Raw genomic sequence first — 144,179 nt, 5'->3', positions numbered from 1 at the left:
AAAAGATGGAGGATAGTGAACTGTATGAATATCATGGATGATTTCCCTAGAAGTCATAAGAGAGATGATTCGGTCAGCACTACAAAAAGAGATTATTCTCAAGACACTCCAACTGTCTATAAGTACTGATAACTATGGTTTGTATAATTTATACGAGGACATTTTTAAAGATGACCATCCTAAGATGGGACTGTTTGCTGTTATGATTTTTGAAAAATGTTTTAAAAGGGTATACATAAAATGTCCCTGCTGCATTTATGGCTTTGGTTGGACCAGCAGAGAGTCCGTCGTGGCATCGGTGAGGTTTAACGGGACTATGTGATAGTCTCTTCTTCTGCAGTGAGATTAAGGGGAAAAAAGTATTTAAAAGTGAAACACGTTCTTTTTTTGTTTGTTCTTCAAAAGACAACGAGAGCGAGGGGTGCAGTACCCTCAATGCCTAGGAATGAAAAAAATAAAAAATAAAGCACGACTTCCTTAAAGGAAGTACAAGGTGAAGCGATTCACGCGCGTCCATGTCAGTGTTAATGTTAGTCATTTTTATCTGTTTGTTGTTGCTTGATATTTCCTATCATTTGGTCTCCGAGGAGATTCTCGCAGAGCAGTTTTTTGTTGTTTTCATGTGTAAATATTGTACAGTACTTCATTCTCTAGTTTCCAGTTGCTCTTCTGTACATGAAATTCCTGTATTTGACATAATGAAATAAAACTGTTGACAAATGACAAAACGTGATGATGAAGAAAGAGTCTGGCGCTCCAGTCATTTCACTGATGTGTGATCAGCTGCTCATCGAGGATGCACCAGTAGAACTTTAGTAGCACTTAAAATGGCACTTACTGATAGCACTTTGTAGTTTGGCTTTCTTGAAGAAATTGTATTTTCTTGGTTCCTGTTGTTCTGGGTTTTGTACCCTCATGGTTGAAATGCACTTGTTGTAAGTCGCTTTGGATAAAAGCGTCAGCTAAATGAAATGTAATGTAATGTAATGCACCAGGTTTAAAAAGACAATCTCTTATTTTTGCATATATCGGACATCCTAAAGGATCTGACGGGATTTATTTAGTCAGTCTTTTTTGTCTTCCTCTCAATAGTTTTTGTGTCCTGGCAATAATGAAAATCCTCATCGGCATGAAGTCCAAACGTAGTCAGCATCTTTTAAAGTGTTTAGAATTGATCAGATTCTGATATTTGCTGGCTTCTGGGTCTCAAACTTTATTGTAGTTTGTTTTATGTGCAAAACCTGCTGATTCTCTTTCCACCATGGATAAGAGATAAGATGAGACTTTATTCATCCCACAGTCAGGAAATTATTAACACATGACAAATGTGTCACGGTTCAACTAGTTTTGGTCTGATTTGTGTTTTCTTGTCCACTTTACTCTCTTCTCCTGGTTTAATCTTGTCATGTCTTTTCTTCGTCTTCTGTCCCTCTGGTCCTCTGGTCCCCTGTCTCTCTGGTCCTCTGGTCCTCTGTCTCTCTGATCCTCTCATCCTCTGTCCTGAGTTTTTCATGTTAATTTCCTGTTTTATTTTGGTATCTCAACTTGTGTCTTGTTTCTGTTGTCTTAACTTCCTGTCCTCTTGTCTTCCCACCTGTGTCTGATTGTCTGCCGTGATTGTCTCTACCTGTGTCTCATTGTCTCCCTGTCCTCTCGTGTATATAACTGTGTCTTCCTTCTTGCCAGTTTGTTGATTCTCAGCTCTTCGTTCCAGCAGTCCTTTTGTCTGAGTGTTTGACCGTCCCTGTTTATTTCTGGATTTGTTGTCCCGTCTCGTGTCTCTTCCTCTGTTGTCCCACCCCGTGTCTCTACCTCTGTTGTCCCGCCTCGTGTCTCTACCTCAGCTGTCCAGTCCCGTGTCTCTACTTCTGTTGTCCCGCCACGTGTCTCTATCTATGTTGTCCTGCCCCGTTTCTCTACCCGCCCCATGTCTCTACCTCTGTTGTCCCGCCTCGTGGCTCTACCGCTGTTGTCCCTCCCCCGTTGTCTCTACCTGCTCTGTGTCTCTACCTCTTTTATCCCGCCTCGTGTCTCTACCTCAGTTGTCTGGTCCCGTATCTCTACCTCAGCTGTCCGGTCCCGTCCTGTCCCTGTTTATTTCTGGATTTGTTGTCCCGCCTCGTGTCTCTACCTCTGTTGTCCCCCCCCTTGTCTCTACCTGCTCCGTGTCTTTACCTCTGTTGTCCCGCCCCGTGTCTCTACATCTGTTGTCCCGCCCCGTGTCTCTACCTCTTTTCTCCCGCCTCGTGTCTCTACCTCAGTTGTCCGGTCCCGTGTCTCTACCTCTGTTGTCCCGCCACGTGTCTCTACCCGCCCCATGTCTCTACCGCTGTTGTCCCGCCTCGTGTCTCTACTGCTGTTGTCCCGCCTCGTGTCTCTACCTCAGCTGTCCGGTCCCGTGTCTCTACCTCTGTTATCCCGCCACGTGTCTCTACCTATGTTGTCCTGCCCCTTGTCTCTACCCGCCCCATGTCTCTACCTTTGTTGTCCCGCCTCATGTCTCTACCGCTGTTGCCCCCCCCCTGTCTCTACCTGCTCTGTGTCTCTACCTCTTTTATACCGCCTCGTGTCTCTACCTCAGTTGTCCCGCCCCGTGTCTCTATTTCTGTTGTCCCAGACTTTTTGGACTGTACCTGTGACTCTGAGTTGGATCTCCCTTTTGCTTACTCAGTTGTCACTTTCCTGGTTTTCTAAGTGAAGACCATCAAAACTGAACTTCCTGTCTGAGAGACAAAATGTTATTAATAATCAAAAACAGCTTCCCTCATACAATGAACAGGTCAGCAGGTTTTAAAATCAGTTTATTTCTCTGGAGCATCACATGTTGCACCTGCTACTATTACACCATCAGTCAGGAGTTGCTCATTCATGGCGTCACATGTTCCTCAGCATCCCTGGGCCTGGAATCAGATTCAGGAGTGGCCAACATAGTGTCCCATAGTCCAAACCCCAACTACCATGACACTATTATAAATTAAAATGCTGGGTGAATCGTCTAAAACAGCTTCTGAACTTCAGACCCAGAAAATTCCCTTGAGACCAAAATGTTGTTTCTCTACAATCTTTTCCTGCTGATTTATTCAGTTCGCTGTTTAACATTTACTGATGATCAGACATCAGCTGTACACGTAACAACTGATCATCAACTGAATTAGTTCTCTGGAGCCAGACCTTCCACTGTCGGCCCATGCACATGTCACAGGTCACAACCAGAACCGAACAGAGAAAATCAGAATCAATACCAAGCCATCATGTGATCCTGCATAGGGTAGCACCTCTGAGTCTGGTTCTTCTGTTTAAAGGGAGTTTTGCTTCACTCATGTTGAATTGTCGGGTTCCTCCCTATAATGTTGTACCGTTCCTTGAAATAAACTTGTATTGTAATTTGGTGTATATAAAAAAAAAATGAATTGAACTGAATAGGAAATGGATGGATGGACATCCCACATGAATACAGTCATTTAGTTTTGTAGTAAAAACTATCAATGAATAATACAGTCTCTGTTCATTGTAGAGTATGAAAACACAGTCATTCCACATTATTTCTTCAATTCAAACTGATTTCTTATTTAAAATGTATTTAGTAGGCCGAATCAGAAGTGCGTCACAAGAGCCAGGATCATTTTTGATGTTAAACACTTTTGTCTTGGACTGAATTTCAATTTGTTTCGTTGTTTTCTTGAGACAGCTATTTAAAAAAAAAAAAAAAAAGAATATAGGACAAACATAAAAAACATGTTTCCCTACATGTTGTATAAATATATTACATATATTTATATAACGTGTATATGTTATATATAACGGGGACTAATTCCCAGAAATCCACAATCATCTATTGAGCATTGAGAGTCACTCAAAAAAGAAATGGCTCCATCTTATATTCTGGTTATATAAATATTATTCCGAGTACTATGTGATTCGCTGCTTCTGTTGTGTATATACCTCATTTACAAAGATGGTATTTTATCCTGAGGGCAACGTGGCTCTGCTCCCTACATCGATTTTGGAATTTCATGTCTATAAGTGGAGGTTTGAGCCTCGCGACCATGTTTGGGATGTTTCCTCACACTCTCCAAACTCAGCTCATCTGCATCCCTCGCTGCAAGTGGAGAGTGCTGAGTGCAGTGTGGGGAGGCCAGATCCAAATCCAGGGCTTAGAGCTTGAAGGGGGAGGGGAAGGGGGAAGCGGGTAAGATTACACATCCATGGTTTCATCAGAGAAGAAGTTGTCAGAGGCTGTGTGCGTCCACTCTTCTCTGGAACAACAACAGGTGAGTGACAGGCGTCATGCTGCACGGTTCGAACATGGAAATGTTGCAGAACTAAAAGTCTTGAATCTAAAACATTTCATATATTCACTTTATACAGTTTACTGAGATGTGTTTGCATTTATTTTTTATTTTTTTATTGCTGGAAAAAGTACAGTTGCCTTTACTTCTGGTCATAAAACTTTTTCGTTGCTATTGTTTCATCAGATCGTTGTCATGATTAATGCATTATTTTCTTGTTATTACTTGATAGCAGTTATTTCAATGCGGCGAGATCATTTGGAGTGAAACACAATTTATTAAAAAGAAATGACAGTAATAAGTTCGAAAACGGATCTTCTTTACTGAACTTCTGCATGAGCTTCGTTTCATGTTTCATAAATATTGATCCTTCAGACAACCAAAGATGTGGAAGTGTATCTATCTATCTATCTATCTATCTATCTATCTATCTATCTATCTATCTATCTATCTATCTATCTATCTATCTATCTATCTATCTATCTATCTATCTATCTATCTATCTATCTATCTATCTATCTATCTATCTATCTATCTATCTGTCTGTCTATCTATCTATCTATCTATCTATCTATCTATCTATCTATCTATCTATCTATCTATCTATCTATCTATCTATCTATCTATCTATCTATCTATCTTGTCTATCTGTCTGTCTGTCTGTCTGTCTGTCTGTCTGTCTGTCTGTCGGTCGGTCGGTCGGTCGGTCGGTCGGTCGGTCGGTCGGTCGGTCGGTCGGTCTGTCTGTCTGTCTGTCTGTCTGTCTGTCTGTCTGTCTGTCTGTCTGTCTGTCTGTCTGTCTGTCTGTCTGTCTGTCTGTCTGTCTGTCTGTCTGTCTGTCTATCTATCTATCTATCTATCTATCTATCTATCTATCTATCTATCTATCTATCTATCTATCTATCTATCTATCTATCTATCTATCTATCTATCTATCTATCTATCTATCTATCTATCTATCTATCTATCTATCTATCTATCTATCTATCTATCTATCTATCTATCTATCTATCTATCTATCTATCTATCTATCTATCTATCTATCTATATACGTGTGTATATGTATATAGATGTTCTAAGTTTAGTCACAATGAAAAAATACTCCTGGATGATGGTGGTGATGATGATGATGGTGATGTCATGATGACGATGATGATGATGACGATAACAATGATGATGATAATGATGTCGACGATGGTGATGATTATGACGATGATGATAATGATGGCGATGATGATGATAACGATAAAAATAATGATAATGATGGTGATAATGATGATAATGATAACGATGATGATGATAATAATAATAATGACGATGACGATAATGATAATAATGATAATGATGATGATGATGACGACGATGATAATGACGATAATGATGATAATAATGATGACGATGATGATGATGACTGTTCTCTTCATCCCTCCTGCTGGGTTTCAGGCATGGTGCCAGACATGGAGCGGATCATTGAGAGCATCGTCCAGGGAAACCAGGACACCGTCCAGCTTCTACTGAGCAGCTACAATACCCAGGTCCCATACGGTTGCTATGACTACTACATCTGTCTGGCACTGGAAATATTCATTTTCGTAACCAGAGAAACAGTCTGCATGACATTTTCAGTGGCTGAATTAATTGGTTTGAAATGATGCTAAAGCAATGAGCACATCGCTCGTTCATCTGCACTGATGGAGCCTGTTGTCTGCACATTATAACATGTTGTCTGTTGTCATGACTACATCTCCCTCCTTCCTCTGCTCTGTGTTCTGATGTCATGACTACATCTCCCTCCTTCCTCTGCTCTGTGTTCTGATGTCATGACTACGTCTCCCTCCCTCCCATGCTCTGTGTTCTGTTGTCATGACTACATCTCCCTCCTTCCTCTGCTCTGTGTTCTGATGATGTCATGACTACGTCTCCCTCCCTCCCATGCTCTGTGTTCTGATGATGTCATGACTACATCTCCCTCCCTCCCATGCTCTGTGTTCTGTTGTCATGACTACATCTCCCTCCCTCCTCTGCTCTGTGTTCTGATGATGTCATGACTACATCTCCCTCCCTCCCTCTGTGTTCTGATGTCATCTGTCCCTCCCTCCCATGCTCTGTGTTCTGTTGTCATGACTACATCTCCCTCCCTTCCTCTGCTCTGTGTTCTGATGATGTCATCTGTCCCTTCTTCTGCTCTGTGTTCTGATGATGTCATGACTACATCTCCCTCCCTCCCCTGCTCTGTGTTCTGATGATGTCATGACTACATCTCCCTCCCTCCCATGCTCTGTGTTCTGATGATGTCATGACTACGTCTCCCTCCCTCTTCTGCTCTGTGTTCTGATGTCATGACTATGTCTCACTCCGTCCTCTGCGTGAAGGAGGACACTTGGGTTTTCTCTTTGGGTGTATCAGCCAGTGAATGATGTTGCAGCCAGAGGAGCTGTTTAACTGCTTTCTCTCAGGATGTACTGAAGTTAACCCTCGTTTGTGAGGTGGAGGATTTCTGGACAAATGATGGTTGCCCCTCTCTCTCTCTCTCTCTCTCTCTCTCTCTCTCTCTCTCTCTCTCTCTGTGTGTGTGTGTGTGTGTGTGTGTGTGTGTGCTCTTTTCGGTTGATTTTAGTTAACATTGGCAGAATTGTAACAACCCACTGTCACTCCCTCTAGTCACTGAATATGTTCCAGTTCTATATTGAATACTCACTGTAAGCTGGTTTTGTAAATGTCAGTAGGAAATCAAAATTGAATATCGTAATACAATAATATTGTGTTATAAACACACACACAAAAAAAACAGAGGTACGACTTGATTTCCTTCATATATTGTCTTTGTGAAATAGAAGTTGCAGATCGATTGACATGCAGATATTGTATCATAACCTTTTTGGTGCAAGTTGTAAAATATTTGATTTGTTTTCTTCCACTTTACTGAGTCGTGTATCTTCTTGTTTTTCCACAGTATGCAGATTGCTTCTTTTTCAACACTGAGGTGCAGGAGAGAAAAAAGGTCAGCATCTTTAATTATTGTGCTTTTTTTTTCTCACCGCCCCCTTCACCTCAACCTATCGTACACCTTAACACAACGCTTATTCAACATCCGACCTCATCTATTAAAATGTTTGAAAATACCAAACATTTACTGGCAGCATGTACACAGGTCATATTTAAACTATTAAAAAAAAAAAAAAAAAACGCTTATTAAGTTGCGGCAGTAAAAAAAAAGAAACAACAACAAAAAAATTGTCAGTAAAATAAACAAAGACCTAAAGTAGTGTTAACACATTTCAGTGAGATATTTCTGAAGATATTTCTGTGGTCCTTTAAAGGAAAAAAAAAAACTTTTCTGCATGCGCTAAACTTCGCGTGTCCTTTGCAAATGTTTAGTGACTTTATATTTAGGTTGGCCTCTCTGTAACTGTGGTACTGTTGGCAGAGTGATCAACAGGATGTGCTATATACAAGATTAACCCAATCTACAACAACAAAGAAGCAATCAACGTTTTGGAGAACTTTAATGTCGCTCAATGCTTACCAAGTGAAAGTCCTATTTTGAGGCCCAGTAACCATCCAGTGTTTGAGCAGTGCACGTAAAAATACAGACTGGATGTTATTTTGACAGTTCATTTAGAAGGGGTGGCATGTTGAGATTGATACGTTATGATGAGGGAGGACATCAGTGGAAAATTATTCAGACGAGGAAGATGAGCTTCCATGGTTCCACCTCACAGGATGTTTAACAATAGGTTAGGTTAGGTAGTTACTTTATTAATCCATGAGGGGAATTTTTTTTTCGCTACAGCAGCATACAGAAGCAATATTATTATAGACTAATAGAAAAGCAATAAAATAGCAGTAAAAAATATTAAATATAAATATAAAATATAAAATGCACAGTATATACAGTACAGTATATATCTATATATATATTATATACAAACAACCAAGAAACACAGACAACAGTGTTATTGTTGTGTGATGGATTTTGCCAGAGGTGAGTTATTGTAAAGTCTTATTGCGGTCGGCAGGAATGATCTCCTGTATCAGGAATGATCTCCTGTATCTGTCCTTGTGACAGCGGAGCTGGAGGAATCTTTTAGAGAAAGTGCTCCTCTGTCCCTGCAGCAGGTGGTGGAGAGTGTCTCAGTAGTAGCAATAGTGTCTCAGAATAACTTGTCTCTATCTCTGATGCTGTGGTTCTGCTGATGCCCCTCTCCTTCCCCCATCTTAATTGTCATCTTTCTGTAATGCTTTAATCTCAACACTGCTTTTAACGCATGCAATTCTGTCGCTGTTCGTGGACAAACTGGCTGCAGCAACGGCGGCTGGAAGAGGTAAATAAAGAGAGAGAGTGCTGACTGTGAGTTTACTGTGTATTACAGTAATCTGAAAGAGTGCTTAGAATGCTGAGTCACTGTGTGTGTGTGTGTGTGTGTGTGTGTGTGTGTGTGTGTGTGTGTGTGTGTGTGTGTGTGTGTGTGTGTGTGTGTGTGTGTGTGTGTGTGTGTGTGTGTCTACGTGTCTGTGTGTTTCAACACCGACAGTTAATCATGTGTAGATGTTCCAAAGCTGCTTGGAGCGTGTGGACTGCGTTGACCTTCATCCTGCAGACATGCTGAAGCTGCAGGTGCAGGAAGCTTCTGTTCTCTCTGACAATCAATATTATCAAGAACATCAAGAGCATGTGCTCTACTGGGTTAGATTTGACATCCTCAGCCTTATTGGAGATTCTCCAGGAGGAGAATTCTAACCCTTCTTGCCACAGATGATAAAAGTCATTTCCTCCGCGTGGAGTAATCGCAGTGTTTTCTCGATAGTATGAGGGTGAACGGCTTTTACAATATGAGCCAGTGTGAGAAAAGCTTCCCCAGCCTTTGAAATGGGAGATGCACGGTTCTCGATGGTCGTTTTTTTGTTGTTAAAATGAAATTTTCTTTTCAAATGAAATAAAAAATCAGACGGCTTCATGCTGTCAGTGGTCAAAACGTCCGAACCCACACAACTCACGGAGGTCTTCACAACTCCTCTGGTCCCGGGAGGGTAAACTAAACTGAACTGGCTGCCATGGAAACGTCTTTTCACTCTATTGTTAGACTGGCAGCGGCTCAACTCCAAAGTCCGACTCCTTTTCAGCATTTAAAGTTTCGTCGGAACTGTCAGGTTTAACGTCGTCACTTGTAGCTTCATTTCCAAATCTCCTCTCATTCTGCTGCTCAAAGACTTCAAGTTAACGTTAGCATTGTGCTGCGTTGGACGTGATGTAAGATCCCCATACACAGTGTAGGTCTGCCAGGTTCAGACCCAGTCTGGCTTTTGGATTTGGTTTCAGAGGTATTTAAGTGACAAACTAATTCAATTAATGTGGCCAGATTCCAGACAGGTGATGAGAATGAGACAGGCATAGATGATGATGATGATGATGATGATAATGATTATGTGTTGATGATGATGATGATGATGATGATAATGATTATGTGTTGATGATGTTGATGATTGTGTTGATGCTGATGGTGTTGATGATGATGATGATGATTATGTGTTGATGATGATGATGATGATTGTGTGTTGATGCTGATGATTGTGTTGATGCTGCTGCTGCTGCTGATTTTGTGTTGATGATGATGATTGTGTGTTGATGCTGATTGTGTGTTGATGATGATGATGATGATGATGATGATTATGTGTTGATGATGATGATGATGATTGTGTGTTGATGCTGATTTTGTGTTGATGATGATGATTGTGTTGATGCTGATTGTGTGTTGATTATGATGATGATTGTGTTGATGATGATGATGATTGTGTTGATGCTGATTGTGTGTTGATGATAATGATGATTATGTGATGATGATGATGATTGTGTTGATGCTGATTGTGTGTTGATGCTAATGATGATTATGTGTTGATGATGATTGTGTTGATGCTGATTGTGTGTTGATGATGATGATGATTGTGTGTTGATGCTGATTGTGTGTTGATGATGATGATGATTGTGTTGACGCTGATGCTGATTGTGTTGATGCTGATTGTGTGTTGATTATGATGATGATTGTGTTGATGATGATGATGATTGTGTTGATGCTGATTGTGTGTTGATGATGCTGATTGTGTGTTGATGATAATGATGATTATGTGTTGATGATGATGATTGTGTTGATGCTGATTGTGTGTTGATGATGATGATTGTATGTTGATGATAATGATGATTATGTGTTGATGATGATGATTGTGTTGATGCTGATTGTGTGTTGATGATAATGATGATTATGTGTTGATGATGATGATTGTGTTGATGCTGATTGTGTGTTGATGATGATGATGATTGTGTGTTGATGATGATGATGATTATGTGTTGATGATGTTGATGATTGTGTTGATGCTGATGGTGTTGATGATGATGATGATTGTGTGATGATGATGATGATGATTGTGTTGTGTTGATGATGATTGTGTTGATGCTGATTGATGATGATGATTGTGTTGATGATGCTGATTGTGTGTTGATTATGATGATGATGATGATTGTGTTGATGATGATGATGATTGTGATTGTGTTGATGCTGATTGTGTGTTGATGCTGATTGTGTGTTGATGATATGATGATGATGATTGTGTTGATGATGATGATGATGTGTTGATGCTGATTGTGTGTTGATGATAATGATGATTATGTGTTGATGATGATTGATGATGTTGTTGATGTGTGTTGATGATTGTGTGTTGATGATTGTGTGTTGATGATGATGATGATTGTTGTGTGATGATGATGATTGTGTGTTGATGATGATGATGATTGTGTGTTGATGTGTGATGATGATGATTGTGTTGATGCTGATTGTGTGTTGATGATGATTGTGTGTTGATGATTGTTATGTGTTGATGATGATGATTGTGTTGATGCTGATTGTGTGTTGATGCTAATGATGATTGTGTTGATGCTGATTGTGTGTTGATGCTAATGATGATTGTGTTGATGCTGATTGTGTGTTGATGATGATGATGATTGTGTGTTGATGCTGATTGTGTGTTGATGATGATGATGATTGTGTTGACGCTGATGCTGATTGTGTGTTGATTATGATGATGATTGTGTTGATGATGATGATGATTGTGTTGATGATGATGATGATTGTGTTGATGCTGATTGTGTGTTGATGATGATGATTGTGTGTTGATGATAATGATGATTATGTGTTGATGATGATGATTGTGTTGATGCTGATTGTGTGTTGATGATGATGATGATGATTGTGTGTTGATGATGATGATGATTGTGTTGATGCTGATTGTGTATTGATGATGATGCTGATTGTGTTGACGCTGATGCTGATTGTGTGTTGATGACGATGATGATTCTCCATCTTGGTCCAACAGTTCAGGAAGAACAAAGTGAGAGACGTTGCTCCTGATTCTGATTCTGATTCTGACTTTGACCCAGATGATGACAAACCGGATCTTCTTCTCAGAGAGGTAGGCCAGTGATTGAATCGGTCTCTGGGTGTGAGGTTGAGTGTGAGGGTGTGTGTCTGTCTGTATGTGTGCGCGCGTGTGTGTGTGTGTGTGTGTGTGTGTGTGTGTGTGTGTGTGTGTGTGTGTGTGTGTGTGTGTGTGTGTGTGTGTGTGTGTGTGTGCAGAAATGTCAGAAGCACCAGGTTTTTGCAGAAGAAGTTGTCGGTATATCCCACATATCTCATACATCTCGTATAGCTCATATATGTCTTACATCTCATATCTCTTCTATCTCATATATCAAATATTTCTTATATCTCAAATATCTCGTATATCTCATATTTTGTATAGCTCATATATTTTGTATCTCATATAGCTCGTATATCTTGCATCGCATATATCTCATATCTAATACATCTTATATATCTCTTATCTCATACATCTCATATCTTTTGTATCTTATCGCTTATCAGATGTGATAAGTTTGACTTCTCAGCTGTGTCTTGTTGTCGAGTGACTCCTCAGTTAAACGTCTACTGCCTGTATGCTCGTAGTTTCTTTCATTCTTTTCCTCTTCCAATGATGCTTCTCAACCTTCATCGATGTAACTTCTCCGTCTCCACTAAATATTTCTCAGCATCTGGCCGCCGCCCTGCTGTCCTTCATCGGCAGTCAGCTGCAGCCAGCCGTTTTAAGGGTTTGCCTACATACTCTGCGTATCCTGTCCCGTGACCGGAGGGCCCTGGGGCCCTTGGTGAATGACAGCGCCCTTCTCACCTTCGCACACCTGGGAGGCATCACATTACCGCAGGGACGTCCACTGCAAGAAAAGACAACAGACGCAGAAGACGAGTCAGCCCGAACACACGATCAGATCGGCGGAGGAGAGGCGAGCAGCCACGATGAAGCCGCCGTCGCTGACGCTCAACCGGCGTCCGTCAGCTCGGCCATTTCCTTTTCTATATCTGTGGGCGTGGCTGGCGCGGCCGCCACAAACAGCTCACCATATCACAGCTCCAAGCCGAGAGGGGATGGAGGTCAGGTGGTGCTCGCCCGTGGAAAGAAAGACAACCGGGAGGAGAACAGCGAGGAGGAGGAGCAGGAGGAGGACGGGGAGGCGTGTAGGAAGGAGGCCATGAAAGTCTTGTGTAACATCATCTATAACAGCCCTCGGGCCCAGGAGAGGGCCAGTGCACTCAGGTGACACCCTCTTAAAATGCGTCCATTTAGCCAGACAATTCTAACAATGAGGATTAAACTTCAGTCGTTATTAAAATCATTAATACCCCAGACATCGGTGAAGCTACATAACACGAAGACAAGTCATTGGCAAGCACCATCAAAATTGTGTTCCAATAGCTGAATAAAAGTTCGATGCAGTTCCAGTTTGGCAAAATATCTGACGCTCATAAGATTTATAATAATAGTATCTAAAAACTTTAGAATAGAAAACCAAACAAACAAATGGTGTCAGTGAGTTTTACAGGATGTGAAGACTACAACTTTTTTAAAACATCACCAATCAACCAATCAACTTCACAGACTTTTCCTTTTCATGGATGCTGCTTGAGTCTGATTACATGATCTTATCTGCTGTGAACTGAGATGAATTGTTTGAACAATAATTCCACCAAATTGCATGCATTGGAACTATTCCTTTATTCATTCATTATATTAAATATGAGCTGTTTCTATAACACAAAAAAGGTGATTTTTGAATGGTGCTCACCAGCTGCTGATCAACTTCTGCCCCCCCCCCCCCCCCCCCCGCTCCTGTTTCCATGGAAGGCTTCTTCAAGGTTTGTGGGAGAGTCTGAAGCGTGGCATCTGGAGTGAGGAGCCGCCCACTGACCACTTTTACAAGCTGAGACTTCTCTTCCTACTGACAGCCCTGAGGCCTGAGCTCCGGCTGCAGCTGCAACAGGTACACGCTTTCAAATCTGAGAAAGACCGGAGTGGATTCAATTATGTTTTAGAAATGTTTTCTTGAGAAAACAAAATCATAATTTTGTGATCCTGAAAAACCAAACATACACTGTGATCAACATTTCTCAAACTTCCTTCACCGAATGATTTGACGTCTCTTCAGCTTCTCTCTGCAGCTCTTCCAAGAACAGGCTGCTTTGTGTCTATGTCTTTCAGGTGCATTGATATCAATCAATATATTACTTATGTACATACATTCGCACATACATATATAGAGAGTTGTTCTGCTGCTGGTCATAGAATACTAAGACATTATCATTATTACCGCTTTACAATCTCAGTGAAAGTTTACTAATTATTCCTCATTAAAACCTACTAAGCGTACACAATACGCGCACCTAATGTAATTGTAGTCAGACAATAACTTCAATAAATTATATAGTAATAGTTCTATGATCAGGATATGAAATTGGAATAATAACACCACCTGTGCACTCATCATATCACACAAACATGTCAGTTTTCACTCTAATCAGTGTACAGTGCTGCTTTAAAATCAGAAACATTATGAATTTCCCTATCTGTGTCAAAAATCAGCGCTTTACATCGTCTTCAGAGCTCAGCATTGTTTCCCCCCCCATCAGGAGCGAGGCGTGTCGGTGCTGACCAAAGGCCTGGAGCAGAGCCTGGCGGTGAGGTGGGGGGAGGGGCACGAGGTGCTCACCGACAGAACGGCCCCTCCCATCTCAAGGGAGGCGTCGCAGGATGTCATCGAGATCCTCAAGACTCTCTTCAATATCGCTCACAGGTTATACAGGCAGGAGCCGGACGAGGTGAAGATGCACAAATTTAACTTGCTCACAACTCAAGAAGCCACACATTTGATCTAAATGTTGATTAAGCTGCATGTTTGGCCCGTCATCGGGTACTGTTGGATCCAAGAGCTTCAGCCAATCCAAGCAGCTGCTGAAACTCGGTTAACACCTTCACACTGCAGGTTGCTGTGGTCACATATTGTAGTAAAAAGCAGTCAGAGATGTGCAATTTGTGTTATCATGGGGCCCAATGGGAGCATTTGTTGATCCGTTGACAGGCTGCTGATACTCCAGAGCTGGTTGGGGCCAAAGATTCTCACAAACGTCAGTCAGATGAAACATCGATGAGTCAGGCAGATGAGACAAACATAACTCAACTAGAAGCTCCCTCCGGTCTGCACTCTCTCTGCTGTAGTGGACACTTGAAGGAAATTTTGTTTTATAGATTTGACAAACATCAAAGTTCTGTCAACCTGTCGGCTTCAACTGTCGCTCACAGCTTCACTTCTCCGTGAATACAGTCCGGCCCGTATCAGAGTTAGCTCAGCCACTCTGAAGGGAGGACCAATCAGAGACCAGCGTCGGTGGTTAACCATGTTTGTCCCGCCCTTCCTTCGCTGCGATTGGACGGCCTGTGACAGTTGACGAGCGCAACGTTAATATTTTTTAACTCTCGCTGACTGGAATAAAACACTGAACTCTGAGCTCCTCGTTAAGCTGCTGGAGTTCATTTAACAAATATTTTGTACTCAGTAAAAACCCGGTAGGTAGTTGTAGCGGTGGCAGAGTGTTAGCCAGTTTTAGTTCATGCTGATTGGTTAAAATGAACCCGAGGTCTACGCCCAGTAGGATGGAACGACTTTAGATGTTCCTCTATGGAGGGCCAGACCAGATATTCAGAGTTTAAGTCCCATCATGAAAACAAGGTCCAGTTCACACCAGGTTAGGTTCTGTCCGGTGATCGGATTAAAAAAAAGTTAAATATACTTTACAATATTCCAGAGCAGATTAAAACTAATCCAGTCATCCTCACTTATTGTTATTCTTTACTGTACTTTGTCTTCCTGGACATTAATATATCACACAATCAGGACTCATTTGCTTCTTACATAAAAATAAAGAAAGTGGTTCTGCTCACTAAATCCATAATCCGTCCATCTACTCATTCATTCACCACTGTGTGTTTGGGTTCTGGTAACAACATCAGTCGACAAAGAAAGTAGGCGAAACATTCTTCTCCCAATACCACATCCTCCAGCTCTCACTGGGGCATCTGAAGCATCTGAAGGCCAGAGTGGGTATGAAGTCTCTCCAGCATGTTCTGGTTCTGACCCGTGGTCATGAATGGAATATTTCCACTGGAAGGTTGTTTGGAGAGACATTCAAATCAGATATGTTGAACCATCCAACTGACTCCTCCACTCCTCAGTAAGAGCGAGCCGGTCTGATAGATGTGATGTTAGATACGCAGCCACAAGCTTTCTAAAGGAAGGGAGAGCGGTGCGTTCACCATCTGCTCTTTGTTTTTAAAAATGGTAAACCCGCCATCCTGGTTATCAAGTCAGCCCGCATGTTTCCACGTCTGTGTGCATATTCACATAAAAGTGACAAAGTCTTCTGGCAGCAGAAACCTGTGATTTCCCATTTGTGTTTTTTTTTTTTCAGGAGGATGCTGCCCTGTATCGCCACCTAGCGGCGGTGCTCCGCCACTGCCTGCTGTTGCCATGTGATGGGGAAGACACGTTGGATGAACTCCAAGGGTAAGACGTGCTGTTTTAAAATTGAACACATCACTACATTTATTATACAAAATAAATGGAATATTGGACTCGATGTGATTTATAATTTTTTTTCCTATGAAGTGTAACTGTTACTAAACTATCTATCTATAAATAGACAAGGAGATCAATGTTGTCATGTCAGGATGAAGCGGGTTTATGAATGGATGTTATTATGTATAGATAATGTTCTTAATATTAGTGTTAAAAAAAGTTTTGACTTCTTTCCACAGACATACAGTAAACATCCTGTCAGCACTGCCGCTGACATGTCTGGACGTCCTGCTGTCTGTCCATGTGGACAAGGCATCCTATAAGTGCGAGGGAGTCAACATGGACTGTGTCCACACATTGCTGCTGTTTATGGACAGACGCCTGAACAGGGCAAGTTATCTGTCCTCAAAAAATCACAATCTAGCAATCCAAATATTTTTGTAAAATCAATCACTCCCTGCAATACTTGCCGGAGCTTGCGATTCTCTAAAATTCAAGCAATTTCTCCACAACAGTACTTAATAGGAGCTCTGCTGAAGACTTTGCAGCACAAAGAAAGCCTTTACAAACAAAACTTGCTGCATCAGCAAAGGATTCATGGATGACTGAAAAAAGAAGGGGCAAAACTGAAAGTGAAACTGAAATTTGGTTTTATGTGTCACAACCTGGTTCAAGGCCGCAGAAAAGGAGAGACCACATGAGTTGTAACTAAAAAAAAAAATTACAAAAATTAAGTTACTATTTGCAAAACTAAAAGTGAAATAAACTTAAGGGCAAATGAAACAAAGAGAGAGAGAAGAACTGCCACCACCTTATATTGTGGAGACAGAGCAGGTGAGCTTCCATGGTGGCCTGACTCCGCCCACCAGACGCCTCTTTAAATTATGAAAACAAAATAGATGAGAACTATAATATTTTCAGACATTTAAATAATGTGCAGTATGTTTATCACGATCACGTACAGTGGAACTCCGCTTGATAGTTTGGCCAATTCCGCAATTTTATAGTGAAAAAAAAAATCACATAAAAGTATTCAATGAGAGTCAAAGTGTCAGTGTTACCTCACCAAACATGTTCGGCCATTTCTCAAGAATTCATATAATTATGACAAAATTTCACATAAATATATAAAAGGATGCAATAATGAATTGATGACATCAACATCTTCTTTAAAAACATTTTTAATGGCAATTATCTTTGGGACAGAAGGAGATTGTGACCACAGTGATTATATAGATGACTGTTGGGTTGAAGGTGTTTGGCAGGTTTTCATCATTCAGAATGTGCGCCATCCATATTATAAGTATGGTCTAATTTCAAAATCTGATCAAAATCAGCTTTATTGGCCAAGCATCTAAACACATAAAAATTCCTTGTAAATCTTCACTGCATACTTAAATATTATTTTAGTCTGGACATTCAAGGAATTAAACTGCAACCTGACTGGTTGGTGAAGGATTACAGTCACAAGGATTATTAGTATATTAGTAGTATATATTATTAGTATTTCCAGTTTGGTTAATTGTCTGCAGGTCTGTTTTCAGAATAGAATTTCAGCTTTGGACAAAAAGTGATGAAGCCACAGGGAAACATTGTGATATTTATTAGATAACTGCTGTTCATGCAACAACATCTATTGGGAAATCTCTGTTTGCTGCACATTAGACAAATTGAATATGGATCCTGACTTGGTCCTTGATCTCAATGAAAAAGGAGAAACAGGATCTCTGATATAAAGGATGCTTGTCAGTGCTCACCTTATCATACCAGTTTCCCGTGCATACATGTGTTTTGTATTGACAAATAGATTTGGTAATTATTGGCTGGCCATTCAGCACAGACTGAAAGAGACATCAGAGTAGACAGCGATGGTGATGGGTTGGGCCAAAAACCAAATCTTCCTCACAAAAAACACATGTAATGACTTTGAACATTGCCATCCAGATGTGGCATTCTCCCACTGATACATGTGAAACTGCTTTATGTATACAGGGTCAGACGCTGAAGGAGAAACTGACCCCCGTACTAAATCTACTGACGGAGAGCTCTCGGGTACACAGGGAGACGCGTCACTACTTACGGCAAAAGGTAAGGTATTTATGAGATTTTACTTTGGTAAGAGTGCACCGAACATTTTGAGTATAATCACTGATAATCATTGCACAAGGAAATTATTCTCTTCACTCATTAGAAGTGCGCTTCTGTTCACAGGAGTTTAATACTGCTAACCGTCTTGAAATGACCATTCATTGGCTGAAAAATCTTCTCCTGTAAATTTGACCCCTGTTGTTTAGACGCAGCCTACCTGAACATCTACCTCTCTGAGACTCCATTCCTCAGTTTGTTATATCTATTATCTGGATGCTAATTTGCTGGAGAAACTTTTTAAGCCACAACGATTTTCAAGGCCAACCAGATGCCCTTTATTTTCTTTAAATGGAACCCAAACAGTCAAATACTCTGACTTTACACTTTGAGATATAAAGCAGGTTGGAAGATGCAGATTCAGCCAGAATATTAAAATATATAGTGAATAACATATTACCTCTCTGGAACATAATGAATAAACAACTTTGAGTTAGTACCTATAACAGGGGTTAACCTTGGTGCTCTGTACAGTCACCACTTACAGCTTATTTTCTTTATATATCTTTTTCATTAAGTGTTTAGTCTGGTTCATGAAAATAAAACATTTTTGAGGACAGCCAGTTGCCAAGTAAATAGCAGAAGATGGTTTATTTTTATTGACCTCGAGGTTATAGGCCCAGCACGCTTCCACTGCACCACTTTACTGTCACTCCTACCAGAAACAATGGTTGAAGGGTCCAGTGGCTCCTCCTCCAGGACTCATGTGGCTCTTCCTGGAGGAATCATGTAGCTCCTCCTCCAGGATTGACATGGCTCCTCCTCCAGGATTCATGTGGCTCCTCCTCCAGGATTCACACTGGTGTTTGTTAATTAAGGAAACCATCAGATTAGAGTGTTTCTTGTCAGGTGACTTTTGCATTGGAGATGCTATCATTGACCTTATTGACCCCCTTATTTGTTTACCAGATTTTACCTCCACTGAGGGACGTTGCCATCCGACCCGAGCAGGACAACACACTGAGGGGCCAACTCGTCCGCCTGATGACGCACGTTGACACGGACGTGAAAGATTGTGCTGCTGAGCTGCTGTTTGTGCTCTGTAAAGAAAATGGTAATGCCACCAGACGAAGTTACTACCACAGCAAAAACCCTGTGAAGCTACTTTTTTTTTTTTTAATTTAAAACTTGTTTGGATGCTTTTGATAAGTGAAAACTCCCTTTCGAAACATTTACTTTTGAGTCCTACTGAGGAGAGGCTGTCATATTTACGTGCCTTTTCCCGATGAATTCTTAAAGGCCTGACTGTGTTTGAGGTGATTTATTGTAAACATGTCACCAATGAAAAGCACAAAGACTCGCACTAACCATGACTGTTTTCAGGCTTCAGCTCTGATTTTAAAGATTGTTCTGAGAAAACCTGGTAATATCTAATATATAATCTGTGTATATATGATCTATGCTTCTCAGTTTAATGGGATTAGGATGGAGGAAAGTAAAAGTGCAACTCTGTCCAACATTTACAGTCCTCCTTGGCTTTCTTCTCTGATTAGTCACGCTGCAGGTGAATGTGTATTCGGCCTCTCCAAGGGGACTGTGGTGGATGTGACCGAGTCCATAGCAGAATTTTAGAGCTGTGAGATTTCAGATTGAAATCTTTTAAATACAATGGAATCACTATCACACACAAAAACACGAATTAGCTTTCATAAATATGCCTCAAGAGATTAACTGGACACCTCTGAATGACTTCACATGTGAAGAGAGCTTACAGTAAAGTTTGCATCTCATGTCCCTTCACAGTCCGCCGGTTTGTCAAATATACGGGTTACGGCAATGCTGCTGGACTGCTGGCAGCTCGGGGACTACTGAATGGTCGAAGGAACTCCGTTGAAGGCCACTACGCCTCCCAGTACTCCAGTGACTCTGACTCGGACACGGAGGAGTATCGTGAGGCCAAAGCAAGGATTAACCTGGTGACTGGCCGGGTGGAGGCAGAGCAGCCGGATCCAATGGAGGGCATGACAGAGGAAGAGAAGGAGGCAGAAGCCTGTCGCCTCATCGGCATGATCAACAGACTATCGCAGTGAGTGTGGTTATATGATAATGCAGATCAAATACTCTAAACCTGTAACCGTCTTTCAGGCTTTACCTTAAAAATCGGTGTCACTTCTACTTTTCCGACAGATTGTCAGAATCGGAATGCAATTGACGTTAGTTGAATGAAATTGATAAACAATCCAAATAGGTGTAACACAAGGACAATGGAAAAACAAAATAGAAATGGGATGGTAACGTTTGTGGCAGTTGGGATAAAAATGAAAGTAATTGGTAAATACTAAATGAAATATGAATAACTGACAAGTTGAATGTTTTCAAAAGTAAAGCTGATTTGGTTAAAAGGCTTTTTTCACATATTCAAATACCAAAATACCAGTTCAGTTTTGAATAGGCACCTGCCAATTTTGCAGAATTTCTTGCTTAGAGACCTGAACCTTGGACCTACTGCTTCCCAACCAACAGCCTCACTGACTGCACAACAGTGAAACGAGAGCAAAAAAATCTCTTTTAGGGGATAAAGTTTGTGGTAGTTGAGACAGAAATCCAAGAACTTGATGAATACTAAATTAATTTTGAATGACCTACAAGCATAAAAGGTAACAAAAAAGTTGATGTCTTCAAAAGTAAAATAAAAAATAAAGCTGATTTGGTTAAAAGGCTTCTTCACATATTCAAATATCTAAATACCAGTTAATTTTCAATGAATACACTTGACAGAGTTCTGTGGTGTGAAGACTGATGGATATCCTCCTTTTTGTCTCGTACCCAGAGACCAAATCATTCAGCCGATGGGTGTGACTGCTCAGGGCAGACTGGTTCCATTTTGGGGCCAAATGAGGAGCTACACGTTGGATGAAGAGGAAGAGGAAGATGAAGAGGAGGATCTGAATGTGATGCCAGAGGGGAGGAAAGACAACCAGATGAAATAGAATGATGTAAACAGGCAGCAGTACACCGACAGGACGGAGACACAGACAGTGATCTTTTTTTACTTCATTGTTTATAGTGCAGATTTCACTGACTACTATATCCATACCCAGACGCTGTTAGAGCAGATTCTACATCATAACAGCTGCATTTAGAGATCTGTTGTTTTAAATGGCCATCCTACACCAAAAGTTCACATCACTTCAGATTTGAATCCATTTTTGCACTGACATTTGGGACATCAGCTAACTGCTGCACCAACTTTGAAAGACAGTAAAAGAAATGGCTTTGCGTGATATTTAGAAGAATAATGCTCAAAGAATATATAAAAGGAGAATCCAACAAGACACGTGTGTGAAGGTGTTTGAGTGGGAATGTGAGAACGGGGAAAGACAGAAATTTTAACATACTGTACATTTTTTTCAGTGTGCTGCATCTATGTTGTTTATCTTATTTTTGTAGTAAAGGTTTTGAGCACCATTGCAGAAAATACATTAGGAGGAAGCTGTTTATGTATAAATGAATGTGTGCCCACAGTAAACTATGCTGTAAGCTTGTAGATTTTTTTTTCTCATGCTAAGACACAAATTAAATTTTCTCAAATTCAGTATGGCAATTTATCCTATTCTACTTCATATATCAATTGTTTGAGGTGTAAAAAAAGTTCACTTTTCTGTATTTATCAATAATCGTATATTTGGATCTCTTAAAACAATAGGTTGACGAGGTGATTGACAATAATTGGACATGGTTAAAGTTCAAATGAACAGAAAATGGTAGAGAGGAAACATGATTGTCTGTTGGACATGTTGGACCATTAACTTATACCTATGAGTTGGGTTTAAGGATTAAAAAGGACATTTTGACAGACATGCAGGTATAACCTGGCTTATTTCCTAGATATCGCTAAGCGGCAGAAAGACGACTGTTAATAATCAACCATGTCCACGACATAAGTGTGTGTGTGTGTGTGTGTGTGTGTGTGTGTGTGTGTGTGTGTGTGTGTGTGTGTGTGTGTGTGTGTGTGTGTGTGTGTGTGTGTGTGTGTGTGTGAAAACTGTGGAGAGATGCCCACAGAGTAGAGAAGAGGTACAGTCCTTTGCAGCAGCCGACTGCCATCACAACAGACTGACCAACCGAGTCAACCAGCTGGTCCTAAGAACAACCCTAAAAGAAAAGGGGGGCCCACAAGACAGTGGAAGACTGGCTGCTACAATTGTGGGAAAGAAAGTCAGTGGGCATGTGAATGCAGGGCTTGTCTGGGTAGACATTACAACCCGTCCATGACAGTCAACACTACACACAGTATCAGTGCAACCACACACACAGGGCTATGATCAACTTGTCCCCCCCCCAACCACAACAGGCAGCCTGCATTGCAGACTCATCAAGCCCAGGGAGGCCATGGAGAAAAAGGATCAGAACAACCTAAGTTACAAGCAGCAACAATTCGGCTTTCCAAAAGTCCCTTTAGAGGATCCTCTGATACCAGCTGAAGTTAATGGTGCTACAGTTGAAATTTTAGTTGATAGTGGAGCAACTATTTCTGCAGTAAAAGCTAACGAACAGGTGTTCTTCTAACTTTGTCACCACAGTAGAAGTTTCAGGGGTTTCAATGAAAATCCACGGTCCAGAAAATCCAGTGTACATGATGAAAGCTCAGCTGTACAGCATGCATTCCTCATTTCTAACAACAGCCCTATCAATCTCATGGAGAGATTTGCTGTGCAAGTTGCAGGCTACCATTCACTGCACCCCTGATGGTCTATTTTTAACAATCCCCGACCACAGGGCACCCAAATATTGCAATCTGCTGTTGACTGTTGGTATTGTTGGACACTGCCTAATTTCAACATGGAATCTTTCTTTCATGTTTCAAATATTCAGAAAATAGCTAAATTATCACCAGTATGTGCAACATTGATGTCTGCTATGAGACCTGTTTTGCAGTACCATGGCACAGCAGCCCTGAATCCTCCTGCAGAATACACACACTCAGTTAATGTATTTTTTTTTTAACACAAAACAATAAATAACATTTGATCAGGCATTGTTTATGGGTCCACAAGGGTGTGAACGGAAATTGTGTGAAGCTAATTTGTCTTTTCGTTATGTTGCAGTGGCCGTCTCACTCTCACTCATGAGCCACAGCATGTTGGAGAAATGTTGGCAAAATGCCAGTCACTGAGAGATACAAAAATATCTCTCAAGGTCAGACTATCACAAGTCTTGGTAATTATTTGTTTATGTTGCAATTAAATGAACATGTTGCAGCTTCAGCAGATACCTTTAAAAAACAACAGCCACCCCATCCACCCCATTATGGACCCCCATCTGACCTCTCTGAAGTCCCCTCAATCCTCTGGGCGAAACACAAAAGTTATGTGGGTCTGGTGAGTTCTGCTCAGCCTCATGAAGTAACACTCAAAGCTAATGCTAAGCTGCCTGTGATCAAACAGTATCATTTGCCTCAGAAATCAATTGAAGGAATTGAGCCTGTTATTAAATCATTGTTAGATCAAGGTGTTTTGATTCAAACATCCAGGCCGTGCAACACTCCTATTTTGCCAATTCCTAAACCAGGGCGTCCAGACGAGTGCCGATTTGTGCAGGACTCGCAGGCTACTAATAATATTGTCGTACCAACAGCTCCAATTGTCCCAGATACCAACTCAATTCTCATATCATTACCTGCTGATTCCACACACAACAGTCATTGACCTCTGCTCCGCATTCTTTTCCATTCCTTTGCATCCAGACAGTCAGTATCTCTTCGCTTTCACTTACAAAGGAAAACAGCTGGACATGGCTGCCACAGGGCTTCATTGAGAGCCCGGCGGTGTATGCAGCTGCGGTGAGAAGAGACCTTGAAGCGTTGGAATTGCTGGCAGGGAGAAGCCTCATGCAGTATGCTGATGATTTGTTGAGTGCGTCTCCCTCTAAAGAAGCATGCAGAACTGACTCTCTTTTGCTACTTCAGAGATTGGCTGAGTGTGGACACGGAGCATCGCTGGCGAAGCTGCAGTTTTGCCTGCCTGAGGTTATGTATTTGAGTCACGTGCTGAGGAACGGTCAGCGTCTGTTGTCACCAGGCAGAGTGAAAGACGAAAAAAGAAATGCACAGTTTCCTCGGCATGGTTGATTACTGCAGGCATTGGATTTTTAAATATGCCGCTATGGACTCACAGCAACACTTCAACAGTACAGTGGACAGAGCCAATGTGCAAAGCTTTTCAGGATTTGAAAAAAGCACTCACATTTGCAGCTGCTTTGAGCCTGCCAGATTATCATCAGCCTTTCCATCTGCACGTGCACGAGAGGGATGGCTTCACTACAGGTATCCTGCCTCAGCATCATGGGTCTCCTTGCAACCCATAGTTGCTTATTACTCGTCGCGGCTGTCACCTGTAATCCTTGGCATGCCAGGTTGTCTCAGATCAGTGGCCGCTGTGGCCATCATGATTGAAAGTGACTGTGTAGTGCATTTGTCTCATGCAGTCCTGCAAATTTCAAACACCTCCTTCCCTCTGCATATGACAGCGACACGTTGCTCAGGCTACGAGGCTATCATTTTTTCAAGCCCCCACACCACTTTAAAGCATTAACCACCTCTCAATCCAGCTACTCTCCTTCCTTTGATTGACATTGACACTGATCATGATTGCATTTCAGTTATTGATATGACTACATCGCCGATATAACTACATCGCCATGGCCTGATTTAGAGCAGACACCTATTCCTAATTCAGACCTCATTATTTACACTGATGGCTCTGCTTGTAGACTATCGGACAAAAAACAGCTTGCTGGTTAAGCAGTAGTAAATGATTGGGAAGTAATTGAAGCTCGTGCATTAGCTGATAGTACGTCTGCCCAGGCTGCAGAACTCTATGCACTCACAAGAGCAAGTATCTTAGCTAGAGATAAGATTGTGACAATTTACACAGATTCCAGATATGGTTTTGGAGTTTCTCATGATTTTGGGCAAATATGGAAGGTTTATAACATCCTCTGGAAAGCCAATTCAATGTCATGCTATGTTAGCAAATCTGTTAGATGCCATCTTGCTTTGTGCTCAACTGCCAATTGTTAAATGCGCTGCTCACACAAATAATTCTGATCCAGTTTCAAGAGGAAACGCGCGGGTTGATTCTGCAGCCAAACAAGCCACTCTTTCCTCTTTCTCCATGGTACATTAATGTGTCTCCACGCAGCCGTCAAATCCACTTTGTCTTCCTTCTTGTAATGATGTCGTGGCAAGGCAAAACCGCGCTGATGAAAAAGAAAAGAACGTGGGTGCGAAAAGGTTGCACACCGACCCAGGAGTCTGACTTGCAGCTCCACCTCAATGGACATCCTGTTTGTCCATGTTCTCTCCTCCATGTGATAGCACATGTTGCTCATGGGCCCTCACAAAGGGTATAGCTGACATAATACATTCACAATGGTTTGCACCAGGTATCACACTGATTGCACAAACACTAGTGGACATTACATGTCAGTAAATATGCAAATAGACTTTGTACATATGCCAAGCTGTCAAGGTTACAAATGCATGTTGGTGATTGTTGACATGTTTTCCAAATGGATAGAAGCATATCCCACAAGGAGGGAAGATGCAAGAAGCGTGGTGAAATGTTTGTTGAAGGGAGTGATACCGAGGTTTGGAATACCACGGGGAATAAACAGTGACAGCCTTTGTGTCTAAAATAACACAGGGTCTTGCAGTTGTACTGGGGTTCCAGTGGCAATAACATGTCCCATATTACCCACAGAGTTCAGGTCAGGTAGAAAGACTGAATGCTACCGTGAAAGACAAACTGACAAAAACAATGATGACAACCAGGCTAAAATGGCCTAGATAGAATAAAGATCAATGAGAACATTGATCTTTATTCTATCCGAAGTGCACCGAATGCAACCACTGGGCTCAGCCCACATTAAGTTTTGATGGGGAGGCCTATGTCCACAGGGGCAAGTCCACCTTTAACACCCCACAAAGTTACTCTACTTTGGACTGAAGAATTCCTGACTAACTGTGTCAAAACTTTAATTGAAATACTAAGGAGGTTTTACTTTCAGGTTTCCAGGAGACTCCTCAAGCAGTCAGAGGAGCCCATTCACAAATTTCAACAAACCCAGGAAATAACTGTCCATGATAAGTGTTGACTGTGGTCACACTGGACACGTCTGCCTCTCTGTCTGGCAGTATTCAGCCAAGGACACGTTGTTATCCTTACCGGAACAAATGTGTTCCTTATAGTTGAGCCCTTGTGAGAGTACAGACAGAGAGGTTTAGCAACCGGGCATGGCCGCACGTTGTGGCCTCTCTCCTCCATCTAGCTGCTGCCAATAAAAATCTCTGCATTGAAACCCAGAACATTCCCCTCTGCCCCTCTGCCTTCTTCACCTAATCTCCACGATTTCCATCACAACATCTCCACGTTGTAGTAAAAGAGTTTCTGGCTCTATTGAGTATCTGCTGCTCACCATTACATCAGTTATTCAGTCTTCTATTTGTGTTTCTTTATTTTATCATTCATGTCTTAATGTATTTGATAAATAAGAAAATAATAAAAGGGACCCACCCAGAACAAAAGTATTTTTTTCCTTTTGCACCGCTGACGTTGTCCAGACTACGTACTCGCAGCTCATCATCATCAGGTGCAGCCGTTGTCGTCTGTGTGCAGATTTAATTGGGGATTGACTCAGATTGCCAAATCCAGACTGAGCTAATCAGTTTAGACACCAGCAGCCTGATCTGGTGGATTATAGTCTCTGCAGCGTCATTTTCCTCACATTGCAAAGAGACGCATTCAAAACAAATTTAACCTGATTTATTCAGACCACTCGCACCAAAGAAAAAAAGGAATTGGCATGCCAGATGGAGAATCAGGAAAACAGCAGAAGTGAAAATGGAGATGAGGAGTGCCTTTCTGAGAATGGAGAGAGCGGAGGGGAGCAGGAAGAGGGAGGGATGGTGGTAGATGAAGAGATGGTGGTAGAAGGGGGCATGGAGGATTGGAACGGCTTTATTTCAGGGGCAACAACTTCAGGTGAAGCGGAGGAAGGGGAGGTGGTGGCCCACTGGAGACCTGGTGAACCAGTGAGCCCACAGCATGTCTTATGGCTGAACAGTTACACTGATGGTGAGTCTGAGAACAGATCTATCATCATCTGAAACATGTTGATGTTATCATGGAGCTGAGAGGAAGACCCCCCCCCCCCCTCCCCTCCACACACACACACACACACCCCATGTTGTTGTACTAAAATATGCTTTTGTGTATATCCCCACACTTGGGGATTTATTTATGTGAAAAACTGCTTTGAAAAATCTTGCTTTGAAGTATTAGATAGAGATTATATGACGTTTGCTAATGTGAGCTAATATTAGCTGTGAGCCACATAAAGTCGATGGAGGGCTGGAGAAAGGGCCAAAATACTATTGTGTTGCATTGTCATGTGTCATCCTATATTAAAAAAAAATACATATTTAAATATTGTGTATACGTGGCGAAGAATATATAATTAAACAGTTTTTGATTGAGGGTCTGTTCTTTACCATAGTAAATCAGAGTGTTCATATTCATTGAAGTTCTTTACAGCTTTATTTTATGACATACGAAAAGCTTGAAGGTATAAATAAAACAATTGTTTTTTAATGTCAACCCTTTTCCAGAGCGCGCGCGCACGCACGCACACACGCACACGCACGCACACACGCACACACACACACACACACACACAACATTGAACCATTGTGTTTTTCTGTGGCCACCGACGTAAAGGATTTTCAAATTAAAAGTTAACATGGAAGAACACTATTTGTTAGTGTACTGAGGGAAGATTCTCATCTGGAACACAGCAGTCCTCTGATTGGTGCACTCCTCTTTCTAATTGGTGCACTCTCTGATTCGTGCACTTCTCTCTGATTGGTGCACTTCTCTCACTGATTGGTGCACTCCTCTCTCTGATTGGTGCACTCCTCTCTGATTGGTGCACTTTTCTCTCTGATTGGTGCACTCTTCTGTCTGATTGGTGCACTCCTCTCTCTGATTGGTGCACTCCTCTGTCTGATTGGTGCACTCCTCTCGCTGATTGGTGCACTCCTCTGTCTGATTGGTGCACTCCTTTCTCTGATGGGTGTTCTCCTCTTTCTGATTGTTGCACTCCTCTCTGATTGGTGCACTTTTCTCTCTGATTGGTGCACTTCTCTCTCTGATTGGTGCACTCCTCTCTGATTAGTGCACTTCTCTCTCTGATTGGTGCACTCCTCTCTCTGATTGGTGCACTTCTCTCTCTGAATGGTGCACTCCTCTCTGATTGGTGCACTCCTCTGTCTGATTGGTGCACTCCTCTCTCTGATTGGTACACTATGACACATCACGTTAAGGCATCTCTGTGTTAAATCAACTATGTTAAAAGAAAAAGTGCATGTTTACACCTGTAATGGTGTTTCCTTCCTACAGCGGTATGTTCTTTACACCAGACACGCCAATTTTGAAAGGAGATTTTTTGCCATTGTGAATCCATCAGTTTGTTCTGAAGAATGAGGTGATGCAAATCTATTTGAACTTTTTTCAGAAAGACTTGCAAATTCGCATCGCTGCTGGTGCGAACAGTTTTGGGTTATGGCTCGTTTATTCGTCACGTCTCCGGTGTGGAAAGACCTTACGAATGTGAAGAAGTCTGATCACTTCATGTCTACTTAAATCCCACATCTTCACATCCACCAATGTTACACAATACCCAACGTAATGTGTCTCATCTGTTAGTGGACATCATTTTTTAGCTCATTAGTGTGGTGGCGAAAAAGCATATTGAGCTTCTCAAGCCAAATTTACTCTTTCCAGTTTCTCTCTTGAATTCACTGCCATGTAAAGTATAAAACACGGCAGAAGATGTTTATTTTTCTTTTACTGTTGTTGGTTCGATGTGTTGCAGAGTTCCTGTGTTCACCCGAGGACAACATCTACAATGTAAACTTCTCTCGCTTCAAGATCAGGGACCTGAGCAGTGGAACCGTCATCCTTGACATCAAAAAACATTGTTCGACAGGTACTTTTTCCATTTTTGTTCATACATTTGTAGAATTGCAGCAGAGTGTTTTTCAATAGAATTGTAAAAGTCTAAAACCTTACTAGTAAAAGTAAAGGCACTTTCAGACACTTTCAGACACAACGCCTCTGCACTCTGGAAACCTGTTATTTCCACTGGCTTGTGCAATGCGCCAAGCAAACCACATTCAGCACAGCACCAAGCCTTTGAGGAATCCATGCATGGCCAGTAGAAAAACCCCTGTCTGAAATCCTTGAAATTGTTTGTGTTTGCATGTGAGAAAAGTATTTTCTTCAGGTAGCTGGTAGGTCGGTAATATGTGTAGTCTGTAGTACATGAAAAACAAAGCTTCGGTTCATTACGTGGTTTATTGAGTGTTTCTTCCAAGTAGCTCTATAGACCTATTCAAGTTTCATAATAGAGAATTGGATTAGTCAGCCATTCACACAGAATATTTTACTACAGAAAGCTTATCACCTTTTCTCCATTTATTTACAGGATGAGTGTGAAAAACTGGTCAAATGTCAGTGACAGATTTACATATTAAGGAGAGAAAGCCCATGTAAGAGAAGAAGAGTTTTGAAATGTCCTTCCTAACTTCCCCGGGTGCTTGAGAGTAATACCAGCAGTCAAACGGCTGCATTAGTCCTGGCTACCTCCATCCAAAATGTATTGGAAAGTATGAATAACACAAGCCTGCTGAAAATGTTAATACTGGCTTTAATTTGTTTGCTGAAAATACATATAAGCTCTGGCGATAGTGAGTAACTGTAGTGTCCAATCTGATCTCAGCCCAGCTTCTTTTTTTTTATGAACTGATGATTGTTTATGTACGTATGTATGACTGGACTGATCCGAAAGTAGCGGGTCAATTTATTTAGACTTTAGTTTATGTTATAACGTGCTTACTTCTGTTTCTAGCAACAAAAAAAAAGATAGAAAACAGCAACAGCAAAACCTTAAATTCAATTTTCAATTCCAAATTATCTATATAGGGTAAAATCACAACATGCATCATCTAGAAGTACTTAAAACAGAACCATATAATATTTTAGAGTTACCTGACAAAATGAATGGTTCCCACATGACCAACAGGTGAAATGAAAAACTACCTTTTAACAGGAAAAAACCTCAAACAGAACCCAGTTTAGAGGTGGGCTCTCATGCAGCTGTTTGTCTTGTAGTTTATCTCCTGTAATTTCCGACACATCAGACCCACAGCTAAGAGGCCCCGCCCCCTGAGATCCACAGCAGCTGAGACGCACTGGAACAATGAATTAATCTGACCCAAATCATTGGGGTTCTGATGTTCGGGTTGCTGTTCTTGTGGTTGTTTACTTGTATATTTTTTGTGACGTAGCCAACGTGTTCATTTGCATAAACAGTGGGCGGAAATGAGATCATATCTCAAGTGGTCACCCAAGGACACACGTTGATGCACAGTAGAAACACTTGGGCCTAAAGTTGGCCACTTTGTGATCCGCTCACGGCCAGGCCGAGATGTCTGGATTGAAATAGCCAAATGGAAACAGCCTCAATGAGTCTGGAGAAGTGTTTTGACTGACATTCACATTTCCAAGAGCCTTAGCATCTCTGTCTGAGGCCAAAAAGGGCAACTGGGTGTATTTTACCTGACATTTCTTGTGTGCAACTCAGGTGCTGATGTTGATTAAGTGATAAAACTTGGAATATTTACTTACGGTTAGATTTTCCGCCTCTGCTTAGTGCACGTCATGCCACAGGAGCAATCTCTGAACTTCACAGACCATATTGGACCTGATCCAGATCTAAAAATCACTATAAATCTAGTTTGATTGATAAAATCTGTACTAACATATCGTAGAGAGGCTAAGACCTATTTTAAACAGATTAAATCGCCACAGCTTCTTCACCTCTTTGCCACATTCACTTTCTTGGATGGTGACTGTCTGTAGACCTCGACTGTTCTGGATTACTAGAAAACTACATTAAAATACAAAAGCAAAGTGATGTGCTCTTAAAGCAAGTGGTGCTTCATGGGGAATTATGCCTTTATTCGTTTTGCGTCAACATCTTTTCCAGTTTTTTCTTAAAATGTCTCTTTATTTTTCTCCAGAAATCCAAGACATCATTCAACATGATACGAGCAGATCCATCCAGTATCACTTCTCTCCCGCTTTTCTGGCCCTCAAAGAGATAGGAGCTACGTAAGTCTGACGTCTTATTTTTAGACCAACTGCTGTGCATCAAGTACTGGAACATATGACGATGTAAAGTCATGAATGAATGTAAAGTTTATGCTTTTCACAATCCCCTCATTGTTTCATGAGAGTCCTACCTTTTAGGTCTTTACACACCGGAGACAAATATTTTGCATCAAAACTATTCACACTGACAGTGACGTGAATTTGCACCCATTTTGATTTTTTTCAAGCTGAAATAGTTAAAAAGGAAGAAAATAGATTTTTTTTCAGAAAAAGTTTTGGATTAAAAATGGGAAACATATCTTTGTAAAGTTGGCACAGCTGGTATTTATATGTACCGCTGTAGGAAGAAAAATGCCCATGGCAACAACAGAAGTCCAAGGAAAAGGTGGGAACACATTTACTGGACATCCCAGGAAGACACTTTCACTCATGTATCACCCTTAACATGCATTCAAACATTTATTCACACCCCAGCTTACTGAGGCAAATGCACAGAGGATCAATTCAAGTGTCAGTGTGGACATAAATCTGAAATGACTTCTTTGTTGTGGACATGCAGTTGATTAGACTTGATGTCCTCATCATATGTCATGACTGTGTATGAAGTGTTTCTCAAAGGTGTCACTCAGCTGTCTGTCTCTCAGGTTGGAGTTCACGGTGGGCAGCAAGGCACTCAACCGCTTCCGCCTGATTGAGAGACATTTTTTCCGAAACCTCCTGCTAAAAACCTTTGACTTTGAGATTGGCTTCTGCATCCCACACAGCAGAAACACCTGTGAGCACATCTACTGCTTACCTGACCTGGAACCAGACATTGGTAGGTTTATACTGTATACTGCTGCTGATTTACACGCAAGTAATAGCAAAATTGATTGTTTTATTGACGTTCCATTGTTTGTATGATAACATGACATGTTTCAGTATATCTGCTTCAGTATGGAAAAAGGCTTAAATCTTACACCTGAAAATGTCTGAAATCTAACTCTAACTGAACTTAATTCTCTTTGTTCTGCTCAGTCGAGGAAATGATTGCCAGTCCATTTGAGACACGTTCGGACAGTTTTTACTTCGTCAACAACAACCTGATCATGCATCACAAAGCCGAGTACTCCTTCAGCCCACAAAGAGAAGTTGACACACTGAGTGAATGAAGCTGGAGTCAATAATGTGTCTGTTTTTATAACATAAACTGTGTTGAGCAATTCGGTCTTTCAGTAATGTAATTACGTTTTTCATCGATAAGTAGTGTTAGAAATGACAATTTGCAGTTTAATGAGGACATTACTGTTACTAATTCCTCTAACACTGTTATTCTGACAGTTTGTCAGCTTGTTTGCCGTCCAATTGGGAGTTAACGCCGGTTGGCGGTGGCACATTCAGGCTTTAGCTACGGGAGTGTGTACATTCAGGAACTGCCTAGAATTGAATGGTGTGTGAACCTACAGTTCAGTTCAGGGCTTCTGGAGAACTATATGCAGTAAACGAGCCTACACTAACTGCTTACGTCTTCAGTAAATTATTTGTAATTAGTAATGAATTACCATTTTTAAGTTACTCGCCCAACACTGTCCACATATGATGCTAACAGTTTGTACAATTATTACTTTGTATGAAATTTTGTGTGGGGAGAGAAAATCTTGCAGATTGTTCCTACTTTTTTTTTTTTTTTAAATATGGACAAAAAAGACCAAGAACAAGTATTGTTTTATTTAAACATTGAAACTTACATCATATTTACATGTGCATTTTCTCTTCGTGCAGCTGTAAAGTGCTAATTGGAATTGTGTTGTATCTATTACAATAAAAATAATTTTCATCCGGTTTACTTGTTTTTTTAAAAAAGAGTAATTAACACTACATTTTTAAGATTTTAAATGAATCATTTACTTTTCTTTTCTTTAGTCCCAAAGAAATTTCAAAAAATTATTTGCTTTCATCCATGGGCCTTAAATACAAGTCACATGTTCACTTTGCTCTGGGCCAAACCACTTATACCGAAACGTATAAACAGTAAGCACACAGTGGAGACAGACATTGCATGTTGTTTTCTCCATAATTCATAGAACCATAATACGACCATAGAAGTGCTCTTCGGTGTCACATCTCACAAAATCTCTTAAGTTACCTGTATTCACCCCTGGTTTCCTTTTAGTTTCATTTCCTCTTTTATTTTGAAAATACTCACCGTCTCTCTCATTTCAGACACCGTAACTTCCGGTGTCTCGTGTTTTCCGCTGTCGTTCATTGTCATTCAAGGGGCTTTCTTAATTTTTACTATTTTATACATTATAAAGGAATACTGAAGACATCAAATCTATGAAATACAGCATATGGAATTATGTTATAAACAAAAAAATGTTTTGCATTGAACACTTTATTCTCTCAATCAGCTTAATGAGGTCATCACCTGAAATCGTTTTTTTCAAACATCACAGTGTGATGTTGAGCAGATCCATGCAGACATATTAACTTCAGCAATTTCAAAAATAGTCAAAATACTGAGCAGTGGCGAGACAAAGAAACTTGGAGCCTTAGAATTATGTGATCATTTATGAAAACGTTGTCTTTATGGCTGCTGATTAGGATAATTTTTCCCTTGTGTGAGATGCAAAGGCAATGATTACATCAGACTCTGAAGCGCGATCATATAGAATCACTACACATTTAGTCAGGAAGTGTGCATGTTTGTGTGAGCATTAATGTCTCCTGTTTGTAAGAGAAAACAGGAGAGTGATCTGATATTTCTGGAACAAAGAAAAGCAGCAAGATGAGTAAAAGAGGATGAGGTTTGGAGTCTGTGGCCTGGAGGAGGGACAAGTACTGTGAATAAATGGGAAAGGGGAGGGAACTTGGAGAGAAACACGCAAGAACACACATCTGGAAATAATCGAGCAGAGGGAGGGAGGAAGACAAAGACACGGTTGTGCCAGAAAAAAGGGAACAAAACGAAGAGAAAAACCTCCAAGATGGAAATTATATAAAGTCAGTTTAAATTCAGAATTCTGTGAAAAAAAAAGAAGATAAGTTTACTGGGGAACGTGACCAGACACAGTTTGCCAGTGAAGAAGAGGAAGAGAAGAAAGGAAAGCTAACCCAAGCCAAAGAAATCTGAAAGGAAAACTGAGTAAAGGTCCAAACCAGGAGGTAAAAGGAACCCGGATTTACAAGAAGAGTGTTATAAAAGACAAAGATTTAAAACTCATCTTCAGGTAAAGTTAATCTGAACTGCAGTTTTGACTCCACAGATTCATAAACAGAAATGGTCTGGAAATCAGAAACTCAACGCTGTTTCACCAGCATTTTCAACTATGTTTAAATGAATACGTATTTCATCCCAATGATGCGTTGCAATATAGTTTGCATGTGTTGAATAAAATGATAGGCTCTGTATTTACTTCTCCCATGAGACACTGTTCATTAGGCTGTCGAGACTGTAAGGAAGGGGGGTGGAGTGGGGATTGGGGACCAAAACAAGCAAACAAATAAACAAACAGACACCATTTAAAGACATACATCTTCTATCACGATGTAAGGCAGCTGTATATCATACCATTAAATTCAATTATATTTCTATAGCTCCAAATCCTAACATGAGTCCTCTCAGGGGGTCTTTACATATTCAGGTGGAGATGTTCCAATAATATAGAGAGAAACCCAACAGTTCAATCATTCCTACATAGGAAACTATGTGTTTTTGTTCTTTAGTTTGAAGAACTTGTTCCCTCCACCTGCTCTGATGTCACTTTGTAAAAACAAACCCGAGTGGACTCATCAGAAATCGGAAATCGATATTAAGAGAATAAATTCAAGCTCTCTAAAAGACATGAAAAACAGGACAGAGGCCATTTAAAACTGCTCACACTGTAATGTCCTTGGAAAGCAGGTCAGTATGAACAAAGCTGAACAGAAAGTTAATTAAAACTTAGGAGACATTCAACCTGAATGTGCTCTACAACTGCATGAAGTGTATTAAATACAGTAAAAAAGACAGAGGGGCACATTTTAAACAGCATATGTTAGAGGTGACAAATGTATTAACTGAAACACGACTGCCTTTTAATTTTACACACGTGAGAAACACCAATAAAAAGAGGTGTGAGATTTATTACAGCAAATGCACAAAATGGGCAAAAAACAAACATCTCCTTTCTTACTTTTATACAGCTGGTACAATCTAACCCTTACTTTTATACAGTTGGTCCGATCTAACCCTTACTTTTATACAGCTGGTACAATCTAACCTTTACCTTTATACAGTTGGTACAATCTAACCCTTACTTTTATACAGTTGGTACAATCTAACCCTTACTTTTATACAGTTGATACGATCTAACCCTTACTTTTATACAGCTGGTACGATCTAACCTTTACTTTTATACAGTTGATACGATCTAACCCTTACTTTTATACAGTTGCTATGATCTAACCCTTACTTTTATACAGCTGGTACGATCTAACCCTTACTTTAATACAGTATAATACAGCTGGTACGATCTAACCCTTACTTTAATACAGTTGGTAAGATATAACCCTTACTATTATACTGCTGGTCTGATTTAATCCTTACTTTTATACAGTTGGTACAATCTAACCCTTACTTTTATACAGTTGGTACAATTTAACCCTTACTTTTATGCTGCTGGTACGATCTAACCCTACTTTTATACAGCTGGTACGATCTAAGCCAAACCCTTACTTTCATACAGTTGGTACGATCTAACCCTTACTTTTATACAGCTGGTATGATCTAAGCCTAACCCTTACTTTTATACAGCTGGTAAAATCTAACCCTTACTTTTATACAGCTGGTACAATCTAACCCTTACTTTTATACAGTTGGTCCGATCTAACCCTTACTTTTATACAGCTGGTACAATCTAACCCTTACTTTATACAGTTGGTACGATCTAACCCTTACTTTTATACAGTTGATGCGATATAACCCTTACTTTTGTACAGTTGATACGATCTAACGTTTACTATTATACAGCTGGTACAATCTAACCCTTACTTTTATACAGCTGGTACAATCTAACCCTTACCTTTTTGCAGTTGGTACGATCTAACCCTTACTTTTATACAGTTGGTACGATCTAACCCTTACTTTTATACAGCTTGTACAATCTAACCCTTACCTTAATACAGTTGGTATGATATAACCCTTACTATTATTCTGCTGGTCTGATTTAATCCTTACTTTTATACAGTTGGTACAATCTAACCCTTACTTTTATACAGTTGGTACAATTTAACCCTTACTTTTATGCTGCTGGTCCGATCTAACCCTTACTTTTATACAGTTGGTACGATCTAACCCTAACCCTTACTTTTATACAGTTGGTACGATCTAACCCTAACCCTTACTTTTATACAGTTGGTACGAGCTAACCCTTACTTTTATAGTGTCATAGGCAGCTTCTACTGCCTTTATATGAGATGTTTGTGTTTATTATACATAAGCCACATGAATAATGTCTTTGTGGCATGCTGGATGTTTATGTTATGCTAACCATATTTTTTAAGTGGCCTTCCAGCACCAACCTCATGTTTTTCGAAGCATGGTTTCCTCGCAATTTTGCTTTGTTGGTTAAAGATCTGCGCTCTGAGTTCTCCGGCAGGAGTCATGGGAAATGCCTCTGGGCATTAAGGTCTAGTGAGTAGGGGAGGGAGCTTCCTTCCTCTTCCTGTCAGCAGTTTGACTTCCTGTGTGGGGTCAGTGGTCGGTGTGAAGACCACTCAGTCAGGGATAAATCACACTTCCAGTATACGATCATGTTTGCAGACACACAAACACACACCATCCACATTGGCTGTAAAGTGACTTCCTAAGATGATACCAGGGCAGGAAAATGGGCACAAAATGTAAAATTTTCCAATTGTGTGACCAAACACAGCTGGTTAACACACCCATCTACTCTCCAAGAAAACCCAAAACTTCATCATAACCATCATTGAAAGACAAGGTGTTATGTATTTACTCAGTCAGTTAAGTGGCCAGCCATGAGAAAGAAGAAGATATTGAATATTTCACACATTTTAGTTAAAGAGTGAATAAAGTTGCTGCTGATGCGAAGCCTCATTTAAACACAGTTCTGATGCTCCTCTCTTTACCTCTTTCTTCTGCAGGATGTCGGCGTCTTGGAGGTGTTTATGCTGCGTCAAATATTTGATGTTTGTCTTCAATCTCATCTTCTGGGTTAGTATTTGCACAAGTCAGTTCCAAGCTGATGTCATATTTAGTTAGTTCGAATTATCTAAAGATTAAATATATTTTGAGATTTTTTTTCTGCATCCTCTACCAAATTTTGTTTTGCAAATGAAATGAAACGATTCAACACAGTTCCATAGACGTGACAAATCAATCAAACCTTATGCTGCTCTGACAATTTTACACCATTGCTATAGTTTGACACAGCTTTTGACTTTACATTTCAAAGCTTGGAGGATGTGGCTTGTTCGGCGTCGGAGTCTGGCTGTCCTTCACGCAGGCAGAGTTTTCCTCTCTTCCTTTGTCCTTCCCGTCACTCTCAGCTGCCAATCTGCTGCTTGTCGCTGGTGGTATCACCATGGTGACGGGCTTCCTGGGTTGTCTCGGAGCCCTGAAGGAGCAGCGCTGCCTGTTGTTCATGGTAGGACGTCCACCTGACAGAGAACTTGTAAAATATTCTCCTCGAACAAGACGATGGGAAATAAGTATATTTACCAGACTATATTTTAATTTCAGTCTCCAACTGCTCTTCTACTTTCTGCAGTTCTTTGTGATCCTGTTGCTCCTGGTCCTGACGGAGGTGACTCTGGTGTTGGTCATACACATCTTCCATGATAAGGTGAGGTCATCATCTCCGAGGTTCAGTTCAAAGCTTCATGTTTTTATTGTCAAGTGTTTGATAAAATGTAAATAAGAATAAGATTAGAATAAGAATTTAATAAAAAAGAATAGATTAATTCAAAAGTTAAATCTCAGTAACCCACCTACTGTATGATTAATAGTTGAGAAATGTTAATCTTGAAATTAGCAAAAAATTAAAATAATTTTGTTGAAAATGAATAGATTCATTTTTTAATCAACTGACAAAAATATATTTTTTCTATAATTTTGATGATTAATTGAAAATAGTTATTAGGCAAAAATCAAATGTGAGGTTTTTCTTCAAATTTAAAAAATCTTTTATCACTATATTTGACATCACTGGGAATTTGACCACCTCATTTCACTTCAATTCAATGTATTCATATTGCACCAAATCAGATCATAAGTCATCTCAGCGCACCGGGTCCAGACTTGAGTCTTACAGAGGGGGAGACTTATAGAGACAAAACTCAACGGTTCAACAAATATGAACTTGCATTTGGCATCTGTGGGGAGGAAAAAACTCCCTTTAAACAGGACACCCTTCACCAGTGACAGTCTCAGATCTTCGTCAGCTCATTGGGGTTAGGTCGGAGAGGAGAGAGAGAAAAGAACAGCGTAGAGCACCAACAAACAGGAAATGGTGGGCAGGTTGGTGGGCCAGTAATCTCAGATCAGAACCATGCAGGTACAGGGTTTTTGTACAAAACCCGTTCATTATTTGTTGCTCTATGTACACACGACCAATATCAGCAGAGGCTCTAACTTCCTCTCACAATCCAACACGAAATAACTTGCAACTCTAAATTGTGGTAATGTGAGTGTGAGTGGCTGTCTATGAGGTGACCTACCTGGATGTACGCTGCCTCACTGCAGAAACTAAATATGTATAGATAGAATAAATGGAGGGACTGTTTGAAGGAGTAATAGTGTATTTTTTTTCCTTACTCTTTTTGTTAGCTGGATTCCAAAGCACAAGGTGAATTAAAAGAAGGTATGAAGATTTATGAATCAGAACCTGGACTGAAAAAATCATGGGACAACGCCCAGAAAATGGTGAGCACTTCTATCAACGATGCATGGCTTCTTACACTTACTTGCTTCTTCTTACTCTTGCTAAGATGGCGCCGCGCTCATGGCAGCCTGTTGCAGCAGCTCCCCTCCCCGAGTGTGTTGTTATTAGTATTTTTTAAGCCTTTCTCCTCTCTTCGGAGTTTTTTTTTTCTTTCTCTCTTGTGTTAAGTTAACGGTCAGACAATGGACCGTAATTTTTCCACGTTTCTGGATGGGGGCACTGTTATTGTTTACTCGCGTGATCAGCTGATCGCGCTGAGTAGCCCTCTACTGCTGCTGCCCGGAGCGAGGCCTGAGATCCCCGTTGAACTTCGGAGAAGATGCCGGGGTTGCAGAGCTGGAGCTAAGCTAAAGGCGGAAAGGAGGAAATACAAACCATCGGTACCGGTGATCTTAATGGGGAACGTGAGGTCGTTGGCCAACAAGACGGACGAGCTCGGCGCGCTGGTAAAGACCCAGAGAGAGTACCGGGAGTGCAACATCATGTGTTTCACCGAGACATGGCTGCACTCACATTTCCCGGACCACAGCGCGGCCGTACCCGGCTTCAGGACTGTTCGGGCGGACAGAGACGTTGTTCGGAGCGGCAAGAAGAAAGGTGGAGGGATTGCAGTCTATGTGAACGAGAGGTGGTGCAATCCCGACCACGTGTGTGTGAAGGAACGTTTCTGTAGCCCGGACATTGAACTTCTTGCCGTGGGAATGCGCCCTTATCATTTGCCGAGGGAGTTCACGTCCGCCATTGTTATCGCTGTGTACGTTCCTCCATCAGCTGACGCAGAGGCAGCAGTGGACACCATCCACTCCACTGTGGCTAAACTGCAGACTAAGCATCCCGGTGCGTTTTTGGCAGTTACTGGAGACTTTAACCAGTCTGGATACAGTACTGCCAACTTTGCACCAGTATGTGAACTGCCCCACCCGGAACAATAAAACTCTGGACCTACTGTATGCTAATGCCATGGATGCATACAGTACTACTGCCCTCCCCCCCTTGGTAGATCAGACCACAACCTGGTCCTGCTGACACCAAAGTATGTTCCTCTGGTGCAGAGGCAACCTGTGACCACCAGGACTGTGAGGAGGTGGACACAGGAGGCTAAAGACGCCCTGCAGGACTGCTTTGAGTCCACGGACTGGGATGTGCTGTTTGGACCACATGGGGAGGACATCAACAGCATGACGGACTGTATCACAGAATACATTAAATTCTGTGAACACACCACCGTACCATCCAGGACTGTAAAATGTTTCCCAACAACAAGCCGTGGATCACCAGTGACCTGAAAGTTGTTCTTAATAAGAAGAAAGCAGCCTTCAGGTCTGGGGACAGGGAGGAGCTCAGGAGAGTTCAGCGCCAGCTGAGGTCCTACAACACCTCTTCAACCTGAGCCTGAAGCAGGAGGAGGTCCCAGTGCTGTGGAAGACGTCCTGCCTGGTTCCTGTCCCCAAGAAGACGACTCCATCTGGCTTCAACGACTACCGACCGGTTTCCCTCACATCTCATGTGATGAAGGTGCTGGAGAGGCTGGTCTTGGCCCACCTCAGGCCGCTGGTGAAATCTTCACTGGACCCTCTGCAATTTGCGTACCAGCCTCATGTGGGAGTGGACGACGCCATCATCTACCTGCTGCAACGAGCTCAGTCTCACCTGGATGGAACCGGTGAATCTGTGAGAATCACTTTCTTTGATTTCTCCAGTGCATTCAACACCATCCAACCACTGCTACTGAGTGAGAAGCTGCAGGTGGTGGGGGTGGACGCGTCCACCGTCTCCTGGATCACTGACTACCTGACAGACAGACCACAGTTTGTCCGTCTGGGCAGTGTGCTGTCTGATACGGTGGTCAGTGGTATTGGAGCTCCTCAGGGAACTGTTCTGTCTCCCTTCCTGTTCACCTTATACACCACTGACTTCCAGTACAACTCAGAGTCCTGCCATCTGCAGAAGTTCTCTGATGACTCTGCAGTGGTCGGATGTATAAGGGATGGACAGGAGGATGAGTACAGGGCAGTAGTGGAGGGCTTTGTGGAGTGGGCGGGAAGAAATCACCTGCTCCTGAACGTGGCCAAGACCAGAGAGATGGTGGTCGACTTCAGGAGGAAGACGACGACTCCACAACCGCTGAGAGTTCTGGGAGAGGAGGTGGACATGGTTGAGGAGGACAAGTACCTGGGTGTGTCCATCGACAACAGACTGAACTGGAAGACCAACATCAACGCTGTCTACAAGAAGGTGATGAGTCGACTCTTTTTCTTGAGGAAACTTCGATCCTTCAGTGTGTGCAGCAAGATGTTGGAGATGTTCTACCAGTCTGTTGTGGCCAGTGCATTGTACTTCGCTGGGGTCTGCTGGGGGAGCAGCATTAGAGCCGGTGACACCAACAGACTTAACAAACTGGTTAAGAAGGCCGGCTCCATCATTGGCTACAAACTGGACAGCCTGGAAAAGGTGGTGGAGAGGAGGACGCTGAACAAACTATTATCCATATTGGATAATCCTGTCCACCCTCTCCACCACCTGCTGCAGGGACAGTGGAGCACTTTCTCTAAAAGATTCCTCCAGCTCCGCTGTCACAAGGACAGATACAGAAGATCATTCCTGCCCACTGCAATAAGTCTGTACAATAACTTACCTCTGGCAAAATCCATCACAGTACAATAACACTGTTGACTGTGTTTCTTGGTTCGTTTGTATATAATATATATAGATATATAATGTACTGTATATACTGTGCATTTTATATTTTTTACTGCTATTTACTGCTATTTTATTGCTTTTCTATTATTCTATTCTATTATTTTGTTCTATTATTTCTATTATTATCTTATTGCTTCTGTATGCTGCTGTAGCGAAAAAATTTCCCCTCAGGGATTAATAAAGTAAATACCTACCTACCTACCTACCTACCTACCTACCTACCTACACTGTATGAATATAGAATTATACTTGAAGCAGCAGAATAAATGGTATACAAAAGACTGGTATTATCAAAATGTGATGTCAGTTTATTCTCAGTATCCCTGTGAAACATGTTTTCTATACTGACCAGTAAAAAAGCATGTACATGGGTCATGTACTTGACTCACCTCTTTGTATCTTTATGTTCTACGTTCCCAGTTCAAGTGCTGTGGTGTAACCAACAAAACAGACTGGTATGACGTGCTGAATGGAACGCTGCCCTCATCCTGCTGCTCGGTCGGGATTGAACATTGTGTTGACGGATGGAGTGAGGTTGGTTCGCTGCTCAGCTGTAAAGGGGGGTGGGGAATGGGGGTTGGGGGGGGTACCAAGAGCAGAGAGTATTAGCTAAAACATCAGTGACTAAGTTGCTGTTATTTTTTTTAGATTAATTTAGATTTTGTCTAAGTAGACAGAACCTAAATTTGTTGCGGCTCTTATTTCCATGCATCTGAATGTGCACACGTGAGGACACACTTTGTAAAGCATACAGTACACAGAGTGATGAGGACCACAAGTTTGAGAACAGCCACCCACAAAGTGTGTGTTTTGACCAGCACAACGATAACCTGGTGTGTTTCCAGTGAACCACCTCTGTTTAACCCAGTACCATGGCAACGTGTGAAATAGACACACCCATCCCACTATGGCAAAATGTGAAATAGCTACGCTTTGGGCTGTCTAGGCGTGAAATTTAAGCATTTTCCTGTAGTGGATGAAAAATAAACTTGCTGCCTGCTTTGAACCATGTTTCTGGGAAAATTTTACTTTTAGCAAAAACAAATAGTTGGGGTTAGGAAACCAAAAACAACTCGTGAACAATTTTGTCATCTCTTGAATTTGAACCTCATCATTCAACATGTGATGCCACCACTCCACCCCTCCTACCTCCTACCTCCTACCAAAATGTTCTTTTGTACTCAGCCTAAATATCTCTGTTGCAGTCCCTTGGTTACATGATCCTTTGTGACTTGACATTTACGCCCGTGTAAGTTTCTCACTTACAAAACGTGTAACTTTCACCCCAAAGCGTGGCTATCTGAAGCAGACAGGTGTGGCTATTTAATGCTTCGCTGTGATGCTGGGTTGCTCTGTTCCACTGACAAACAGATGTATGATAAGAGTAACAACGCAACATGATATCAAACATCTTTAATACTAAACTGGAATTATCTTTTAAATAGCTGAGATGGTCCGCCTTACTCCCTCACCTCCTCTGTCTCTGTATGTCCTCTGCAGCCGTGCTATCAGAAGGCCAGACAGTGGCTGCTGGATAACATCCCCTCTGTCCTGGTGTTTGGCGTCTGTATTGGAGTTGTGCAGGTAGTTATCTCCAATATTTATTCATCAGTAGTTTTACATATATTCATTCTGTCATGTGAAAAACTTGTATCTTTAACCCTTGTGATTCCCCCCCTCCCCCCCTCCCCCCATCTTTTGGGCCCTTAAAACCTCAAAACCAATTATGACAGAAATACATGTTTTCTAGGCGGTGCACTTCACACTATGCCTGGCAGGAGGGCGTGGGCTCTATTTACAAAAAAAAAAGTTTTTACTGTTAAGAATACTCTCCTGTGCACACTCTTATGTATAGCTTAAGGTGTTTGGACCGTAGACTAGATATAAAAGTGTTTGTCGCTTCCAGGTCTGAAAAATGCAGAAGTACCTTAAGCTGCAATACCACAGAGTGCCACTAGAGGTCAGCTCCAAAAAACCTCTGGCTCCATAGACTCACATTAAACTTCTCTCATCAAATACAAAGTCCATAAAATGTCTCCACCAGTTATCTCGGTGCTGTTAGCTAAAGTCACTCCTTATTAGTTTTCTGGAGGTCCATCTGAAAATAATCCCTCATTAATTATAAAATAATAATAGTCTTCAAAAAGACGCGTTTTTTGGGGGGCGTGTCTGTTTGATTGACATGTCTGTGGTGCAGTCAGGTTACAGCTATCGGTGGGTGAGAAGTAGTATCGTCAGGTCTCCAATCAGATCAGTCAGATCCACTGCTTGCTCCTCCCCTAGCTTGTCCAAATATGGTCACTTCCTGCTCCAAACCGCTCCAAACTAGCAAGATGGTGACGCACTGGAGGCTTCATAATGTTCACAAACCAATGGGTGATGTCACTGCTGGCTGCTGATTGGTTTGGACCATTAAGGCTTTCATGCTAGAAGTTATAGCATCAACATACCCACCTTTTCCCAGTGTAGGTACTGCGTTGGGCTATAGGCATCATATGCTTACATTGTGTTAATATGGGCTCTTGTGAGTGTGTATGTTTGGGGCCTATCACATGTCTTGTATGCAAATTATCATACATTTTAATGTAATTTAAAAAGAGATAATAAAACATCTCAAATATGTCGTAAAATGTAAGTTTTAAAGTGTCTGCAGAAATTTACAGATCTACCCCATTCCATTTTAATCCTGTGTTCAGAGTAAGCGTTTGCTAGAAATTGGTATAACAGAGGCATATTTACATTTGGACATCTACAGGAGCACAATAACATAAAATCCGTTGAACAATTGAAATCATCTTGGCCTCCTTCAGTGCACATCTTTGAAAATTACAAGGTAGCGATTATATCAGAGTATAAACTTACCCGTTCAGAGGATAGCAATAGATATGATCTATCTATAATTAAACATTTAAATGTTTTAATCTAGATATTATTTTATTCTAATTCACCTAAAACTACCTTTTTGCTGCCAGTGAGGAATTTATGCTCGATGGTGTTGTATTGTATTGATAATTATTGTATTGCATTTTTTGTGGGAATTAAATATATGCCTTAAAATAAATTACAAAGGCCACATGTACTATTCCCACTGCATTGAGAAATAGCCGCATTCTCAGCATCGTAAGGTGACAACCTAGTTTGAACAAGGAGTCAAAGGTCAAAAGGAAACATCCATTTTTATTCTTTGGGGGGACCACAGCTTTCACCATTTTGCAGTGCTGTGATTGCAACTCCTACCTAATCCTCTGTGATTAGTATGTGTGGCCATTTTAAATTGTTGGTCACTCTAATTTGCATGAGACCAATGGGTGGTTTCAGTGTCATCCAACTGTTACCTGTATAAAATCAGGGATACCTCCACTCTGACCGTCACTTGAACAGCGAGGAAATGTTTCTCCCTCCAACCTTTGAAAACCAGTTGAACTGATTCAACTCTCTGGGATTTTATACCTGGATTATTGGGCATGCATCAAGATATTCATAAAGTTTTATACTTCTGCTGAAGTAATTGACCTGTACATCTTCTCTTCTCTTGTCAGATCCTGGCACTGGTGTTCTCCATGCTGATGTATTGTCAAATTCTCTGCGCTGAGAAACACGTGCACTGACTGCAGACCAGCTGTTCACTCACCAGTAATGGGAAGTTTATCATAAAGTCCTGATCTGAATTTGAAAAACTCGTTGGATTATAAAGTGCCCTTAAAATTTGCTGAAACCATCAGTGGAAATATCCAACACTGGCACTATACCCAGTAATAACAGAAGAGACAAAGCTAATCCAACATCATTAGCTCTGTTATTTCCCTATATACACTCTAAAAGCCTATAAATCTAGAGGCTTCTACATTTACAGATTTTATTTCATCTATCAAATATGACATTACAATTCAATTCATTTTCATTTTTCCATGATAATGTCAAAAGCTGCATAAAATGCACTGACCCAATAACCTACTCTATTTCATTAGTTCCTGATACATTTTGATAAATATTGTTATCATGTCATGTGACCAGAGAGTATGTGGCTGGTAAATGAAGTGCTAAAGCTAATACCATGAAGCTCCTCATATATTCATGTTGCAGTGTGTTGAATGTGTAAGATTTCATTTTACCACTAAAATCCATTAACTTCCTGATAAAACAACTTCCAGTTTGGTACATTGCTCCTGCAGAGCAACCTGAGGGGAACCGCTGGGTCCAATGTATCTTATAGTTCAGGGGGAAAAGACACACACACACATCTGTCTCCCCTTATTTTTTTTAGAATATTTTCTGATTTTAGAGTGTTTTTCTGAAATTTGTTATAAATGATCTTGAACATATTTCTGTGTAAATAAATAAGAATAAAAGCGCTCTGGGTATCCAGCTGGGATGGCCTACTTGTCAAAAGCCTTTTCCTTATCATAGTGCTCAAGTTCACATACAAACTTAACCAGCAGGTTCTTAAGTTAAGGTTCTTTCATTCTTTTGTCTTCTTAACATCCTGGATAAATAATAAAATCCATCCATTCATTATATTTATCAGCTTTATTCCTGTAAATGGTCATGGAGGGACTGGAGCCTTTCCCAGCTGTCTGTAACAGGAAACCAACACAGAATTAACTTTTGAATCAGCGTGTCTTTGGACTGTGGGAGGAAACACCCGGAGAAAAACAGGCACAAGGAGAACCACTGCACCACCTGGACACTGAAATTATGATCAGTGAGTAAAGTTACATAAAAAAACAAAGAAAACAAGATTTCTATGTCGCACTAAGTTCACTTTCTTCATAACTTCAAGCCTTCAACTTTTTTCCTTTCATATGCATCGTTTGTGATTCTGATTTTACAGCTGTTCAGTACTCCTGCTTTAATCAAGTATTTGATCTAATTACTACTTTAACATTTTAAAATATGCTCATAGTAACTCATGGTATTTCTCAGCCATTCTCCATCCTTATTTGCCTTGGGTTAATCCAACTTCATCTTTTTTTATTGGAGTATATCACGTAGGTCATATGTTCTGTTGTAGCTCAACAGTCAGATATAGTTTCTCATTTTTCATTTGTATATGTTCATAGAGCCTGTTTTAATCATACAGTTTGGTGATGTCAATGATTGCGAGATATTTAATGTAACTGTTTTCAGATTCAAGAGATTCTCCAAATATGGAAGAGTTTTGTTTTCCAAGTCAGAGGTCATGCACTTGTATTATTGATCAACTGAGGTAGGTAGGTAGGTAACTACCTCTTGTGATCTTCCCCACTATATATGCAAATATGCACGTAAAATAAACATCAAGTAAATAAAAAACATGAATATGTAGAGAAACGAGAGGAGTTGAAGCAACAGATTGGAACATCCTGACTCACTCAAACCTCATTTTAATGCTCCACCATATTTCACATCTGTAATTTATTACTGTCAATTATACAATCTGAATTACATTGTCATACAAAATCCGAAGTGATCTTAAAGGAATAAATCATGTCATAGACCAACTGCACTTATTTTCGTTTTCTTAAATTCCACTTTGTTGTGAAGCACAATGGGTTTTACATACTTCATGTCAAGCGACTTGGTAATAAATAACTTGTAAAAACAAGTGACACTAAAGTCATGATCATATTATGTATAGTTTTATATCCATTGGCTTTAAAATATGGCTTTAAAACAACATGAAGGAGTTCACGTGTGGTTTCACCTTTTAAATAGTATAAAGAACACAAAGGTTTCATCCATCCCAGTACCACATAATGTCCTGTTTCTGCTACTGAGGTCTCCTTCTGGGACGCATCCTTTTAGTTCATATTTTTTATTTATGTCTAGTTATGACAAAGGACATCTGTAAACAAATATACATTTAAATAAAAATACTTAAATAGCAAAAAAAAACCTCATACACCTAGTGCAATGCTGCTATATAGAGAGTTTCAGATGCATTCAGCTTGGCTGAGAAACAAAGAAAGTCCAAATGTGGATCAGATTTCGCTCACAGGAGGACAACACGACAACATTTGACTGTTTCTTTGACAGAAAATATAAAACCAGAATCTCAATAGACTGTACGAAATACACATTTCTTCACATTGTGTGACTTCAATTATTTTCAACCATAAATGATGTAAACAATAGAAAGAAGAATTAGAAACAGGAGCACCATGAAATTAGTTTGTGTTCACTGTTAATCTGTGTAAAAAAATCTGTAAAAAGACACCCGTAAACTATTACTGAATCTAAAATCCTAAAACAAGTGAGGATAAAAATCTGTAACTGCTTTGAGATTTTCACTGGGTCACTTTTTTCACACAAGTACGACAACTTTCTTTCTTTTCAAAATACTGACCCTCAGGTTTAGAAGGAAATGAATCACAGCTTCACCTGTAACAAGTGGAAGTATTTCACTGAGCAGAATTACTTACTGACCGTTTAAAAAAAAAAAAAAAAAATAAATAACCAACACTGGTAACAAAAACAAGCTTTCTTCATCTTCTGACCGTATAAAAGATAAACCTCTGATCAAAGTACTGTCTGTTGCTCAGGTGCCAGATCAACAGGAATCAAAGAGCCTTCTGGAATATGTCAACAGTCCTGATGAGCTGCATTTATCTCTGTCTCTTCATGTTAGTGTCATGATCCACAGTTTAAGCTTGTAGTTGGAATAAAGTGACACCTGGAAGTCAGTCGTACTCTGCAGGCTCCTCCAAAACAACCACGTTCTCCTGACGGATGAAACAAAAGAGTTTGGAAAAGTATAAACAGGAAAATTAAGCTCAAAGGGACCACTTATGTGAAGAAATATGCATATTCTCTACGGCATTAAAAAGTGATTTAATGTCATGCAGGCGATGGACACCGCTCACCCATCCTCCTTGGCTCTTGATCCACGGGGCGAAGGTCTCCATGTAGCACTCCGCATAGCCTTGAATTCGCTGCGTTCCTGTGGCCGTCACTATCCGCCGCGACACCTCCATTGTGACAGCCATGCGTCGCAGTGTTGGACTGGCTGTCGGCGGCAGGGCTGCGGCCTCGGACACCTGACTGCTGCTGAACGTGTCCACAAGTTTGGCAAATGATGCGTAAGAAAGACGAGCCAAGCTGGAGCGCAGGAAGGGGTCCGACTGGATCTGTTAAAAACGGGCATTTAGAAATATATGACATCAACACATGAACACAAATACTGTGCATGTAAGGAAATCTCGTACTACCTCTCAAACCATGTTGTTAATCGGCTTCTGCATTTGTTTTTGCTACTGAAAACTCTCCTTCAACAGATATTTTGGGATATGTACAGTAGATTATGTAACTGGTTTTGTCACTCATCAGTTTGGCAGATACATCTAGGAAGCTGGACTCAATAATGTCCCAGCCAATATCTTCTTGTGTCGGGAATCGCAGAGCAGCTCAAGTTTACAGAAGTTTATGGAACTTTCTCGAGTCAAAAATTCTCTAAATTAAAATTGTCCTCTCAAAACAAAGACCGATTAATATTTGACAGATGGATAATGCAGCTTTAGTATGAACCACCGATTAATATTTGACAGATGGATAATACAGCTTTAATATGAACCACTACCTACCTTAGTGTTGATAGAATCTCCCTCCAATGAGAGCACTTGAACAAGCTGCTGCACCACCGCCTCTTTATCACACCCTGCTGAAAAAAGAAACAACAAGTTTACAGTAGATGACAGAATCCTGCAGATATTTAACTCTCATTTACTGTTTGGGCGCCACCATGATTCTATAAACACCACTGCTGTGTTCCAAATCGTGTAATTACACTTTGCACGATTTTGAGAGCATAAATGGGTTAACACTGAACTTTGGAAACATTCAGTGCAATGAAAGTAATCAAATGGTCAACTCCTAATGGTCAAACAAATCTAGTCTACATGTGCACCATTACTGCTGTCGGACCGAAGCCATCAGCATGTTTAATGGGTTCATTAAACTGAGGGAAGGTGTGCGGTTTGAGACGACTGTAATGTACGAACTTGGAAGTGTACTATATGTGAATGCACTAAGATAAGTACTCCATTTGGAACACAACACAGGTGATTAATGTCTCATCCAGTCACATCACTGGTCTCGTTGCTATGAAACCATTGTTGCCAATCACAGTGAAGCATGACGGCAAAAAGCTGAACAAATTTCTGCAGGAAATCCTATTGGATGTATGGATATATAGATGGATGGATGGATGGATGGATAATGGATGGATGATGGATGGATAACGGATGGATGATCGATGGATGAATGGAAGAATGGATGGATGGAAGGATGGATGGATGATGGATGGATGCATGGATGGAAGGATGATGAATGGATGCATGCATGGATGGATGATGAATGAATGGATGGATGGAAGGATGGATGAATGGATGGATGCATGGATGGAAGGATGATGAATGGATGCATGCATGGATGGATGATGAATGAATGGATGGATGGAAGGATGGATGAATGGATGGATGGAAAGATGGATGGAAAGATGGATGGATGGATGGATGGATGGATGGATGGATGGATGGATGGATGGATGGATGCATGATAGAAGGATGGATGATGGCTGGATGGAAGGATGGATGAATGGATGGATGGTGCTGAGCACAATTACCTCAGATCACAGATGGACGGAGCCATTTGCAAAGTAAAATCGAAACTGCCTGACTGACGACAGATCTCATGACTTGTATTAAGTTCTGTAAGTTCTGGTTTGGGTATAAACATCACAAACCTGCTTCTTTAATTGGGTTTCGATCAGCCAAGTCCGTGTGCATGCAGTTACCTGGAGACGGCAGAACTCTGGGACTCAGTCTCTTTATGCTGGTGGAGTTGTGGGCGATCTTCTCCAGCTTCTCTGCGACCTCATTGTAGAACTCCTGCAGGTGATCTGTAGCAACACACACACACACACACACACACACACACACACACACACACACACACACACACACACACACACACACACACACACACACACACACACACACACACACACACACACACACACACACACACCCAAATCTCAGACCAAAAAGGTTTCTGTCCACATTTCCTTTTTTTTTTTTTTTTTTTTGCCACTGAGACACAAATTGTGTTGTAGTGTTCAGAAAGAAATGCTTGCAGCTACAGACAAAGCTGGTTTGTGTAGACTGATAATATAATTGAGGATCTTACTGGGAGACATGATGTCCGGTGTAGGAGGCCCATCTTTGTCCTTCTCTTTCTCTTTCTCTTTCTCTTTCTCAAACTTTGACCGGAAGAACTGGGACAGCCTTTTTCTGATCTTCTTCTTTTGGTTCTGCTTCTTCTGCGGTTTATTCTCACCGTCGTCTTCCTCTGATGTAGAGGAGGGAGATATGACATCGTCCTGTGGAAAACAGGTTGTTTCTTGCTTTTAAAGGTTTGGGTCTGGTGATATAATTTCACCAGTGGACTTCAGCTCCAACTGCTGCATCACCAGCACATTTATCAAACGACAACTGATTCTCATCCAAGACATTTGGACACAGTTCCTTTAATATCATACTGACACTCTATGACATGTATTTATTAGACATATATGACCAGTGATCACACGTTTAGCTGCACAGCAAATTCATTTCTGGAGTGAAATATCTGAGAGTTAAACAAAGAGTTTGACTTTGGGAGTTTATTTTCTAAGTTGGACTCCAGCTTGTGAAGTGATGGGCAGAAATTATATTTAGTTTTGTTAAAACATGCTGTTTATTAATATTTCAATGAAGACGTAATGATAAATAAAATGGGGCTATCATTCAAAATCATAAGTGTACAATTTAGGAACGTAACATATATACCAATCACAGTGGCTCTAATACATTGGTTAGTTTGTACCTTGTTACGCAAAGTTTTCATGCAGTATTAATTGTTGCACACTGTGTTTAATTACACTGCATATAATTGTTAAATGTAAATTTGTGATGAATATGTTGTTATCTTGTTGTCAGTCTTACCTAAAACCTTTATAGTGTGATGAAATTGTAACTCCATGAATGTCAAACAATACACACTTTTAAGTGTTGACTGTTAACACTGAAAGAGTTCACATTCAAACAACTCAAGGTTAAAGTAAAATGTAAAATAGGAGTCGAGTTTTAACTCCCAAGGAGTTCAAGGTTCAACTCCTGAAAAGTGTTAAAAATCAGCTCCAAGAAAAGAGTTCCTTTCACTCTGCTTGAGAGTGAATTCGAAGATCTCACATGTACAAGCAAAAAGAGTTGATTTGAGTTTATTCCAAAGATGTGAATTTGCTGTGTGCATTGTTGTCATTCAACCGCTGGCTGTCCAGAAAACAGTTGGGAATAAAAGAAAATAACTGTGCGGAGAATTATGATTGAGACATCCATCCCACTCTGGATGCCGCAGCTCTCATATCGCCACGTTTTTTATTAGAAAACCTAAAACAGGAGTTAAGACCAGGAGGTAAAGTTGCCGTTCGCATTCTTCTCTGAAGCTTCTTTAAAGCTCCAAAGAATCCAAAAAAACACATGGAGACGGTCTGCTCCACCTACACCTCCATTAAATAAAGCAAAAATCTACACAAGTGAAGTTATCCATAAACCCTCGTAGAAATGAATACTTTAACTGAACAGTAAAACAGGGCAATTAAATGTGGACTATTAACTATTAGATGTCTGCTGTCTAAGACTCTGTAGTGGATTTGATTCCTGATCAACAAATGGCTTCACTTGGTTTTCCTGAAAACCTGGTTGCAGCAGGAACACGTTAGTCTAAATCAATCAAACGTAGATATTGTCACAGTTTTGGTCTGTCTGCTTCATCTATGTTGGGGTTTTAGTGTAACTCCATCCATCTGTATTTCTTTCATCATCCCCATGTGCCTCCCTCAATTCTATTTTATTTATATAGCGCCAAATAACAACACAGGTTATTACATGGTACTTTAACACATTAAAGTCCTTACAGCAAGACTTTACAATATTATAGAAACCTCCGACAGAAGCAGGCTCAGAGGTGGGTGGAGCATCTGCCTCGACCGGTTGGGGTGAGAGGAGAGCAGAGAGAGAAAAGGACAGCATAGAGATCCAAGACATGAACTGTTGGTGGAGACGACAATCAAAAAGCAGCTAAAGAATCAACTATGATTTCATATATATACAGCATCATATATGTAATACATAAAAATATGGTTTACTCATCCATATTTTCTGTATACATATATATGTACTGATTTTATTATTATTATTTATCAATATTATTAACTTTGTAGTTTTCAGTTCATTTTGTTTTTTCAAACTTTGGTGCAACTTCCAGTCTGCACCATTACAGGATTTAAGGATTTGAAAGTATGATGAATGTGAAGTGTACTTACTTTTTCAATGGGACTGATGTATTTCCTGTCATTTATTTTAAATGTAATTAATTACTATAAAATGTCAATTTCATGTCATTTGCTTGAGTACTTCATCTGTAAGTGCTTTTTTTAAACAGGATTGAGTGTAAACGTTTTCTTATTTTTTCCCATGTTAAGTTTCCCCAAAAACAGAAACAACAGCTCTTACTTCTATTTGGTCCCTGAGGTGTGACGGCTTCGCCTTGTTGTCTCTGTCCAGCGAGCCTTTTGGGTCTTTGGCGCGACGGCGCGAGGTGCTGCGACGAGGTAGTTGCTTTATAAAGTCCTTGAATCCCATCTTCTTCTCGTCTGCTGAAGTGACATCTTCAGCCTGAGAATCCCGCTCATCCTTTGGTTTCGGTTGTGGCTTGGCCCTTACATGGAAAAGCATCAAAGTGTGCTGAACAACAGGATTCAACACAATTTTGAATTGGGCGCCACAAAATGACACCTGATGTAAACAAAGTGTGATCAGAAAAGTTCACCGAGGGTTCCTGATGCACACGCAGCAGAAAGAAGCGATAAGTTTAGTGACAAAGTATTCCACGTCACGGCACCTGATCGACATTGGCGCCCAAGTTACTCCACCTGGAACGCGTGCGTTTGGAATTTGATGGTGGGCCTCAAACTGGACCAGATAGCGAAACATCACAATTTTGTGTCAAACCTGACAACAGAAACCCTTGAAAGGCTTCAGAAAGCCGGTGTTTTACGTGGCATTTGTGTTTCGGAGTGAAGAAACTAAGAACTAAGAGCGTGCTGCTGGTTTTCTTTGGCGGGGTTGTGTCACCGAGAATTCTACTCACTAGATTTGGTCCCTGTGATTTTTTTCTGTTCCCCAAAATGAAGTTAAGCTGCTTGTTGTTTGGACTCTGTGGATGAGATCCAGCACGAATCCCAGTGCTCCACGTGAGCTGTGTCGCTTCACAACGGGACTACATTTAAAGATTTAAATAAACTTACTGACAGCTGTAAATGAGCACAGAAATCTATTTCCTAAAGGGATGGATTCAAGTTTTCTCTCCATTCTGAGATTTATATAATCAAAGACTTGATGAGTGACATTACATGTACTGGTTGTGATCTATGTAGGCTCCCCCCACTCTGCCGGGCCTTTCCTTCAGGGGAATGGAAAGAGTTCGATGGAGGAAGGCTTGGAGAACGAGATGAGTCTCCGCCCGGATCTCCACCAGAGAGATGGAGGAGACGGAGGAGACTGAGGAGCAGCGTCCCGCAGACTCTGACATCACTAACAGAAAGGGAGACCAAAAAAAAAATTCATTTTCATAATCTGTGTCAATTAAGGAGAGACCATCGTCCAAAACATAAAATATAACCGGGCTGTTTGTATATCGTTAAGTTTTACAACAATGTATACATGAAGAACAGAACAAGCCACTTCAGGCATGAAAATTATGGTTAAAATAAAATGTAGGTCCTCAAAGAATTTATTCTGACAACTTTAGGTGATTCCCTGATGTTTCCTCGAGCATCACCATCACCATGAGGTTCACATGAGTGGAACAATAATGAAAAGTGTAAACAACTGTTTCAATAAAATGCCAAGAAATGTGTGACTGATGTCCATGTTCCCCTCAAGATAAAATTAAATCTGGTCAATCATCGATTTATTAGGATGAATGTTCTTGACATTGATACAACAACAAGTAACAAGTGTGGAGCTGAGTTTATTTGAGGAAAATATTACATCATAACCAACCAATCAAAAATAAAAATCTAGTGGTTGACCATACAGGTTAAATCTGCGATTGAACTACCGGTAGATATTGATTTTCATACGGTTCTAAAATATTTAGAAATTAGTGATGGCCTGAAGATTAGTGCAAAAAATGGGTTACTGTCCTTTAAATCTGTCATAAACAAAAATAAATGTTGTTTATAAATCAGATTAAGCTTTGTACTCATTTTTTGGGGTTAATTTCTACCTAAAACAAAAATCAGTAACAGTTTTTACCAGTGCAGAATTAACAATCTTGGGTTTGTGGATAAAGGACACCTGGGAGAAGTTAAAAATACAATCACTGTCCCCTCAACTGGCCAGAAGGAGAATCTGAAAATCTTCAGCAAAAACCGAAACTTGTATTGGCACCCTAATCAAAATGTTAATGAGAACAAACAGCCTGATAACGCCATGTCCTCATTAACCTTTTCGAACAATTCTCCAAAATGTTTAAACCTTTTTAAAGTTTGCTGTGTCAGGTTGCATTAAAATGCAGACCAGTGGGTGAAGAGGCGACTTAGAAAAAAAATAAGTTTCCACGATAATCACGTTTCATGAAATACAGTCAGGTGAAAGTGAAACAAACACAAAACAGCTGAGACGATCCAGTCTGTTAACATTCCTTCAACGAACATTCTTTCGTTGTCGACCTTCTGTTTGCGTCAATGGTGCCACACAAATAAAACCACTAACAATACTTTGGTCAACAACTGAGTTATGTAATAAATCCACTAAATTGACCATTGTTTTGAGGAATATTATGGACTGGAATTGTTAAAAAAAAAACCACAAGAAATATTTACTTTCAAAAGATTTAAACACTGGATATCAGCATTCACAAAAGATGTAAAACCCTTTTAGGTTGAAAGAACTATTAATAACTATTAAATCTAACTGCAGCATTTTATATTGGCTTTGAACTTTCTGCAGCTTCAATACTGCTGATGTGGCACAAGGCTGACCACTTAGTTTTAATATTTACAGGTGAATCTCAGAAGAAACACGGAGCAGTACAACTTGTCAGACATCTGAAGGTCAATGTTAATTGTTCCTCTGTGGAACTGGATGAATAAAAAGAACAATAAATTATCGAGCATTGCTGGCATGGACTTTGTTATCAGGTTTTTTTTTAGTTTTTGTTTTATCAAACTGAGCAGCCAAATATAATCCTTATTTAATCACAAATGTGATATTGATAAAGAGAGCAACAAGTAGTTAGGATGATGTTTCTATGAATTATCTGATGTCGTTTTGGATTTAGTGCGTTGTTCGTTTCAGTATTTTGTTTTGGAGTCTCATGCTGTGTATCTGTCAGCTGTTGTTGTTGTAACTATTGTAAATATGTTCTGAGGATTGTTACAGTAGCTGATGGTAATAAACTTGTTGTTGTTGTTGTTAGTATTGTAAACATGTTCTGAGGATTGTTACAGTAGCTGATGGTAATAAACTTGTTGTTGTTGTTGTTGTTGTTGTTAGTATTGTAAATATGTTCTGAGGATTGTTACAGTAGCCGATGGTAATAAACGTGTTTTTGTTGTTGTTAGTATTGTAAATTGTTACAATTGTATTGTAAGTCGCTTTGGATAAAAGCGTCAGCTAAATGAAATGTAATGTAAAAATGAAATGTAATGTAAATATGTTCTGAGGATTGTTCCAGTAAACAAACTGCTCTCATGTTGAGGTCTCTGCTGCTTCCTTGACTTCATCATTCTTTCACTTTAGACAGATTTTCTGAACCCCCCCGCTGCTCTAATTTATTCATCTTTAGTTAGTCGGAGCTGAAATAGAGAAACGTTAGTGGGACCGGTGTTTTTTTAACCGGGACGGATTGTTTCCTTACCGGCCGGCAGCAGGACTCGGTTTTCACACCGAGCACCAGGAAACGAGGTCGCGGTCTTTTCTCCAACCACACCGACCTCTCCGGTTCTAATGACTCCTTAGTGACGACGAAGTAACTACGAGGTTAATACGACTGTTAACTAAGACTGGAAGTAAACCCGGAGGATACAATAAATGTCCGGAGAGACTCGGGACAAAACTTTTTCAAATGTTCACCAAAGTTCACCAAAACTTTGAGGTAACTTTACTGGAATGTAAATAAAGACCTGAACAGAGTTTTACTTCAATGAGACAACTGTTCGTACCTCTGCTGGGAGTGTTTCGGCTCGTCGAACTGAACCCGACCTGAGGTATGTCCTCTTCTCTCTCTTTATGTGCGCAGCTACACTGAACTGCGTGGTAACGCGAGGAGCAGGAGGAGGGGGGGAGGGAACGGACGGGAGGGCAGGGGAGGGAGCAGCTGTGCTGCTATTTTAACCAGAAGTCTGCCATCCATCATATTCATTATATTTGTCTCTTCCCTGCGTTGTATTTCTTCGAAAAGAAAAAGTTATTATTATTATTGTTATTATTATCATCATTATTGTTACGCTATTATTATTATTAGTTCGTAGTAGTAATTCAAGTTAGTCTAGTACTAGTACTTATTAGCTGTGTTGTTACAATTATTAGTAGCCTATAAACTTTCTTTTCTTTTCTTTTTTTTTGATTTTCCGTTCATCAAAACTTTGACACTTCAAATTCTTGTTGTCGCTTATTATTTTATATATAAATATGCTGTTTTTGAGTAAAATAATGAAATCTTACTACCAAATCAGTATCTCGACAAATATTTATCCTTTTGGGAGAATAATCTCCTTAATCACCTTCAATACTTGCTTCATTTAAAATATAGGACTAAATGAAACCACTTCCTGATTGTCACAGACTCTGCCTTAAATGTTTGAATCAGACTCTAATGACATGTTCGTTTGATTGTGCAGCAAAAAAAAACCTTCTCTGAACTCACGTGATCCCTCCCACACAGATCTGACTGAGGATAATGTGTCATTGTGACTTTTTAATATCAGAAAAATACTTTTCAAGATCTGAAGAAGTTCAGTTTTCTGGCATCCAAATAGCTTTTTCTTGCTGTTACTACATTCTGTGTTGTTGTTAGAGAGAATTGTGTTTGGTACACATTTTATATTCTGCCATATTTTATTGCTTACATCAAAAATATTCAGAAGAAAGATAATAAAAGAAAAAGTAGGCATACACTATAAAAGAGGGATGTGGTGACTTAAAATGCACCACCATGCTTGGATTAAACTTTATTATTATATTACATTTAGCTGATGCTTTTATCCAAAGCGACTTACAACACACTGATGGTACACCATTGGGAGCAATTTTAGGGTTCAGTGTCTTGCTCAAGGACACTTAGGCATGTGGACAGGAGGAGCTGAGATCAAACCACAAAACTTCTGATTAGTGTGCAACCCACTCTACCAACTGAGCTACAGCCTCCACTTCACTTGTATGATATGTGAATGTTAACATTTACTAAATGACATGTTTAAATGAAGCTTCCATTCTTTATCACGTCGGTCTTCTCATTTATCTCACAGCAGGTGCCAAGCAACCACACAACGATACAAAAGAGTAAAACACAAAACTGTTCTCATGCAATATTAGTGTTTTATTCACGTCAACACAAGGACATAACAACAAGTTGAATGTGAAAATAGAGTCGACAGGAAATTATGGAGCAAATAACGCCAGCAGTTCTCAGCACGGCCCCCCCCAAACCTGTACAGCGTCACTGCTATCAAAAGACACTGGTACAAGGATTGGGAGTAACCAGACCAAGACTAATTATAAGTAATGACATCAGACTGCAGAAACATCTCAGCGACAAGTCATTCACTCAAAATCCATCAAGACGTGTTCTTCTTAAAAACTACTGAAAAACAATGTTTCAGAATTTGGATCCAAGCAGAAGATCATTACCAGTCAACACAAAGGAAGTTAGAGAAAAGTCTTGCAACAGGTTACTTTCAAGATTTTTTTAGAACTAAATCGCTGACAACATGATCAGTCAAATTAAACTCAAGATAAAAAAAAAAAAAAAACGGGAAAACACGAACACCAAAACACTTGCAGTTCCAAAATGTTGAACTAAAGCCAATCTTTTTCCTGTGTTGTTTGTCACCTTCACCACGAAGCCGTTTCCTCCCTGCAGCACACAGCGTCACGCTCTCATCTGGTCGGTGCTCTCTCTGCCCTCAGCTCGTGTCCCTGTCTCCTGATCCAGGTTCCTGTCCCTCTATCTATCCTCCTGTGCTACCCCCCCCCCCGTTCCCTCCCACCCCGTCACTCTGTCTCTCCCCCGCCCCCCCCCAAAAAAAATCTCTGTTCATAGAGCTGGGGCCAATGGGGAGCCAGGCAGCAGGGTGAGGCACTTCCTCTGTGACAGGAAACTAACAACAAACAGCCAGAGTCGGGGGGAGGGGGTTTAATGAGAGAGGGAGATAAAGAGATGCTGATGTTTGATGGCTCGAAGTAGAGAGGTTACCGAAAGGTCAGAACTAAATACCTTTAGTGTTTCTAAAATAAAACAGACTTTACTTCTCTAACTGTACAATATAATTTACTGACAGATTTCTCTGATCCATCATTTTTGTGCTTCTTCCAAAACTAAAACTTTGGTATTCTGTACTCAGGCGACTGTTTATCTCAGGTTGATATATAGATACGCTCCCTGACTCCTTCTCTATATACAGGACAGGTTCATAGTTTCTAAAAGTCTGTCTTCAAATAATATTAACATGCCCATCTGCATGTTGAAATGTGAAGTTCACAAAGAAACTCGGTATAAAAAAGTAGTATACACCTACTCAGACTGTCGTACTGTACGGGTATATACATAGACAAGACAGGCTTGTGAATCTATTCTTTAAAGTAAGCCTGAAACTAAAACAATCTGCATATAACTTCACAACCTTTTAAACTACAGTACAGACATCCTTTTTCATTGCAAGAAACAGTAACACCTTACATTTGCTCCACCTGCTCTGACGTGTTTACTTTAATGACAATGAAATGGTTTAGAATGACTTTGTATGCAAGTTCAATTCAATTCAATTTTATTTATATAGCACCAAATCACAACACAGGTTATTTCATCACTTAACAGCAGACCTTTACAACATTATACAGAGAACCCCACCTATTCAACAATTCATAGGTAAGCTAGTAGGGGAAAACTCCTCTTTAAGGGAGAAAAACCTGCAACAGAGGGAAGGAAAAACTCTCTTTCAACAAGAAGAAACCTCCAACAGAAGGAAGGAAAAACTCTCTTTTAACAGGTAGAAACCTCCAAAAGAAGGAAGGAAAAACTCTCTTTTAACATAAGAAACCTACAAAAAAGAGGGAAGGAAAAATGCTCTTTTAACAGGAAGAAACCTCCAACAGCAGGAAGGGAAAACTTTCTTTTAACAGGAAGAAACCTCCAACAGATGGAAGGAAAAACTCTTTCAACAATAAGAAACCTCCAACAGAAGGAAGGGAAATCGTTCTTTTAACAGGAAGAAACCTCCAACACAAGGAAGGAAAAACTCTCTTTCAACAAGAAGAACCCTCCAACAGAAGGAAGGAAAAACTCTTTTAACAGGAAAAAAAACCTGCAACAGAAGGAAGGAAAAACTCTTTTAACAGAAAAAAACCTCCAACAGAAGGAAGGAAGAACTCTCTTTCAACAAGAAGAAACCTACAACAGAAGGAAGGAAAAATTATCTTTTAAGAGGTAGAAACCTCCAACAGAAGGAAGGAAAAACAGATACCGGTTACAAGCTTCTGTTCAATACAAACATCAAAATGATCACAAAAAAAATGGCCTCTCAGTAACTTTGAGTGTGAAATGGTGGTTGGTGTCAGGCAGACTTGAGTGTTTCTTAAAACTGCTGATCTCCTTTGGATTTTCAGTCTCTAGAATTTACACAGAACAAAAACATCCACCAAGAAACACTAAATTAATGAGATTAGAGGAGAATGGCCAGACTGGTTGCAGAAGACAGAACATCACAGAATCCAGATCAGCGACGGATTCCCATGAATGTGCAGCTGATGAATCGGCAGTTATGTGACTGAATCACATCAATGTGGACCAGATTCTCAGAGGAGCGTTCACAAACATCCTGTGCAATCTCCGACTCCTGCAGGAACTGAGGCTGTTTTCAAAGCAAAGTCCTTCCCAGTGTTAGTATGGGGTTCCTAATAAAGTGCTTGTTCGGTTAGTGTTTTCACATTGTTCTGCTCATAAAGGAAAGTTGTTCTCTGTTCACTTAACTTAAAAATGTGGACGTACAGCATAATTTTTTGGACATTATAACTAATGTGGATCGTGGATACACGAACTGTGTATGCATCAGGACAGCACAGATACGGTTTAATTCATGGTGGCTCCGTCTCATTATGTGTCTCTGTAATCTATGGTTGGTCTGAAGTGGAATTCAGCCGTCATCATTTCCCTACTGTCATAGATTTATGAGTTATACGGTGAAAAAGGCCTTCATCATCCTCATTACGATATGTTGTCAATGCTATGTTCACCAACACTATCCATTGTTAAACTCTGATTAGTTCTAATAACAATGTCATCGGACTTCCTTCCTTACTGCCAACGTCATCACTGCAGCCACCAGCAAGTGTTGCTTGTCTCTCGACTGTACAGTGCATCCAGAAAGTATTCACAGCGCTTCACTTTTTACACATTTTGTTATGTTACAGCCTTATTCCAAAATGGATTGAATTCATTTTTTTCCTCAAAGTTCTACACACAATATCCCATAATGACAAAGTGAAAATAGTTTGTTTAAAATTTTTGCAAATCTATTAAAAATAAAGAACGAAAATATAACGCATACATAAGTATTCACAGCCTTTGCTCAGTACTTTGTTGAAGCACCTTTGGCAGAAATTACAGCCTCAAGTCTTTTTGAGTATGATGCTATAAGCTTGGCTCCTATTCTTGGGCAGTTTCTCCCATTCTTCTTTGCAGGACCTCTCCAGCTCCATCAGGTTGGATGGGGAGCGTCAGTGCACAGCCATTTTCAGATCTCTCCAGAGATGTTCAATCAGGTTCAAGTCTGGCCTCTGCCTGGGCCTCTCAAAGACATTCACAGAGTTGTCCCGAAGCCATTCCTTTGTTATCTTGGCTGTGTGCTTCGGGTTGTTGTCCTGTTGGAAGATGAACCTTCGCCCCAGTCTGAGGTCCAGAGTGCTCTGGAGAAGGTTTTCATCAAGGATGTCTCTGTACATTGCTGCATTCATCTTTCCCTCCATCCTGACTAGTTTCCCAGTTCCTGCCGCTGAAAAACATCCCCACAGCATGATGCTGCCACCACCATGCTTCACCGTAGAGATGGTATTGGCCAGGTGACGAGCGGTGCCTGGTTTCCTCCAAACATGACGCTTGGCATTCAGGCCAAAGAGTTCAATCTTTGTTTCATCAGACCAGAGAATTTAGTTTCTCATGGTCTGACAGTCCTTCAGGTTCCTTTTGGTAAACTCCAGGTGGGCTGTCATGAGCCTTTTACTGAGGAGTGTCTTCCGTCTGGCCACTCTACCATACAGGCCTGCTTGGTGGAGTGCTGCAGAGATGGTTGTCCTTCTGGAAGGTTCTCCTCTCTTCACAGAGCAACGTTGGAGCTCTGTCAGAGTGACCATCGGGTTCTTGGTCACCTCCCTGACTAAGGCCCTTCTCCCCCGATCGCTCAGTTTGGCTGGGGGGCCGACTCTAGGAAGAGTCCTGGTGGTTCAAACTTCTTCCATTTACAGATGATGGAGGCCACTGTGCTCATTGGGACCTTCAATGCTGCAGAAGTTTTTCTGTACCCTTCCCCAGATCTGTGCCTCGATACAATCCTGTCTCGGAGGTCTACAGACAATTCTTTGGACTTCATGGCTTGGTTTGTGCTCTGACATGCACTGTCAACTGTGGGACCTTATATAGACGGTGTGTGTCTTTCCAAATCATGTCCAATCAACTGAATTTACCAGGTGGACTCCAATCAAGTTGTAGAAACATCTCAAGGATGATCAGTGGAAACAGGATGCACCTGAGCTCAATTTTGAGTGTAATGGCAAAGGCTGTGAATACTTATGTACATGTGATTTTTTTCGTTTTTGATTTTTAATAGATTTGCAAAAATTAAAAAAAAAAAATGTATTTCACATTGTCATTATGGGATATTGCGTGTAGAATTTTGAGGAAAAAAATGAATTTAATCCAGTTTGGAATAAGGCTGTAATATAACAAAATGTGGAAAAAGTGAAGCGCTGTGAATACTTTCCGGATGCACTGTAAGCATGTAAGTCATAATGGGACTTCTAACAACAATATTTTAGATATTATATTATACCATTTGATTGATTGATGAAAGAAAAAAAGAAAGAAAGAAAGAAAGAAAGAAAGAAAGAAAGAAAGAAAGAAAGAAAGAAAGAAAGAAAGAAAGAAAGAAAGAAAGAAAGAAAGAAAAAGAAAGGATCAATCAATCAATCAATAAGGGAAGAAAGAAAAGAAAGTAAAGTTCTACCCTGATATGTTCTTCCGTGATGGATTCTGGTAAATGTGAAGGAATGTGATGGGAGGTGATGGCGAGCCGGACGGCCGGGTGCTGATGGAGCGATAGAGACGGACTCGTGTTCAAAGAGTGCTGATAAAGAGAAGCGGTGCTGGGCGGGGTGTCTACGGGGGATACTTGTTTATGAAGGAGGTCTAATCCCACTTATTATCTTCTTCAGCATCCGTGCACTCTCGCACAATTATCTCCAAACTGCATCACCATAGCAACTAAACAACCTGGCTATATCTGACCTTATATGGTCAGGTCGGGACCCGCTCATACGACCTACGGTGTTGTTGTCTCTTCTTTCATTACGCTCGTCATGATTCCTTCTTCCTGTATTTTTTTTTTTTTGTCCTTTATTCATCTCGTTAACGACACGCACTCTGTCTTGAAAGAATTATTTTCGTTAACTGTTTTTCAGACTCATTTTCATTCGAAAGCGGGAAAACCAAAGTAGTCAAATAGCAAAAGAAACTTTGGCCCTTTCAGGTAGGTGCTCTTGCACAAGTCTTATGTTAAACCTCATTAAAGATCTATAAGGTAAAGAAACCTCAGCTCTTTTCTCTCCTCGGCTGATGATGTCCCACCTCGCCAGTGATTGACAGGCCTCGCAGTCTGCTAGTTGGAGCTTTATACTTGCATTAAACTGTCTGCGAACAGGAAATCCACAGTCACATAGACAGGAAATGCTGCTGTGCAGACAGAATTAAACAAGACATGTCGGGTAAACACATGCAGCCGCTGTAAGCAGCAATGTTGGTTCAAAACAATATTCAGTTTCTCACCAGCAAATGAAAACTCAGGCTTCTCAATATACCAGCAGTATTTATATTTTACTGATGTACAACAGATGGACCCAACGTAACCGATTCATGTTACCATCCGAAGCTAAATTGTATTTTTACAGACTTTGTTTTTAAGCAAAAAAAAAAAAAAAAATTGGTCATGGGTAAGAAAGGATGAATATTGTTATTGGTGTCATAATAAACTTCAAAAACACTCCATCATTTGTGTCATAAATGGGAATATTTTGCTCAGTGTGAGTGTACGACATGGCTTCAGTGGTGTATTGGAAAATTCTTTACTGAACATATATACTGCATGTGAAGAAATCAAAATTTTAGACATTTTAAGAAGAGAATCAAGAGTTTGTGGCTTTAGTTGTATGATAGAAAGTTGTACTTAAAAAGTTTGCACACTTGAACTGAAAAACCAACATGAGCCGTACTCGGTCATGTCACGTTCCTTGTAAATTTGATCATTTACCGATGTGATAATAGTCATGTGCCTCGTGAGGTCATACTCTTTGGAAAACTGTGCTATACTCGTAGTTTTAGTTTTAGTTGACTTTAAACTGTCAGAGAGGATATGAGGAACAGCAATCTTAATAAACTACGGACAAAATGAGACAAACAACAGATGAAGCATGAGGATGAAGTGCAATAATTACATTAATTAAACAGTACTGAAAGAACATGAATAAATTAATATGTATTTGTGGCAAGTGGCACCGAAGGTAAAAAAAAAAAGAAAAAGGGGCGATGCCTTAATTTAGTGAGGTTTAGAGATACGGTTACCTGCGGGGGGAACGCACGTTGCAACTCTTGATTCCTGCCGGTGGAGTTAGGGAGGTGCACACTATATTCAATGCAGGCACACAAGAAGCTTGGTAGGCGTGTTTTTATATGCATACTAATTCCAGTTGGAATATGTGTGTCGTGATTGTTTTGTGTGTTTATATATTCCAGACTTGCATTCCGCTTGGTCTTCAGGCGGCTGGTAGTCGGTGCGACAGAAGTATCATGTGGTTTTAACAAGGAGTTTCTGTGTGAGTTTTGTCTCGTCCGTAACTGCCATAAAACATCTACTGCGGTAATACGACCCGCCGAGTGCGCCACAGTTTGTAAAGCCAGCTTCCGTTGGATTTTTCTGTTGCGCCTGCAGGAATGTAGTTACGGTAAATGAAAGGTCCTGAAAGATGCATAAGCACTCATGGTAGTGCATCCATAAAGACGGCCTCTGATTCAACGTGAGTGAAAAGTGAATATAAACGGAAAATGGTGTAAATATACGGCAATGCCTACCAGCGAGGCGAAGGTCCTGAAATATACATTGTAGTTGTGTAAATATATTTCGGAACAGCAATGCCTTTAAGTGAGGCAAGTGAAGGTCCCGGAAGATAAATAGATAGACATAGAGATAGAGAGCTAGATAGATAGATATTTAGATAGATATTTAGGATATATATTTAGATAGACAGACAGACAGATATATATTTAGATAGACACAATATAGACAGACATATATATCTTGATAGGCTAATATAGACTAATATATAGATAGACTAATATATACTTAGATTTATAGATATTTTGATAGATACACAGACAGATATGTATTTAGATTGATAGACATTTAGATAATTATGACAGACAGACACATAGATAGATATTTAAATTGATAGATATTTAGACAGACATTTAGATCGACAGATATTTAGATAGACACAGACCGATATTTAGATAGACAGACAGATAGATAAATCTGGCTGCACATTGAGATGAGCTGATTATTGCTATATTTACGACTAAATATAATATATAAGCATGTTTTATTTCATAATGCTTGTGTTCTTTTAAGCACCAGTTTTGAAAGATCTCGCACTAATAGCCCCTTTTAGACAAAGAAGTACACAGTTACGGTGCATTTGTCTGACCTTTGACCTTCTACCATACAAATTCCTTATTAGGTTAAGTCACTGTTGTCATGACATATGCTGTTGTTATATTACTGGTTCAACTTTTTACTAACATTTTCCTGGATTACCCTGGAAAAAAAAAAAATCACACTTTGAGATTAATGCAGTCCTTTTCTCTGAACTTTGACCTTTAATAAAGCAAATTCCTCAGGGAAGTTCAACTTTGCCATGTCATCTGCTTACTAATGTGTTTTTCTCTGTCTGTTTTGGTGACATTTTGTTTAAAGGACTTTGAAAAATCACACTTCAAAATTGAAAATCAAAATATAATACATTCCTTTGAACTTTGACCTTTAATCAAAACAATTCTTCAATAGGTTAGTTTTTTTTTTTTTTTTTTAACCACAATGACTCCCCTTGGTGGTCAAAGGTAAATGCACAGGCCGCTGCATGCCAGCCAAGCTCCTAATTTGTGTGTCACCTCTGAGGTGTTAGAATGAAGTCTTCTTGGAGGTGACATGGTCACAAGCAGGTACTTGGTCCAGGGTAGATAGTATAAAGGTCTAATAATGACAGCAGACTCCAGATTATTTTGAAGACATATTGCTTATATTTTGAAAGAGTCAGGTTGCGACTTTAATGCACCTCAAAGAGTTTCTCTGGCGCTACTCATCACTATCACAACAATGGCTGTATGTATTTATTAAATCCCAGTGGGTGGTTTCAGTGTTACAGCACCCATGTCACAAAAACACAAAACTTAAGGACATTCAGAAGACTAAAATAAATCTTCGTACTTCAAAAGGTGCCTTGTAATATTCTGTAATAGTCTATTACATAGTTGTATATTGGTTTGAATGCATGTTAAGGTGTTTCTTTAGAGTGGCTTAAATTCTCATTTAGTGGAAATAATGAACAAGTGGATTTATATAGACATATAAGGTACATTATTGGGGTCAAGTTTTAGTGCTACAAACTTGTGTTTAACCGGCAGCATTATGTCATGACAGTCAACAAACTCCCATCTTCTCTTCAGCATGATGCAGCTCTTAATAAATGGGGGCCTCTGGTGGTGGCAGAGTGTTAGTGCATCAAAACCTTTAAAGATGCTGTGAAGCAAATTGCAAGATTTGCTTCTCAATACATTATATACATGTGAAATGAGTTGCTGAAAGCATGTGCAAAGCTTTTAAACTTTGTCGCACTGAAATGTGGAGTTAGACCGTAGAACAGTTTCTCACCCGTCTTCAGCTCAGGTTTTTTTAGGCGGAGCTAAAACCCAATCTATCTACATCACAATAACCTAACTACGTCAGATCACAGCCGGTTTATATAACCTTCTGCATGGCTCCTCCTCTCACACGGTGAAACGCTATAAAACCCTGGAGCTCATTTGCATAAGAGGTCATCCACCTCAGTTCTACTCCTGCTGTAGTCAGATTGTTATTGTACATCAGCTAGCTGCTACAGGACGTCTCCCTCCACCCGCAAGTGCCTCTTTCCTGGATGCAAGACCCTCCAAAGCAGCGCTGCATCGCTATTTAAATTCCTTACTGATGAAGGAAAAAGAGGTGGATTGATTTCGTGAAGAGTCTGGCTAAAGGAGACCGTAGGATGAACACCAACAGCCGCCTCCGCAGGGACCGGAGACGGACGGAGTTCACAGACGCACCACTTCTCCTGCAGCTCAGAGCCGATCCAAGTTTCACCCTCATGGCCGTTCATTTTCCGCTCGCACCGGCACCGTCCACTGCCACTGGACCGGACCGCGCCGCCGGACCGCCGGCAGTCCAGCAGGCAGTAGGTTCTGTGTGCTTGTTATAATTATACTAGATAACTTTTCCACGGTAACTCTGCTATATTTAGTCTGCGGTGCAAACCGCTAACGTGATTTTACTCTTTGTAGAATAACTTTATTTTGGTGAAATGGGAGCTAATGTGCTAATTAGCTTGTATTGAGCTCGTAGCAGAGTTCAGAGGAAAATGCTGGTTTTGATTGCATCTGTATGTTTCACTCATTGGACAAATAAATTCTAATTCTATTGTGTTTTCCCAAAGCAGGCTGCTCCGTCCACCAGAGACAGAGTGCCCGTGTGACATCATGCATAAAGTCACCGAGAGGTTGGATGTCAGACGGACCACTTAGTTGGGAAAAGAACTGCAGCCACAGGACTGTCCTACTGAACACTGAACACCTTCCAGCGAGGGGGCGGAGCTTCAGCTCTCAGGCGACACGCCCCTCCAGTCTCAGAGCAGAGAAGACTGATGATTTTCTCACCATTTCAAAGCCTAATTTAACCAACTTGTCTGTGTTTTTTTTCATTCAAATTTGGATGGGTAGTTAACAACCCATACTTCTGTGGTGTGATGAACTTAAAACTCATTTTCATTTCTACTTTACAGCATCTCCAGGAGGAGCTTGTGATGGCGAAGGAATCCATCAAATGTAATAAATAACAAATATACTTCAAAAAGAATGTGTTTTTTCTTCCAATTAAAAGAAATATAATTACAAGATTTATAAACATTGTCAATATATCCTGTTTTTTTTCCTTTACTTAAAAATAGGGAATTAATTCGGTAACTAAAGCTGCTTTAGTGTAGCACAATTCAAAAGAGAAATATTGCACCGACAGCTGTAGTTATTATTAATCTAAAGATGTACTGTAAAATAAACTTTTAATGTAACATGCATACTTTGAAGATTAAACATATAGTTCCCCATTTAAGGCCTGTGAGCCTTTACAAAAAAGCAGTGTCATAGGACTCTGTCAAATTTCAGATACCTATTGTCCTCTGATTGTCTCAAATGGTTTTATTTGATTACATATTTGGGGCCAAGTGAGGGACTTTGATCTACTATTCTTTAAAAAAGTAAAGGTTACTAAAAAAAATCCACAAAGATGAGTACAAATTTGTGAAACAGATTGATTTCTTTTTTTAAATTTGTATTTCTACCAATTTAATCATCTGAAAACCCTTCAAGATTATGTTGTGAAAACTAACTCCGCCTCACCCAGCTACAGCACATGGATGTATCAGAATTTTAAAACCAATAGTGTGATATTTTCAGCATATAGTGTGTACTTTTACTTTAAATACTTGAAGTTCATTTAGCTGACAATGCTGCTGGTCTTTTATCTTTAGAAGGAGGTGTTTTTACATATTTACATTGAAAGCTTTACTTAAATTAAGTATTTGCAAACTTCTACCTTTGTATTGTTTGTTAATATTACTAATAGTTTTGTATTTTGAAGGCAAAAAAAAAAGGTATCTTCTTTCCGTCGGGAAATAACCAACACACACACATACACACACACGTCACATCAGATTTCCTGCACCAACACGACTCGTCCAAAATGTTCACAAATGCAGGTAATGTAGTATTACTAGGTTTTAGAGTACTACTTGTACTCTGTTTTTTTTTAATTAAAAATATCAGGAAACAGCCAGTCTGAAAATAGAAACATTTAGAAGACTCCGTTAGGTAACTGACATGTGAAGACAATAGAAAACAAAAGTATAACGATTAAAAATCTTTTAAAGAAATATTCACTTTTCTAGCTGGTAGGAAACACTTTTAATTTGGAATACTAGAATCCCTTTGTGAATCCTTTAGTTTGGTCTCAGGTTCCAGATGGACATGTGTTCCGACTGCAGTTGAACATTGATGGATTACCACTGTTCAAAAGTTCTAATATCCAGTTGTGGCCTGTTTTGGGTTTACTTCAGGGTCGTACAAAAGAACCAGTTACTCTTACCCTCTTTTGTGGGACCTCAAAGCCATCCACACTGAATACTTCAGAGATCTGGTTAATGAAATTCAAATACTTGGCAAGGGGCTTTATCAAAAAGTGGTAAGCATTTTTTTCCTCAGGGTGAGTTCTGTTATTTGTGATGCTCTGGCTTGAGCTTTAATTAAGGGGATTAAGTCACACACTGGATATCTAGAATGCGACAAAATGCTTTCAGACGGGTTTGGATCAATCAGAGGATACACTTTGCAGAGGTTAATATTCCTTGTAGAATGGATACATCCTTTATCAGTATGTCTGACGAGGGACACCACACTTGACAGGTTTAAATATTGGGATGAAAACATGCTTTCCCACATGATTATATGGATCTAGTTTGACTTAGCGTCATGAGAAAATTTTAGATGTGTGGCACACGTCAGGACCTGTTCGTTGTCTAATCTCTGCTCGTCAGAGTGAACTGATTTCAAACGCACTAATGTGCTTGAAAGATTCAATTCAAGTTGACTTTGCTCAAAATCCTCAAAATTGATCACAGAGAAAAGCAACAGAGCTGAGGCATTATTTTTTTTTACTGTACATGGTCCTGTCATTCCTCCTTGATGTGCTTGCAATAACATTATATCTCAATTTTATGCTGCTATCTGTGTACATTTTTATCTCATCAAGTTCAACATTGTGTCTGACCTTAAATGATTTTGCCGATGGTCTTCTTGTGCCATTTGTGCAAACATTTTAGTCAGTTGTATGGTCCAGAGCATTGTTGTCCATAATATTCATGGACTAACGCATCTTTGTGAGGATGTAAAGGTTACATGGAAACCTGAAACTTTAATATCTGGTTTTCCATTTGAGAACTACTTACGGCAGAGGAAGAAAATGATTAGAATTCCACACCGTCTGTTTGTCTCAGGTCATTCAAAGACTCAGAAATGAACAGTTCTGTCAGAAATGACAAAATGTAGAGAAAAGGGGGACTTCGTGTAGAGAGCACAAAGATGGCTCTGTACCAGCTGGTTTAAAAAAATGTGTCCCAATTTCAAGAGGTAGTCATAAGGGCTTCAACAATCAACATCTGCTGTGAGCCAGAAAACTGTGTTAACATAGGCAAACAGCATTGCTTTAGTGATGAATATGGTTTTGTCTGATGACAGCACCTATGTAGTTTACAGAGAATATGAGCAACAGGAACCTTTTTTTTTTATTATCCCATAATCTCTACTGATCTTGGGGGCTTCCTCCCATCACCCAAAAACATGCACCTCAGGTTGGTTGGTTGGCGCCGCGGTCGTGGCAGCCTGTTGCAGCAGCTCCCCCTCGGGATGATGCTGTAGCGAAAGAATTTCCCCTCGGGGATTATTAGAGTACAATAAAATAAAAAAATAAAAATCTTTGTTGAAGATGTTAAAACTAAAAAAACGTGATGACAAAATAGTAAAGTACGAATTTTACAAAATATGTGGTAAGAAAAAAAGGGGGGGTGGTCAAGGAGTCAGTGGAGGAAGAGCCCTTTGAGGTTGAGGACTCTGTGTCCATTCAGCTCAACAGGGGGGCCTAAGAGGGCGGGGGGAAGGCAGCAGAGGTGTTTGGGAGGTGTGGTGTGTGGAGGAGACCGTTAAGGGCTGTGAACTAAATCTGTTGAAGAAACAGTTTAGCTCATTGTTCCTCTCCAGGGAGCCCCCTGGTTGTCTCTCTCTCCCCTTGAACCCAGTAATCTCCTTCATACCGGTCCACACCTCCCTCACGTTGTTCTGCTGGAGTTTTGCCTCCAGCTTCCTCCTGTAGGAGTCCTTGCACTCCCTGAGCTTCTCCTTCAGGTGGCGCTGCACTCTCCTGAGCTCCTCCCTGTCCCCAGACCTGAAGGCTGCTTTCTTCTTATTAAGAAGAACTTTCAGGTGATCCATGGCTTGTTGTTGGGGAAGCAGTGTACAGTCTGGGATGTTCACAGAATTTGATGTACAGTATTCTGTGATACAGTCCGTCATGCTGTTGATGTCCTCCCCATGTGGTCCAAACAGCACATCCCAGTCCGTGGACTTAAAGCAGTCCTGCAGGGCTTCATTTGCCTCATGTGTCCACCTCCTCACAGTCCTGGTGGTTACAGGCTGCCTCTGCACCAGAGGAACATACTTTGGTGTCAGCAGGACCAGGTTGTGATCAGACCTACCAAGGGGGGAAGGGTGCAGTAGCAATGTATGCATCAATGGCATTAGCATACAGAAGATGCAGGGTTTTATTGTTCCGTGTGGGGCAGTTAACATACTGGTGAAATGTTGGCAATGCATGAGTGGTTGAAGAGTGGTTAAAGTCTCCAGTAACTGCCAAAAATGAACTGGGATGCTGAGTCTGCAGTTTAGACACAGTGGAGTGGATGGTGTCCACTGCTGCCTCTGCATTAGCTGATGGAGGAACGTAAACAGCGACAACAATTGCGGATGAGAACTCCCTCGGCAAATAATATGGACGCATCCTCACAGATAGAAGTTCAATGTCCGGGCTACAGAAACTTTCTTTCACACAAACATGGTCTGGATTGCACCACCTTCACATACATTGCAATCCCTCCACCTTTCGTCTTACCGCTCTCTACAACGTCTCTGTCCACCCGAACAGTCCTGAAGCCGGGTACGGCCGCATTGTGGTCCGGGAAATGTGAGTGCTGCACTCCGGGTACTCCCTGTGGGTCTTTACCAGCGCGTCGAGCTCATTCATATTATTGCCCAAGGACCTCACATTCCCCATTAAAATCGCCAGTACCGATGGTTTGTATTTCCTCTTCTTCGCCTTCAATTTGGTGCCAGCTCTGCAACCCCGATGTCTTCTCCGAAGTTCCTCTAGGATTTCAGGCATTGCTCCAGGCAGCAGCAGCGGTTTACTCAGTGCAATCAGCTGATCGCGAGAGTAAACGATGCCCTCAGTCCTCTGTGCGTGGCTCTCCCTTACAAAGAGAGAAAACAATAACAGGAAAGCCACAAGAAAATTTAAAAAAAAAAGTTACGGTCCATTGCCTGACCGTCACTTAAACAAAATGTGAAAGAAATACAACTTGAGAGAAAAAAAAAGTGAAAAAAGTATTGAAACTAAAACATACACCTGAACAGGCTGCCACTAGCACAGCGCCATCTTCTTCTTAATTCTTAATTTCTTCAGATGAGGGTCTCCTGCCAGCAAAGGACCAACAAGGCCTCCAAAATCTTGAAATCCAACTTCAGGAATCTGACTTTCGATCACAACGGGTGAGTAGTGAGTGGTGTGTGTGTGTGTGTGTGTGTGTGTGTGTGTGTGTGTGTGTGTGTGTGTGTGTGTGTGTGTGTGTGTGTGTGTGTGTGTGTATTCTTTCTTACAAAAGGGGCACACATATATGTTATTTTTTCATACTTTAAATAAACCACCTGAGCCTGATTGGTGGAAGTGATGTCAAGGATACAGTTTGCTGTTTAATGAAGCACATTATCTCAAACTCCCTTGCAAAGGAAACCAATTGGAGAGGAGTGAATGGGAAAAAGTCTGTGGCTTCCCTACAACCAGACAGTCGTAATCGGTAAACGCTCCTCATAGTTCAGGTAGAATTTCACCTCATTTTATTTGTCTGTACCAACTGAAATTTGAATGTCTTTGGAAACTTTTCTTCCACATCAGCTGTCGTAAGGAAGAAACCACTGACATCGAAGGCTTCTGAACGTGAAGTAGAAATGTTCATGAAGAGGTGGTTGCAGCCTGCAGCGGAGAGAGAAGTGGGCAGAAAACAGTGAGCCAAAATCCTAGAAGCCCAATGAACTTGAATTTAAAAACTCTAAAGCACTGAGCATTGATGTTAATTGATGATTGATGATGGAACTTTTAATGTAGCACAAGAATACATTGTTTTATGACCAAGTACCAGACATTTTTTATTAAAGTTGAGCCGAACATGTTTAATTTGTTTTAGACTTCGAACAGAAATACACGTAAATGTATGTCAACATATTTGTGTACCTATCAGGGGTTATTTGTGTTGCACTATCCTCTGTTCCTCAATGTGTTTTTTCTTTTTCTTTCATCTGCCTTTGTGAAAAGCTGAAAATGATACTAGGGTAGTTTGTTTATGGTTTAAGCAAGATACAGTCTACAATTTATTAGCACTTGCTAATGTGTTTGTGTGTATATATACACTTCATGGCGATATTTTAGCATTTAAGAACTGCAGCTCAGCAAAATTGTATTAATATTATTAATTTACAGAAAACATGAATATCATGTTTCAGCTTGAAGACATATGATGAAAGAAATGCAAAAATACCCTGTGGAACAGTAGTTAGCCCAGAGGTGGGGTGAGATTTTGGATCTCCATGGCAACAAGACAACCCATCATGCAGTACAGAGGCCGGGTCTGGGCCAGCTGCACATTCTTAATCTGATATCAGTATTTGGGCCAGAGCTGGGCCAAAGCTGGGCTTAATTATACAAAATTTGAATGTTGTAGTATGTGGGCCAGAACTGGGCCACAGCATTTTACAATATGGTCAAACGCATTGAGCCAGGTCAGGCCCACTTACGTTTCATCTGACAGTCATGCTGTATATAGGTCAGTATTGGGCCGAGGACCTGGGCGTATACTGGGCCAGAAGAAACGCAATCATGTGGCCCAACAATGGGCCAGATGAATTTTGCAATCAGGGTGAAGATCTGTAAAATCAGCAGTTTGGAGTCGGACAGCTAAGATTAGTGTCACCACTTCAGTATCTGATCACAAGTGAAATATGGTCAGTCTCTCCTTCTGTTCTCTGTTATGATGTTGAATCGGGGACAGAGATGTGTTTTTACCGAACATGGTGTTCACTTGATCTTTCACCTCTTTGATGTAAGATTCTATCAGTGTTTTATCCTGTTCAACATTTGTGTGAAATGTTCTCACAATTAACAAATAAATTCTTGTAGTTATGGCCACAAACATATTTCATGAGGTCAAAGTAACCTTTGACCATCCAATTCTAATCAGTTCATCCTTGTTTCAAAGTGGATGTTTGTGCCAGACGTAATAAATTCCCTCCAGACATTCATGACATGGCTTTCAAAATAATGGAACAGATGTGAGGTCACAGTGACCTTTGACTATCAAAATTAAATAAGTTCATCTTTATTTCCAAGTGCCAGATTTTAAAAAGTTCTCTGAGATATGGCCTTCATGATAATAGAATAGAATAGATGGATGGGACGTAGGTTCAGACAGACAAAACCTTGGGCTTCGGCTGCTGCCATCGCTGAGGCATGAAAAATTGTAAAACCGCTCACTTACTTAAGTTCATAATACAAAACACATTATTAAAATCCAAGCCATGAAGTAATAATGAAAGCCTTAAACAAGTTTGTAAGTTTCAACACATAAGAACACATAAAAAACTACCACCAGTAGGGAAATCTGCACCAACATCAAACAACCCATTAGATCCTTAAAAACAGTTGTCTTATATCACATATAATTGTTCTATAACACTCAAATGAAAAAAGAAATTAGTTTCTGATGTCAAACAGAAAATCGCTACTAATTGAAGTAGTATAATGCAGTAATGAATCAAGTTGTGTATTTGACAATATTAATTGTTGAACCTACAACTACTTGACATTTGTGAGGTTTTTGGAAAGGTGACGCAGAAATAACACTTAACAGTCGGGCAGATTTGTTTTTACTTTGAAGGGTAATTATTTCATGGGTAATACATTTAATATCTGTGATACATCTAGTATCTGTCAGACATGATGGTGCAGGAGTCAGGCCGTTTCTAACCTAGAAAATTCAGATTTACATCATTGCACATCATATCATTCTTTCATCCTGTTCGGACCAGTTTTTCTAAGATGTAATGTTGAAGCCTGGTTTCCATTGTCACACTAACAGGCTTTTTTTTTTTATTTTTTTTTATCTAGATCCAGGTTCCTATTTCTCTTATGTTGGCTACAGTAGCAGATGTTGGAAAGGAAACAAGACTTGTGTTGTTCAGTTTTGGAATTTAGATGGAAGAAGGCTGCTAACAAATGCATCCTCCCAGTTTGGTGGTCCATTTAATCTGTAAAAATTCCCATCTTTACCTCAGCTCTACCAATGCAGCTGCTTTTTACAGCACCAAAGTGTTTATGTCTGCTTGTTTCAACTCCAGGGTACTGCAGTTGTGATGGTGGGGACTAAAGGGAGGATCGATGGTATCTACTGACAATTACTCCCCAATCTTTTTGTAGAAGTGTATTCTGCCAGAAGTGATGAGGTTGAAGCAGAGACACCAAATACCAACAATTGCTGTGTTGTATTTTCATGTGATAAACCTTCCCACGTAAACTGTTGGATTGAAATGTTTAAAGTCAGTTCATTCTGTTGTGGAAAATTAATCAGCTGGGCCAAAATTCTTCAGGTACATTGTTTTCTTAACAATCATTTATTTAATAATCAAGAACTGTCTTCACAAAATAATCGAAGAATGTCAAAAAATAAAACAAACCAAAAAAGGCAGTTTAACTCAATTAGAGATTTGATTTCATTTAAAACTCAACACAGCAAAAACCCAGGTCTGTCCATGGAGAGCGTAACAATGAATGGTCCCAAAAGAGCTTTCTTTGATACCTTACTGAAGAAATTCTCTGAGATATCGCCTTCATAAGACAGATGGATGGGACGTAGGTTCAGACAGACAAAACTTTTGGCTTCGGCATGAAAAATTGTAGGACCACTCACTTACTAAGTTCATAATATCAAACACATTGTTAAAATCCAAGCCATGAAGTAATAGTAAAAGCCTTAAACAACACTTAGTTTAAGCCGTGGCGCTGTGATGCAGTTTTACCTGAGGCTGAGAAAGTGAGACTTGAAATGCAGTTTTCTGTGAAATTGGAGACACAAAGTGACTTGAAGCCACTTTGGCCATGTAGTTCATCCCATTTGCCATAGTACTGATGAAGAAATTTGTTCGTAAACACTTAGTTTAAGCCGTGGCACTGTGATGCAGTTTTATGCTTTATTTGAGCTTCTCTCGCTGAGATAAGGCTGTTTTTGAAACATTGTGTTTCCTGTGAAATTGTCCACACAAAGTGACTTGAAACCACTTTGGCCATGTAGGTCATCCCATTTGCCAAAGTACTGATGAAGAAATTTGTTCGTAAACACTTAGTGTAAGCCGTGGCACTATAATGCAGTTTTACCTGAGGCTGAGAAAGTGAGACTTGAAATGCAGTTTTCTGTGAAATTGGAGACACAAAGTGACTTGAAGCCACTTTGGCCATGTAGTGTTTCCCATTTGCCATAGTTCTGAGTATGAAACTTGTTTGTAAACACTTAGTTTAAGCCGTGGCCCTGTGATGCAGTTTTATGCTGTATTTGAGCTTCTCTCACAGAGATTAGGCTGTTTTTGAAACATTGTGTTTCCTGTTAAATTTTCCAAACAACTTGAAACCACTTTGGCCATGTAGATCATCCCATTTGCCAAAGTACTGATGAAGAAATTTGTTCGTAAACACTTAGTGTAAGCCGTGGCACTGTAATGATGTTTTATGCTGAATTTGAGCTTCTCTCACTGAGATAAGGCTGTTTCTGAAACATTGTGTTTCTTGTTAAATTGTCCACACAAAGTGACTTGAAACCACTTTGGACTACTGTGGGTGTTTAAGTTTAATAACTGTATGCTTGGTTGGTTTAAACTACAGCAACATTCTTGAAAACCATAATATTCCACCACTGTTTTCTTCCAATATAAAGTTATATTTTCAGAGTGAATATCTATTCACTCTGAAAATAACTTACATGTTTAATAACTTACATTGTTTGCGTAAGTTAACATTAAGTTTGGCAAAAAAACATACTGTTGTGAGGTGAAGTTTGACTGGACCCAAACGCAGACACAGACTTGGGTCAAAGTTCAAAAACATTTTTTAGTGTACACAGTGGTGGTCCGGTACCTAATGTCTTTTCCCCCCGGTCTCCCTCTTCCTCCTCGAGTCGGGATGGGAACGCCACCGACTTTTCACCGGAGAGGGTGGAACCAGCTGGTGCGGACACACACAGGTCCGGGCAATGTCTTGGAGCCGTAGACACTGCAGTCAGGCTGGCAGGAAGGTAGGTAAAATTGTTGCGACATACATTTGTATATGCTCGCTGTGGCACCAAGTATAAAACAGAAAACAACTACCTGATGCTGTAAAGCAAGCCTTGACAAGCATCAGTGGAGACATCGTTGTACATTAATTGCTATATTCAATAGATGTCATTACATGCCCCCACAGACATGCACAATGAAAAGCCTCTTGTCATGAAGCTACAGTCCAATCTACAATCTGGTGACTCTTAAAGTGCCATAAATCTGATAGTGAATTTCAAAAGCCGTTCCATAACCACAAGGCCACACCTCCTACCGATCCCTCTGATCTTGTGTTTCTTTAAAAATATGCTGATAGAGAGAATGTTAGTCATTCTGGTGTAGTTTGAGGGAGATCCATTGGAAAGTTGAAATTAGTCCCCATTAACTCTCCAGTGTCCATTCCAGTCTTATGGCAGGATCACTCAGCAATCACTCATTGTATCTTAGTCTAGAATACCCCTCAGATTTATTGCACCTCTTTGTCCTCCTAATCTCTAACCAAATGCTGTGCTCTGTGTTGGAGGGTTCACAGCTGTGATGTGTATGTCTTAAGTGGCTAGATATTTGTATGTGTGAGTTAGTTTTCTACTAAGAGGTCTTCATGCACCTGTCAGTGTTCACATGAACTCAGGCGTCTTAGAGCCAATCCAACAATTCTCTTTCTGTTCACTGTGAACCTCAGTATAATTCCATCCCTAAATCGTGATGACAACTGAGCAAGCTGGTTGAGAGCCCCAGAAAAAGCTTGCGCAGAAGTGGACCTTGATTTACAAATATTTTTTCAAATGCTACAAATTGTTAATAGATGTGTAAGTAATGTGGTTGTTATTTAGTTCACCCTGCACTTGGAAACAATATTTTTGTATTTGCTTGAGAGCCGCACATAAACTAATTATACATAAATTAATGCATAAATCCTTCAAAATAACATTACATGTTGCTACTGAAAATTCACACCAATACTGATCAAAGCTGGCTCTGGTTCTTGTTGTTAACAATCAAAAATGTTTTCAAATGGTTAAGAAGCAGCAGGATATGTATGACGTTCAAAAGCCAGTGGCTATTAGTGCGAAGGTGATCTTCAAGTTAATATAAGGTCATTTCAGGCATCGATGGGATAAACACAATGAAACTGAAAGAGAACAAAATCTGGCAATTTCAACATTATCAGTAAACTGTCAGTATTTATTTTACTGCTTTAAAGTTGTGCGTACAAGGGTTGTAACAAACTGATGACAGATGTAGACCAAAGACTATAGACAGGAATATAAATTATTCATCTTAGAAAATGACCTTAGATGATGTACCCTACAAAGGTCTTTTGTCAGTTGATTGTAGCATTAAAAAAAAGAATGTGAATGTCAGAGTTCATGATATGTCAACTTACATCTAAATCCTTTGGAAGCTCATCAAAAACAAAAATACTGAAAGAGCAAAAAACAAATTTGTATTGATGAGCATTAAAAGGGTTTGAGAATGCAGGAACAAAGCTGCTGGTGCAAAACACTATTTGAAATGTATCTTTTTAGGGCAATACAAACTTTAACATTACTAAAAACTCTGTAATACAGTTAACATAAATTGATATTTAGCAAATGATTTCTTTTGCATCCTAAAGTCACTGTAAACTAAACAGAAGATAAAGTAAACAACTGTCAAATTTGTTAAATGAAAAGTTCATGCAGTTATTAACAACTACATAAAGCTTGGAGTTTTTCCTTTACTACCTTAAGTGGGAATTGTTGAATTGTTGGGTTTCTCTGTATAATGTTCTGTTGTAAAGGACTTTAATGTGTTAAGTGCCATGAAATAACCTGTTTTGTGATTTGGCGCTATATAAATAAGATTGAATTGTATTGAATTGAATAAACTATTGTAATCTTTATTTTTTTTCTCAAATTTTGTTTTTAGTTCTCCCAAACCAAAACTTGAATCATCATGTTATCAGTCACAACCAAGTAATAGTTATTCCACAAGCTTGACATAGCTGGCACTATTGATCTACAAGAAGCTGCAAAGGGCACAGTAGTGAACATCTATACATGTCACTTCTAGGTTTTGCCCTTAATTGATTAGTAATGTGTGCCATAAAAATTAACTTCCACTTGAGTAGATAGTCAATCAGCAGGACCCTTGCTATCCTCATGTTTTCTCGAATGCATCATGCCACCAATGGAAGTGCACAAACAGCTGGTGCTAAGCCAGCTTGCTGAATCATGATCATCTTATTTAGGGTTCAAGCCCCATAGAGACAGAACCCTCTTGTTTTTGCTTTGGAAACTTAACAGAAAAAATAACTAGATGATGTGATTACCTTCTTAACCAAGATGACCCAAATCGGCCATATGTTGGTGCTATAATCAAGGCCCAAAACTTCCATTTTTGAAAGGCCACGCCCCTCACAGCGTAAGTCAGATTGACATGAAACTTGACACACAGGTTCAGCTTAATGTGCTCTACAAAAAAGCCTTGTGGACCACCATGATGGATTTTCTGCCATTTTGAATTTTGTGACACAAACAATTTTGACAACTCCCCCTAAAGCGTAGGTCCCATTGCTATCAAAATTGGAGATCATTGTTGGAGAAAGTTGAATAAAAGTCATAAAGAGCTTGTTGTTATCTTATTTGGCTTTCAATATATTTATAAATAACATTTACAGGTAGAGGAGCTTAGCAGGAAATTGGTCATAACTCCAAAGATTTCCCCAATCATTACAAATCTTGATAGAAATGTTCCGAACATTTTTGGTAAGAGGCATATCAAAATATTTTTTGCTTGACCTTTAGGGGGAGCCACAACTGTAAAAAGTTTACATCTTGTATTTGGCAGCACGGATTCTCGCAAAATTGGGGCTGTTCAATCTAAGGTCAGTAGCTAGTTGATGCATAACATTTGGTAATTATGGATGAAAGTGGGTGTGGCCTATCACAAGAAATTTACATTTCACATTCCAAACTTCAGAAAGTAGAAAGAAATCCCCTGTACATCCTACACAGCTGAAATAATTTCAGCACATCCACTAAATTGTGATAAAACTGTGCCTCACTGCAAATTATGGTCAATTAAGAAGTCGATCACAATATATTTTTTTTAAAATACACAAAATCAAATCACATCTTTATCTCCAGTCTTCATTCAAATGCTACCAAAATCAACACAGGCATTTGGATACTAGATATCACATGTTTTTAATGGGGTTCAGTTAGTCAAACGGTGAATCCGCAGCAATATTCAATATATTGCTGTGATTTCTTCTGTATGCACAAGATTTTTTACTTTGCCAAATGTTTCATCAAATTTCACCAAAATATTGGACGATACACCCGACATCATCAAAACGATGTATGATTTTTTTTTTCTCAGAATTTTATCACCAACATTTTCACTGTTGTAAGCATTTTAAGTTTAAGGAAACAATTGATTGGTGCATGAGGGCGTGGCCTATTCATTGTCATATTCCATTTTATGCCTTTGCTCAATTTTGATGTGCAAGTAATATAATTATAACTGGCTAGATAGTGATGCTACAATTAGCATTTAAAAGTAAAAAAAAAAAAAAACTTGGGTAGATATTTATTGTTCAACCAACTCTTTGCTACATACGGCTTTATTTTTAGCAAAATGAGCTGCTTCCTTCTGTTGAGTGCAAAAGGGTTTGAACCTATAAATTGGCGCTTGTAGCTGTTTTATATTTGTTTAGGTTCAAAAGTTTTGTAAGTAATAAGCTTCAATAGAATCATCAATCCTCAGAAACCACTATTAGACAGTGTAAGCATTGTTTAGCCATGACAGAGCTTGATCTCAGACTTCAGATACTTTTATGTATATCATATTCTGTATTTTTCTGCCACATTCAAAACAATAACAGTAGATATAATGTCACCACTGTTTGTCCCCTCATTATTGCAAAAGGGACCAAACAGCAATACAAAAGTTGATACAGGCTGGCACAGAGGAAAATAGACTTCCATTAATTATGAGGATTTAAAAACTTTAAGTCACTGTTAATGATGTTTATGGTCACTGGCAGTGTATGTTAAGTGTTTACTAACCAGAATATTTTACTCAGGGGCCTGAAATGTCACAACAACAATAACATAATAATAATAATAATAATAATAATAACAATAATAGCAATCAATCAATATGCTTATTTAAGCCCAAGTTTTAAGGAAGGTCTAAAACAAAATTGGTTGAAGAATTTCTCTTCAATAAATAAATTCTGTAAATAAGACATATCAGTTTAAATAAATAAATATATTAATAAATAAATATACTTATGTACACTAAAGAGATGCTGAACAACATCTAAAATGAGTCCTACTGAAACAAAAACACAGACCAACTAAAAACATGCTTAGCCTGCCCTGTCCATACAGTAGCCTATTTAGTCCATTTCATTGCAGTCAGTGAGGCAAACAGCCACATTTTATGTGCTGCTGCAGATGTATTTGGCACCGCCGAACACGTCCCCTCTGTTGGCAGTCAGCACATCTAAGGACACACAAGGCAAAATGCTGGACAGTGGCACACCATTTCGCTCATCCATTTTCTTGTAATGTTACGATAGTGGGAAAAAAACACAACTACTGGCTTGAAAGTTCTTTGGTTTATGGGACACTTCACTATTTTTCCTTCTTACAGTCAAGACACTTTGACATGCTTGTATTAGTTTAGCAATAGAAAGGCATTTTAATCCAATTTTTTTAATTTTTTTTTTAATCTTTTTGCTATGTTTAAATTTTGTTGTGGGGACATTGCAGCTTTCCCAGATCTCTGCAATTAACTTCATGGTTGCAGTGGTATTATGATGTAAAGAACCAATAGACAGAGGTGCAAAAGAGAAGGCAATTTGTTGATTTAGGTGTCACACAAACTCATCCACAGTTTGCATTGATATTAGGAAAATCATCCTGTAAATCACAACTAAAATCTATTATGTAATGCTATTGACTTCAATTGATTGAGCTGCAATAGACTGAAATCTTTTTTTAAACATGATTTCAAACATAACCATACGTTTCTCTGACTCGTCAGAAAATTTGTAAACTTCCCAAAAACTAAATCATCTTCAAAAAACTGCCATTATAGAAGAGCCCTGAACACCTGCTCATTTCTAACCCTTTCTTGTAGTGGACACTGTAAAAGTTGCTCATATTATATGCTAAAATCACTTAGCCTTAATTTTAACCTTTGAAATAACCTGGCTTTAGAAAATTGCATCACACAATGTATTAGCAGCTTCTTAGCCACAATTCAAATTCCAATGTGTTTCTATCATAAGCAGAAAAGAAAAGTTTGGACAAAATGTCCTTACCAACAAAGAGATCACTTGCAAAATCCCTTTGCTAAGTCATCACCATCTGTCAAAGCCCCACAGTAGATACGTTAGTAATTCATGATTTTGTTGTATTCATTTGACAGTTTTTTTTTTTACCTTAGCAGGCGCTCTCCAGCTCTTAAGTCAGATTCTTTCTGCACACTTTGTGCAAATGCTTTCCATTTGATTGACTGCTTGATCATATTGCACTGTCTCAACAACATATTTCCCCACAACAATCACCATTTACAACAGTTTGTTCTGTAGATATCTGTAAATTAAATACTATGTGTACAAAAACTGAAGACACCACAAACAAATTAAACAATATTCAATCAAGTCAATTGAGCGTGCAACTCCCAAATTAAAAGCCAATTTGTAAACAGTTGTTGTTTTTTTTTCAAATTTTCTTCTTTGTTGTCCTCTTTTTTTTTCTGATAAGACACAGAATGGGAATGGTGGTGGTATCCCAAAAAGATGGGAAGCTGCGAGTCCATGGCACACTTCACACACTGAAGAAGGGAGGAAAAGGTAGAGAGAAATATTCCATCCATGTCATCCACTTCCTGAACTGCACCTTTAGCTCTGGATGATTACTGTTTCTCCAGCTGGTGTATGTCTCTAAACAAAAGAAAACTGAACCATTGATACTTTTTGATAAAAGAATGAAACAGTTATACTATACAGAGTGCTGGAAGTCAATCAGTATGTCTTGAGGACTCACATTTGCTTCACTTACCATATACAGTATGTTTAAGAATATGTTTACAGTGTATGAGTGCATGTGTGAGTTTCCAACTGCTAAAGTACAACTGTTTATCTCCATTTATTCTATTTTCTCTATGCTGCATCTGGATCTGCAGCTCACTCCCTCAGTATCTATTCCGTAAAAAAAAAAAAAAAAAAAAAAAAAAAAAAAAAAAATCATCAAAGTCTTTTGCTGATTGTGAAAATAAACTTGCTGTCAGACAAGACGTCTCACCAAACTCTTCACTCCAGCATCTTCTTACATGAAGCTCGATCAACATACCATTATCACCTGGGTCTGGAATGTACCAGTATCTGCTTTCCTGCATCTCTTTCCGCCTGTTGGTCTGTCTACTCAATGGGTGTGGAGGAAGACGGGCAGGGTAGAGGGTTAAGTAATGAGATAGATTGTGTTACAGTAGGAGCAGTTCAGTATCCTGGGTAACATTTAAGAGAAGAGTGCAGAAGGTTAAAGAGAAGAAAGGTTGAAGTATGGTGGTCTGTGGGTGGTGGACTGGGTCAGTGGTCTTATTCGATGACCATGCAATGGGGCAGATGCTGGGAGTAGTATTTGAAGAGCTCAGCAGTGGCTCCTGGGCAGTTGGTCAGCTCCAGCTCCTCCAGCTCATGCAGCTGGATGAGGCCTGACAAACCGGTGGTGGTCAGTAGGGGGCATCCTGGGGAAAGATACCAGAAGAACAATATTCAGCTATGGACTGGGTAAAGAAGTATATCATAAAAAGGTTACAAAGACATATCTGTAGTATATCTGCTGCAATTTTTTTTTGTGACACGAACAGTAAAAACCTAAATATATTCATCTATTAATACATACTACAGTAGATAAACATAAGTAGGAAATCTTTACAATTTAGGAGCTGGAATTAGGAAAGGTGTGGCACTTAATTGGAATGAGTTGATTTTAAAATGATTTCCTGTATTCAAATACAAGCAGATTATATTCTTGCAACCAAAACATCATGTAACCTCAATGATCATATGAGTTATCTGCTAAAAATGATACTTTCTCAAATATTGTAGGAGAGGAAAACCATGTTCATTAACATCAAATGGGTTTCCTAATATTACACCAATATTTCTGAATTTTTTCTGTGCAAAATTTACATAAATGTTAGCCATGGCTTCCGTTAGTGGAATAGGCAATATATGGCATAACCACTGTCAAGGTCCTGAGGTCTCTGTGCTATGAAGCAGGTTTAACATACTCATGAAATGATACCCATTAAGGTAGTATTAAACTCAATAAGTGTGCTGACAGCAGATTAGCATGTTTTAGAAAGGGAGAGCAAACTAATATTAAAAAATATTTTAAAAAGTTAAACACATAATGCAGGTAAAAGCAGAACAGCTGCAGCTACCATATGCAGGAATTAAAGCTGGCAAAAAACTGACTGTATAATTGGGTACATTAAAAGGCTTCTAATATCACTGCTCCATCATTAGGCCACTTGTAAATAAGAGAATAATTACATTATATGAAATTGTTTTGCTTGGGTGTATTATTCAGAATCAAATTTATTGCCAAGTAAGTTTTCACATGCAAGGAGTTTGTCTTGATGTGGTGGTGCGTTACACAAAAAACGACAACTAACACAAAAGACAAGTGGTATGTGAATGAAATTTCATGATAAGGTGCTAGGCAGGCGACTAGAAAGCTGGAAAGGAAATGGCGTTCCACTAATTTAGAAGAATTTCACCTGGCCTGGAAGGATAGTCTAATATTATATAAGAAAGCTCTTTGTAAGGCCAGAACCTTATATTATTCATCATTAATAGAGGACAACAAGAACAACTCCAGGTTTCTTTTCAGCACTGTAGCAGGCTGACAAAGAGTCCCAGTTCTGTTGAGCCCTCTATTCCTTCAGCTCTCAGCAGTAATGACTTCATCAACTTCGTTACGAATAAAATTCTTACTATTAGGGAGAGAATCGTGCAGACCCTTACTGCCACCATCACTGATGTGATGTTAAACACAGCAGCCCTGAAAACAACTGTAGGACCAGATGTATACTTGGAAAATTTCTCTCCTGTTGAGCTCTCTGAGTTAACTAGAATTATTTCTTCATTTGGATCCTCTAGCTGTCTGTTAGATCTCATCCCAACTAAACTTTTTAAGGAAGTCTTCCCTTTAATTAATATTTCCATATTAGATCAGATCAACCTATCTATTGTAACCGGCTATGTACCGCAGGCTTTTAAAGTGGCTGTAATTAAACCTTTACTTAAAAAGCAGACTTTAGATCCAGCTGTTTTAGGAAACTACAGACCAATTTCCAACCTGACGTTTATTTCTAAAATCCTTGAAAAAGTTGTTGCAAATCAACTTTGTGATTATTTACAAAGGAATGATCTGTTTGAAGATTTTCAGTCAGGTTTTAGAGTTCATCACAGCACGGAAACAGCTCTGGTGAAAGTTAGCGTATTTTTCGGACTATAAGGCGCACTTAAAATCCTTAAATTTTCTCAAAAATTGACAGTGCGCCTTATAATCCAGCGTGCCTTATGTATGGTTACTTGTGCTTATTGATCGATTTTATGTGGTACAATGCGCTCAAAAATCTGTCGAAATGTGTAAGTACGACTTTGGTAAGCAACGAAGCCGCTCCGCTCAATGGATATTCGGAGCATTACGGTACGCTGTGTCACGACCTGATCGGCCCCGTAACAGGAATGTAATGTCTGAACTAAAAGTGCATTCATGTAAGGCAGCCTGCGCCCGGAGGATGCGTTAGCTACAATAAACCAATCAGAGAACAGTATTTAGTACGCTTACCCCCTCCACTTTTTATACGTAATACTTACTGTGCTTCAACATTATATTACAGTACATTTGTGTGTACGTAAAAGGACTCCAAAAATGGCACCTGTTAAGAGGCATGCTTACGAAGCGGGTTTCAGACCCAAGCAATTAGCTACGCTAAGTGAGTGTATTTTTCTGTACTGGTATTTGTTGTTACAACTGAGTTGAATAAAGTTTGATTTACCGGACTATGTTGTTTTGCTTAATGCGCCTTATAATCCGGTGCGGTTTATGTGTGAACATAGACATGTTAATTCACAGTGCGCTTTATAATCCGGTGCACCTTATAATCCGGTGCGCCTTATAGTCCGAAAAATACGGTACTAATGACCTTTTATTAGCCTTAGATAATGGACTTGTCTCTGTACTTGTTCTTCTGGACCTCAGTGCTGCTTTTGATACGATTGATCATACAATCTTATTACAGAGATTAGAAGATGTTACGAGGATCAAAGGAACTGCATTAGATTGGTTCAAATCCTACTTATCAGATAGATTCCAGTTTGTCCATGTCAACAATGAATCTTCCAGACAAACAAGAGTTAGTTATGGAGTTCCACAAGGCTCAGTGTTAGGCCCAATACTTTTTACTTTGTACATGCTTCCATTAGGAGATATCATCAGGAAGCACTGCATAAACTTCCATTGTTATGCAGATGACACTCAGCTATATCTTTCTATAAAACCAGATGAAATTAATCAGTTAGTAAAACTTGAAGCCTGTCTAAAAGACATAAAGGCCTGGATGACCAAAAACTTCCTGCTTCTAAATTCAGACAAAACGGAAGTTATTGTACTTGGTCCTAAACACCTCAGAAAGTCTTTCTGTAATCACTTAGTTACTCTAGATGACGTTGTCTTGGCCTCCAGCAAAACTGTGAGGAACCTTGGAGTCATCTTTGATGAGGATTTGTCCTTTAGACACCATAAAAAGCAAATCTCCAGAACTGCCTTCTTTCATCTTCGTAATATTAATAAAATCAGGAAAATCCTTCCTCAGCGTGATGCAGAAAAACTCATTCTTGCGTTTGTTACTTCTAGGCTAGATTATTGTAATTCCTTGTTGTTAGGATGTCCAAATTACTCATTAAAAACCTTGCAGCTGATCCAAAATTCTGCAGCAAGAGTACTGATGGGATTTTGCAAGAGAGATCATATTTCTCCAGTTTTAGCTTCTCTTCACTGGCTTCCTGTTAAATCAAGAATAGAATTAAAAATTATCTTGATGACGTACATCTTATTATCTTCTATCTCTATGCTGTCCTTTTCTCTCTCTGCTCTCCTCTCACCCCAACCGGTCGAGGCAGATGGCCACCTCTGAGTCTGGTTCTGTCGGAGGTTTCTTCCTGTTAAAGGGAGTTTTTGTTCCCTCTGTTGGAGGTTTTTCTCCCTTAAAGAGGAGTTTTTTCCCCCCTAGCTTATGTGGGAATTGTTGAATTGTTGGGTTTCTTTGTATAATATTGTAACGTCTTGCTGTAAGGACGTTAATGTGTTAAGTGCCATGAAATAGCCTATGTTGTGATTTGGCGCTATATAAATAAAGTTGAATTGAATTGAATTGAAATCATGTAGTAATAAAAAATGTACACAGTATGAACAGTATTTGTAATGTTTGATGTAATACTGCAAAGAATACTAATACAGAAAAAAATTGGGTTGTAGTGATATTTCACTCTAAGTGGTCACTGCTCTTTGTGTGCATGTTCATAGTCCACAGAATGATACCTATTCATCCCAGAATGGATAGAACCAATGGAGAACCAAATGTTGCAAAGTTTTGAAGTGGTTTTCTAGGAGTCCTGATCTAAATTCCATCAAATATCTATGGAAAGAGTTTAAACATGCAATTTGGAGAAGGCACCATAAACAGAGACTGCTGGAGCAGTTTTCTCGAGACTAGTGGGCCAAACTACCTACAGGTAGTTCTGTAGCAATCTGCACTTGAGTGCTACAGAAATCATTTGTTTGAAGTGACTGCCTCTGAGGGTTGTCTAACAAAATGTAGATTAATTGTCCAATCTATTTTTCCGTTGCCATTTTTATTGGTTTTATTATTTTAAATATTCTGTTTAATGTCTGATGTTTTTAAACAATGCTGGAGGCCAATTATTTTTGACAGTTTCAAATTATTTTCATATTTACACGGTGTCGTTTTCACTCCCAGAGATTCACTATTTTCCTGCTTATTTCTTGTGTTGGACTTTGCCTTCTTTTTGGATTTTTGTTCCTTTTGTTTTGTTGCCTCAACTGACTTTTGTATGGAATTTTCAGTTAGGAAGTAAAGTTATTTTCTTTCCCTAATCCTTGTGTCTGTCATGCGTTTGGGTCCTTTCTTCGGTTGTTACTGTAACATTTGGGCTCCATAACAGAAAAAAAATACATGAGCAGTGTTAGGAAGTAAATCGTTACAGAGAAAAAAAATATGTATTTGAATTTGTTACTGAACTAATGGCGATTACAAAGGGGTTTTATCTGAATATTTTTGGTAAAAAAAAGCTTTTAGGTATTGTGGAGATGATATGAAGAAGTCAGAGGATGTAATGTATAAAGGAATGTAAAAATGTAAAAATAAATATTACTTTAATGATAAAATACCTGTTACATCAGTAACAGGGTAACTAGTATTCTGTAACCTCTTTCTATAACATAACCTAAATTTCAACTCTCTAGGTAAGTGAGTTACATAGGTACAGTGTGACAAAGTTCAGCTGGTTAAATTAAAGCAGGTCGACCAGCCATAATGTTACAAAATTCAAATGAATAAAAAAATTGTAAAGATTGACATTTGTATATAATGATCACATACTAATGTAAGTTATTTAGTTTTTACATAAGGGTGTATGCTGCCACATTTATTTTAGGATTAATGATATTATAATTAAAACTTGCAATAATTGCATTTTGTTCGTTTTGTGGACTTTCTTTGAGATGATTAAGCAAGTAATTATACCTGCAAGAGACAGTAGACGAAGACTTCTCATTCCAAACAGATGCTGCAGTCCAAAATCTTGCACCTGCAAACACACAGACACACATACACACGCTTAAAGACCACTGTATCAGAAGGCATAGTCACTGAGACTGTCTCGTTGACATGTAAAATAACCTTGTCTGTATCACATTTACATAAATGAATCACTAAAAGGTACTGTAAGGATCCAGCTCTTCTACTTGCGAAAAAGCAGGGATTCATAGTTTCTTAGGATGTCTGGAAAATGCAAGTGCCATCTGGCACCAGATACAAACTGCCAAGGAGGAAAAGAGAGACTTCCATGTGATTTTTCGAAATCAGTGGGCCCAAATCCGTCGCTCGCGAGCGACGAGTAGCTCTTTACCCATTTCTGAGTGGCTGACTGAAGGCTCGAACAATATGCACTGTTTCCCACGTTGGTGCGCCGCCAAGGTTTATTGGTGCCACCCAATTACACTGTAGACCTGGATTTAGTTTTAAATTAAACTTATGAGTGATTTACTACTCTATGTTTTGTAAAAAAAAAAAAAAAAGGGTTTTATTATGAAATCAGAAAAGTTGTTTGCACTATTTAGCTGAAAAATTCCGTGCAATAATCATGTTAAGCAGAGATAACTTTGAATATAAAATTTCTGTGAAATCTGAAATTGTTGTTTTAGCAACAGGTCTGAGCTGTAAGTGCCGAGTCCTGTGAGAATGCGTTCTCCTGGCGGCTGGACCGCAGCAGTGGGGTTAGAGCTATAAAGTGAGTGTCTGACACTGAGTAAGTGAGAGATCAAAGTTACACCGCTGGTCAGCTAAATGCCCTGACTTTTCAAATTAAAAGCATACAGGAAAAAGCAAACACATCCTGTTAAATTTTAGCTATTGTGATACAACATGTGTGTTGAGTAGCAATTTGTTATTGTTCACATAAAAGAAGCTTATTCAGCTGTTTTAGTTGGAGCTCAGCTATGTGAACAAATCCGACTAAACATGAGTAGCTCTCGGACACTTTCATTTTGTCAAAGTAGCTCTAAGAGCAAAAAAGTTTGGTACCCCTCTTCCAGATATTTGCAACGCCTTTTAGTCAGTGCTTCACGAGAAGTTATGGACAGCTTTCAGTTTCTTCCAGGTCCAGAGGGCATTACTAAGCTGATCAAAGCTTACTTCCAGGATCTCCACTTGTGTGTAACAACAAACAACTACATCACCACCTGGCAGCACCTCTAGAAAGGCATAATAGCAGGCACTCATCATTCAAGCATAATGTTGAAAGGGTTGCACCTTCCTCCAGTATCAACCACAAAGGCTTGCACCAAACACATACTGGATAAACTCTAAAGCAACATCAGCTGGGCAGGAATGGAGATCAAACCCAGATATTGTCATGGGCTGGCTCATTAACAAAAGGTTCTGCATTAACAACGAGCAGGTGCCAACTGTCAAAAGCTATGGATGATGGTCCAATGCAGATCTGGAAGACAACAAGCAGGTGAAACATTTAGGCAGTATACAATTAGCAGCCTCAAACAAATCAATACCACTGCGCTCCCAGGACAGGTGAAGCTTTGATGCTTTCAGTTTGGACTCCTGACCCGCCTGATTTGGCCAATTACTATCTACAAAGTCACTATCTCATACCAATCGGCTGGAGAGACTGGTGAACTTACAAGTGAGGATGCGACTTGGGATGCCTCAGCAGCATAGGGTTTTGGGAACTGAGAACGCTCTCTCCCAGTCTCTAGTGCAGGAGTACATGACAAACATAATCCCGGGTTTTATTTGTATGAAGCGTCCTTCCAACCATAGCAAAAGGGAAGAAATGGACCCAAGTCAGAGCATTACTGGATACAAAATCCGCCCTCCAACACCAAGACATAGTGAGCCATGTATAACAATGCAGGGCAGGCAGAAAAACCTACCTGGCAAAAAAGCTAGTCCAGCTGAATGCTGGCACCTGGTAGTGGAGGAGGTGAGCCATCAAGAAGAAGAAGCCAGGTGTGCCAAAACCATATCGTAAGCCAGGCAAGGCTGGTGCATGAGATGCAATGGCACAAAGAGGAGGAAAATCACATGGAGGGAGCTATGGAGCATGAAGTCAAATAGGCAGATTTTTGTCAACAGTAATAATTTCCTGCCCTCTCCCACAAACTGTAATCCAGATAATCCACCCTGTCCCCTGTGTGCAGTTCTGGCAACACAATCAAGTGCTCAGATGTTTGGAACCTGAGCTAGAAAGCAACAGAGTAAAGATAAACACCATGCCTCTCACTGCTCAGACAACACTCCCACAACAACTATCCATCATCCAGGAAGGAGAAAAACAAGTGGTGCCCAATCAAAGCAGTAAGGGACTGTGAAGTGCAGTTGGACTTCGGCCACAGACTCACCTTCCAATCTGAAATTGCAACAACCAATCTGCAACCAGACCTGATCCTATGGTCCAACTTCTGCCTGTGTGATTTTATCATCAAGCTGACAGTCCCCTGGGAAATGCAGTGGACGAGGCAAGAGTAAGGATAGAGCTAGGAACAAGCAAGGCTGCCATACACCAATTTGGCAGCTGAGGCAGAGGAGCGAGGCTCTGACATAAGTGCATCTAACTGAGGTGAGCTGCTGGGGCTTTGTAAACCAGTTCCACTGCAAGGCTCCTGAGGGAGATTACAGTCACAGGGAAGGCTTTGAGGAGCCACAGCACCATATACCATATAAAAGCAGTGATGTTTTTGGCACAGCTTTTGTTGTCATTGGCTCCATTAAATATCAATTTTAAAGTGTCCAAACATGGTCAGTGTGCCCGGTTTGAGCGCTACAGAAAAATTGGTTAAGTTTAGTAGATGACTAAATAAGCTAATTGACCATGTCATATAAAGATCTTTTAACAGGTCTGAGCTGCATAGCAACAAACACCAAACTAAACACATATATAAAAAGATTTCCCCTTGTGGGATTAAGAAAGTAACTATCTATCTATCTATATTCACACTGTCAATAAAGTTATACAGAGGTGAACAAGGAAATAAATTCTGCTCTGCACTCATAAACTGGGACTGGGCCACCCACACCACACTCTCATGTGTACCCTGAATGACAGGCACACAGAAGAGGACTGACAAAGAGACAGACAGTATCAGTAAAAACTGTATCGATTTTTTGACGGCCCTCCAGCCCACAAATACCAGGTTTTGTCTGGATGGCCAGTACATCTCTGATGTTATACAGCTAGATGCCCTTACAACCTCAATCACCCATAGCATTAACTGCTAATTACTTACCAGACTAGAATAGAGATAGCGAGTTCAGCATCAAACTTCATTGCTTACTCTCCAATCGTGATTGGAAGGCAACACTGATGTTAATAACTCTTTTTGGTATATTTTATCAAGATTTTCACCCACCATTGTGCTTGCTTTTCCATTCTTCATACCAAAAGGTTAGAATATGCTGTTCCTTCTTCCCATGATAGACTGAGGGGAGACTGGACTCTCAAATGACCAACTATCCCACCTTGTGGGGCAAAATGGTGTTACGAGACCAGACAGGGCAGGGCTATCTAGTTAGCATGCTATCCTCAGTAGAAGTCTCGGTTACACAGTACATACATGTCTTTGACATGATGTCAGCACTGATACTTCTTTACATTCTATGGATAATTTCAAGTAAATGTTTTGAATATTTTAAACTAAACATCGGACATACAGTCCCTTCATTATACTTGCATAGTTCATAAGCCATTTTAGAACAGTTTTTTGAGCTGATCAGTCCGTCCATCTCTCTTAGTTATTGTGGTGGCAGGGTGTGGTTAGCTCAGCTGCAGGGGGTAGAGAGTGGGAGGAGTGGTTCAGGGAACAGTGCCAGGAAGGTGTAATGAGCACAGCTGAGCCGAATGTGGACTGATGAGCGCTCCCCTATAAAGTGAGCAGGGAGAAGGAGGCTGGGAGGAAAGCGTTGGCATTGGTGTGTGGGCAGGGCGAATAAAAGCATTTTATACCCGAACGTGTGACTGAGCGAGTCATCTGTGTCCAGGAGAAACCCCGGTAGCACAAACCTTGCTACAGTGGTGCCCAATGTGGGGCATGGACACAGGTGAACAGCAGAGCGGAATGCCGACACAGCTGATCGTCGCGTTAGGGAAGATGCTGGGCGGGATCGCGGCGATGCAGCGCGACCAGGCGGAGGCAAACCGCCAGCTCCTGGGCGCATTGCAGGCCCAAGCCGAGCGACAGACCAGCGCCTGGGAACAGCTCGCGGGCCGGCCAGCGCCAGGACCGTCGTCCTTCACCGGGGGTGGCCATGCACAAGATGACGCCGGCGGATGAAGTCCAGTCCTTTATGGACATGTTGGCGGAGACATGTGCCTGGCCGGCGGCGGAGTGGGCGGTGCGACTCCTGCCTCTCCTGACAGGGGAGGCGCAGACAGCGGCTCTGGGGCTGCCTCCCAGGGCCAGACGACGGTACGCGGATGTGAAAAGGGTCATTATGGACCTGGCTGGGCCTGTCCCTGGAGGACCACAGGAGGAACTTCCGGGAGGCTAGGCTGGGGCCCGGGGACCAGCCATTCGCCTTCGCTCAGCAACTGAGGGACTTGGCGACCAGATGGCTGCAGCCGGAGAGCGCAGGAGGAGCGCTGGCGATGGTGGACAAGATTGTGGTGGAGCAGTTCACAGAGGGACTGCCGGCCAGGACAGCGGCATGGGTCCGCTGCCACCGTCCGGCGATGCTAGAGGCCGCCATCACCCTTGCCGAGGACCACCTCACGGTTCATCCCAGCGGGCAGCGGGGAGGATCCAGCAACCGGGGGTGGCTCGGGCCCTGCCAGCTCCGTGGGCACTAACAACCCCCAGGTTCACCGATCCCACGGGTCCGGCCAGCCCCGGCACCCTTCCCAACCTGCAGGGGGTCCTCAACCACCAGGACAGGAGTGTTGGAGGTGTGGGCAGCCTGGACACTACCGGAGGGAATGTCCGTTAATGGAGACAGACGATTCGGGTTGCCGGCCCTCCAACACCCTCCCCTGGTCCAGGAGCAACGTATCACGTTCTGGTAAGGATCCAGTGGGGTACACATCAGGCGATGGTGGATTCGGGCTGTATGCAGTCTCTGATCCACCAGAGCCTGGTTCAGCCCGGGGCATTGGTGGAGGCATCGTGGGTGAGAATTAAGTGTGTGCATGGGGATGTTCACGATTATCCGGTGGTGGCTGTAGAAATTAGATATGGGGGGAAAAAAATATAGAGTGAAGGTTGCGGTTAGCTCCTGCCTTACACACCCCCTAATCTTGGGGACAGATTGGCCTGGGTTTCATAAATTAATGGGGCCAAAAAGCTGTCGGGAAATGATTTTCCAGGCGGCTCACTATAACCTGATGGCTGGCCACATGGGATATGATAAAACTCTGGACCGGATAACGGCCCGATTTTACTGGCCGGGCATCCGGGGGGATGTGTGCCGTTGGTGTGCATCTTGCCCGGAGTGTCAGCTGGTAAACCAGCTGGCCATTCCACGGGTGCCTTTACATCCTCTACCCTTGATGGAGGTCTCATTTGAACGTATTGGCATGAACCTCATCGGGCCATTTCGCCGGCGCGCACGCGGATATCACTTTGTGTTAGTCCTGGTGGATTATGTAACACAATATCCCGAGGCAGTGCCGTTGCGCAGCATTTCGGCAAAGAGTGTTGCGCAGGCTCTGTTTCAGGTCATCTCCTGAGTCAGAATCCCGAAAGAGATTCTGACTGACCAGGGCACCCAGTTCATGTCACAAACACAGAGAACTTTATGGATTACTGGGCATTAAGTCTATTCGGATCAGTGTTTATCACCCACAGACTGACGGTCTTGTGGAGCGTCTGAATAAGACTTTAAAGTCCATGATTTGTAAATTTATACACGACGATGAACGTAATTGGGATAAATGGATTGATCCTCTGTTGTTTGCAGTATAGGAGATCCCCTAGGCCTCTACGGGATTTTCTCCCTTTGAACTGCTGTTTGGCAGGAAACCATGAGGGGTGCTTGACCTGTTTAAGGAAAATTGGGAGGAGGGTCCGAGCCCCGGCAAAAGGGAAATTCAGTACGTCCTGGACCTGCGAGCAAAACTCCACACACTGGGTCAGATGTCACGTGAGAATTTGCTCCAGGCCCAGGAGCATCAACAACGGCTGTACAACAGAGGGGCCAAGCTGAGGCAATTCACACCAGGAGAAAAGGTACTTGTACTGCTTCCTTCTTCCAGCTCGAAACTCCTTGCCAAGTGGCAGGAGGAGACGTCGACTATGAGGTGGTGCGGTCTGACAGGGGCGGAGCTACACAGCTCTACCACCTCAACCTCTTAAACGCATGGAGAGAGGCGGAGTCTGTTTCTCTGGTGTCCGCGGTATCTGAGAGAGAGGAGCTGGGGCCAGAGGTTCCAAAGTCCACCACTCCTGCCTCGCTCCCTTATGACGCCCATCTCTCCGGGACCCAGAGAACAGACATATCCCAGTTGCAGAAGCAGTTTGCTGATGTGTTCTCCCTCCTGCCAGGACGCACGGACCTCAGTGCACAACATTGAGACGTCTCCAGGCGTGGCGGTGCGGTTGCGACCTTACAGGTTACCTGAACACAAGAGAAAAATTGTTCAGAGAGAATTGGCGGCTATGCTGGAGATGGGAGTAATAGAAGAGTCCAACAGTGCCTGGTGTAGCCCCATTGTTCTTGTTGTCAAGAAGGATGGACCTATTCGGTTCTGTGTGGACTATCGCAGGGTGAATGATGCGTCACGATTTGATGCATACCCAATGCGACGAACTCCTGGACTGGCTGGGCACTTTGCGTTTCTTCATGACACTGGATTTAACCAAGGGCTACTGGCAGATTCCTCTCTTGCCAGAGTCCAAGGAAAAAACGGCCTTCTCCACTCTGTTTGGATTATACCAATTTACCACACTTCCCTTTGGGCTGTTCGGTGCCCCGGCCACTTTCCAACGCCTCATGGACCGGGTGCTGCGTCCGTACACTGCATATGCTGCCGCCTACCTGGATGATGTAATCATCCACAGCACCACCTGGGCAGAGCATGTGCAGCGGGTGGGCACGGTGCTGGAGTCCCTGAGGCAGGCCGGGCTCACCGCCAACCCAGGGAAGTGTGCAGTTGGACGGAGGGAGGTACGGTATCTGGGGTACCACTTGGGCGGCAGGCAGGTGCGCCCTCAGGTGGACAAGATGGCGGCTATCGCGGCCTGTCCGCCCAAGACAAAAAGAGGTGAGGCAGTTTTTTGGGCTGGCGGGGTATTACAGACGGTTTATCCCGGGCTTCGCGGAGCTGACCAGTCCCTTGACCGACCTGACCCGGAAAGGTGCCTCAGATCCGGTCCAGTGGATGGAGCAGTGCCAGCAGGCGGTTGAGAAGGTAAAACAGGCTCTTTGTGGGGAACCATTTCTCCACACCCCTAACTTCTCTCTCCCCTTTACTCTGCAGACTGATGCGTCAAACAGAGGGTTGGGGGCTGTTTTGTCCCAGCAGGTGCGGGGGGTTGACCGCCCTGTTGTGTACATCAGCCGGAAGTTATCGGAGAGGGAGGCCAGGTACAGCACGGTGGAGAAGGAGTGCCTGGCCATCCGGTGGGGTGGTCGACTCCCTGCGGTACTACCTGCTGGGACGCTCATTCACCCTCTGTTCGGACCACGCTCCGCTCCAGTGGCTCCACCGCATGAAGGATACCAACGCCTGGATCACTCGGTGGTATCTGGTGTTACAGCCTTTTAACTTCAAGGTGGTCAAGGTGGTCAAGGTGGTCCATAGGCTGGGGGTGCAGATGACTGTGGTCGACTTCCTCTCCCGCTCTCAGGGGGGAAAGGGGGAGTGGGTTGGGCCGGATGGCTCCCTGGCCTAAGTCGGGCGGTGGGGGTATGTGGTGGTGGGGTGTGTTCTCCATCAACTTGGTTATTTGGATCTTGGACTTGCCTCGACTGAACTTTTGTATAGGATATGAGATTTTTGGCTGTTAAAAGCTGATTTTCAGTAAAGAGTCTGAATTTACTTGTCTTGAATCGTGCGTGAGTCCAAGTACTGAGTCGTGACAGTATAATCCGCAGAACTTTTGCCATCTTTTTGTTGTTGAAAATGTTCTTGTAAAATAACTGCAAAATGGATACAGCAGACACACAAGGCCCCAGGGATTCAGGAGGTGAGATTACCGAAAGATTGCACTTGATTGTGAAGAAGGAAGATTTGGACCGCAAGTTAACCGTACTTACCCTAGAGGAAAGGATAGTGACATCTACAGTAAGTCTTGGCTTATAGAACATCCCATGATGGCAAGGACTGTAAAACATTATAGCAAAAGTCAGGAGATGCTTGCAGGCTTTCCAAAATTGTCCCAGTAGCCCTCAAGTTTGGCCCATGTTTCTGAGCTAGTTAGTTTTAGACCTGTTGGCCTTCCTGGACCAAACTAGCCTCTGACCTCACAAGCCACCAGCATGCTCGCCCCTTGCCAGTTCTGGCTCCTCAGTTGTCCAGATCCATGAAAGTGCCACTGCTAGTGCCCCAGCTGGCACCACTCCTGTTCCTGAGTCTTCTGCTCCTGGTCGAGAGTATTCTGCTCCTAGTCCCAAGTCTACTGCTCCTAGTCCCAAGTCTTCATCTTCAGTGTCCAAGGTTAAAGCCACCTCTTCAGTTGGGTCAACACAGCGGCCTCCTCTATTCCAGTCTCTGGGTGGCCATCGGCGTCACACGACTCGTCTCCGGCTGGTTCAGAGCGACCATCTCTCCAGTCCCTGTCTCTGGGTAGACCATTGGAGCCATGCCACCAGCCTCCAACTGAGTCGACACCACCGCTCATCCAGCTCCAGCTTTCTGAGCTTTTCACCTGGCCATCTGCCTCCGGCTGGGTTTGATGCCTTTGCCTCTCCCTTTCCTGTTCAGCTGGGTTGTCGTTCTTGCCAACATCTGCTCCATGCTGCGCCGGTGTCCAGCCTGATCCTGTTCCACAGTTAGTTCTGCGCAAAGCCAATGAGCTTGTTCCGTTTAAACAGTTGCCCGCATGCAGAGGGGTTCCGCCTCTGTCGCCAGCCTCCACCCTGTCTCCCTGTGAGTCTTCAGCCTATTTTCCTGAGTCTTCACCACCAGCTAAAGCCTGTCTCTCTTCTTTGCCGCCAGACTCCTGCCGATCTCCTTGTGGGTCTTTGCTTTTGCTGACGGCCCTTTGTCCTGCGTCAAGGCCATCCTCTAGAAAGGCCCCGCCTGTCTGGCCAGTCCAGTGCATGTGAATGGGTGAATGGGACGCAAAACTATGAAGCCCTTTCAGACAACTAAGGTGGTAAAAAGCTTTATAACTGCAGACTAGTTATCATTTTAGTTTTCTTTAGAACAGCTCGCTGCAGAAGTAGATGAAATATGCTTGACCACGTCCGCTACGATGCTCTGACGAACTGCAGCTGCCAAGCATTTTCACAGAAATTTGGACTTCAGCAGACAACTGTAGGGATTTATGATTAAAAATCATACTCTTATTAGCCTGGTCCTTTGTCAGTATTCTCATTAGTTTTTCTTAGAATATATTTATTTTGAATATGACAAAACATTTTTTTACAGCAGCAACAGAAATTCCAAATTGCTTTGGACAAATCTTAAGTATCACTTAATAATTGATAAATGAGCAAATACCATTATCTGCTGATAATGGTATTTGCTCATTTATCAAGAAAATTGGAAGTGTGTGATGTTTTACAATTGTAAACTCTCAAAAACCTCTGTTTTATTTTGTGTTTTCTTACCTGACAGCACCAGCGCAGATAGAGGCTTCTTAATGAGGACATGGTGGACAAGTAGCCCAAACCAGTGTCTGTGATCCGCACACACCTAAAAGTAAGCACAGTACACAACATTACACAAGAAGTAATCCATGACTTTTTCCTTTCCCTAAACATATGAGGGTAAATCACTACTTTCCGGGACTACTGCTCGTGCGTGTGCACAGAGCACAACACCATGATGGGCAGGAGAAAGATATAACCATAATCAATAATTGCTACAAATTTCGTCGCTTGATCATCATCAGTTCCTCAGTTACACATGTTTTTATGGGCAGTGGACTGGATGCGTCTGTGATTTTTCTGTGGACATGACCAGAGGGCACAGGTCAGATTTTGTATCTAACTCTGGAAATTGGCAAACTGCTTCAGGAGGGCTGCGACAATGAAGGAATGAGCCTGCAGAAGTGTTCTTAGTGACATTCACGTTTCCGAGGGACAGAACGTCACTGTCCAAAACTGAAAAAAGCGCATCAGGTAAGTTTGAAATTTGCGGGGCTGTGTGCAGTGAAATCATCCCAGGAGGGTTGTAGTGAAACCATGGAGATCTGCTGTGATGTTCTGAGTCGTCTTATGAAAAATGTTGCATTAAAATGATCCAAACTGTGGCGATGGCACTTGGGTTTTCCAACACAACAGTGCGCCCGCTCACAGCGCAATGAAAATGCAGAAATTTCGTGCCCCCAACAACACAATCGTAGCTCCTCACCACTCCTACTCAATGGATTTGGCTCCCTGCAACTTCTCTCTAACACATGGGAAACCAAGAATGTTTTCACAAACTTTGATACTACAAGATACTAAATCCTGTGTTCATTTCAAGTCAAACAAAACATTTTTGTATTATGGTCAGAAATTTACACAGAGGCCTTTAGGAACCAAGGTTGTTTTGATATGCATACCTAGAAACTTTGTGATAAACGCAGTCTATTTCAGTGAGAACAGTAGAAACAGAAGCTTATATTTACTAGGTGAGTATTATTGGGAGTGAAAGGTAGGCACTTTTTCTTATCAAAGAGTGCCTTTATTGAAGAAGTCCAAAAAGATACATACAGGCACATGTTTCTTTCATCCAATATATGGTTGTCAATGTTGATTGGTGAAAGACTGCTCCGATAGTTTCAAAATTATCCTTAAGGTCCACACCCATTAGAATACAACACCTAGAAACAATCCTGAATGGAGAATGGCCAGGTTCATTGATTCACAGTGAATTTGAGTCTGGAATACCAGCCCAGGCTGAAACTGAGAAAGTGATATCCCTGGGGATGGTGATTGTGATGTAGATTTCCACTGTAATAGCCAATTGGACAGAAATATTGAGTTTAAGGCTGGAGAGTTTAATCTATTGTTCAGAACAGCAGAACAAAACATTTTCAGAATGTGACAGTGGCTATAAGTGGGAAAGTTGGTATGTTGGTATACATAAAAATCAAGGACTTTGTAAACAAGGTGTTCAAATAACTGTTTAGCTGGAATGGAAATGGTGGTCTTGATGTCCTTTCTGTAAACAGCAGCAATACCACTTCCCAATCCCTTAAAATGCAGTTTATCAATGTATGTCCCCTCGGTATTGTCTGAATGAGTGAGAAATAATTCAGGGGTTTATACCGAGTTTCAGTGAGCTAAAGTACTATAAATCTAGGTGTTTTTTTGTTTTTTTTTCAGTTAGTGACATTTGCTGTTACAAGAGTGCATTTTGAATAAGGCCAGTTCAGGATGATGTTGCTTAGTAATTGCTTGTTAATTGCCTTGCAATTGTTTGTTGTGATGATGTCATGATAAAATTGGGATACAACAGGTAAATAAAGATGGTATCTAATTTAAGGATATTAAATTGTATTGTAAATTAATATCATTGTGTAGAGGACATGTTTTCCAAAGTCTAAGCTATTGTCTTGCAGATGGTTATAGAAGTTTAGAATTGCCAAGGTGGAGTATAATGGAATCATGGACCAATTTGAGAAATATAGCACAAGGTGCTGAATGGCTGAAAAATAAGTGCTGCACCACAGAAGAATCTACTGGATATTCGATAGCATTATATAGCAGGACACCAAAAGTCTGGTGAAGAAGAGAGGAGGTGACCTGGAGGGTCTACCAGCCTGCCAGCCTTGTAAAGGTAAACATTGTGGTAGCATGTGCCTGGCAAGGCTAACTGTATAGTGGCAGGAACATCCCAGCAGGGCTAGTAGGAGGCAATGGCAGGTGACGCCACAGGATGCGAGACAACAGAGAGATACTGTTGATCGGTGGGCTGAAACCCTCATTGAAGCTAGCATGAGAGGTAACTTCATAGGCAGGTAAGATAGCAGGGTTGCCAACTTTCAACTACCAGATGAAGTGAAATTCAAAGTGGGGGTTAAATAGCCCGGGAGGGAGATGCTATATTTAAGGGCAATACAAATACCCCTCCATGAAGTATTAAGTTTTACAACACAATATTCCAAATAAAAAACAGTAATAAACCCAAACATCCTGTCTGTGTTGCTGACAAATATTTTGTGCATATGTCATGGTAATTTCACTAACAATGGCAATTTATGGTACAATAAAATGTATTTTCATTGTTACAGGGCTACCTGTCACCGGCCACACTTTAATGATTAGTTGTCTTGGTCATGACTGGTCACATTCTACATTTAGCCTAACTATGCGAACGCATCCACGTGGCAAATGACGTCACAACTGCATATATTGAGACTGAATAAAAAAAATAAACAGTACAGTCATAGTAATAACAACATTTGATTTGACAGAAAAATATCTTTGACTGTCTACAGCAGATGGATCACACGTGGCGAAAAAGAAAGGTCCTGAGTAGTGATGGATCTCAAGACAGCTGTATGTGCAGAGCCGGCAGCAGAGCAGCAGTCGGGTGGAGCAGACGGTGAAACTCCGTGGAACTAAGTTGACAATAGAAATACACGTTACTGTAAGTGTCATAAACATTGGGAGGGTAAACGAGAGATTAACTTTTTAAACGTTGCATTTAACGAACTAAGTAATGTGTCAGCTGTGACGGAGTCTACAGCCGCAGCCTGCTGTCTGTTTACCGCATGTGAGTCGTGTCATTTCAGTCATGCACCACTTTTTGTTAATCCGACGGATGTTAAACGTGTCGGCTTCATGTCTAATGAAATGTCCACTGGTCACTTGAATGTTCCGTATACCCGGTCTGAAACGGCGAATAAACAATGCAGCCTCTCCTCAGCCATTCTCACCTGTACCAGCAGTGGAGAGGTGGGATGCAGGTGAAGCTGTGCAGCAGCAGAGGGAGGGGGAGAGGGATTGTAGTTGACTGACTGTTTTGTGCCCCACAGACTTGAAATTCAGAGGGTTTTTTTCCCCCCGGTAGATATCTTTACCGTTTTGCTCTTGAAACAGCATTTAGTAATACAGTTCTGAATATGCCATATTTGCTGTGAATCATTGTTGCTTTTATATTGATTTTAGCATGGTTTGTTTTTATTTGCATTGTGGTGTTTTAGTTGCATGTTTTTATAACCTACATCTTTACCAGGCATACTATTGGACACTATTGACTTTAATTAAGCTGATTGCAGTCACTGATCCCCTGCACCTGGAGAGGCTCTTTGGGTCTAGAGGGACCAATCAGAGTGCTGGCAGTACCTAACTGGCCAGGAGGGCAGGGTCTCCCCTCCCGGCAAGGAGCAGAGCGAGCACTAGGAAAAGTGGCCACGGACAGGAGAAGGATGTAAAGATGACAGGCGGTGGTGTCAAGCGTGGTTGGAGGAGCCCTGGAGAGGATGAGTGCCTGAACCAGAGGAACCAGCTGGACCCTGACTACCCTCCTGGTGGCTGGCTTTTACCTGGTGTTGAACTTTTTAATTTAGTAGTAGATCCCTTTTTAGCTGGACAATTAACTCTTTTTAACTTGTTCCTTTCTTCTATGGGACTTTTAACAACTTAATTGTAGTTATTTTATAGTATTTTACGGGTTTAGATTATAAATAAAATATTTGTACCATCTTTTAAATTATGTCTCGGTGATCCATGCTGCTCTCCCCCCGATTTTAAAAGAACCTGTGTTTTTATGGAGACCTAGACTCCCCAAACTAGGTGGCGTTGTCAGGCAACTTTTATCTTCTATTTTGTCAAGTTATAGTCTATTTTAAATCCCCTCCCTACGGGGCTGACAAATACTTATGAATTAAAGTTTTATTCTGTAATGCATAACCAAAAATTATGATGGTAAATTAAGTTGTAGGGTATTGAGGACACATTCATATTCTTGCATCTGTCAGCATACTGTAGTAAAGTACAGAACCAGCAGTAAACCTAAGGCTCAGTTAATCAATTTGAGTCTATTGTGACCAAGTAAGATCTCGCTATTTTCTTTGTGTTCACAGGTTTGCTGTTGTGCCTTTATAAAGTTATCAACTTTAGCCATATTGCTGAAATTGGTAAGTACCATAATGAACAACTGTGAATATTATTTGCCTGTATATTTAAATAGAATATAGAAATTTAGCATTTTAATAGAAAGGCTTGGAACTTACACAGATGGATTACCAATGTAGTATTTAAATGTAATTTGTTGAATATGTAATGTATCAATTAGAAACAGTATGAACATTTAACAGTAGGTTAACTTCACATTATTGTTATTACAGTTTTGTAAATGGAAGAATTGCAAACAAATAACCTCTATCACAATAAATACAAACTCTAGTTAAGCTCTGATCATTATAGTGATCATTCTGACAGGATCCATGTTGGTAGTGTACTGAGCCCTCAGATGATTTTAAACTCAGAGAATTTAGATGAATCTACTTTTGATGTTCAGGATTTAAATGACTTGCCATGTAATGTTTAGCTAAAAGTTGTCCCCCATGGAAGTTAGGACATATTCATATTGTTTCTGTTGATGAACTTCTACAAGGGTTGAGAATTTAATAAGCACTGCTTCTGTCCCTCTTATCCATCCAACTCAGCATTTACAACATGGCAACTGTCAAGCAGAAGAAACTGTTCTGCAAGAGCCAGCATCTACTCTTTGTAAGTAAAATCCAATTCTCGCTTCTTTTGTGAGCATAAATTTACCTATGCTCACTCCACAACATTATTTTAGTGTATTGGATGAGTGTTCTTTGTCTCTCTCTCTCTCTCTGTGTTGCCAGTGTTTGGCGCAAGTAATTTTTTTTTTTACCTTGGTATTAAATCACTCATATAATCACTTTTCACACAGGGCAGCAGTTCTCATAATATCACAGGAAGAGGCATTCACATTAGTTAAATCCTCCCAAGCCAAATTTACCTCATCAGCCTATGGAGGCCTAATTGTTGTATAATAAATTGAGTTTGAACTTCTCAGACAAGTATGTCAGTGTACTCCTGCGTAAAGTTTGGCTTACGATACCGGTCAACTCCTTCTGCAGCCATTATATAATTGACACTACGCTGCAGCACAGCAGTTTAAAAGGGGATGAGAGGAACTGATTGGATTGGCCATGATTGAAGTTCACTATGACACACCTGCTTTTTATTTCTCTAACTGCCACTGTGCCACAGATGAGCTTGTGTTGGCTACACCTACATGCTACATGCTACACCTACATGCTACACCTACATGCGGTCAGAGTGTACATAATCTAGATCTGCGTTTGTGCTGTGCCTGGATTGACAAATATAGAGCCCTGAGTCGAAAAAAGGGGTAAACTTCTCATAGTTCTTTCTATACTGACATGAACTTACTTGAATTAAAGCTGAGTCATGGCACTGCAATGTAGTATCCATTATTTTAAATCAAATTGAATGCCCTGAATCACCCAACCTGAAGACCAAGACAATTTGTAAGATTTCGGATTTAATCAACTGTAAGGTAGTTTTACTACTTTTACTTTTCCTTATTTTGCTTAAGTGTTGACTTGAGTATAGATTTTGGTCTACTTTCACAAGGATTAAAGGACAGGATCACAAGAAACACTGACCTGTCTAGCACCAGTTCTTCCAGTTTATGCAGGTCACAGGCAATGTACTCCAGGGCCATGTCAGTGATTCGAGGGCACCACGACAAGTCCAGGCTGCGAAGCTTGCGCAGGTTTTCAGCAACCAGCTCCACACCATCATCAGTGATCTTGGAACAGCCAGAGAGGCTAAGGGCAGTCAGGTTGGGAAGGCTGTGCACCATGTTTACCACACCATGATTGGTGATCTCCCAGCAGGAGTGAAGCCGCAGAGTGTGGGTGGTGTAGCCCTGCAGATGGATTTTAGTTATTTGGTTATGCAAGTGAATAAAAGGAAATTGATAACAACCTGGGGCTAAGTCATTATTATAAAAAAAAAAAAAAAATGGGCCCATCACAGTCCATATATATGAATAGTAAAGTGCGTGTAGAGTGTTGAGGTGGAGGGGGGGTTTGTTAAAATCTCAATAAATCAGTTCGAAACCTTTTCTGGATACAAACTCAACATCAACATCAGATCTCTTCTACCCTCTGCATTTTTATGTAACCTAGCATCTGAAAGTTTACTCACAATTTACATACAAGTTGCTCTTTCTGCCAGACCTATTTAAGCAGAATTTCATATCTCATCCATCAAACCAATTTAATATAATTACTTTGTCTTCCACACATTATTACTGATATTTAAGCACAATTCCTGAATACATAGTGGTGTGAAAAAGTGTTTGCCCCCTTCCTGATTTCTTTTTTTTTTTTTGCATGTCTGTCACACTTAAATGTTTCAGATCATCAAACAAATTTAAATATTAAAGATAACACAAGTAAACACAAAATGCAGGTTTTAAATGAAGGTTTTTATTATTAAGGAAGAAAAAAAATCCAAACCCACATGGCCCTGTGTGAAAAAGTGTTTGCCCCCTCCTGTTAAAACATAATTTAACTGTGGTTTATCACACCTGAGTTCAATTTCTCTAGCCACACCCAGGCCTGATTACTGCCACACCTGTTCTCAATCAAGAAATCACTTAAATAGGACCTGCCTGACAAAGTGAAGTTGACCAAAAGATCCTCAAAAGATAGACATAATGCCCAGATCCAAAGAAATTCAGGAACAAATGAGAAAGAAAGTAATTGAGATCGATCAGTCTGGAAAAGGTTCTAAAGCCATTTCTAAAGCTTTGGGACTCCAGAGAACCACAGTGAGAACCATTATCCACAAATGGAGAAAACGTGGAACAGTGGTGAACCTTCCCAGAAGTGGCCAGCCGACCAAAATTACCCCAAGAGGGCAGCAACGACTCATCCGAGAGGTCACAAAAGACCCCACAACAACATCCAAAGAACTGCAGGCCTCACTTGCCTCAGTTAAGGTCAGTGTTCATGACTCCACCATAAGAAAGAGACTCGGCAGAAATGGCTGCATGGCAGAGTTCCAAGACCAAAACCACCGCTGAGCAAAAAGGACATTAAGGCTCGTCTCATTTTTGCCAGAAAACATCTTGATGATCCCCGAGACTTTTGGGAAAATACTCTGTGGACTGACGAGACAAAAGTTGAACTTTTTGGAAGGTGTGTGTCCCATTACATCCGACGTAAAAGTAACACCGCATTTCAGAAAAAGAACCTCATACCAACAGTAAAATATGGTGGTGGTAGTGTGATGGTCTGGGGCTGTTTTGCTGCTTCAGGACCTGGAAGACTTGCTGTGATAAATGGAACCATGAATTCTACCATCTACCAAAACATCCTGAAGGAGAACGTCCGGCCATCTGTTCGTGACCTCAAGCTGAAGCCAACTTGGGTTCTGCAGCAGGACAATGATCCAAAACACACCAGCAAGTCCACCTCTGAATGGCTGAAGAAAAACAAAATGAAGACTTTGGAGTGGCCTAGTCAAAGTCCTGACCTGAATCCTGTTGAGATGCTGTGGCATGACCTTAAAAGCGGTTGGTGCTGGAAAACCGTCCAATGTGGCTGAATTACAACAACTCTGTAAAGATGAGTCGGCCAACATTTCTCCACAGCTGTAAAAGACTCATTGCAAGTTATCACAAACGCTTGATTGCAGTTGTTGCTGCTGAGGGTGGCCCAACCAGTTATTAGGTTTAGGGGGCAAACACTTTTTCACACAGGGCCATGTGGGTTTGGATTGTTTTTCTCCCTTAATAATAGAAACCATTTAAAAACTGCATTTTGTGTTTACTTGTTATCTTTGACTAATATTTAAATTTGTTTGATGATCTGAAACATTTAAGTGACAAACATGCAAAAAAATAAGAAATCAGGAAGGGGGCAAACACTTTTTCACACCACTGTAGTATATAGTTTAATGTTAATTACAACATTGTACTTAAAGATTTTTTTTTTCATAGCTACTCCTTTATTCATTTATTTTTACTTTAAATTTAAAACTCAAGTGACTAAAATGTATCTACAAAGGCTGGTCAACCTAAGTTTTATCCTAAGGTGAAAATACTTTTTTTTTTTAGTTTCTTGAAGACATTTTATCTCTCATCTGAAACGTTCCTTTAGTTCTGACAGAATGGAGGGGAGTTCCAGGTTTTAACTTCTCATGGGGTTGTTAACACCTTGAGAGTTGTTGAGAGTCGTTCCAGTCTGTCAGAGTTGAAGAAGCCTTTCCGATGAGCCAGAAACAAAGTTAATGAGAGCAGATATAAGAGCTGAAGAGTTAAAGAGGCTTTAAAGCTTGTTCTCTTTCACACAAAGAAAGTTAATTTATCCAAAATTCTTGTCAGGCATACTTTTAACAAATAAGAAATGTATCTGAAAGAACCAGCTTACATGGTTTCTCTACTATCCTAACATTATGAATAATAGCAATAAGAACTTTATGAAAACCAAAATGTATTTTACAACCCCATTTTCAAAAAAGGTGGTATGCTGTGTAAAATGTAAATAAAATCAGAATGCAATGATTTGCAAATCACGGACACCCATATGTAATTAAAAATAGACCAAAGACAACATATAAAATATTGAAACTAAGTTGGGTCCCTCTCTTTTTAGCCATGATTTTGTAAAACATGGCTAAAGAGGAGAGGGACCATGCTGAACAATATATATAGGTTTTGGAGCAACATATTGTACGTTGTCTGGATTGTAACATATAAACAATTTGTCAATTTTAACAAGACAATGCTAAACCACATTCTGCGCATAATACAACAGCATGGCTTTATAGTAGAGGAGTCTGGGTGCAAGACTGGCTTGCCAGCAGTCTAGACCTGTCACACATTGAAAACATTTGGTGCATCATGATACATAAACACATTATAGAAGACCCAAAAATGTTGAGCAGCTGTAATCCTGTATCAGGAAAGAATGGGACAACATTTCACTTTCAAAACCCCAGCAACTGGACCCTCTCAGTTCCCAAACTCAGCTTCCAGACATTTACAGTGTTTTGTTTAAAGAAGAAGTGATGCAACACAGTGGTAAACATGGCCCCCGCCCCAACTTTTTTGAAACATGTTGCTTATATAGTTCATAAATCAGTCAAATTTCTCAGTTTCAACATTTGTTACATTGTCTTTGGTCTAAATTCAATTAAATATGAGTTTAGATGATTTGAAAATCATTACAGTCTTTTTTGGAAACTCAAAAACATGAAATTGGGAGAATTCAGGTTGACAGGTTGTTATTTCTTGTTTTTACATCCTACCTGTTTGGCTGTAAAGTAGGCCATGGCGGTGTCAGTGACGTGGTAGGCCTGCAGGCTCAACTCTGATAGGTTGGGCAGTAGCTGTGAGATCGCAGCTATGGCGTCATCTGCCACATTGATGCAGTCACTGACGCTCAGTGAAGTTAGCCGGGCATTGAGACTTGACCACAGGCCAGCCTCTGTGAAGTCATTGCAGCCTGACAGTTCAAGGTGCATCAGGCCTTGCATTTGCTCCAACATGACCTGCAACATAACAGTTTGAATGACTGATGCAGTTGCTGAAATGTGGCTATAGAGAGATAAAGAAAAGATAGACAGTACCTGACAAAAAGAAGAACAGTTAAAAATTGATGGGCAAATTTTTAAGTACCACTCAAATTGGTTTAACTACTATTTAATACTTTTGTAATCAAACACAGGAACTATATTTAAAATTAATTGCCAGTTTTACCATTTCCTACTCAGCATGTGCATCTGTAGTTAGCAACTTTTCCCAACCACTATCTAATTATCTAACATGTCAGTAAATCCGTCTGTGAAAAGGTCTAGCATGTGCTGGTTCATATATTGTATATACAAGAACAGGACAAAAATTAAGATAATCCTTCACAATCATCTGCATCTGTGTATAAAACATGTCCTAATATTTGGTATACATAGTAACAGTCTAATAAAGTTTGGATACACTTATCCTATCAATGGTACTGTTTGGCAAATTCCAATCTACCCTTTCGATTCTTACTGCTGATGAATGGTATGCAATACACCCTCTGTAATTCTTCCGTTTAAGTCTTGTACAAACTGTGGCTAATTATTTATACCTTCGCTCTGTAGTCTGGTGGTCCAATATTATAAGATTCTATTTCATAGTCAGTTTAAACTGAAATTCATTTTGCATTCTTTGGTAGGGATTTTACACACCGATTAAACATACAGTTACACATAAATCATTCTCCATAGACCATCAAAACATAAAATACATCAAACAACCATAACAATCATATATACTCTTTCACATAATATCCCTCAGGATTCAGATATCAGTTATTAACAGTCTTACTTTGTTTAGCAAGAGGATAACAAATTCTACGGCCTATTGGGTTTCAATTTAGAGAAGATGATGTTACAATGACTATTGTTTTGTAATTCCCCTTCACAGCTCTAAGGATATTTCTATCATCAGCTGCAGCTGTTCAAGGACAACATATATTGTTGATATTTTGAAGTTGATCACTATTTGATTTTTGAGGTGAAATCCTCCCTGCGCTTCCACCAACTCAAGCCAGGTCTAAGTGCAACACAGCTGACCATTAGTAGGAAAGAGTGCACATGAATGGAACTATCCAAAATTGCACAGACAAGTTTTGTGGATGTATGTCTTCCATCCCACTTGGATAAATAACTAAAACAATAGTTTTTGAATGGAACCTACTGATCATCATGTCACAAAATCAAGCTGATTCTTGTCTATTAAATTAGATGCGAGTCCAACAGTTGGCATGCCTCATTGCAAAGTAGCCAGTCTCAGCTATAATATAAAAGGCAACTCAGGTTAACTATAAATCTACCCAGCCATGCAAGGCCACAGAGTGGCACAACAATTTATGCACAACAGCTTAGACCATTCAATTATTGATTTGAGAATAAATTGTGAACACTCAAATTTCCCAATGCAATTGATTTATTAACACTACAACATCAGTGATTTTTCGAGAACATTGCTCTTCATCAGTCACGTTAATAAATTAATTACATCAGTAGGTTTCAGTTGACAAAACCCTCTACCCTCACAGCTGAGACTGTTGAGGCTGCTATATCATCTGCTGAGGTAAGTATCTCAGTCGTTGTGGTTGGCTGTGACATCTTTTAATTATCTATTCTTCCTACTGTATCACTGCACTATGTTGTGCCACAGATGTGCTTTCATTCGTGTTCACCAAATTACCGAATGAGTTGGCCACACCTTATTTTGCTCCCAGAGCACCTGAACAGCTGGGACAGCAAAATGGCTGGGTGGCAGTACTTTAATCTGAAACAGATTGGACTATCCTGAAAGGATAGTGACATCGAAGAAAACCCTCTGTAATGCCAGAACTACATATTATTCATCATTAATAGCGGAAAACAAGAACAATCCCAGGTTTCTTTTCCGCACTGTCGTCAGGCTGACAGAGTCCAAAAGTTTTGTTGAGCCTCTTTTTCCTTTCACTGGTATAAGTTACAAATGATCTCGTAATAGCCTCAGACAACAGACTCATCTCTGCACTTGTCCTTCTAAGTCTCTGTGCTGCGTTTGACACTATTGGTCACAACGTCTTATTAGAGATTGGAACATGTCATTTGGATCAAAGGAACTGCAATCGGCTTGTTTAAATCATATCCATCAAACAAAGATGAAACTTTTTTACGTCAATAATAATTCTTTTACGCGCACAAATGTTATAGAGTGCCAGTGGGTTTGATGTTAGTGCCAATACTTTTCACACTATAAATATATACTTCCCTTAGGCAATATTATGAGGAAACACTGCATAAACTTCCATTGTTTTGTAGATGATACACAGCTATATCTATTCTATAAAACCAGACAAGACAGATCTATTAGTAAAACTTCAAGAAACTTCAAGAAAGCCTAAAAGGCATGAAGGCCTGAATGACCCACAATCTTTTACTTATAAATTTGGACAAAACTGAAGTTATTCTATTTGACCCTAAATTCAGAAATTCTTTCTGCAATAACTTAGTCACTCGGGGTGACATTGCCTTGGCATCCAGCACCACTGTAAGAAACATTGGAGTCATCTTTGATGAAGATTTGTCCTTTCACTCGCACTTAAAGCAATTTTCCTGGACTTTTTTCTTTTCCCGACTTTATATTAATAAAATCGGGGCGGCACATTTGTTAGCATTGTCGCCTCGCAGCGAAAAGGTTCTGGGTTTGAATCCGGTCCTGGGCCTTTCTGTGTGGAATTTGCATGTTCTCCCTGTGCCTGCGTGGGTTCTCTCCGGGTACTCCGGCTTCCTCCCACTTTGGACAAATCATGCACCTCAGGTTAATTGGTGATTCTACAAATGCCCTTAGGTGTGAATGGTCTTTGTTTCCATCCGTTTATAAGTGTTGGCCCTGTGATGGACTGGCGACCTGTCCAGGATGTACCCTGCCTTCGCCCAAGGTGAGCTGGGATAGGCTCCAGCCTAGTTTTGTTTATTGTATCTCTATGTAGTTCCCCTCACTTGGGAAGTTTTGTGCCTTTTTTTCCCAGGTATCCGTTGCCCTGGAGCTGCATGCCTCTGGTCTGCGATTACTTGCCCCTCCAAAGGTTCATTGTCTTGGATTGCTATGCTTTTATTTGATCGATTCCTCTCCCATTAACCCAGTGATTCTCAAACTGTGGGGCGCGCCCCTTTAGTGGGGCGCAGTGGTATTACAGGTGGGGCGCAGGGGGAAATGCAGATTTTTTTTAATTTCAAGAACTTTATTGAGAACTTCACATATTACAAAAGTACAAAGTACACGGACATAAAACTAAGTCATTAATAAATACATGGAGAAATGCCTGTACTTACGTGTAAATGTTTACGTTACGCCGTTAACAGGTTACGCTTGCATGTGTGACGGCCAAGATCCTCGCCGACTCATGTAGCTTAGCGTGCACGTTCGACTCTACCCGGAGGCGGAGGTTTACAGCTCTAACACTGAGTGAGTTCTGGCTCAGTGTGGAGAGGTAGCATCCACTCATCAGACAGAGGGCTGTGGGCATTCTGCTTCCCTTCGCCACATCCTACCTCTGTGAGATTGGCTTTTCTGCTGTTGCCTCTCTCAAAACAAAATACAGATCTAAGCTCAACATTGAGCATGAATTGAGAGTGGCCGTATCAAGTCTGCAACCCCGTTTAAAAAGATTTGTATTGGAAAGCAGGCTCATTGCAGCCACTAATACTGATCAAACTTGATGTCTCACACATATCGGCACTAATTTTGTTTTGTTTTGCACAGGTTGCACGTTATTGTTGTTTTGAAAAGATATTGTAGCGTGTTGGGATAGTTAACGGTTTTTCCCAGAATGCCCAGAGTTTGTTCGAATGTTCGTATTCGTCACCATAAGTGACATGAGTTGGGCGTTGTATCAAATTCCCTCTAGTTTGGATTTAGTCAAATCTGCTAATCCTAAAATTGTGAGGCGTATGGGACCTAGGATCTGTGCTAATATAGAGTTTTGTCTCTCTACCTCATCTTTCAGTTAAATAATCCCTGGCTTGTTAAAATGTGAAGTGTAAAGCTCAGTCAAACTCTTTATTGACAAATATTTGAACATGTTTTGCTTAGTTTTTCATAGGTTGCACTTTATTGTTATTATTTTCAAAAGATATTCAGTGCAAAACAGGTTAATTGCAGCCACAGTAAGCTATTATTGGCCAAATATTAGGTTGTTTTTTTTCCAGATAGAACTTTATTTGCATTGTTCTAACAAAATGATTGCACATTTTATTTGTTTTTGTCTGATGGAGCAATCTGGTTTACTTGAAAGTGATAGCAATTTTCTTTATTCTATTATTTGAAGGAGGAGTCACAAAATGTTGTTATTTCAATAAAAATTCAACATGGACCATTTTGTTACAATTTTGTTGGGGCGGTGGGGCATGAACATTTTTCTTCCTCCAAAGTGGAGCGTGACAAAAAAAGTTTGAGAACCACTGCATTAACCCAACCTGTTGAGGCAGATGGCTGCCCATCTCTGAACCTGGTTCTGTCTAAAGGCTTCTTCCTGTTATAAGGACGTTTTATCTTTCAACTGTCAGAGGTTTTTCTTTCTGTTGAAATGTTGTTTCCTTCCAGCTGTTGTGGGAACTGTTAAATTGTTTAGTTTCCTTTATATAATGTTGTAAGGTTCTGTTTACGATTTTACCATGTTAAATGCCCAGAAATAATTTGTGTTGTGATTTGGAGCTATATAAATAAAATTGAATTAAACTGAATTGAAACATTACTCCTTTGTCAAGTTTTGGTGATTCATTTGAGTATATTATCTTCACATATTACACAGAACAATCACCATGACTTGCTGTTTGTGTTATAGTGACACAGCATGTTAGATAGCATACATTTGAAGGGTTATGACTTTCGCTTTATATCTATTTTCATAATCTATGCTTTCATTCTGTAATTTATTACATGACTAAGTTTCAGTCTTTCAGACTAAAGAAATAACCAATGTTATTACTGGAAATGGCCTGTTTTTTCTCATCAGAAAAACGCTTAATTGAAATAAAAATGGCATTGCAACATTTTGTAATAAAAACTGCCAAAATTAAATAAAAAATAGCTACAGCAAACTATTGTGAAAAGAAGCATGCATGTATTGAGCTATGTTTGTATTATGGCATGATTTAATCTACACTTTTAGAGCATAGACACCTATTCTACTATTTTTTTCCATTTGTGTTTTCCTTTCCATTTCCTTCTTTTTTCAAATGGAATTGTCCCCTGGAAGGTGCAACCAAAAGGCAATGCACAAATCAGTACCTCAAAACATTGAAGTCCATTTATAGATTATGCAGCCAACAATTCTAGCTTTCGCCATGGCAACCATCCACTTACCCCAGAATAGCAGCCTAGTCTAGCAGGTATAAAGACTCATCTGAGAAGCACTTTCAAAGAATCACATGTTTCTGCTTCTAGCAGCAGAATAAAATGGCATAAAAGGCAGGAATGATAAAAAAATGTATGTAAAGAAAAATAAACAAGCTCTGCTACTGCTCTTTAACAAACATGTAACCATCACACTAACAATCAACATTTAAGCTGCCAAATGTCCAAATATATCCCCTTATATACAGGCACTTTCCAGAGAAAAAGTTGACTGCTTTAACTTTAACTTAACTTTTCCTTTCTGCCCTAAGAAGTAAGTTTTTATCCCATTAAAGATACTACTGGATAATGAAAATATTGCACACAAAAAAAATGTTTTGTATTGAAATTTTCCTCAGTATTTAAATAATGATCGTCTCAAATAATTGACTTTTTTTTTTAAATGACCTGTACGCTACTGTTTTCTTTTTCCCTAACAAATTTAACAACACACTACTCTGCTGCTCTCAGTGTTTTTATTCTGGACAAATTTCTAATCCCATTATGTTTTTTTTTTTTTTAAATTAATGTCTAACTAGCGTTAATAAAATTCAACCCTTCCTGCATATGTTTCAAGTTAAAACTGGAAAAATAATAGCCATTACAAGTTTTTTGGCCCATTCCATAAAAACATAATGAATTAGTGGATATTCACAACTGTTCATGACCAGTGAAATTATTTTGCTCCCTGAATGGCTGCTTAGACAGTAAAGGAGAGCTGAAATGGCTCCACTATATGCTTTAACTTCCCTGGCACTCTGAACCATCTGCCATGTGCATTGGGGAAAATATCAAGTACCCTCTCTTTTTCAAACACATCCTTACTTACCTCCAAACCAGCATCTGTGATGGTGGACCTCTTAAGGCTGACTGAGCGAACACCCTTCTTGGACAGCGGATAATTGTCAATAAATTCACAAATGTCGAGGTCCGACACACCCACTAAGCAGAAAGACTGGAAACCACGCAGGGCAAAGGCCTGCAGGCTGACAAACTCCTTCTCCCCGTTGGGCAGCAGGGTATATAGCTCCTTGGCATGCAAGATGGGTGTCACACCCTCCCAGAACTTAGGCTGGTACAGCACCTTGCGCCATGTCTTGCATACCTGCGCCAGCACACATTTTTCAGCTGTGGTGAAGTACCAGAGCAGTCGGTTGAGCAGCTTCTCATCCAGGACAAGCTGACGCTCCAGCAGCATGGGTTTGGGTAGGGGGAGAGAGGGAAGCTGACGAAGAGATGGCTTCAGGCCCACCGGTGTCTTTCCAGGTTCAAGGTCAGACACCAAGAGTGGGGCTGCACCGTGAGGCAGGCCAGGGCTGTCCAAGTGGTGGTGGTGGTAGGGAAGGGAGGAGGGTGGAGGAGGCAGGATGGAGGGTACAGATGGGGACTGACATAGGCGGTTCTTGGCAGCAGGTGTCCCCTTGGTGATACTCGCACTGCCCAGACCATTGGGCTGGCTGGGGGGCAACTTCACCATGCCGTTGCGAGTAACGCATGGAGACTTCAGCTCATTGGGGGTGGACATGTTCAACATTGGGAACCTGGTAAAAGAAAGAAAAAACAAATTTGCCATTAAACACGGAAGCTTGTGTGTAAAGACTTATTTCCAAAGCAATGGTGTGTGTAAACCTTCCTTTAACTGTTTTAACAAACATTTTTCTTAATTGCCTTACATCATATATGATGTCACTAAGTATCTGCGTTAACTGACCAATGATACAAACTGCGTATAACAAACCTGTTCTATCATTTTACTTTTTGCTGTCATATTACTTTTTGCTATAGATGGTCTTTGAAAGTCAAAATTTCACCACCAAATGTGGACTGTTAAATCATCTAATATGTGGACTATTTATAATTAGATTTGTCTAGCTTCATTCTGTTTTTATTATTTCATAATTAAACATCAAATTGAATTTATGTTGTTTCACTGAAACCTGATTGAAGCGAGAAGAATATTTCAGTCATCAACTATCATCTTCATAGAGCACTCAGAATGTGGTTCCACGAGTTCTGAAAAGTAGAAGGGGAGGCTTTTAGGGCCTTCTCCAGTGGAAACTGCTCTCTGCACCATACTTCATGCCTCAAACTTCATACTTCTATTTAAATATCAATGAAAAGGAAGTATTAATAGTGTAAGAAAAAGATGCAACTTTTTTTTTTTTTATAAGAAACATTTGGTATTTTACTGAAAACCATTCTGCAGTTTACAAACAAAAGAGTCAAAATGTTGCAACTATCATCAGATTGTTGTTTGAATAGACAAGCCTCTCTTTTGTTAGTTGCACTCAACAGAGCTAGACATAGTATCCAAGTGAAAACACAACATAGTGTAAATTAATGCTGGCCTCATCTAGTCTGTTCTCTGTGACTTCAATGTATCGGTACCAAGAGGACAGCTCACCGACTCGAACCACTTAGTTATGCAATATGCCGACTATAGGGCTTCAAAAACAACACCAGCTCTCTGTCCCACTCTGTTGACACAACTGGCTGCGCTATTAACACCTGCTCCATATCAATCTATTTATATGTACGTGGCGTCAATGAGTTATCAAAAGCACTTTTCAATAAGACCACATATTTTACATTTCATCACAATATAGTATTTGTTGTCAGTTCCTGAGCAGATGAAGAGTGACTCTGCCTCAGCTGTACCATAAACGAGGTTGAGCAATTGCATAAAACAACAGTTGCAAGCAGGAGCAACTTAAGCAAACAACAAAAAAAGGTCCATAAAACACATGCTTCAAAGCATCAGTAACCCATTACAGAACAGATGAAGGAAAAATTTACTCAGAAGTCACAGGCCATTATAAAATAAAAATGTTGCAAGTTGTAAGATAATGAATGCAAGGTTATACTAAAAGTTGGTACCATTGCTCCATCTTATGTGGCAGTGGTGTCTCCGTCAGGCGCTCTGCTTATGTTGAGTCAAAAGGTAACAGGGCTTGCCTGTGATCCACTAGAAGTCAAGGGCCTGATACTTCAGAAGCTAAACTGTTCAAGATTTTTTTTTTAAATCACATTTTGAAAGACAGATGTGATATCTAGTATAGAAAGAATGTCTTTGTCAATTTTGGTAACATTTGAACAAAGACTTGTGGAGATATACAATGTAAATGTTAATTGATTTAGCATATTCAAAAGAATATATAGTTACAGACTATATATAACTGACCATGCATACAGTGAGGAAAACCTTTGTCACAATTCAGGGGATGTACTGAAAAAAAAATCCATCTGTAGCATATACCTGATTTATTTCGATTTTTTTTTTTTTTTGTAAAATGTCTGTAAATTTAAATTTTTTTGTAATAAGTGCTGCCCATTTTAATCAATCAAGACCAAATTTTATGCATATATTGAGTCATGACCTCAGATCATTTGTACCAAGTTTCTTACAAATCAGTGTCGCAAATAACAACATATAAACTGTTCATATTTGTAGCATCCCCAAGCACTCAACAAAACTTGAACCAAGCATCCACACACACACACGAGCAAAATACGCAAACTCGTCAAAATAAATATATGCATCAAGATTGGTAACAATGTACACTTCCTCAAGAAAATGTGTTTCTGAATGCTGAGAGAGCTTGCTCGAAGCTGCAAGAGCTTGCCTGAAGTTAAGGGTGAATGCACTGCTGCTTTACAGCAGATGCATCTTTGTTTTGGAAAGAGAAAAGGAGAATAACGTGCAAGAATAGTCTGAGCAGACAGGCATTAAACCAGGCATCTACTACTGGAGTAGATTAGTAACTACCGAACAACTAGACTGTCCGGTAACAGTAGAGACAGAGAGAGACATACAGCATATGCCTTTGTATATACAGTGTATGCCTTTGTATATACAGTTACTGTTAATTGCCTAAAGGTAGCAGCAGAGGACCATTTATATAATGGTTGAAAGATCCATGGTTGAAAGATCATTGAATGATCTTTCAACCATTATATAAATGGTCCTCTGCTGCTACCTTTAGGCAATTAACAGTAACTGAGGATACACTGCATTTTGTTAGTCAACAAGTACAAATGAGCAGCTTCATTGGTGAGACTACATATAGATAACTTCGAATTGGCTTGTGATCTTGTAATCTTTGCTTTATTTTAGAGCATAACATACTAAGATCGTATTATAAAATAAAACCTTTTAGAGGTATAAACACCAAAAATGAGTGAATATTTAGTAGGTATGATCAGGATGGATTTCAGTTAAAAAAGTTAATTGAAATTACGCACAAGGGCTAAAAAGCATAAAAGTTAGAAAAAAGTTAATTGTAAACACCCATGTTCTGAAACAGTAAGTAATGAATGATATTTTTGCATCAATGAAGTTTTTAACTTTACACAAGATGTTATTGTATTAATGTTTGTCTCTGTGAAGGGCCAGCCCTCTGCTAAGTTTCAATTCTACTCCTGACAGTTTGTCAGAATATCCTTTGCAGCATTCACACAACAGTTGTTTGAATAATTACTAATATTATTCTACCATACGTTTTTCTATCACTATAGAAAATCTATTTCTTTTTACCAACCTCAGACTTAATTGAACAACTTCCGGTTACTTTCCACACTTCCGGATTAAGACCCACCCCATCCAAGTACAGATACAGATAATATAGTTGCTTTAACAGAAACAGATACAGATAATAGTGTACTTACTCGTCCCTACATTTTACCCAGGAAACGGGGTTTTTGGGAACGAGGTTGTACTCTACTGGCATATTTACTTTTAAAAAAAAAAATAGTTCTTTTCTCAAACAATGTTCCTCTATAAACCAACAACAGGCTTAGATAAAAGCCTTATGAAAGGCAGAGAAGACCTTTCACCCCACCAAGCGTCCGAATCCCCAAGCAATCAATCCCGAAGAATATAAAGTAAAACTCCATCAAGTCCATCCTGCCGATAAAGGGAACTGGTATTTACAATTTTTTATTGTGTCGATGCTTTTTTACAAAATCAGTTTTACTGTTAACTTTTATCCTTGTAAATTATTCAAATTGTATTTAGAATTTGGCATAAAAAATTTTACATTGATAAAATCCCCCCCCCCCCCCGAGTTAATTTTTTTCACCAAAATTAGTCCTTATCATAACTACAAAATATTCATTCATTTATGGTACTTATACCCTGCAAAGGTTTTATCTCCTACTAAAATCTTAATGTATTATTCTCTAAAAATAAAGCAAAGATACAAGATCACAAGCTAACTAATAGGTAAAGGCAGTTCATTCATATTTGTTGACTGAGATAATACATGGTCATGATAATACATACATGACAATAATTAGTCACTGTTAATTGCTGGACGGGGGCAGCAGAAGGCCACTTATACAATAGTATAAAGTACATGCTCTTGAAAGAACTGAAGAAGAAAAAAAAATTACGGCATCCTAAGTGTTCAAGGCAGATGCTAAAAGGGTTTTTTATGTCCTTTGCATTGTCCTTTGCTTAATGTCACCACTTCAAAACCCGCACAGCCAGCAGTTTGTACTTTTCATCAGTTCTTTACTAGAAATGCAGAGCCACTGTTTGCCAGTGTTTCAGTTTGGCACAACCCTACCTGATAGTCACGTGGTAAAGTCGCATACGATGTGGGTAGTCTTCCCCTGAGCAGCAGAGCCTTTGCTCGGTACCAGGGTGGTCTGACCCTTCTTACACCTTTTATCCTTTCCAAGCAGGAGCAGCTTCATGCAAGCTCTTGCAGTATTCACATTGCATTTTCTTTAGGAAATGCACATTCTAGTAATAATAATAATAAATTCAAACAACAATAGTGTGAATGGTACTTTTGTACCAAAATCTTGTTCATAGCTTAGTATCACGCCTTTAAGTCACTTCATTTTGAGTTGATGTTCAACAGCATCTCAGAAATTATTAATAAACTACTGGAACCGGAACTTTTATTAATTATTCTCGGGGTGTCTGCAACATCAAGAAAACTCACCAGTGCAATTCCTGTCTTTACTGTCTTTTACTGCAAAAAAAGACGACTGTTAATGTCTTGAAAATATACAGTGGTTCTTTCCTCTAAAGTGTGGTTACGTGCTATAACCAGTACACTACACCAGGAAAAGATTTGATATGTCTTAAAACACAAGTTTCATATACAGTTTGGCAACCCCTCTTATCATACCTCGCAAAAAGAGGCCCTTAAGTGGCAACCTATTATTATCAGCTGTTCCAAAACATCTCGAGTGAGAAAAGGGTTGGAAATGGGAAAATAAGGGTTGAGATCCAAAGCTCCTTTGTTATTTGTTTGAGTTAGATTCCAGCACTCACATTGAGACTTTCTTCATATTTTATATTTGTTAGATCAGTATCAATACTCTGAGGGGGCGGGGCTTAATCCAAAAGTGGGCAGTGCTTAGATCGGAAGTTTGCATGTAGTTGTTCATTTAAGACAGTCAGAAATTGATAATTTGTTATTTACTAGATAATTATTTACAGAACAGCCCCAAAATTGAGATTGCTTTTGATCACAAGCATAAGAGAACTATTTACAGAATTTATTTTTTTTCTACAAAAAGTTGTTGTATTTATTTTATTGTTGAGCTATAGTGACAAGAACTATTCTGTTTTAAGAATGGTGGGAGGGATTTCTCCCTTTTTTGTGTGTCTGCACCGGGGTAACTTAAAACCTTTTAAGTTCCTATAATTCTGTTTTGTGGGACTTTTTCTAGCTCTTATCTCTGCCCAGGTACTCTCCCCAGTGACATAGCAACTGTCTGACACACAGGAGCACAGACAACCGTCGTGTTTAAAACACTATGTAAACAGTAAAGAGGTAAACAATTAGAGACACACAATACTGAGAAATGGGCCGACAACAAATGTGCTGGCAAAGCGTGACTTTGATTCAACAAAAAGAAATATGAGAAGTTGCTACGTTTACGTGCTGCTACGCAGGAATGTAATGCTATTTGAAGCACTAGAGGTTGTTGTGGAGTTTCAAAGTGTGATCATCTGACTTCACGCACAACACGTTCCTGCAAGTGTTTCACAATAATACCCTTTTTTATGGGTAGTTCCTGTCTTAAAAAAGGCTGTATGGCTTTTAGTTTGAAAAATACAGGAAGTGTTGAGTTTCTATTGATCCGTAATGCAAAACTGACGATGCAAATGATAGCGGATCCTAACAAGGCTTTAAGTGAATCAGTTAATACATCTTAAATGTGACCGTTCTATTTGTTTCGATTGGCCCTCTTGAATGAAACACACTTTGGATGTTCAAATAGGTAAAATATGTACATGAATTTCAACCGGATCAAGTAAACTGAAAACTGTATTCCCTCAATTGGAGAAATAAGTGGCGGAGCATCGTTCCCGTGCAGCTGTCATTTCACAGTTCCTATTGGCGGTGCGATTGCAAACAGGGAAAAAGGCCTTAGAACCGATTTAGTTCTGGGGGGGAACTCTTTGGGAGATAGTTCACCTCAAGAAAGTCCTTAAAACAGAAAACACCTTCTATTGGAGGTTTTACTTTCTGTTAAAGGGGAGTTTTTTCCTCCCAGGTCTTGCTCATGTGGGAATTTTTCAACTGAATTGAATTATTGTTTCTTTTAATATGATTTGGTTTGTATTAGAAAGAACATATAGCTTCTTTGCATTTCATTTATAATTTTTTTTATCATTTAATTATTTACAAATAAAATTTGCATTTGCTTTACCACTTAGGATGACGCACCTCAGCTTGCTGATTTTGAGTGATTGTTGTCAGTGTTCTGATGAATAAATATATTCTATAATTTTGAAATTGTGGCCATATGTTGCAGTTATTTAGGTTAGGTTAGGTTCGGTAGTTACTTTATTAATCCCCGAGGGGACATTTTTTCCGCTATAGCAGCATACAGAAGCAATAAGATAATAATAGAACAATAGAAAAGCAATAAAATAGCAGTAAAAAAATATAAAATGCACAGTATATACAGTACAGTATATATCTATATATATTATATACAAATACATTATTTAGCCTTTCTGAGGCTATTGCATGGGTAAAACAATGAAATTTAGTTCATAAATGGTTGTTGGTGGTGGCACAGAGTAGAGGGGGACACTGGGACTTCGTGCACCCCTGTTTTGCAGATAATACTATATGGCAGCTGTGACTAATCTGCTGATACAGTACAATAACCATTACAAACAGACTAAAGTCCTATGGAATAAGATATCAGGCTACCTATTAGACCTATTTAATTTGGTTGCTTTATTCTCAAAGGTTACAAAGGAAGAACTGAGGCATGATGGGAAATGCTAATGTCTTTAAATTAAGAGGAGGGGCCAAAACCCAGCTCCTCTGAGCGAAGGCAGTTAACTGCATTACGTTTTTTGTATTTTGTGAAACCCCGCTTACAATTCACTGAGCCTCGCATTGATCACAGCAAATAAACTACATTAGTTACATGTTGGATTGTTACAACAGGAAGTCAGAGGAATAACTGAAAATCTGACACAGAGCAGCTGAGAGCCAGTGAGAGGGAGGGAAGCCACAGCTAACTGCTAAGCATTCTCAGAAATAGGTCTATTTTTTATTGAATATGGGGTATTTATTTCATATCATGTTTAATCGAATTAAACAGAGAAGGAAACCCTGTCCTTGGATTTCATTTTGATGACAAGCTTTTTTTTTGTCTTTTATAAAAGTGCTTGTTGTGATATCTCACATGTAGTTTTAGCTTACAAATGAATATTCAACCCACTACAGAGATATATATAGTATTTCAATGACTTTTGGTCCATATCTTCCAGCCCCAGTGGTAACGTTTAAATGCCTCCCAAACAGACGCGCAGACTACACAGACAGCTGCCGACACCATGGAGGTCATCCTTTTTATAAAAAATTTGTTACAATTTTTGATATGACTGTTTGACTTTCCATGATTTTTTATTGTCTTTCAAACCTTATGAAACCATTTTGATGGGGAAGTGACATTATTACCAGTTTAGTCAGGTAGGCTGAAAAGTGGTAAGTGAGGCAGGGGTAAGTGGTACTTGGGAAATTTGGTTTGGTATTCTACAGTAGCAGTAAACAATCTGTCGGTAATATGTTACAGAAAAAAAATAGCCAACAGTTACAAAGAGTTGATGTGAATCCTGCTCCAAGTTAAAATAACAACATGGACTGTCAGAAGCATTCCAGTGGAACTCCTCATATTGCTTGACTGTCAGAACATCAAACTAGTTTTCATATGACAAGGGCTCAACACTTGCACCGAATCAGTCAACTTAATATCTCTGTTGGTACAACCAATAAGGTGATAGTATTAGTATTATTTCAATGATATAGTATGAAGTTCAAGCCTCAGTTAGTGCCCTTATGTAGTGTAAACTATATTAGTCTACACTCAAGTCAGAGAGGTAACAATAAGTCTATCTGTAAGATCATAAACCAGAGATGTTTGAAAACCCCTGAAGGTCATTCATAAAACACACAATAATTGAAAAGAACTTTCCTTGCAGAGTCCTTCAAAAATACAAGGTCTTTCTCAGCCTTTGTTATGGTCTGGATTTCAGTTATTGTGAAGCATCATCAGCTAATCCGTGTAGCATCTAAGTGGCAACAACCACTGGTGGAAATTGAAGCAAGTGCAGAAGAATAATCTGAATCATCTCACTAGGTATTGACTACAAAAAAAATCTTCAGTAGATTCCCATTTAAAAAGCATAAACATTTCTCATGAAATATTAAGTCAATATTATTTTTCAACCAATCATTTTGATGTCATTAGCTACGTATACAATTTCTGATCAGTATTCCATTGGTCTTTTTCAAAGTAATTCCATAATAAAGTAGATGAACAGGAGGCCTCAAACATATGCGAGATATGTTTGGGGGTGTGACTGGCTTGATTGATATGCCTGCTCTGGAATAATTGACAATCTGTTTGAACAAGGCAGGAAGGGTCATTTACCGATTAACTTGAGTGGCATGCACATTGTATCGATTCAGTTGTCATATAATTACTTAATTTTTTTTGTCATTTGTTGGTGCAGTAAGCAATACATTTTCCACAGACAGCTTTTCTGTTTGTAGCTTGCTTTAATCTGTTTTCTGGCTTGTTATTTGTACTAAAAGAAGGGATTTCAATATTCAGTTATTTTTGGTAAGTAAATATTACTTGTTTATTTTGGTAATGTTTGATCATTTTAGTGCACAAATAGAATGTGTACAATACACCTTGCCTGCTAGTTAACATAACAATCATGGTGTACGTGTGATTTATGAACACGATTCAAGTTTCAAGTGTCACTACCCTGCTTTACCCCACTTCCCATATTTGGAAGGTCCTGGCTCCAGCCAGAACAGATTTCATTGCACATAAAGCCATTTTTTTAGGCTTTAATTTGGCTCAGAAGTAAACCATTGCATGTCATCATCGCTCCCAACATCCATATTTACATACAGCATTTTTCTCAATCCCAAAGAAGGTGGTAGGAAAGGTCCTTCACTGTTAGGTCATTTAGTTGCTATGCAAGACTCCTTCCTTGCATTTAATGTACACAATGGCACATTGTGACCAGGCAGAACATTATCCCCACCTACTGCTGTGTTATAGAGTCCTTATATTCTAGGTCAGGGCTATTCAACCTCCCCTCCAAACCCATGGGCCGGATATGACCTGTTTGTTATTTTCTATGACCTGCAAGAATATTCCCGTATACTGTTTTCACCTTTAACAAATATGGATATAGAGCTGCTATGAGCACCATATGTCTGCATGGAATTGTTTTCGTATTATTATAAACAGGCCCATACTATTTTACAATGTTCATCTTATATTTTGCAGTCTGAAATTGATACCATGAAAGGGATGCACGTGATTAGCCCCCAGTGATCTTCCTATCCAGCCATCTTGCTAGTGAGTTTGAATAACCCTGTTCTAAGTGTGCATCACCACACAGGATTGTGGGTGCTTTAAGTAAGTATCCTGAGGATATACCTAATGCATCATAAAAAAAAATGTCTAAATAAAGGTAGATGTCCAAGTATATTTAACAATCAATTTCAGCAATTTTTTTTTTTTAATTTATTTTTTAACCCGTTTGAGGGAAAAACGCTTTCAGTGTGGGTGGGCAACCTTCTGTCACTCCCTTCACCCATGTCTGCAGCAGAGGTTGGGCTCCACCCTAACTGAACCACACAGAGATCAAAGGACAGAAACTGCGACCTGCAACGTGCCTGCAACACGCAGCAGACTAGGTGCTCATAAATTAGGTAAATAATATAAATACAATATTTTTGGCTGGACCGCAACAGCTTGGACAGAGCTATAGAGCAAGTGTCTGTTACTGAGTGAGTGAGAATTCAAAGCTACACGTAGTAAGCTGAACACCGCAACTTATCAATTACTACTTATCAGTTTCACACACACTAGGTTTTGACTTGGACATGTGTTTCTTTCAGGAGGGGCAGTGGGTCCCAATCAAAAGGGGAAGTTAGTTGAATCTGAATATCCCTGTACACATTAACGAGTGGCCATTGAGATTGATATGACATAAACCCAAAACAAGAACAGTTTTTAGTCTACAATTGTTATATCTATTACAGCACAATTTCCAAAAGATTGGGACGCTGTGTAAAATGTAAAGAAAAACAAAATGCAATGATTTGCAAATCACATCAACCCATATCTAATTAAAAATAGACCAAAGACAAGATATCAAAAGTTGAAATGGAGAAGTATCATTGTTATATGAAAACTATATGCTCATTTTGAATTTGATGCCAGCAACACGTCTCAAAATAGTTTGGACGGGGGCAAAAAAGGACTGGAAAAGTTGTCTAAAGCTAAAAATTAAAAAAAAAAACCTGGTGGAACATCAACAGATCAGTAACATGATTGGGTATAAAAAGAGTATTCCAGAGAGGCAGAGTCTCTCAGCAGTGAAGTTGGGGAAAGTCTCCACCACTCTGCGAAAGACTGCATGGGAAAATAGTCCAACAATTTAAGGGCGATGTTCCTCAATGTAAAATTGCAAGGAATTTGGGGATTGCATCATCAATGGTACATAATATCATAAAAAGATTCAGAGAATGTGGAAAAATTGCACTCTGTATGTAAAAGACAAGGTTAAAAACAAATATCGGATGGCTTTGGGCCCTCAGGCAGCACTGCTTTAAAAACAGATACAATTGTCAGGAAATCACTGTCTGGGCTAAGAAACACTTCCTAAAGCCATTATCTGTGATCACAGTTCATCACTGTATCCACAAATGCAGGTTAAAACTTTATCATGCAAAGAACAAACCATATGCTCCAGAAACACCACCGCATTCTCTCATTTACAATGGTCCGAGGTAAATTAAAAATCTGTCCTGTGGTCTGACAAATCAAAATTGTAACTTTTTAAAAAAAATCATAGATGCTGCATCCTCCGGGCTAAAGAACAGAGGGAGCACTTAGCTTGTTATAGGGGCTCCGTTAAAGAGCCAGCATCCATGGTGGTATAGGGCACATGGCATGGGTAGCTTGCACAACTGGATAGGCACCATTAATGCTGAATGATATACTGTATACAGGTTTTGGAGCAGCAAATTCTGCCATGCAGACAAAGTCTTTTTCCCAGAAGGCCTAGCTTATTTCAGAAAAATAATGCCAAACTGCATTCTGCACGTATTACAACAGCATGACTCAGTAGTAGAAGAGTCTGGGTGTTAAACTGGCCTGCCTGCGGCCCAGAACTGTCTCCCATTTATAAAATTTGGCGTGTCATGAAATGAAAAATACAACAAAGGAGACCCTGAACTTTTGAGCAGTTGAAATCCTATATCAGACAAGAATAGAACACATGTCACTTTAAAATCTCCAGCAACTGGTCTCCTCAGTTCCTAAATGTGTTGTTAAAAGAGTGTCATTAAAAGAAGAGGTGATGCAAAACACTGGTAAAAATGCCCGTGTCCCAACTTTTTGAGACGTGTTGCTGGCATCAAATTCAAAATAAGCATATATTTTTCATAAAACAATAACATTTCTCTGTTTCAATATTTGATATGTTATCTTTGGTCTATTTGCAATTAAATACGGGTTTACATGATTTGCAAAATCATTGCATTCTGTTTTTATTTACATTTTAAACAGTGTCCCAACTTTTTGGAAACGTTTTTTTTGGCATTGTTATTGTAATTATTATCATATAAATATCTATTGTTCAGCAAATCAAACTAAAAATGTTCTCCAAAGATTTTCGGACATGTAAGACCATGAGTGAGACAATATCTGTGGCTGTATTGTATTAAACACATTATATGATTCTGAGCTTACGTCACTCTCAATCTAGAACTTACATTTGCTCTTTACTGTAACTCAAGACATTAACACTGCAGTATAATTAAACTTTGATCAACAGCCACTATCCAACTTGTTGCAACTTATAGTTACTGAGCTCACTGCATATCAACTGCACCAGTTGCCATTTTGAATCTCTCCTCTGTTTCTTAAGTATGAGAAAAGAACCCTTAAAATACCATTGTGATTTCAAGGCTATCTAAGTCTGAGCTGGGACATATAACATTATTAGAGAAAAGCTCATTTACAAAGTTAGAAGTGCAAAGTTAAAAAAAAAAAATGTGGACATTTACCTAGCAGGATTTAAAAAAACATACACGTGTTGTATTATTCAATGTATCCCTTTACCCCCACCACGCTACAAATTTCAAACGAGTGCTTTAAAGCAAAACACAGCTCAAATCCACAAAAATATATTCAAATAGGCCTATATTGATTTTTCTTATTTTTTTTAGACCATTTAAGGAACTTAAAAATAGAACGTGCAGCAACATTCATGGAGTATATAAACTGATAAAGAGCTGACAGAGCACCAGGGGTGGGGCAATGACTGAAAAAACAAAGATAGCAGTTAAACATGATTGAGAAGAGGGACATTTCATCGCTGAGCAAATGAGAACGAAAGAGGTTGCGTCACTAACAGACGCTGACGTCATTGTATTTGTTAATAATAGGCACCTCGATGCGGCTGATCAGCTCCGTCTTCCCAAAGGCCGCACCATGCACACAAAGAGCTGGAACAGCCAGCGCCATTCGCCCACATCACCCCTTTTCTCTGCAGTCTCCTCCGCCTCGTCTGAGCGGAGGAGCTGCAGTGTGGATGCTGCTGCCATATAGCAACACCATCCATCACAAGCAAAGACACCCCCACTCACACTCTGCACCCCGGGACACATCCTCCTCGTCTGGCCTTTTTTTGACAGCATCCCTTAAACCTACCTTTCAGATGAAAATTCGCTCGGGCATTAATCCATGATCAGCACGCTGTTAATGCTGCCTCTCGATAACGTTCCTTCCAACGTTGCGGCGCAGAATGGGCGAAATAAATAAATATTATGAGGCAGTCCTGCGTTCTATCGGTAAGCAAGAGATGCGCCTACCAAGCCCATAGACACAAGAAGAATACGCGGGTCTGAAATCTGAATCATGGGCAAGAAGCGATATACGGCACCCTGCTTCAAACCAGGTAAATCATTTAAAACGCAAAACAGCTTCTCTGTTGTGTTTTCGAACGCCTAGTCCTCCATAACAGAGTGGCCCTCTCTGTCTCGTAATTTCTCCTCCACACACATGCACACACGCAGAGCCGAGCAGCTCTGTCTCATTTAAAGAGATACGCCAGGGCAGCTGGAGCAACGCTGTGCATAGAGCCACTGGGTCTGCTTCTTATGTAACCTGAACAGCGCCTTCTGCTTGTTCTACAGTCCAGAAACACTCAAACCTAAATTTGACTCCTGACAATTGCTTTACCTGGATACACGTGTGTGTGTGTGTGTGTGTGTGTGTGCAAGTAAAACTGCAATTGACCAGTGGTAATCTTCAAGGGGCATATATCAAATTTAAGACCCCTCTTCTGACAAACTGTCAATTTCTTTTGATTGAATCAGGTATGAAAGAAAGAGTGAAAATAATTGACAACTATTTAGGACTCCCATTGTTACATAAGTGTGTGTCCTGTGCTCTCCCTCTTTCTCCACCCCCAGGTTCCATACAGGTGACTCCCATAATACTGCCTGCAGCTACCAGCTGAAACCCTTGATTGAAAGCGGCTGCTGTCAGTCTGCTGATTGGTGCCCCAGTGGATCAGAGGCTGGGGGAACCAGGCAGAAAATCCGAGTGGGCCAGCTTGCAGGTTACATTTAGTGTGCATGTAGGTGTTTTGTGTGCCAGTGCGTTGGTAGGTGACCAGTTAGCTAGCTTGTGTATTGTGGTAGATTGAGCATTACTGTAGTGTCACTTTTCCCCTTTTGGGAAAGTAGTTCTAAGTTTGTGCCTTATGCGGTTGTTTGAGTTATTGTTAATACATCGCTTTTGTTTATTCTGCTTTTTCGCTTTTAGAGAGTAGTTTTAAGTTTGTGCCTTATATGGTTGTTTGATTTATTGTTAATAAATCCTTTTCATTTATTCATTTCTTGCTCGTGATAATTTTTTCCCTAGTTTATTTACATTGTTACTCCCCGCCTCCCCTAGACATTAGTCAGGGAATGTAACACCCATGCACAGTTAAACAAATTTCAAACTACTTGTTCTCTGAATTTCTGCCTCATAATGAGTGTATTTCAATCACTAACACAATGTAACGGCAGAGAATGGATAGGTATCCTCCATGCAAGGTACATGTCTGACAGATAAGTTGGTCACTTGGATGACTACTTTACATGTGTCACAGTGTAGCCCCATCAATTAAAAACATCATTGTTGCATCCACAACTGCAGGTTAAAACTATGTAAAGAAGAAACCACAAACATGATCTGGAAACCTGCTGCCTTTTCTTTTTTCTTTTTTTTTTAAATTTTTTAAAAAATATTTTGCCAAATCACAACACAACAAGTTATTTCAGGGCACTTAACAGAGTAAAGTCTTCACAACAGAACTTTACAACACAATCGGGACCCAACAATTGCCACGCAAGTGGTTGGAAGGAAAGAAAACTCCCCATTAATAGGAAGAAAAGCCTCTGACAGTGGGAACAACAACTCCCTATTAACGGAAAGAAACCTCCAACATAATCAGGATCAGAGGTAGGCAGCCATGTGCCTCAACTGGTTGGGGTGGTGGGAGAACATAGATAAGCGATCCAAGACAATGAACTGTTGGTGGGGCCAGTGAACACAGAACATAGACGTACAGCTCCAGGGACAGGGATATCTGCAAAAAAAAAGCACAGAAATTACGTGAAAGAGGGAAACTGCATGGAGAGGCAATAAAAAATTGGCAAAAACTGTGGGAGAGAGAGAGCGAGAAGTTAATAACATGTAATGGCACCATACAAGTGCAAGAGTGAAAAAGCAAGAGATCATTTTTCTCCTGTTTTAGCTTCTCTTCATTAGCTTACTGTTAAATCAAGAAAATAATTAAAAAATATCTTGCTGACTTACAAAGCTCTTCATTCCCAGGCTCCATCTTATCTCAGAGGTTTTATAGAACCATATAATCCTATCAGAGCACTTCACTCTCAGACAGCTGGCCTGTTTGTGGTTCCCAGAGTTTACAGAAGTAGAATGGAAGGCAGAGCGTTCAGTTTTCAGGCTCCTCTCCTGTGGAACCAGCTCCCAGTTTGTGTTCAAGCGGCAGAAACCCTCTCTAGCTTTAAGATTAGACTCAAAACTTTCCTTTTTGATAAAGCTTATAGTTCGGGCTGATTCAGATGGCCCTAAACAATCCCTTACTTATGCCGTTATAAGCCCAGGATGCTGGGGGACCTCGTTATGCACTGAGGTTCTTTCCTCTCACTCTTTAACTCTCTGTACACTCATATCTCACCATTACATCTCATTAACTTCACTCTTTCACTCTCTATACACTCATGTCTCACCATCACATATCCTTAACGTCATGCTTTTTCTCTCCCATAGGTTTTGCTTATCGTCTGTTGTCTCCATTCAGTTTCCTCGCTCGCGTAGTTTCTGTTCTTTATTTTCCAGATGTCCTGCCATGGAGATGCATGTCTCTGCTCTGCGCTTGTCGTCTCCACCAACAGTTCTTCTCTTCTATCTCTATGCTGTCCTTTTCTCTCTCTGCTCTCCTCTCACCCCAACCGGTCGAGGCAGATGGCCGCCCACCCCTGAGCCTGGTTTTGTCAGAGGTTTCTTCCTGTTAAGAGGGAGTTTTTCCTTCCCTCTGTTGGAGGTTTTTCTCCCTTAAAGAGGAGTTTTTTTTTCCCTCCTAGCTTATGTGGGACTTGTTGAATTGTTGGGTTTCTCTGTATAATATTGTAAAGTCATGCTGTAAGGACTTTAATGTGTTAAGTGCCATGAAATAACCTGTTGTGATTTGGCGCTATTTAAATAAAATTAAATTGAAACACTGGCATTGAAAAAACAAACGTTGGTTCAGGGTCACCCAAGCCAGCCCTAACTAGAACCTTAATCAAAAAGATATGTTTTAAGTCTAACCTTAAAGCTAGAGAGGGTGTCTTAACCCAAACTAGGGGGACTGAAGGATGAAGGCTCTGCCTACCGTTCTTCTTTTGGCAAATCTAGGAACCACAAGCAGGCCAGCAGTCTGAGTGAAGCACTCATTAGGACGATATGTTTCAATAAGCTCTGAGATTTGGTCCAAGCTCATTTAAAATGGACTGAGGCAAAGTGGAAAAACTATCCTGTGGTCTGAACAATCAAAATTTGAAATTAATTTTAGAAATTATGGAGCAGAAAATGCTGCTACCCAGACAACTTCTTTTTCAGAGAAGTCCTTATTTATTTCAGCAAAACAATGCCAAACCGCTTTGTGCACATACCGTACAACCCCGTTTCCCCAAAACTTGGGAAGCTGTGTAAAATGTTAATAAAACAGAATGCAAGGATTTGCAAGTTATGTAAAACCACATTTAATTGCAAATCGACCAAAAACCGAGAAATGTTATCGTTTTATGAAACGCGTCTTAAAAAAGTTGGGAGGGGCATGTTTACCACTATGCTGAAGCACCTCTTGTTTTGACAACACTTTGTAAATGTTTGGGAACTGAGGAGACAAGTGGCTGGAGTTTTTAAAGTGAAATGTCCCAATCTTGCCTGAGATACAACTTCAGCTGCACTATAGTGCTGGGTGGTATTTTTCATTTCATGATGTGTCAAATGTTTTCAATGGGTGACAGGTCTGGACTGCAAGCAGGCCATTTTAGCACCCGGACTCCTCGACTACACAGCCATGCTGTTATAATACAACCCCGCTTCCAATTTTTAATCGTAAATTCACAGGACAGTTTTCCACTTCGCCTCAATCCATCTTAAATGAGCTCAGGCCCAGAGAATGTGGCTGCCCTTCCGAATCATGGTTATATATGGTTTCTTTTTTGCATGATAATTTCACCAGCATTTTTGTCACGCAGCAATGAAATGTGTTTTCTAGCTCAGACAATGATATTCTCTTCATAATTGTGTCTGTTTTCAAATGCAGTTCCGCATGATGGCCCAAAGATTATGGCCATCCAATGTTGGTTTTCAGCCCTGTCCAATGTGTACAGTACTAAGATTTCTCTGTATTCTGTGAATGTTTTTATATTATGTATCGTAGATGATGAAATCCCCAAATTCTTTGCAATTTTACATTGAGGAACATTATTCTTAAATTGTTTGCTCTATTTTCCTACGCATTCTTTAATAGAGTGTCAAATCTCCCCCCATCTTCACTGCTGAGAGACACAGCCTCTCTAGGATGCTCTTTTTATGCCCAATAATATTACTGGCTAGTTGCCAATCAACCTAATCAGTTGTAAGATAGCTCACCAGCTTTATATAGCTTTTCCAGTCTTTTTTTGCCCCTGTCCCAACCTTTTGAAATGTGGTGCTGCCATCAAATTCAAAATTGTCTTTGGTCTAGTTTCAGTTAAAGATGGATTTGTTTGATTTGCAAATCATTGCATTCTGTTTTAATTAAAATGTTATACAGCATCCCAACTTCTTTGGAAGCGGGGTTGTATTACAACAGCATGGCTCTGTAGTCGAAGAGTCCGTGCACTAAACTGGCCTGCCTGCAGTCCAGACCTGTCACCTTTTCAACACTCCAGCCACTGGTTTCCTCAGTTCCCAAACATTTACAGGGTATCGTTAAAAGCAGCGGTGATGCAACACAGTGGTATCCACAGTGTACTTCTTCAATGGAGCTCAAAGTAAAAAACTGGCCAAGAAAAAAGAAAAACATGTCTTCATGTGAATGCCTGCATCTTTCAAAATTACGCCAAGCTTTGCTGGGATACCCATCTCAACAGGATGAATCTGCATTTGAAATACAAAAATGAGGAATGAATTAGCTTCACAGGCATTATCTGAGTAAACTTTACTTGTGTCAAGTCGTACAGACAATGTGGTAGTTAAGTAAATATTTCCTTGTACGAATAATAAAATGTGCTTATCAAAATGAGGATACATTTTTACAAATAAACACCAAATAACATATTAAACATTTTAAAGTAAAAAAAAAACTTAAATAATAATTTGTTGTAGAATTTAAACAAACAATTGAGGTAATAATTAGAGAGCCAATTTTTTTTATTTTTTATTATTCATTGCAGTATATAGGCTACTGTTTACTGTGATGCAACTGGCAGAAAAGTGTGAGTTTCTCGGTCTAAAAGGTCAGGAGAGCTAGAAGCAGGGAAAGATGCAATGGGACAGAATTCTTCCACACGCAATGACTCTTCACGTCCCACCAGTTTGGTCTGGGTGGAAATGGTGAAGCTCTGTGATAAGTTGGCACCTAAGAAGGTTCTTCGGAACTGTAACCCCCCAGTAAGCCAGGTAATGGAGGCCCCTCTAACAACTTTCAATAACCGTTTGACAGAGTATGCAAATTCTCTATCAATAGGCAGATGGCGGGGGCCTGGAGAGGCAATACAACAGGGTCTCTTGGGAAGACATGGGGTGAGTAAGGTGGAGGCACTCAGCCTGTGGGGTTAACCACTTTGGATATAAGGAGTGGGCCAAAAAAACTGAGGCATTTTTCTGGTAAAACAAGTGGCCGGGTTATCAGTGAATGATTGCTTCACCTAAGCCATAATGTTCCAGGTGATGATGCAGGTGGGGGGTAGAATTTTGTCTGCCTTGACAGGAGCCTGCTCTTGCAGGAACTGGTGGGAGTGAACACAGGGCTTGGTATTTTTAAAACCTGGTCATTGGAAAGAGTACATTGAAAATGATTAAAGAACAAGGCTCACAGGCAGTAAAGACCTCCAACTATAATTTTTTTGTGGGCAGTAGAATCATAAATGGTTGTCTGCCCTTACCTACCAATGACTCCAATGCTTCTACTTGAGGTTTGGCTAGCAACTCCCAGTTGCCAATGCCATAACTTTAAGAAGAAGCCCGTCATGACGAGTGCCAACTGCCTGATTCACATCCAATTCAATATTTGAGTCATCTTAGTTCTTCATATGATGAACTGAATCAGAATTCTGCATTAAAAGATATTGTTTAAATTATTTATGCAAGTGAGATTGAATACGTAGAATATCCAAAGCTGTCTGTGGGATTTTGGATAGGTCTGTTCATGTGCACTCTGCCCACTGAACCCATGGATACAGCTCTTTGCTTATTACGCCAAACTTAGACCTGATCTGAGCTGATCTGAACCATAAGGCGCAAGTTCACCTCAAAATTGCACTGTAATGCATACAATTGCATTATCAGTGACACACTCCCTGCTGTGCCATTCTGCCCATGTCATTTGCCTTGCAAATCGGCACAAGTATGGAACAAAATACCACTGTCTAGATCTGCGCTCCGTTGCCGTTGAGCCGGGAAAGAAGATAGGGCCCAGATGATTAAACCATGAATAACAACAAAAACAAAAAAACTTAATCTACACAAAATGTTTGTTTTCAGAATGTTCTCCATTTTTTTTACACAGCTGAAATATCAGATGTTCCTTTATTTTTAGGGATCACAAGCAAATCCGTTTAGGAATAACTACCTACCAGGAGTCTTGTTTTGGGGCACAACCTCAATAAGGAAGTGACGCAAAGGCTCACTGCCTGTTTTCCTGGGGTTTTTTTTCTGTAGCTTCCAGGCACAGCTGCTCTCTTGATTTCTCTCTCCATTTATTTATTTCTTTGTCACGCTCTTCGTCCAAAAAGGCATGGAGCTGGATAGCGCTCTATTTTTAGATTCCTACCCTCCCGTTCAGCCTCCCACCCCCTTTGGGACAAAGGGATACACCCACATAGGTGCTCACACCCACACATGCATGCACATACACATACACACACACTGAAACACAAATTAAGTTCATGCATTTACATGGTAAATAGATATACGGCATGCACACACAATCAAATGCAAGTTTTAAAATGGCAATTGAAAATTAAAGCTTAATGAAAGCCCAGAGACACATGGTGTAGTGCACATAGCATTCTATAGCATTAATATTGCAGGGCTTCTTAGTGGAGAAAGAGGAACACTCCCAGTAATGGACAGAAGGGGAGGGGCTTCCACCCTTTTCAGAGTCAAAGTCAACTTTATTGTCATTCCTTCTCAACACAAATGTGTTGCGTGAGGAACTAAACATAATTACTCCAGGATACTGTGCTATATTTAACACAGAAGACAATGAATACAGACAATACACTGTACAACGTTTGTATAAACACTTATTTATACACTTACCAACATCTATCTACGGTATATGAATTAACTGTTCAAGCACCAAGCACTAGACGGTGAAGGAAAGACGGTGAGGAAACTGACCAGTTGTTGGTCTACAGCAGTGGTTGCTGTTGTGCATATATCAGTCTTTAGCAGCATCAAACGGTGGTGATTAAAGTGTCCAACGCTTATAAAGTGAGTGAGATGGGGGGGGGGGCAGAGTATTTCAACAGACAGTTAAGTGTGAGTCCTTCAGACCGATGAGTTCAGCATTCTTACTGTCTGTGAGAAGGAATTGTTTAGTTGACTCTGGAAGACTTGGCCTGGATGCTCTGAAACCTTCTTCCAGATGGGGGGAATGATGGGTGAGAGTGATCCTTCCTGATTCTGCAGACCTTCCTTCAACACCGTAATGTGTAGATGTATTTGATGAGAGAAAAAGCTTGGCCCTGGTGATGCTCTTTACCACATGCTGCAGTACTATTCTGTCTGAAGGCTAGACAGTGTTGATGTAGGTTAGAATGCTGTCTAATAATCATAAACTTCATTTAACAACACTTTTTATAAACTAGTTTACAAAGTTCTTCACAAATTTTTTTAAATACAGACCACAATTACAAATCAAAATGAAAAAAGGGCAGTGCAATCAGAATTAAATAAATTGGAAAAAAGAAAATGAATAATATGATTACGAATAAATGAATAGTTAGAAATAAAAGCTTGGAAACAAAAAAGAAAAATAAACTGTGATTAAAAACTATTTTATACCAAATTAGTTTTTAAAAAAAGGACTACTGTCTGTCTTGCCTTCCCTAAAGAAAAGAATTTACAATTTTGAAACCCCATATAGCAAATACCCTATTGATCTCTGTCTCTCAAGCCTTGTCCTGGGGATAAGGAACAGCTAGTCAGCAGATTGCAAGCAGGGGTGTACGGCTTAAGAACCTCCAAAATGTAGATTGGGCAAGGCAGCTTATTGGTTTAAAAACATTGGTACTTCAAAATCAATTGTGGAATCCACAGCTCACCATGAGTTTAGAATAGGGAAAATAGCCCATATTTTTAAGGTATTGTAAGATGCCTATATGTGGAATTTTATACAATTTGGAGATGGTTAATAGATTTTCTTGGGCAGCAAATAATGAGTTACAGTTATCTAGATGGACAGAGACAAAAGGAAAAATCTTGGGTTGGCACAATAAGATAGACACCACAGAAGACTTTCAGGGTTCCCAAGTTAGTATGAGAGTAAAGATAAATTATAGCGTATAATACATTCCATATTGTTTAATTCTTTGGCTGATCTCATATGAATATCAGACTCATAAGATTAGCCAAGGAATCCATTAGTAACCTTTCAAATTTCAGTTTGAATGCATCATCTTCAAAAAATCAAAGGTGTGGGCTGCTTTAACATGATTTATTAGCTGATAAAAAATATTCATATCCAGCACATCATGTTTTATATCATTTTTAACTGTCTTGCATTCTTTAAATTATAGCCTTGAATATAAAGATTCTAGAAGGCCAAAATTTCTACAAGTGGCTAACGGTAATTATAGGAGTATCTATATTCTATAGAATAAAATCATGAGTTATTATCATATCTAGCATCACATTTATGATTTAAAAAAAAAAATTTTTTTTATCAGTGACAACCCTGTTTCCCCCCACACAAATATAAAGAAAAAAAACCCAAAAAACAGAATGGTTTGATTTGGAAATCATGTAAAGACATATACAATTTTGAAACAGAAATTTTAATTTTGAATTTAATGCCAACTTTACATTTAAAAAAGGTTGGGACAGGGGCAACAAAAGACTAGAAAAGTTGTGTAATGCCTAAAAAACTAGAAATACCACCAGCCGTTTTATGCCTCCGCTATACCACTCAAATTTGAGTTTACATGAATATCTGTCCAAACCCATATAGATGTTGCTACAAAGAAACTATAAATTCAGAATTTTGGATGGCCCACACATACCTTATGATATAATGCTGTAAAATTCGGTTATAAGGACTTTAATGTGTTAAGTGCCATGAAATAACCCGTGTTTTAGATTTGGTGCTATATTCAATTCAATTCAATTCAATTCAATTCAATTCAATTCAATTCAATTCAATTCAATTCATTCAATTCAATTCAATTCAATTCAACTTTATTTATATAATGCCAAATCACATCTATGTTGTGATTTGGCATCTATGTTGTGATTTGGCATTATATAAATAAAGTTGAATTGAATTGAATTGAATATAGCACCAAATCTAAAACACGGGTTATTTCATGGCACTTAACACATTAAAGTCCTTACAGCAAGACTTTACAATATTTTACAGAGAAACCCAACAATTCAACAATTCCCACATAAGCTAGGAGGGGAAAAAAACAACAACTCCTCTTTAAGGGAGAAAAACCTCCAAAAGATGGAAGGAAAAACTCCTTCTTAACAGGAAGAAACCTCCGACAGAACCAGGCTCAGGGGTGGGCGGCCATCTGCCTCGACAGGTTGGGGTGAGAGGAGAGCATAGAGAGAAAAGGACAGCATAGAGATAGAAGAGAAGAACTGTTGGTGGAGACGACAAGTGCAGGGCAGAGACATGCAGCTCCATGACGGGACATCTGCAAAAGAAAGAAGAGAAACTACGTGAGCGAGGGAACTGAATGGAGACAACAGACAGTAAGAAAAAGCTATGGGAGAGAAAAGGATGGTGAGGTATGAGTCAGTTAAAGAGTAGGAGGAAAGAAAAGAAGCTCAGCATGTAACGAGGTCCTCCAGCAGCCTCGGCCTATAACAGCATAACTCAGGGTTGGTTCAGGTCTACCTGAGCCAGCCCTAACTATAGGCTTTATCAAAAAGGAATGTTTTGAGTCTAATCTTAAAGCTAGAGAGGGTTTCTGCCCCTTGAACACAAACTGGGAGCTGGTTCCACAGGAGAGGAGCCTGAAAACTGAAGGCTCTGCCTCCCATTCTACTTCTGTAAACTCTGGGAACCACAAGTAGACCAGCGTACTGATATATATAAATAATATTGAATTTAATTGAACTGAACTTCAGTCCTAAACAGCACACATGATCTATACAACTACCACAATTTCTAGATGGACTCCCCAGGGTCAGAATCTGAACCAGAATACTTGATTGTCAATGTACAGGGTACAACAAAAGTGCTCTGCTGCCAGACCTCACGATTTTTCAATCCTTGAGGAGAAATTGATCTCCTTTGTCACCCAGGGCTTCTGGTTGGGTACCCCCGGTTGCATATTGTTGAATGTAGCAGAGCACAAATGATAGTACACTTCTAAAACTTGATCCTCAAAAATGTCCCAAATGGTTATTAACAGCAGTCCTGCAGCTGCGAGGAAACTCCTTCAGGCAAATTTTAACAGTCTCTGTGGTAGGTGGAATTTTTCTCCTGAGGGGGGTGCATGCTGGGGTTAGATACGTGATCTGACTGGCCGAGATGTGGTAGTGGAGTTGACCCATATCCGTTCTTAAGGTTTTTGTAGGCCTCATCGAGTGTGTTTTTCTCCCTCGTAGCTCATTTAACATGTTGGTCAAATTTGGGGAGAACTGTCCTTGAATATGCATGATTGAAATCTCAGCTATGATGTGAACTGCTTCAGGATGTGAGCGTTGGTGTGAATTTACCATGCTGATTAGGTAGCTTCGGGCCATGCTACCATTAGCATCTGGTGGGACATAAACAGCTATGATTATGACGGTATGGATCTGCATTGAACTGACAGGTAATCTAAATTAGGGAAGAGACGAATATTCGGCTGAAATGAGTATCCGGTATGGATAATATACTTTTGAAGGGCACGGGTATCATCAGAGTAAATGTGTCAATATCCATGCTAATGAAAATACTCATTGGTAACTACCAGCTCTAGTTGTATTGACATCGGGGCCAGCTACACACCGAACGCCACCTCCTCGTTTACACAGACTGCTGCAGCTGACACAGATGCACATGTTCTGTCAGTGTCCAGAGGAATTAACAATAACTCATGACTCTTCAGGTTAATTTGTGGCATTGGCTTTTTTCAATTAGATTTGTATAAAATATCTTCAGCTGAGTTATTTGGAGAACTTTGTTCTTACCGGACGAGCTGGAAGTTACAGTTCGTGACTCACTGCCTACCGGGGTTTTCCTTAATTGGCTCGCTCCTACCTCATTAATATATCTTCACTCAACTGAGCGATTTCAGTGAGAATATAATGCAAAGCTGGATGCATCCTTCACCCAGCTTCCCACCGTCAGTTTATTTAATAAAATAATACAACCAGGCTAAAACATTACCCCACCCCCCACACACACACAGAGACACACATTATTTACTGAACAAAATACAAAATAAAGTACATTATATTTATTTTATTTCGAACATGACTTGCCTGACTTTTTTTTTCACTGTAGTTCAGAAATAACAATAAATATAGCAACTTCAGCGACAGTTAAAGAAACTTATTCTGTAAATAGTTTTCTTTCTCTTGTGATCAAAAACATTGCTCTGAAGCTCAATTCTTGGGCTGTTCTGTGAATAGTTTTATAATAAATTCAGCAATTTTTTGGTTAGCTACCTATGAATTTCAGTTAGTTCCCACCCACTTCCAATCTAAGCACAGCCACTTTCAGATCAAGAGAGTACGGATATAGATACAGATAGTTCAGTTGGTTTAACAGATACTGATACATATATTGGTGTACTTGCTCGCCCCTACCCTAAATCACAAGAACAGTGACTGTCTGATGTTGCTGTTTTTGCACCAGTTGTCATGAACGTAAATGCATAACTCCCCTCCTTTGCTCTTACTAGAGTTTTTGTTTCTGTCCCAGTAAAATGCTTTGTGGCCAGCTAGCTCTGTGGCTATGTCCGGGATGAGGGAGTTCAACCATGTCTCTATCATTATCAGACTACAGTCGTCTTTTATGAAGTTGTTACCGGAGATCTGTAGATTGAGTTCATCCGTTTTGTTGGTGATGGGGTCCTGGCTCTCCTCCGGTGTGTTACAGCTAAGTTACAATGTAATCCTATGATCAGGAGATCCTGTTGGCAATTGGGGGGTTCCTATTATAAAATGTGATGTTAACAGACAGACAAATTACGAAAAACACACATAAAAGGCACAGAGAGTATCGATCTGCTGTCATCTTGAGATGATGAAGTAATGTCACCAATGTAGTATCTGTCATCAGTGTGAAATGTGGTAAAAGTCTCCCTTCAACTAAGAAATTCCCTCAAGACGTTATTTAGATATCGCATTTCCGAGAATAGGACTGACGGATAGGATGGATGTGAGGTCATATGACCTCGACCTTTGATTACCAAAATCTACCCACTTAATTTCCGAGCCCAACTAAAGTGTTTGTGACAAATTTGAAAGCATTCCTTAAGAGTTTTCCTAAGATATCACGTTTAAAATAATGGGAAAAATGTGAGGTCACAGTGACAATGTCCTGCAACCTTTGACCACCAAAATCAAATCACTTAGTTGTTGAGGCCACATGAGCATTTGTGCTAAATTTGAGAATATTTCCTCCTGGCGTTCTCCAGATATTGTGTTCACAAGCATGATTTGATGTAGGATGTAGAGTCTTTGACCTCTGATCTTTGACCACCAAAATCTTATTAAATTATACTTGAATACAAATGAATGTTTTTGCTGCATTTGTAGAGATTTCCTCAAGGCGTTCCTGATATTGCGTTCACAGTGGGAAATGGATGTAAACTCACAGTGACCTTGACCTTTGACCAAAATCTTATCAATTGCCCCTTTAGTCAATGTAAATGTGTGTGCCATATTTAAAGAAATTCTCTCAGGGCGTCCCTGAGATTATCGTGCTCACGGAATTAAATGGGAGGATAATGTCAGACGTGAGGTCATATTGACCTCATCTTTGCATCCAAGTGAACATTTTTGCCAAATTTGAAGGTCAGGTTGTCCCTGAGATATCACGAATGAGGTAAAGTCTGAGAGTTCATGCAAGTCCTGCACTGGAAGGAAGTTGGCTAGCATTAGCGGATTCCTGTGCACCACTTATTCCCGACAAGTAGCTATGTCACGGAACCTCACAGTGTTCATGTCCACTACAGTGTAGATTGTCGAATCCCACCTGTCAGCAAGTTTTTTTTATCTTAACCCTCTTTTTGCTGTAGGCACTCTGGTACCAATTAAAATTTTGGACCCCTTTGCTTTCTTTTTGTAAAGTTTGGCAAGCCTGCTTTTCTACCTCACAGCATGGTCCTGCGCAATGGCCAATGGCTTCTTTTAGGACATTTCCAAGAGCTGTCACATACTTGTCAGAACAGTACAAAAGAGGTATCCACTGGCAAGTGAGGTATTCAACCAAACATCAGGAAAAACGGGGATAGCCAGTTGTCTTATGGGGTGTGCAGTTGTAAATAAATGTCAAAGTCGAGAGATGCCGTGGTCAGTCTGCTTTTGCCTCAGGTGTTAATGCACAGATCATACCACCCAGAGTCCGATTGAAACATTCCACACTCCCATATCCCGTTGGATGTTAGGAGGTCGTGTGAGATGTATAACACCAGAGACCCTGAGCAACTCACTGATTAGCTGACTCTCAAAGTTAGCACCCTGCTCACTATGGATCCTTTCTCTCTCTAAGCTCTCCCCCAACCCAAACTGGTCAAGGCAGTTGGCAGCCCACCTCAGTGTTGTTCTGTCTGAGGTTTCTTTCTGTTAAGAGGGGGTTTTCTCTTCCAACTGTTGCTCATGTTGAAATTGTTGGGTTTCTCTATAATTTTGCAAGGTCTTAACCCTTGTGAACTGCCCTGAGATGACTTACAAAGTGATATGGTGTTATATGCAACTGTAAATAAAATTTAATTGATGCATGGTAATGCAGTGGTTACCACTGTTGCCTCAGAGAAAAGGTGTCCTGGGTTTGAAACTGCTGGTTGGCTGGGGTCTTTCTTTGTAGAAATGAAATGAAATGAAATGTAATGTAACATTTCCATTAAGCTGACGCTTTTATCCAAAGCGACTTACAAGAAGTGCATTACAACCATGAGGGTACAAACCCAGGACAACAAGAATCAAGAAAATACAATTTCTTCAAGAAAGCCAAACTATAAAGTGCTATCAGTAAGTGCCATGTTAAGTGCTACTAAAGTGCTACCTATTGAAGGTAAAGTCAGAAGAGGTGTGTTTTTAGTTTGCGGCGGAAGATGTACAGACTTTCTGCTGTCCTGATGTCATTGGGGAGCTCATTCCACCATTTAGGAGCCAGGACAGCAAACAGATGTGATTTTGTAGAGTGTTTAGCTCGCAGTGAGGGAGCGACCAGCCGATTGGCAGATGCAGATCGTAGTGATGTGCCTGTGCCTGTGTGGGTTTTCACCGGGGGCTCCTGTAGTCCAAAACATAGTCCAGTCAAAGGTTCTG

General features: G+C 40.2%; 6 protein-coding genes and 1 long non-coding RNA gene across 8 annotated transcripts in view; 5 read left to right on the top strand and 2 right to left on the bottom strand.

Moving 5' to 3' along the window:
• The window catches only part of prr12b (proline rich 12b), a 27,512-nt gene extending 26,768 nt beyond the window's left edge, over nt 1-744 (top strand). Inside the window, exon 16 of the mRNA XM_069710218.1 lies at nt 1-744. This exon is cut by the window's left edge and continues 360 nt beyond it. The gene's annotated coding sequence lies outside the window, so the exon portion shown is untranslated.
• Nucleotides 745-5,734: 4,990 nt separating this feature from the next.
• On the top strand, nt 5,735-21,916 carry LOC138627698 (synembryn-A). The gene is made up of 13 exons (XM_069710213.1): nt 5,735-5,824; nt 7,243-7,290; nt 8,597-8,614; nt 11,655-11,750; nt 12,367-12,929; nt 13,518-13,653; nt 14,300-14,488; nt 16,136-16,230; nt 16,482-16,632; nt 18,235-18,330; nt 19,297-19,441; nt 20,131-20,413; nt 21,158-21,916. Exons 1-13 carry the CDS (start codon nt 5,735-5,737, stop codon nt 21,315-21,317), a joined length of 2,070 nt encoding a protein of 689 aa, XP_069566314.1. The 3' UTR covers nt 21,318-21,916.
• A 5,412-nt stretch (nt 21,917-27,328) lies between these two features.
• Nucleotides 27,329-33,042, top strand: unc119c (unc-119 lipid binding chaperone c). The gene is made up of 5 exons (XM_069710223.1): nt 27,329-27,464; nt 29,263-29,376; nt 31,472-31,562; nt 32,207-32,379; nt 32,580-33,042. Exons 1-5 carry the CDS (start codon nt 27,329-27,331, stop codon nt 32,711-32,713), a joined length of 648 nt encoding a protein of 215 aa, XP_069566324.1. The 3' UTR covers nt 32,714-33,042.
• Nucleotides 33,043-34,434: 1,392 nt separating this feature from the next.
• On the top strand, nt 34,435-46,548 carry tspan4b (tetraspanin 4b). The gene is made up of 8 exons (XM_069710174.1): nt 34,435-34,771; nt 37,689-37,758; nt 38,000-38,191; nt 38,315-38,389; nt 39,373-39,468; nt 42,608-42,721; nt 43,688-43,771; nt 45,727-46,548. The coding sequence occupies exons 2-8, from the start codon at nt 37,690-37,692 to the stop codon at nt 45,793-45,795; spliced, it is 699 nt and encodes a 232-aa protein (XP_069566275.1). The 5' UTR covers nt 34,435-34,771; nt 37,689; the 3' UTR covers nt 45,796-46,548.
• Nucleotides 46,549-48,396: 1,848 nt separating this feature from the next.
• On the bottom strand, nt 48,397-57,477 carry bcl2l12 (BCL2 like 12). Its single transcript, XM_069710264.1, has 8 exons — nt 57,432-57,477; nt 54,615-54,795; nt 53,716-53,920; nt 51,350-51,542; nt 50,958-51,062; nt 49,747-49,823; nt 49,030-49,293; nt 48,397-48,888 (listed from the first exon to the last, which is right to left on the bottom strand). The coding sequence occupies exons 2-8, from the start codon at nt 54,791-54,793 to the stop codon at nt 48,847-48,849; spliced, it is 1,065 nt and encodes a 354-aa protein (XP_069566365.1). The 5' UTR covers nt 54,794-54,795; nt 57,432-57,477; the 3' UTR covers nt 48,397-48,846.
• Nucleotides 57,478-67,036: 9,559 nt separating this feature from the next.
• On the top strand, nt 67,037-68,912 carry LOC138627707 (uncharacterized). Of its 2 annotated transcripts, none has more exons than XR_011311408.1 (2): nt 67,037-68,235; nt 68,497-68,912. It is a non-coding gene; the product is annotated as an uncharacterized lncRNA (long non-coding RNA). The 2 variants fall into 2 exon arrangements; XR_011311407.1 differs by having other exon boundaries at nt 68,494-68,912.
• A 13,974-nt stretch (nt 68,913-82,886) lies between these two features.
• fbxl16 (F-box and leucine-rich repeat protein 16) lies at nt 82,887-129,768 on the bottom strand. Its single transcript, XM_069710168.1, has 7 exons — nt 129,399-129,768; nt 115,996-116,707; nt 109,538-109,780; nt 105,880-106,145; nt 99,890-99,974; nt 90,131-90,194; nt 82,887-85,036 (listed from the first exon to the last, which is right to left on the bottom strand). Exons 2-7 carry the CDS (start codon nt 116,698-116,700, stop codon nt 84,888-84,890), a joined length of 1,512 nt encoding a protein of 503 aa, XP_069566269.1. The 5' UTR covers nt 116,701-116,707; nt 129,399-129,768; the 3' UTR covers nt 82,887-84,887.
• Between the last annotated feature and the right edge of the window lie 14,411 nt (nt 129,769-144,179).

This window comes from Brachyistius frenatus, unplaced genomic scaffold, assembly GCF_029030835.1.
Source record: "Brachyistius frenatus isolate BFR_SWC_R1_liver_20210118 unplaced genomic scaffold, ASM2903083v1 Contig_90, whole genome shotgun sequence".
NCBI classification, from domain to species: Eukaryota; Metazoa; Chordata; class Actinopteri; family Embiotocidae; genus Brachyistius; species Brachyistius frenatus.
This window is presented reverse-complemented; position numbering and strand designations above follow the sequence as displayed.

Excerpts from the sequence above, each read along its gene's own strand:
- bcl2l12 (XM_069710264.1), bottom strand. The coding sequence starts at position 54,793 with ATGTCAGAGTCTGCGGGACGCTGCTCCTCAGTCTCCTCCGTCTCCTCC. Across the intron at positions 51,063-51,349 it reads ACCGGACATCATGTCTCCCA|ATCACCTGCAGGAGTTCTAC; the intron begins GTAAGATCCTCA and ends GTGTTGCTACAG. Across the intron at positions 49,824-50,957 it reads CAGAGTTCTGCCGTCTCCAG|CAGGGTGTGATAAAGAGGCG; the intron begins GTAACTGCATGC and ends TTCTTTTTTCAG.
- LOC138627698 (XM_069710213.1), top strand. The coding sequence starts at position 5,735 with ATGGTGCCAGACATGGAGCGGATCATTGAGAGCATCGTCCAGGGAAAC. Across the intron at positions 11,751-12,366 it reads CGGATCTTCTTCTCAGAGAG|CATCTGGCCGCCGCCCTGCT; the intron begins GTAGGCCAGTGA and ends AATATTTCTCAG. Across the intron at positions 12,930-13,517 it reads GAGAGGGCCAGTGCACTCAG|GCTTCTTCAAGGTTTGTGGG; the intron begins GTGACACCCTCT and ends TTTCCATGGAAG.
- fbxl16 (XM_069710168.1), bottom strand. The coding sequence starts at position 116,700 with ATGTTGAACATGTCCACCCCCAATGAGCTGAAGTCTCCATGCGTTACT. Across the intron at positions 106,146-109,537 it reads CCTACTTTACAGCCAAACAG|GGCTACACCACCCACACTCT; the intron begins GTAGGATGTAAA and ends ATCCATCTGCAG. Across the intron at positions 85,037-90,130 it reads TCGTCTACTGTCTCTTGCAG|GATGCCCCCTACTGACCACC; the intron begins GTATAATTACTT and ends ATCTTTCCCCAG.
- tspan4b (XM_069710174.1), top strand. The coding sequence starts at position 37,690 with ATGTCGGCGTCTTGGAGGTGTTTATGCTGCGTCAAATATTTGATGTTT. Across the intron at positions 37,759-37,999 it reads TCTTCAATCTCATCTTCTGG|CTTGGAGGATGTGGCTTGTT; the intron begins GTTAGTATTTGC and ends TACATTTCAAAG. Across the intron at positions 39,469-42,607 it reads GGGACAACGCCCAGAAAATG|TTCAAGTGCTGTGGTGTAAC; the intron begins GTGAGCACTTCT and ends CTACGTTCCCAG.
- unc119c (XM_069710223.1), top strand. The coding sequence starts at position 27,329 with ATGGAGGATTGGAACGGCTTTATTTCAGGGGCAACAACTTCAGGTGAA. Across the intron at positions 29,377-31,471 it reads CAAAAAACATTGTTCGACAG|AAATCCAAGACATCATTCAA; the intron begins GTACTTTTTCCA and ends ATTTTTCTCCAG. Across the intron at positions 31,563-32,206 it reads CTCAAAGAGATAGGAGCTAC|GTTGGAGTTCACGGTGGGCA; the intron begins GTAAGTCTGACG and ends TCTGTCTCTCAG.